Source organism: Arvicola amphibius, chromosome X, assembly GCF_903992535.2.
Source record: "Arvicola amphibius chromosome X, mArvAmp1.2, whole genome shotgun sequence".
NCBI classification, from domain to species: Eukaryota; Metazoa; Chordata; class Mammalia; order Rodentia; family Cricetidae; genus Arvicola; species Arvicola amphibius.
Window position 1 is genome coordinate 113,368,778 of NC_052065.1, and position 144,179 is coordinate 113,512,956.

Below are 144,179 nucleotides of genomic sequence, written 5' to 3' on the forward strand. Positions count from 1 at the left end.
TTATGCTAAAAATAGAAAGTTTTATTCCTGAGCAAGTTCCCTGTGTCCCTATTAGACACACAGATCAACAGACAAATTCAAAGTTTTCAAAAGTATTTATTTTTATGTGTATGGGTGTTTTACCTGCAGAAGTTTTTCTGTATACCACATGTGTTTCTGGTGCCCAAGGAAGCCAGAGCAGGGTATTGGAGCCTCTGAAACTAGAGTTACAGATGGTTGTGAGCCATTTGTTGATGTTGGGAATAATACCTGCATCCTTTGGAAGAGCAGTAGAGCTCAACTACTAAACCGTCTTAACTTTTAATAGTACATATTCAAGCAAGATTTTATACATACCTCTTTTGTGTAGGTCATTTGTTCATAATTTATGAAAGTAATGATAAGTAGAAATAGAGGCACAATGATATAGTTGACCATAAAATACTTTTTATTTGGTACAAATTTTCCCTAAAAACACACCATTACCTTTAAGTGACACAGACAACTATGTTAATCAGACAGAATGGCCTTTGATCCAATTTTACTCACACAGGCACCTGCTTGCCATGGGTGCTTTTACTGCCTTTGAAGTGCTATTACAGTGCCCTAAATCAGGCGCATCTGTAGTTACTAAAAGCTTTCTGTGTTCTGCTATATCATTGACTCGAGAAGGAAGATTTCTTCAAGTCATTCTCTCTTCACCAGGTTTCCACTGTGGTGAAGATCCAAATACTTTCACACTTTTTTAATGTGGAGCCATTTAGAATGTTCAAGTTATCCACACAGCCTGCATTATTTGGCCAACCTAAATCCTTCTTGCTGAACTGTTCCAGTTTTGCATATAGGGAGAAAAGATCTTCAACTCTGGGGACTTAGCTTGTTTGAACTGTGGACTGCAGGGTGGTTCATGGGACTGAACTCATACTTAGCCCGCAGAGAACTCACAAAGTGCTTCTTGGTGCTTTAAGTAAGTGGAACAGAGGCTAAGGAGAAAGAATTTGTTTGGGTTAGTCTTTTACTTTCTTTATAAGTAGACTATGAGCCAAAGATAGGAACGAAGAGATTTTTATCCTGGCATTGGGAAAAGGAAACACTTTGACATTCTCCATTACTGTGGGATGCAAGAATGTCTAGACAGCTCTGTTAGTAAATGGAAAATTGTATTGTGTGTCTTGTTGGCTGCAGTGTGCAGGGAAGAGAGATAAGAGGCAGACAAGGTAGGAAATAATCCAGCCATAAAATGAGGGACATCAACAGATATGATCTCAATAATTTAAGCTAAAATGAAAGATGAAAAATAAATACTCTTAAAATAGAATAAGCAGGATTTATTTCAGGACTCTTGGAGTATATCCTCACAATTCCTTCAAGTTGAACAACTGATATACAGAAAGGTTTTATTTTTAGCTCATCAGTTTGGGAGCAGAATTGTTTCCAGCAGCTAGAAATTGATAAGTTCTCTCAAAAGCACTCAGCCTTAAGCTTTAGGGACCAATTAATTAAAATTAGACCTTTCCAACCCTGTCTAGCTCTATGGTTGCTTTCATATTTTCTCTGGTAGCTTTTGGTTCATTTACACAGTGGAGCTATTCTTGGAGACTTGCTTCTGTATTACAGTTGTCTATTGAGTACTTGGGTCATTTACTGGATTCATAGGAAAATTCTTGGTTGTTTGTAAAATTGAGGTGCCTAAGAGGTAAATTTAGAGACCAAAATTAGTTCCCATTTTCTTTTGAGTAAAATGGTATTTAAGTTATCAAGCACTGTGATTTTCATACTGTATATGGGCCTGGAAATCAATGAAGATCCATGGAACTCATCCTAGACTTCGTGATTCATGAAAGAGGTAATGTGTGAAAAGCATACCCAGGGCATTCAATGCATATTGTTAAGAACTTCATGACTGACAGTCTCTTGCAGATGTCTTACCTTAATCTTGTCTCCAGATTTCCAGAGGTTGTGGTAGAAGTTTGAGTAGTCCAGTGTGTTTGAGTATGTATGTGTGTTTGTCTGTCTTTGTGTGTGTGCCTGTCTGTGTGTGTCTCTGTGTGTGTATGTGTGCTCTCTGTTTGTATGAATCTCTGTGTGTGCATATGTGTAGGAAACACCAAGAGGTTTAGGGGTTTGTTAATCTTGAAATGGACCCTTTTATTAGGTTGCCTTTAGACACATTAGGGTATTATAATTTTGTAGTAGTTTTGGTATAACACTAGAAATTTGATCAAACGTCCCATTCTCTGAGGCTGAGGAACAACATACAAAAGAATGTGAGACCAGTGTAAGAACCTGAAGAAGTAGTAATATGTTGTATAATCCTGTCTTCTGGAAATAACAAGGCCATTTCCGTCTTGAACTCTCTCACCAGTTGAGATTACATGCACAGGATCTGCCTAAGATGAGCCTCTCCCCCATTCTTTCGTGGATATTGAAGGGGATCATTGGACCTTACCATTTCCTGAGGAGGAATTGTCAGCTAATGATTGAGGGAGAAGAAATTTTCTTCAGTGTTATAACCCTTCAACCATGCTCCTCTGAGCAACCTTACTTCGTCCCATTGGATCAACAAAAAGAAACAGACAAAGGACAATGGGGGCTAGTTTGAAAGAGGAAGGAGGTAAGTGAGACTGGTAGAGTCACAAGAGAGGGTAATGGCAAATTAAAATGATCAGAATAAATACATAAAAATATAATGAACAATGCAAGACTGTAAAATCTTAACATTTTAGTATTCAACATTTTCAAATATTAAGGAAGGGAATGTTATTTGATGTCTTATCTGTGTTTTCATTGTCTCAAAATTATATCCCCTACCCCTGCTTTATTTGTTCAGAGTCTCAAACAATCCTACCTGTGTGGTCTGCAGCATTTAGTTTTGTTTCATGAAATAAAATTCATTAACTATGAATCAGGAGAGCCAAGTTTTTCTTCTAACTTCCCTGATGACAGAATTACCAACTTTTATAGAAATGGAGGTATGAGAGTCATTTGGTAACCTTGAAAGATACTTTAGGGACATAACTTTTTAAAACAAATGCCATATGGTCCTTGTATCCAATCTGGAAGAGAAGGAAGATTTTTCTCCCACTTTGGAAAGGTGTATGGCATGCCTCCTCAGTGCTGACAGCACCCTGACTGGAAGCTACTTCTTATGGTGATACCTGCCAGGGAAGCCCACACTATACAAACATCTGTGAGCTCATTCTCAAATGTAAGACAAACTGTGATTCGCCCCACCCTCTGAATTGTTTGTTATAATATATTACTGAACACTATCCCACAATGATTAACATATGTCTAGAATGGGTAACTCTTTTTACTTCAAAAGTTTTAATTGTTGCATCAGAATTCTAAGTAATTTTGAAATATTCTCAAAGATACAGGTAGGTTTAAAATATATTGAACATTTTCCATTGTTCCCATGCTGGTGTGGTATCTATGCATGGGTCCATTATATTTTTCTAATGTTGCAACAAGTACTTCTCTGTCAGTTTTGCTTTATGAGATATAAACATGGATGATGAACTGAAGCTTCAAATTCTCCTGTGATTTTGATTCATACTTCATCAGGGAGTTCCTTGATGAATGTTGGAGTGCATTATAGGAGAACATCTCTTGTTCTGAGTCTTCTCAGAAATTTGTCACTAACGTCTCTGTCCATACAGACTTTCCTGTATTGACAAAGTGGCATATGAAACTCCAACAAGTAGATCCAATTTTCTCTTCTTGGTAAGAAAAATTAAATTGGAGAGCTAGCCCAAGCCTGGGATTCTGACGCTCAGGAGGGAGGAAGCAGGAAGACTGGGCGATGAAGGCTAGCCTTGGCTGTACAATGTATCGAGGGACAGTTTGGGCTTGCAAGATTCTATCCAAGAAAAGGAAAAACATACGACAAATGTAATTAAATATATCCTTGAGGTCCCTACCAACAATTATATAATCATATGCGTGTGCACAGAGATAGTTACCATGGTTTTGATCCTCCTTTTTGCTGTATGTGACAGACACTCAGGCTCTCCCCTGTGGTTTTGAAAATATCCTGTCACATGATCAGTTGCAAAAAGCAATGAAGTGATTTCTTCAATAAGTATATGAGTTTACTGTTTTTATTTTTTTCTTTTCTTTTTTTTTAGTCATATTCTGATGCTCAAGAACAAACCTTAGGTTTCATGTAGAATGGACAAGTCACGAAACACCAAATTACATTCTAATTCCAGAAATTTATTTTTCTCAGGTAAAGCGCAAGAAGTTCTTTCCTATTTTCCATATTTTTCAAACTGCCCACAGCTTCACTTCTTTCTGATTGTGAACTGTGATACTCTTCTGTGTTATTTTTCAAAGCAGAGCAATTTCTTAGAGACTTTGAACAAAGGTTACTATGAGACTAAAATCTTATAACAGGTATATTAATCCCAACTTATTGATGGTATAAACATATTGAAAAGCCTCTTCATGAAACATCATTTTGAGGAGCTTGGAGAGACATAAAACTGCAGTGCCATGAAAGGGTTAAATATACAGAGCAGAGAAAATTGTGTTTGAAATTTGAATATTGGTTCATGGTCATTCTCTTTCGATTTTGCATGCTAATGGTGAGTAGGTTTTGAAATAATACAGAATATACATATGATGAATATTTATACTGTGGTGTGAAATATCGAAACAACATGTAATTGTTGTCATTCTGAGGCCAACAATCTTCTTTGCATTCTTTGTAGGTTCTGAAAGTAAAGCAAGCACAAAGGGAAAATGTCATGGCCTATTCAAAGAAATAACAGAAAATAAGCCTATTAGAAATCGCCTTGGAGACCTTTTCAAGTAGTTGATCAATAACCTTAAGTTTTGATGGAAATTAGAATTTTTAAATAGCATTAAACCTTCAGGACCAACATGTGAGCCTTGTAGAAAAAAATATAATTAGAGTATGCAGTTGTTATGTAAATTTGATTTCATTATATTACATTTAGTGTTGGTGTGTGTGTGAGAGAGAGGGGGGGAAGGGAGAGAGAGAGAGAGAGAGAGAGAGAGAGAGAGAGAGAGAGAGAGAGAGAGAGAGAGAGAGAGAGAGAGAGAGAGATCTTTCAGGTTTTAAGAGAAGGAACTCATCTATGATGGACAAATTAGAGTCTTTGCAAGTAAGGGTTCCTTGTCTTGGGCCTAGAGCAGCTTTGAATCCCAAAGATATGTGGGCAAAAGCTCAGGAAAATACACACTTGTTTAAGTTCATAGTCTTTAACCACCTGAAAGGATTTCAGTGAAGTATTCTGGATTACCTTTACACAAGAGCAATGGTATTCACTAAGTTCTATGGAATGGATTACATTGTCAAGTTCGCATGAAGGCATACCAGTGAGTTGTAGCTGGAGATGGAGTTCTTGGAAGAAAATTGGGTTTGTGTGAGGTCATGAATGTGGGATTCTCATGATGGGAATCAGTGCTTTTGTGAGAAGAAAGCAGAAACAGGGAACTTCCTTGCTCTATTCCAGAAGTGGGAGAAGTAACTGTCCCCCTGGGAAGTTCGGCAGCCTATAGATCTTTGTTCCAGAAGTCCAAATCTGAGATGGACAGATCTAACCATTTAATTTAGATAAGGAAGCTGATTTTGCCTCTGGTCTGTTTCTGTGCATGGCTTTCTGGTTTTGCTCTTAAAGTAGGGTTTGTGATAAAAATGTGTGGCTCACAAAATATATTTGAAGTGGAGAGTATATTTGTTCCTTACTATATATCCCTTTTCCTGTAGGAAAAGCCAGTCTTGACCACATGAATATGAACTGGTACCAGTGATTACTTGGCAGTGTTTGTTCTGAATTGCAGTGAGTCCAGGAAGAAACAAAATGGCCTTGCATTTCCAGTTCTATGCACTTGAAAGAAACATTAGTGCATGAAGGATTGCTCAATGTATTGTTCTATTCTTTAAATGTTGTGTGACTCATTATGACTTTATTATATAACTATGCTAATGCACACAATTTATGATTGTTTGAAGCTGAAACTAACCCAAAACATAGCTTTTCAATGACTATACCAGTTGTATTAAAGGAAATACAAAAAAACATATGGACTTAGTTATGAGACACATTGGGACGTTTGCAATAAGGATAGTAGACTTATAAATGTGGCTGTGTCTCTTATGATTTGTGGGAGTGTGGTCAAGAAAGAACCTATAGTTGTAGATATCAACCCCTACTATTAAATAAGATCACTTAAAACAGAAGTGGTTTGTTAAATAAACAGTTTTAATAAGACATTGTAATTTAGAATATGAGTAAAGACAAACTGCTATTTGATTAATTTTCTTTTTGTACTATTTTCAAAACTCTATCAATATTCAGGAGAATGAAGATGTGTATAGAAGAAATGGAAATGTGAAAACAGTGGGTTTGAATGGTCGAGGTCATAGAACTCTAGGAGATCTGCTTATCCTGATGTTTTGGGCTCCTTGCTGCAACCTAGATTTAGCTCTTCTGTGTCCACTCTCAGGAGTCTGGCTTCTCTATCACAAGACAGCCTTGATCCATTCACTCTATGTGCTTTCCCTCACCTTCTAGAAGAGGACTTTCATCCGTCACAGTCTTTTCACTAGTGCTCCCTCTACATATGCAGGTATGGATTTCATGTTCAGGTCCTCATGCTTGGTCCTCCCTTTCTTCCACTTCTCTGCAAGGTTACAAACTCATAGTGTGCATCCTGCAGGGTCTTCCAGTTCTCTGGCCTTCATTATCCCAACATGACAAAACCATATGTGACTGCAGGACCTTTGACATCCAATCCCTGCAACACTTCATGATGGTTATTTGTTATGGATTGCAAGCACCCTGTTTTGTCCCCATGAAACATATCTTTGTTTTTTTAACCAGAGGTAGAGATGAGGGAATCTTATCAGATTGTGAAGTTGAGCTCCCACCAGAGGCATGACACAACTTCTAGTTATATCAAGGATAAAACATGATAGCCATGTTTGCTCTGGTGTGTTACTAGCCTGTTTTGGGTTCTAGCATACTTTTTGTCAACCCAAGTGCCTTTTAAAGATACTTTTGCTCTCTATTTGTGTGTGTTCTTTTATGTGACACTGAGATTCTCTTTAGCACATGTTGAAGTTGAAGGCATAAGGCTTAGCATAAGCTCTCAGAGCATTTCTTGACTGAGTCATAGTCTCTACCTAATGTAGCAAAAAAACAGGAAAACACATCATAAATTGAATAGATCTTCCCCAAGCTCCCTCCGGGGCCATTATTCCCTGATATCTCATGTCATTTAATGTATTTCTCATGATGACAGGCATCTTGGCTCCATTTCTACTGATGCATGCATCTCTTGGAGGTCAAATATTACAGCTAAACTGAGTGTGAATTTAGGAGAAGAAAAGGAAACTGAAGTGAAATTAAAGCAAATGCTGGCTTTAGACTCATGTTCCTTCAACACAGATAGTATTGACCTTATAGATGCTCTCTATGGTTATACAACAACTATGGAGAACATTATTCCTTGATGGTTAATGTGCATTTCCCTAGTCCAGTGTGGGCAATTCCATGCCTGGGCATGTACTCTCAGGGTGTATAATAAAGCAGACTGATCAAGCTAGGAGGAACAAGCTAAAACAGTGTTCCTTCGTGGTTTCTGCATCAGTTCCTTCTGCATAGGCTTCCCCCAAAGACAGACTCTAACTTTTAAGCAAAATAAACCCTCTCTTCACCAAACTGCTTTTGGTCATGGTGTTTATTACAATACTAGAAAGTAAACTAAGAAACACTCATATCAGTCATTCCACTGTGGCACTAGTGGGCACATCTGGTGGGCCAGGGCATTATTGAAACTCACAGAAGTATCAGCTCATTAAGACTATTGGTGTATTTTCTCCCCTATCAGCCAGCCAGAATAAACTGCACCTTCTGGAATGATGAAGGCTAATATGGAGGGATGTATTAGTCAGGGTTCTCTAGAGGAATGCAACCAAATAAAATGAATAAATGGATATGGTGATTTGAGTGGCTAACAGGCTATGGTCCAGATACCCCAACAATTTATGTCTACCAATGGAAAGCCTGAGAATTCAGTTGTTTAGTTCATTGGACTGGATGACTCTGATGATCTTCAGTATACCTTTGAATCCCACTGAAGTAGGATCTAATGACAGAGAAAGAATGAGCTTGCCAGCAAAATCGAGGGCAAGTAGGCAGAGCCAATTCTTCCTTCTTTCATATACATGCAACTAGAAGTTGTGGCCCAGGTTTAAGTTGGATCATCCTACCTGAAACTGTTCAGTACAAATAATCCCTCACCATTGTACCCATCAGTGTTGTTTTTGGTTTTTTTATAGCTGTAGTCAAGTTGACAACCAAGGGTGGCCATCGCAGGATCTCTATTATGTTCTCTGGCTGTTCAGGAACTTACTATGTGGACTAGGCTTGCTTTAGACTCATAGTGATCCACTTGTCTCTGCCTCCTGAATGTTCTGATTAAAAGCATTTAGAACCATGCTTGTCCCCACTTTCTCTTTTAAACTAGGTAATTGATAAGTAACAAAATTTGGAAGACTTGTGTGTGTGTTTGTGTGTGTCTCTGTGCTTGTGTGTGTGAGTGCGCATGTGTGTGTGTGAGAGAGAGAGAATGTGTGTACTTTAAGTAGTAAGTCCCTGAATAATCTGTGTGAGGAAATAACCTAGTTGTTTGGAATCTGTATGAGTAGCCAAATAGGAATAGAAGCATTGTTTCTTATAGCCAGATGCTATTTCTCCTCATTAGTCCTACAAAAACAGCACCTAGCAATATTTTTGCAACATTCATAATCGAACTTGTATTTTAAATAATCTGGAACTTAAAGTACAGTAGAGAATATGTATAGCTCATATGTAGATGTTCTGATACTTTGTTGAAGAGCCTTGAACATTCATAGATTTTAGAATTTGTATGAGTTCTACAATCTCTTATGGACTCTGAGGGACAACCATGACTTCTTTGTCACTTAGAAGAAACATATTGATAGTGCAGATTTTGTGGTACCACCTTTATAGCCCCCTGTAGTCAAGAAGAAGGACTTAAAAAAATAAAACTGGAAGTTTCATTTTGCATATGTGGGTAAATGTCTGTAACCATGTACCAAATCTAAGCCATCTTGACTTCTCTGAATGACAACTAATTATACATGTAACAGCCAATGTAACTTTTACATACTTGTTAGCACAATTCAGTAAAATTCAATCAATCAGCACCAGAGGATCTAATTTAATAGCTCTACTTGGTCTAAACATGATGTTAATAATACAGAGTGGCCCATCACTTACAAGGTCACAATCCTTCCTTAATACTTTGTAGGCTGCACTATGTCTGCTGTGAACTGATCCTTCCACTGTTTTGTGAGTGGTTCCTTTGTATTCATAATAAACTTCTACAATTTTTCAACTTGATCTGATTTTGTATTTGACATGTGTTTATACATAGTTTTTCATTTTTGTCATTTTAATAGAGTTCTTGGAGGTAGAAAAGATAAATGCCTATAGTCAATGTGCCTATGAAGCCAGAATATTTTATCTTTAATAAAAAATCTTAGTAAGTACTTTCTGATGAAAGTCCTGAAGTGGGGAATAGACAAAAACATGACACATAAGCTTACAGCTCAGAACAAAGCAGTGATAGGCCCTCCTTTGATTTCCGGCCTTTCTATTCTTCTCCTCACATATATGAAATAAGTTTATTATCAGGCTTCTACATCTCTTAAGAATCAAGTTTAGTTTAATGGATTTCTTAAGCTAAATTTCCTTGGAAACATGCATTTATGTTTTTGAGAGAGAAAGGGAGAGAGAGAACAGTAAGAGGGTAGTTAATGAGGTAGGGAAGGTCTGAGAGATGTTGGGGGAGAGAAAGAATGATATCAAAATATATGAAAAATTAATGAAATTAATTATAAAATATAAAATGCATATATATAAAACTACATATCGGAATTGGTTGATAATTATCAAACAGATTTTTATATGTCTTATGTACAACATAAAGTTTTAGAAGCCATTCATACTGTCTGTTGACAAAATTAAATCAATTGCCACACAGATTAATTTACATATTATTTTCCAGTAGTGAAAACACAAATTCTGCTCTTAAAATTAATAAATATATTACATCATTACTATAATAAACATGTTGCCCTACATATTTGTTGAACATTTTTTATCACATGGTACTCAAGTATTCTTTGGCCAACATTTGGTAATTTATTTTCACCTTCATAACTATAGAATTTCTAGATTCCAAATCTTTATGGTACTGTGGCGCTATTTCTTTTTTCATTGGCTCCTTTCATTTAACATAATGTCCTCTGTGTTAATTTATACTTAACCAGGATGTGAAAATATTTCCTTCCTTGTTATTTTAATCCCTAGTGCTGGGAGTAAAGGTGTGCATCATAATACCAGGAGAAATCCCTTTTATTCCCAATGGTCAGTTTTGTTTATCTGCAGGCCTGAAACCTGTACTTGGGGTTGGAAGGTTGTACCACAATGTTTGCTTTTAGATAGGGCTAGAGCTTAGGTCTAATGGAATGTACCTAGAGTCTTTATCTCCTTGTGCTTGAGTATACTCAGTGCATTCAACTATAAGGTGGTAGTCCTTGGGTGTTGGAGCTTGATGGTGGCCCTGAAGGCTCTAAGGCTTGGTTCTTGGTTCCAGGAGAGCAGGTGTGGAATCTGGATTTGTGGTACTTGTCTTGGAGCCTCAGTCCACGAGATATATCTACCTTTTTAGTAGAGTCTGTTCAAGTGGGGCCTGGTCCCTGGGTCATCTGACGCTTTCATAGGGACTTGCCTTGAGGTTAGCTAGGGCTGGCTTGCTTCTAGAACTAGCATGGAGTCTAAAGTCTAGGGCCAAGATATTTTTTGTGTTGGCACAGATGTTCAGTGCTAAGGCTTTAAGGACTATTATGGAACTCAGACACAAAAGATGAAGTACAAGATATAGGCCTGTCTGGGCTTATCCACTCCTGGGATTTATTGGGAGCAGAATAGACTCTGGGTCTATACAGTACTACTGGAACTTGACTATCCTAGAACCATGGAATTTGGGGCTTTCTTAATGTTGAGACTGGTCTGAATCTCATTTCCAGTGATATTAACCAGAGTTTGGTTCTGTGGGTGCTGGCCTGGCAACTGAGCCAATTAGATGTTTGAGACTTCTAGGGTCATTCTGATTTTGACATGTGCCTATTGTAGACTCTGCCTGTGAAGCAGATATAGGGCCAGAGCCTACATAGGAGTCTGCCTAGTGCCATGCTTGGAGGCATATGGTTTCTGCAAGCACCCAGCTGAATGCTTGGTCATAGAGTGCTCATCTCATTACCAGATTTCTCCTGTGACCATAGAATCAAGTCTATTGTTGGAAGCAGTATAGAGCAGTGGGCCTTGACCCTTTGGAGGTAGAACAACCCTTTCACTGGGGTCGCATATCAGATATCCTATGTGTCGGATATTTACATTATGATTCATAACAGTAGCAAAATCACAGTTACGAAGTAGCAACAAACATAATTTTAGAGTTGGGTGTCATCACAACCTGAGGAACTGTATTAAATGGTAATAGCATTTTGAGGGCCACTGGTCTAGAATATGAGGTAACTGACGTTGGTCTCGTAGTTGGATGGTCTGGAGATGAAGTCCATCATGGAACCCTAAAGTCTGAGGCCATGAGTCTATCCTGTACTGAATTTACTTGGGACAGGACTGAAATTTGAATCTGAAGCAAAGCTCCATACCAAATTACTTTTCTTTCTCCTGTAGGAATGGTATAATTCCCATGTTCTACTACCTGGCTTTGGAGAAGGGAGGTGTGAAAATGTCCTAACCTTAATCAATAAGTTTCTTTCATTTATTGTGTCACATACAAGTGCTATTTGTTCTCAATTGGTTCATTATTTGAATTGTGTTTCTGCAGAGAAATGAGACTTAGAGACCTATCACATCCTATATCTTCCTTATTTCACCAACTGTTCATAGCACATAATCAACATTTAGTAAATGCTGACTAAATAAATGAACATCTATACATATAAACATAATAATGCATTCATCAAAGCTGTTTTTATCAAAAATTCCCTTAATTCTCATTAACAGTGTGTTTGTCTTTTTTCCTGGTTCCACAAACATCATTAATAAATGAACTTATATAAAAATCACAGTATGGGCAAAAGCAAAAAGAGTACCCAAGAAAGTCCTGTTAATATAATACATTCTAAAGAGAGCTTTCCAACCTAACTTCTGTAGGATTTTATATGATTTATAATATGGTACATGATATGATTGCTACACGAACACATGATTAGTTTATACCATAAGATTTTAAAGGCCTACAGTAAATCTATATCACTTCCTCATTTTTTAACTTGGAGCACAATTCCTTGACGTAGTTTTTAAATCTTAATAGGTGACTGGATTATTTCTCCTTTACTATATTTAATCATTTAATTACAAATATCAAGGAATGATTCTGTTTCTACATGTATTTAATAAGTGCTTTAACTAAATTGTTTCTAGAGTTTTTTTAATTTTCTAAGGCTCTATATGCAATATACCTTCTTTTCTGAAATACTTGCGTCTCAGCTATAATTTGTTAGAAACATTGCTATTTAATTCCTAACAAAGGACATTTTGTTAAATTCGTTAAAAATTAGCAACTGTCTGAGATGTCAAGCTGAGTGTAATAATGAGCCGAGTTAAAAATAATTTAATGAATTCATGCATCCTTTTAACACATATAATTTAGAATGGGCTAAAAATGACTTATATGGAAATGGACTATGCTAAAAATCCCTAGCAAATAACTGCTAATAACTTTACCTTGCTATATTAGAAATCTCATCAGCTATGCCATGCACACTAAAAGCTTAATTGTTATAGTGCCATTCTCAAGTCCTGGTTTGCCCTCATTCTTTTATAACCACCATCAATCTGTTTACAATATGTTTTCCTATATATAAAATATCTATGTTTATATGTATGTATGTATGTATGTATGTATGTATGTATGTATCTATCTATCTATCTATCTACCCACCCACTTAACTACCTACTTACTTACCTACTTACATATCTATTAGGGAACACAGGAAAACCTTGAGTCAATGAACTTCTGATTGATGATATGTAAATAGGAATAGCAAAAGTTCATCTTGGGTGTGTTTGCTTCTTTTTGTTCTAGATCTTTCAGATGTGCTCCTAAGTCACTAGTATGGGATCTCTCCAATTTCTTTATATAGACACTTAGTACTGTGTACTTTAATCTTAGCACTGCTTTCATAATGTTCATAAGTTTAGGTATGTTGTTAATTTATTTTCAATGAATTCTAAGAATTCTTTACTTTCTTTGCTTCTCCCTTGACCCTGTTGTCATTTAGTAGAGAGATGTTTAGTGTCCATAAGTTTTTAGGCTTTCTGTTCTTCTTGTTGTGGTTGAAATTCAGTTTTAATCTGTGGTGGTCTGATAGGATACAAAGAGTTATTTCTATTTTAATTTATCTGTTAAGACTTATTCTTTGAATGGCAGCCTACAAAATGGGAAAAAATCTTCACCAAGCCAACATTGGATAGAGGGCTGATCTCCAAAACATACAAGTAACTCAAGAAATTGGTCATCAAAAGAACAAATAATCCAATAAAAAATGGGGTACAGACCTAAACAGAGAACTCTAAACAGATGAATTTTAAATGGCTGAAAGACACTTAAGGAAATGCTCAATATTCTTAGACATCAGAGAAAAAAATAAAAAAGCCTCTGAGATTCCATCATAACACCTGTAAGAATGGCCAAGATCAAAACTGATGACGACATGCTGGAGAGGATGTGGAGTAAGGGAACATTCTTCCATTGCTGGTGGGAATGCAAACTGATAAACCCACTTTGGGTATCAGTATGGCGATTTCTTAGAAAACTAGGGAACAACCTTCCTTAAAACCCAGAAATACCACTTTGGGGTATATACCCAAAGGTTTCTCAATTACACCAAAAGAACATGTGCTTAACTATGTTCATAATAGCATTGTTTGTCATAGCCAGAACCTGGAAACAACCTAAATACCCCTCAACCAAAGAATAAATAAGGAAAATGTGGTACATTTACACAATAGAGTCCTATACAGTGGGAAAAAATGACATCTTGAAATTTGCAGGCAAATGGATGGATCTAGAAAGCATCATATTGAGTGAGGTAACCCAGACCCAAAAAGACAAATATGTACTCACTCATAAGTGGCTTTTAGACATAAAGCAAAGAAAAATCAGACTACAGTTTACAATCCCAGGGAACCTAGACAACAAAGAGGATCTAATCTACATGGGAAATATAAAAAGACAAGATCTCCTGAGTAAATTGGGAGCATGGGGATCATGAGAGAGGGTAGAAGGGCCGGGAAAAGGAAGGGATATGAGTGGATAAAAATATATAGCTCAATAAAAACAATTTTAAAAAGACTTATTTTGTGACCAAGTACACATTTTTAAAAATAATCCGAGAAGGAGGTGTATTTTTTGTTGTTTGGGTACAATGATTTTTAAATATCTGTTAGTTTCACTTAGTTCATAATATCTGCTATGACTCTCCTCCATCAAGCTCCAGTATTTCTCAGTTTAGTTTTTGTCTAGATGACCTGCCAATTATTATTGAAACATCCCAGTATCAATGTGTAAGGGTCAATGTGTGATTGAAGTTTCAGTAGTGTTTCCTTTACAAAGGTGGGTTCCCTTGCTTTTGGGGCATAGATGTTAAGAATTGAAAAATCTTTTTGGTTGTTCTTTCCTTTGATGAGTAGTGAAGTACCCTACCCTGCCTTGGGATTAATTTTGGTTTGAGGTCTATTTTGTTAAATAATAGAATTGCTGCACCAGTTTATCTTTAGGTCCATTTGTTTGCAAAATCTTTTCTGAACCGTTTACTCTGAGGTAATGTCTATCTTTGATGTTGAGGTGTGCTTCTTACATGCAGCAGAAGATTGAAGCCTGTCTTTGCATCTATCCTCTTAGTCTGTGTCTTTTTACTGGAGAATTGAGTCCATTGATACTGAGATTTATTAATTGCCAGTGACTCATAATTCCTGTTATTTTGCTGTTAAATTGTTGATGGTAGTATGCATATATACGTGTGTGTGTGTATGTGTGTGTGTGTGTGTGTGTGTGTGTGTGTGCTTTCCTTCTTTTGGTTTTGCTGGTGTGAGATTATTTCTTTCCTACATTTTCATGGGTGTAGTTAACTTCCTTAGGTTGGAACTTTCTTTCTAGTACCTTCTGCAGGACAGAGCTTGTGAATAGATACCGTTTAAATTTGACTTTACCATGCAATATCTTGTTTTCTCCATCTGTAATGATTGAAAACTATGCTTGGTATAGTAGTCTTCAACTCTTCTTTTGTTTTTACATGGCTTTTTAAAAAAATGAATTTATTCATTTTCTCTAATTTTTGTTTGCCTTTTACTCAACTTCTTTAAGGGATTTTATTCATTTTCTCTTTAATTACTTCTATCATCTCCATAAAGTTGGTTTTAAGCTTGTTTTCATGTGCTTCAGTTGTGTTGGACTATTCAGGGATTGTTGTAATAAAATAGCTGGTTCTAGTGGTGATGTAGGGCCCTGGCTGTTGTTGATTGTGTTCTTACACTGACTGATGGAGAAGAGTCATCTGTCTATGTGTTACTTTCATTAGTTAATAAAGAAACTGCCTTGGCCCTTTAATAGGACAGAAAATTAGGTAGGCGAAGTAGACAGAATGGAATTGTGGGAGAAAGAATGCAGAGTCAGGCAGATGCCTCAGGCAGTCACCATGCCTCTCCTCTCTGAGTTGGATGCAGGTTAAGATCTCTCCTGGTAATCGACCACCTCTTGGTACTACACAGATTACTAAATATGGGTTAGTAAAGATGTGAGAGTTAGCCAATAAGAGGCTGAAATTAATGGGCCAAGCAGTGTTTAAATGAATACAGTTTCCATGTAATTATTTTGGGTGTAAAGCTAGCTGTGCAGGAGCTGGATGGTGGGATGCAGCCCGCTGCTCCCTACTACAACTGACCTTTAGGCTTTGGGTTTGGGGTAATTATAGGTCTGGGTGCTAATTTCTGAGTTTGTCTTTGTTGACTGGATGTTATCTCATTGGTTGCTGGTCTTCTGGCTAGAGAGGCATGTGATTCTGGTGACCTGAGTGTCATTTGGTACAGTAGTGTGTCTCACTGAAGTTCTAGGTGCTGTCATGGCCTCTGTCAAAGCTAGAAACTTTGGATGGAGTTGTGGGCTGAAATTAGGTGACAAGAAATTAGGGTAGGGTCTGTTAGGAATAGACTTGACAGGCTCTTAGGGAGTGTTGGCAGTCTATTGGCAGAGGGCTTACCTGGGGTTTTGGGTATTGGCATAGTCTCTGAGAAAGCAGGGGCTTTTGGGGGGAATTGTGAAAGCCATCTTCTTTTTTTCCATGTATGAATGTTTATGGGTGATTGATCAGTGTGTAAAAATCCAGTGACTGCAGCTCCTTCCTTCTAAGATATCTTTAGAGAGAGAATATTCACCTATATAGACTTCCTACCTAGTGTAGCTTACCTGCCCTCCTGTACTATACCTGTTGGTAGCAGTAGGTACTCTCTATAAGAGCATACACTCCTAGACACTTTTCTATATATGTCCTTTGTTCAGTTCCTCAATGCCACTAGTCACAGTTTTAAAAGACTTACAGGTTTCAAAAAATATATATTCTTTTCAGCCAATATATATGAATATTTTTCAGTTTAGGATCCACTTAAGAGAGAGTACATATGTTTTTTATATCTCTGAGCTTGAGACATTCTGCTTAGTATTATACTTTCTGAATCTACCCTCATCCCCCTTCAATTTTATATTTTACTTTTCAGCTTACTGAGACTCTATGTACCAATTTACATTATTCTTTTGTTTGTTAATGGACATCTAGGCTGTTTCTATTATAATCATTAATAGAACAGCAATATATCTGGATGGGCTGTATATAGAATATGTTAGGTATTCATCCAGAAATAACATAGCTAGCTATTTCTATTTTTAATATTATATTTTATTAATATTATAATTTTATTTTTAATATTTCTATTTTTAAATTTTTTCAAAACCTCCACAATGATTTTCCATTTCCCTTATACCACGTCTGTTCAATATTTCTCAAAATAGTTACTGACCATTTTGGTTTCTTCTTTTGAGCACTATCTGTACATTTCATTAGGCCATTTGTTGATTTGGGTGTTTAACTTTTCTCAATTATTTGTAAACAGAATATATTATCCTCCTATCTGAAGCATAGTCACTAAAGATGTTTTACCATATGTTAGGATGCTTATTATATTGACAGTTTATTTTGTTGTATAGAAAATTTTGATTTTAAATGTTGTCATTTCATCATTCTTAAGACCCATTATTATGCTACTGATGTTTGCTTCAGAAAAATTTTCCAGAATTTTAGATCTTAAAGTGCATTCAAGATCCATCTCTGTTTTCTTCTAGCAATTTCAGCATTTCAGGTTTTAAAATAAGTTTTTATTTTTTCAATCAACTTTGAGTTGATTTTTCTACAGGGTGAATGAGATGTATCTATTTTCATTCTGCAGCTGCATATATGCTTATGGGAGAATCTTTTGTTGAATAGGCTGTCTTCTTTTTACCATGTGTTGTTGATAGGTTTATCAAGAATTAAGTGACTGTGCTTTTGTTAGTTTATTTGTAAATACTCTATTCTATTGGTCTGCCTAACTGTTTTTGTGTCAGCAGCTTTGTAATTTCAAGTCAAGTATTTTAAAATCTCCAGCTATATTCTTTGTCATTAGGGTGATTTTGTGTCCTTGTGGTCTTCTGTGATTATATATGTATTCTTGAATAATTTTGTAGTTCTGCAGTGTAGGACATTATAGTGAATTTGTTAGTATTCCTTCGCAATCTATGTTGTTGAAAATTTGGAAGTATTGGATCTTCCTAAACATTTCATATGATTCATCAGTAAATCTGTTTCTGGGCTTTTCCTTTTGAGGAGATGTTCTCTTTTTTCCTTGTTTGAAAATTTCGTACATACTTATAAAATACTAATCCAATTCACTTTCCATTACCTTCCCTGTATTTCCACCAAATTTCCTTTTATTTTACTGTAATCCTCAAATAAAATTATTGAGATCCCCTTATGGTTATCGGTATGTGAATAGATATAAAACCATCTACTGAACCATGGGTAACTTTATAGGACTATATCACTTTAGAAAAAAACCCTTTTTTTTGACAGTAGCCATCAATTGCAATGAGCCTCTGCACATCCATGCTAGGATTTTAACTGGCTTGTTCTTTTGCAGATCCTATATATGCAGTCTCAGCTTCTGTAAGTTCATGTGTGTAATTACACTGTCCCATCTGTTAAATACATTTGACTAAAGAAATCCATTACCCTGTATATTGCAATATTTCCACCCCCCACTTTCCATGATGATTCTTGAAGTTCATGAGTATGTGTATCTGGGTGTATGATACTGATGTTCTATTTAAAGCTGAGTATTCTATAATCTCCTATTCTTTGAATGTTGACAAATTTTGGATCTCTGTACTAATCACTACCTACTCTACAATGAAACATCTCTGATGAGGGTTGAGACTCACTAATCTATCAATATACAGATTAGAAATTAGGGGACATTTATTATGCCCATTTCATAGATCAGTAGTAGAATAATCCCCCCGCCAGGGACTATGATGTAGGTAGACATGAATTTTTGACCCAGTTAACAGTAACAGTCATGGGTACTATATTGTGATGTGGAGTCTAAATGTAATTAAAAAAGTGGTTGATTACACCCATAACATATATGCCACAGTCTTATCAGTGGTCCTATCTTTCTTTCCAGGTTAATCATTATTGTCATCAACTGGGTGTACAGCTATGTAAGATTGTTGATTACTTTTTATTCCTGAAAGCATACACAGAACCTTTCAGCACTGTAAAAGCTAGCTAATTGGAATGAAACATCCAGATTTGTACTAGAATGATTTCTTCATGTCCTCAAGTATTTGTTGTCTTTAATGAAGCTCTGGAGAGTAACCAAGAGCAAAGACAATGGCTTTTTAGTTTTTAGGTGTGGGGTATCTATCATATCCCACTCACCAAGAACTCAAATATGATTACCCATAACTTGTTGTGGGACAATTATTTAATAGCCTATGCTGTCTGGAAGACGCACTGGCCTTGGTTATTGGGTAAATCCTTTTAAACTTCTTTTACATATGTTTATGTATAGATTTTCAGAAGCTTCTAAAGTAGTAGGTTTTCATATACATTTTCAAATCCCTTCCATGTTAACTACCCTTCCTGAGACCTACCCCATTTCCTTAATTATATTACTTTCGTTCTTCTCCCTGCTCCATTTGTAGCCCCACTCCAAGGCCTGATAGCTTTCCATATTCTATGGGCACTTCAAATGAAACACAGAAATAAGATTCAAAGCTAGCATCCACATTTGAGAAGAGAGCAAATTGTGTTTGTTTTTCTGGATCTGGAGCACCTCACTTAGAGTTAATGTATTCTTATTCTTTAAAATTTTTGTTTTTTGTTATCTGTTAATCATTTGATAAACATTTTCTTAGTTATTATCTATTGCTGCAATGTGGCACTATGACCAAGGCAACTTAGAGAAGGAAAGGTTTATTGTGGCTTACGGTTTCTGATGGAGGATTCTCATTGGCTAATAAATAAACTGCTTTGGCCAGCCCTTTGGTGGATGGAGTAGACAGAACAGGAAGAAAGAAGTGAGGTAGATGGATCAGTCAGATGCCACGCCTCTCCTAAGTGAGATAAATCGCCATGCCTCTGCTCTCTGAGGCAGACTGCCATGCCTCTCCTCAGGGAGGCAGATGCCATGAAGCCAGCCATCAGGTCAGACGTGCTGAACCTTTCCCGGTAAGACACCACTCGTGGTGTTACACAGATTATTAGATATGGGTTAGTCAAGATGTGAGTAAGAGGCTGGAACTAATGGGTCAGGCAGTGTTTAAAAGAATACAATTTGTGTGTTGTTATTTCGGGTGTAAATCTCACCATGCGGGAGCTGGGCAGGTTTCAGAGTCTGTGACCATCATGGTCAGGGGCATGTAAGCAGGCAGGCAACAATGATGGTGGGGGCAGTAGTTTAGGGCTTAAATCTGATCAAGAAGCATGAGTCAGAGAGTGAGTAGTGGAAAGGAAGGAGAGATAGAGAGAACTGGGAACTACATGAGCTTTTAAATTCTTAAGGCCTACCTCCAGTGACATACATCCTCCAACTAGGACATACATCCTAATCTTTCTCATATCCTGTGCTCTGTCCCAGCCCACTTTATCCAATATAGATATAACTAACAAAAGAAGTCCACATGGCCTTATCTGATCACAAAATGCAAACAATATGGGAAGATCAAAGCAATATCTCCTTGCCTCCATTTCCCCTCCCCAAATCTATCAGTTATATAGAAATATTATCAAATGAGAAGTATTTGGGTAAACCCAGGATAAAGTGTAAAAGAATCATCATGGACTTTATAAAAAAATATTCTAGAGTTTAAAGAAGACAAATCTTAAAGAAATTAAAAAGAATAAATGCCTGAGTGATGCCCTCCAAGGCTGATTGAAATGATGAAGACAGTCTAGGACTTGAGAATAGAATCTAATGAAGACATAGTAACTCCAATGGAAACTCAAACTGAAATGAGGATGGAACCGAACATATAGTAAACCAACTAGAAAATTTGAAGGGAAGTCTTACAAGTGAAATTAATCAACCAGAATCTAGAATATCAGGACTCAAAGACAAAATATAAGTTCCAGATGTAATAAACAAAGCCCATGAAAGCAAAATGCTGGAGAGGGGGGTATGGGTTAAACTGCAAACTGGTCTAGCCACTCTGGAAATCAGTATGGAACCCTCACCCGCAAAAACTAAAATGAAATCTATGACCTAGCTGTACCACTCCTTGGCGTATGCCCAAAGAACTCCACATCCTACTCCATAGTCGCTTGCTTAGTCATGTTCATTGCTATTCACAATAACTAAGAAATGGAAACAACTTAAAGTCCTTCAACTGACAAATGAATAATACAATGTGGTACATGCATACTATGGAATATTATTTAGCTGCAAAAAATGGAAATGAATGGACATAGAAAAGATCATGTTGAATGATGTAACCCAGACCTAGAAAAATAAATATACAAAAAAGTAGGAGTTGGGAGTATAGAATATCTTGGATAAGAGGAAGCTTCTTGAAGTTAATATGCTGTGGTTAAAGAAGGCCATCTGGACCAAGTGGAGTGATGAATTATATGGATATTTGAAGTAAAGAACTTTCCTAACAAAAGAAACAATTGAATATCTTTAATTATGCCTAATGAAATTAAGAAAAGACATTTATTTGTTAAGTCTGATTTTCTGTGTCTAGTTACAGGCTAAGGGAAATAATTCATTCGATAAAACAATGTAGTCAATGAACTTGCTATTTTATCAATAGCAGTGTCTAGAGACACTAGCAAGAATGGAAGAGGTGGTGGAAAAGGGCCAAGGATCATAGGCAGGGTAGAGCTGAGTTAAAGAAAATGAAGGTCTGTAAGAAGCAAAGAATAAACATCATCCTCACAACAGTTTCCAACAATATAATTACCTCTTGTATCCTAGCAACATCTTATCTACATTTGTCTCTATGAAAGAATTCCAAAGCCAACAACATCCCCTCCCACTCTCCACTGGAAGGGTCACATATCCAAAAGTATATGGGCAGCACCAACTGAATTGGATGGGCTAAAGCTTTTTAAACAGTGGACACAAAGTTGGGTGGCTAGTGAAGGGGCAATAGATCTGGGAGATGTGAAGGCATGGGGTGACAATAATGAAAAATATATACAATCTCCAAAGAACTAATAAAATAATTTACATCTAATATATAATAAAATGAATACAGCTTACATCTTGTCAAACCTGAGATGATCATTAAAAATTGCCTCCTCTTAGATATAAAAAAGACCCTTCAATTGAGCTGAACAATTATAATTCATGACGAATGTAGATAAGATGGTAATTAACAGGTGCTTATAATTATGACATTTTGCACAGAATCTCTCCTTAGATTCTTGTCAAAAGGTTTCAGTTTCCCTGCCTTCTTTTAAATCAGTGCTTGAAAATAACCAGTTAAGACAATTTCTGTTATTTATATGGTAAAACATCACACTGAGGCTGATATTTATGCTGTCTAAAGTGGTTGTCAGTGGGGGAAACCCCTGTATTTTAGGACTAGTGTTCTTGTCTTTTAGCTGGCAGTCATGCTATTTATTACGTGTATAAAGATAGTGATTAATTAATAGGAAGGAGTTAGAGAACAGAACTCTTCATGTGGAATGTAGGAACTGGCTGACAGCACGGATTCTGCCTACAATGAAGACTTGACAATGAAATCTACCTTATTTGAAGAAAAGCTGTCCTTGTGCCATCAGATCTATGTAGGAAAAATCATTACAGAGAGGAACTGCAGATCTTATGGCTTATTAGATAATGAAATTGTTTTAGTGAGAGAAATTCAAATGAATGTGGGACCAAGGATCCAGCATCTTTCTCTCTAAGGGTGGAGTGAAAATGAATCCAGGCAATGTGACACCTTTCTTTCCTCATTAACTTTGTTTCTTAATAGGATGGGGACCAATATGCAATTTTCACACCAAGATAATAATAGAAAGATTCAGCTAAAGCCTGCTTTGAGACAAAAGAGAGATAAAAGGGGCACAGTCTAATAATCTGTCACAAGACTAGTATGTTTTAATTTGAAAAAGGAAGAACCTGCAATAGTTATAGCAATAAGAGAAAAAGGTTCATATGCTTTTGTATGGTCTTCTCTCAGGTCACAAATACCAAGAAAATGTGATAAAAAAAAGAGAAGTTCCCATCCACATTATCGTTTGAAGTGATACTGGTATTATGCATAACTGTTTTCTACCAGTTACCCTGAGAGATATTGACAAATTCCAAGTATAGATAACATCCCCACCAAGAGATCTAGTATATGACATAAATACCTTAAATCTATCTAGGAAGTATGGATGGACCCTTTTACAAAGGGACATAAAATGCCAGACTTTTTAATAAAGTTGCATATAGTTTAATTCTTTTATGTCTCAGGTAAAGAAACCAAAGTCAAGCATTCACTATTGAAGGCCTTTATCTATTCTTTCTTTACTTTTCCTTGCTAAACCATGCTACTGTTTCCCTACTGGTGAGATTACTGCATGGACAAAATGGAGGCACTTTTCCATTCACTCTTTTGATTATTCAGTTAGATGAGTTTGTCAGGTTTAGAAAATAAAAGTGTTTACTGTAAAAGTTGTCCCATATATTATTGCTTGAAGGTATTTTTTAAACTACAATTATTCATTATCTGAAGTTCATATTTATGTATGACTCATACTTTTCCTTGCAAGTATACATTCAACCTTTACTTTTTGTTGCTATTTTTGGTGTTCAGCATTTGTGTGTGTATGTGTGTGTGTGTGTGTGTGTGTGTGTGTGTGTGCTTGTATTGTGTATGCATGTGTATGTTTGTGTGCACCTGTCTGCTCACAGAGTCCAGAGGAGAACACTGGGTTTCCTATTCTATCAGGTTTTTCTCTGAGCCTGAAACTAGTGTGAATGTCAGAAAGCCAAAATAATCTCCTGTCTCTGCCATCACTGTGTTGGAGTTGCAGGCAAGTGTGTGGCATAATTGGTTTTTAGATGGATGCTGAAGATCTGAACTGAAAGTGCTTTAATACACAGAACCACTTCCCCGATCTCTTTCATATCTATCCTAATGCCAAGAATTTTGATTTTGTCTACGTGAAGAAAACATGAAACTGGATAAAATACTTTTCTGTACAGTCTGAAGTCATTGAGGATCGAGAGGATCACTGGATTTTCCTGGTACTTTCTACTTTCTGGAGCCACCCTTAAGCAGTGCACTGCTTCATTTATTTACCCAAATCCCTTCTTATGGGAACTCTTATATGGGGCTTCTCTCTCTTCTACAAGGTATATCTTGGCTTTGCAACAATTAAGGACACCTAGTAAGGGTGATTTCTGTGTTGAAGACAGTGCTTTATCTCCAAAAAAATCTTGCCAGAGATTCACTTAGGAAACTTGGTATATGTGATAATTCAGTGGCTGTACACTGGAAAATCAATATCAGAGAAAAGAAGTAACCCAGGAAACCTAACCCAGTGTTTATCAAACATGACTAAGGAATGAAAACACAAACTGGATGTAGTGTTGAGCGGCAGGCTGTGTTCCTGCCGCCCAGCTCCCGGCCGCCTGGCTAGCTTATGCCCTGAAATAACAACACACAAATTGTATTCATTTAAACACTACCTGGCCCATTAGTTTCAGCCTCTTATTGGCTAACTCTCACATCTTGACTAACCCATATCTAATAATCTGTGTAGCACCACAAGGTGGTGGCTTACCGGGAAAAATTCAGCATGTCTGACCTGGTGGCTGGCTTCATGGCGACTGACCCAGAGAGGAGAGGCATGGCGATTGCCTCACTTCCCTTTTCCTCCCAAAATTCTGTTCTGTCTACTCCACCCACCTAAGGGCTGGCCTATCAAATGGCCAAAGCAGTTTCTTTATTAACCAGTGAAATCAACACAAAACAGAAGACCCTCCCACATCATCCCAGAACCTAGGGCAACTCATAATTGTCTAATTCTTGCTCGGGGGATCTGATGTCTCTGGCCTCTGCAAGAACCCGTACTCGTGTGTATACACACACACACACACACACACACACACACACACACCCCTCACTGAGAGGAGAGGCATGACATCTGCCTGAGCCATCTGCCTCACTTCCTTCTTCCCAGCATTCTGTTCTGTCTACTCCACCTATCTAAATCCTGCTTTATCAAAAAGCTAAGGCAGTTTCGTTATTAACCAATGAGAGTCCTCCATCAACTAGAGATAAGTTAAAATATGATTTCTTAAACTTCACTCCTGAAGGATTAAATGGAGATAGTCTTAGATTGATTCCTGGGTCCTGATGATCCTTGTGCCCATACTGAACTGAAGAAGCTGTGCATAAAAATGCAGGCTTATGGTGTATTAATGTAACTAGCACTTCTAATGCCATCCTCTTTCTTTTCTCTTTATATTCTCTTCTATTCAACTATAATCCAGTCTCCTTCAGTATTTACTGCCAACTTTCCCATTCATTACACCAATGTGAGAAGTCTATAAAATCAACTATTTTGTCAAAGAACACTTGTATTTAAAATTATGAGGTCACCTCCATTTCTTTTCTTCAAAATAAGGTTTCTAAGTGGTTGGAATTTTTACCTTAAATTTTATTTTGCAAAACACACTAAGAACTTCTTAGAGTAATATACGGGCATTTAGCTGTTCTTGAATCTTTTTTTCCAGGAATGACTAACAGCAGATTTATTGTATAATGTAAGTTTTTTTCTACTTCCCATTATATACTAAGGCATAATTTATCTCCTCTAGATCCAACTACAGATCTTCTAAAGAGATAAGGGTGTAGAAGTGAAATGCCAACCTATATTAACTAATACAATAACAAATTACATATTACAGGTCACGAGTTTGGCCATCAGAATCAGTAGAGTGTCTAAAAATGACTGCAATATTGAGAAATCTTCACATACTTTGAAAAACTCCTCTGATGGATGTGGCTCCTACAGCATCATACATAGTGACCCATAAAAATAGATTCAATTTATATCTATGAGAATGATTCTAGTGCTCCGGTAGTTTTTGTCTGAAATAAATAACAAGTTTTATATCCTATGCTTTTAATCTGAACACAGACACCATGCAGTGAGTTAAAATGGCTTACAAGTGTATTTCTCCTCATGAGTCCAAATCATGCCCGGATTTGGAGATACATCTTCATTGTGTTATTGATATATTCTCAGTGAGATCCTCCTCAAGATACTCTATATTCAGGTATAAATTAACTACTCTTGATTTGGGTATTTATGTGTACTTAAATTTATCTTAAAAGAGTTCATAGAGAAGTAGAGATAGTTATCCCTATTTTATGAAAAAGAAATCACGTCTTAAATGCATCCATTTAACCAACTTGTGTTGATCATGACTATATACTAGACACTAGTCTACATTCTGAGATAACAACAACAAAAGAAAGTATTTGCTTTAGAGAAATCATGTGATGATAGAGAATGTAATTTGGTATTTAATAACACGTTTTAGGAGGCATGGACAATGACTTTATCAGTAAAATGCTTGCCATGGAAGCATGAAAACCTGTCAACACACATATTAATGAGCTGGTCTCTGTGGTGTGTGCTTGTAATTTCAGTGCTTGGTAGTAGAGATAGGTTCACCCCTGGGTCTTGCTAACTGGTCAGTGTAGCTTGGAGAGATCCAGGCTCAGCAAGACAAATTTTCATTTTCTTAGTGTTGCCATACTCTTCTAGGAACTGGCTCTACTACTCAGAAATGAAATGGCAAGATAAGAGAAGAAATTGTATTGTACTCTTAGCATGTCTTGTACTCTCAATTGCCCAATTGATCAAGATTTTTTATGATGCTTTAATATTACTACCTGAGTTGGTTACCAAGTAAACCATTAAGAACTTATGTGGAAAATGTCTCTGAATTAATTAAAAAGGAAAATTGAGACTTTGTTAACTAGCAAGTATAAACCCAGCAAAGATTATAGTGACTTTTACTACTGAAGAAATTAAAAAAAATATGAAAAGACAATGAACCTTTGTAAAGAGGTTGTGCTATCTTTTTTAGGAGAGTTTAATAACAATTATCCCAAAAGTGATAGAATTTACCTTATAAAGAAAACTACTTGTATCTTTCCCCACATTGTATGGGATACACCAAAACTGAAGCACGTGATTCTATACTGATGTGAATAAATCAGGAAAGGCAGGTAACAAATCAGAGAATTTGAGTAAGGTGGAAAAACAGACCTTATAATTCTATCCAAAAGGCAGAATTATATGTTATTCTCATAGTACTAAGGAATTTTAAAGAACCTCTTAATATAGTTACTGATTCACAATATGCAGAAAGAATTGTCTTGCATATTGAAACCACTGAATTTATACCGGATGTTACAGAATTGACTTTATTATTCATACAGGTTCAAGATATAATCAGGAATAGGCTTTGTCCCATATACATAACACACATCCGATCCCATATGAGTCTGCCAGATCCTCTAGCACAAGGTAATGCAGAAATAGATCGATTATTGATTGAAAGTGTGTTGAAGGCCTCAGAATTTCATTAAAAAACATCATGTCAATAGCAAAGGTTTAAAGAGTTTTCTATTAAATGGCAACAAACTATGGAGATTATAAAGAGATGTCCTACTTGTTCTTTCGATAACCAAACACCACTACCTGCGGGGACTAACCCAAAGGGTACTCAAGTGAATAAATAAAACCTTGCAGAAGGATGTGTTCCACTTTGCAGATTTTGGAAAATTAAAATATGTACAGCACACCATTTACATTTATTCAGGTTTTCACTGGGCAACTTCTTTGAGCTCAGAAAAGGCTGATTCAGTAATCATGCAATTATTAGAAGTTATGGCCATCATGGGTATGCCTGCACAAACTAAGACAGATAATGGTCCAGCATATATGTCTAATAAAATGAAACAGTTTTTTGCTTATTATAATATAAAGCATATTACAGGTATACCAAATAATCCTACAGGTTAGGCAGTTATAGAGAGATCAAATTGAACTATAAAGGTTATGCTAAACAAACAGAAAGAATGGAAAATACCCCCAGAAATAGATTACATAATGCTATATTAACCTTGAATTTTCTTTACACTAATGAGAAAGGAACAACAGCAGCAGAGAGGCATTGGATAATAGAAAAGTCTTCTGAATTAAATCAGCCAGTGTATGTCAAGGATGTGCTGACCTCACAATGGAAACCAAGAGATGTGCTATGTTGGGGAAGGGATTTTGCTCTGTTTCAACAGAAGAAGAAAAGTTATGGATACCATCAATATTAATAAAGATTCTAATTGAAGAAGAGAAATCTCTTAACAGTAATGATGGCTCATCCACAGAGGTGACAACTAATCAGGTGGTAAGAAAAACATATGGGGTTGGGGTAGGGTTCTGTTATTGTCTTTGCAGGAAAATACTCATCTTCAAAAAGTCAAGAGACCCTTAACATCTAGATGCCTAAAAAGAAAAACATAATTATCCAGATAGGATCACAAGACAAAGAAAATTATGACTTATGAGGAGAGGTCATCTGAGGATGTGTCTCTAAACATAAACTATGATAATAGTCATGACTCACTTAAAAACAAAAACTGTGTTTGGGGTTGGACAGTGGCTCTGTCCTTTTATAAATCCAAGCATGTTGTTGAAAGAAAAATTCAGAGTTTCTGTCTCATGTCAAGAGCCATCTGATATGGGACAAAAAGAAGAAAGAATTTAGAAAAAAAATGTACTTTTCTTCACACCTATTTTTGTCTCTATCATATCTTTGATTGAATATATGTCTATATCAATGATATTTGTTTTCTACAATGAATAATGAATATTTCTGCAGTAATCTTTGAAGTTTCCAGGAAGAAGATGGGGCCCCACAATAATGACTCCACCTGGTTGATATGATGTCATAATGCTGATAACACTACTATAAGACCTATTTTGAATACCAGCTGCTCAAGATGGTTACAACATGGTCATCTGAAATGGTGCACCTTTCTACAAAGTTCTGTCCAGAACTCTAAATAGGAACCCCAGAAAAACCTTACCAAATACTCAGAGACTATTTGCAATTATACTAGACAGTAATCTTGAAACTTAACCATCATTTTACTTTCATAGGATTCCATAGAAAGAATATCACCCCCAAGACAGCTGGAAGTAATTCTAGAAGACGACATCCACTCTCCCAACAAAGTTTGACCTCAGGGTTAGGGACATCATTTAGGGGTTGATCATAATTGGTATAGGGTTAGGGGTTGGGGGAAATTATGTAGGCTCATGGATCTCTTTGAATAAATAAGGAAATTGGATGGGATAATAGATTAGTGTGAGCTTACTCACACTAATAATAATAGTGAGTAATAGAGTAAATACTTGTGAGCTATTATTTATAGGCAATTCGCATTGGTATAGATTCTTACATATTGATATAAACATAAATTATATTGAATATGTTTCTATTTTTGTCTACAATATTTGTATACCTAGGCAAAATTATTTTGTTATATTGTATGCATGTATGCTTCTACCTCTGCTTAAGACATTTTGTATATTGATAACATTTTAGGATATATTTATCATATTGCAATATACATTTCTACCTCTGATCAAGATACTTCTACATTGTTTACAGTTTGAGGTCATTGTCCTCATTTGTTGTACATTTGTTTAAAGACTGTTTAATATTTTAATATGAAGTCTTTGTCTTTAAGTTATATGGGTATTAAGAATTATAGGTTAATAGTCATCCATGTTTGTCATACTTATAGTTAGACTAATTAGTTTCTTCAGATACATAGAGACTGTATTCTGCATAGATAGATAATCTTCAACTGTAGGAGGAGGGAGCTGCTTGTTGGTTCCTGGCTGCCTAGCTAGCTTGGATCTGAAATAATCACATGGAAACTGTATTAATTAAATCATTTTTTAACCCATTATCCCTAACTTCTTACTGGCTAACTCTTACATCTTAATTTAACCCATTTCTATTAATCTGTGTGTCAGCAAGTGGCTGTGGCTTACAGGGTAAAATTCCCAGCATCTATCTCTTGTGGCTCCATGGCTTTTCTCTAACTCTGCCTTTCTCCTCCTATGCTATAGGCCAAGCTAGTTTTTTTATTCATTAACCAATAAAAGCAACACATATACAAAAGGACCTCCCATGCCATTCAGCCACTTCAAAGTGCTGTAGAATATGGCATTTAAATAACTTAGGGTTCTGTTGATGTGAGGTAAGATTGCTCCTGGCTGCACTGATCTATTACCAAGAGAATGTTGCGCACCAAAGACACTCCACTTGGAGTTTGTTTTCTTCCTGCCTTTGGGAAAGGAACTGCCAATGCATTGACTACAGACAAAATGCACGATGTCCAGACAGGAGAAGCAAAATATGAGAAAAAAACTGCAAAATCTTGCCAAGACTAGGTAGGACAGTTTTGAAAACGTTCCTGCCTCTGAGAATGGTCTGTCAGTTATTCTAGGCCTTAGCCAAAGTTGGTTGCTCTAACATTGCAAATGAGACTTTGGGTGATTTGCTCAGGTGGCCAGTTGTCTCTATCATTTGTGGCACACTTTAGAAGTTGCTTGATTGCACTTCCTGTTTACTCGAGTTATATGTTTTCTTTTCTCAGGTCTTTGATGAGGTTGAAGACTAGATAGTCATAGTTAATTTTCTCTCATGACTTGGCCACATTATTTATAATACAAGACTTAGACTCCTTAGGATAGAATAATTATTGAAACATTTATCACATGTTTCTTGCTTGATATTGTTTATGCTGGTTGTAATTCTGAATTTTATACCTGATATTTGTTCTTATTGTATATAATTTTGTATTAGGCTTAGAACTCTCTTATTTAAACAAAAGGGGATGTGCTATAGGAAATCTTACAGCCAGTAGCCTTTAAGTTACCCACTCACTTGGGTGTGGCCTCTTATACTATAAATGCTGATTTACAGCATGTGGTCCCTCTCTCTTCCAGCTGCTGGCGGTTCCTGTTCCACATGTGTGCAGAGGACTGTGATCTGTGAGTCTACCCCTAAATAAATAACCCTTTATTATACTCAATTCTGAGATAGTATGGGATTTCTTTTTAGCGTCCATCTTCAGGCACTGACACCGGGATTTATCCCTACTGCTTGTACTTGATTTTTGGAACCTATTCTCTTTAGATGGATACCTTGCTCAGCCTAGATATAGTAGGGATGTAAGACCCTCATCCCTTTTTCTCAAAGGAACAAGAAGGAATTTTTTAGCAGAGTGTTTTAAAATCAAAAACTCCAGACTAGCCTCATGTTCCCAGAAAAGATAGTGCTCCCCTACCCCTCGGGAAAATCCAAAGCACAAGGACGCCCAGCCACCTGGTGGAGACTGATAAAGATGTCCTGACTCGGGACAGGGTGACCTTGCTCTGAGAACAGAAAACAAGCTGACAAAAACAGGATGGAAAAGAGCAAAGATCTTGCACCTGTGTCAAACCCCTCTGATGGCCCTGAAGGGCTTGTAGTTTTTACTTTTAAATAGCTAACCCCGCAGAGGGACTCACTCCTCCCTACATTGCTACAACTAGTGCAAGTGCTGGAGACTAATTCCATGCTAGCTAGCTCGTATTATGCTTACAATAACTATAAACCTTGTTTGTTGCAGTCTGGATTTCTCTGGTTTCTGGTGGTCTCTCTGGGGGTCGTCATCTGGGCACAACAGAGAGGGCCTTGTACCTTTCCCAAAGCAATGTGCCTTACTGTCTCTGAGGAATGGATGGGGGTGTGGTGGGGGGATTAGGTAGAGGGAAGGGGAGGAAGGGAAGGAGTAGGAAGTGGGATTTATATGTAAAATGAAAAAAGATTGTTTTTATTAATTAATTAAACATTTCCAAGTTGTTTCATTTAGCTGCAGAGATAGTTTCTCCCTAATGTTCAGTATCACACATTTAAGTCTAACTGGACCTTTGAAAATATGTCTCCCCCAAAGCTATAATTCTTTATTTTTACAAGATTTGTTATTTTACTTTTGTGTTTGTGTGTGTGTGTTGTTTGTATTGTTTTTTCTATACTGAGTGCTCTATATCTCTGAGCCACCCCTGCCTCCTATAAAATGCTAATATTCTTAAATATATGCAGGACTGTGTTGCTAGAATCTTCCCTAGTGATTGTGCTGAATCACTCCTCCTCAAGCACTAATAACCCATGAGAGGAAGGTACAGATACCATAGACCAAAAGTGAAGACTAGAGTTTTGATGGTGAGACATTTAGAGGATTAAGATGCATTGAATGACGAGGAAGAAACAAGATATGGTAATCATTCACTCAGTGACTGTTTAACCTCTTTAGCTCCTGATACATAAAATAAAGCTTTGCCCTTTCTGGCCCTGGAATTTTTTGCTAATCACAACACTGAAATATACCCTTAGAAGTTTTTCCACATCCTGGAATACGTTATGTCCTGGAGTTAAAATTGAGCCACAAATTCTCAAGTACTCCAGGCTTAGAAATCATAAAATCATAATCCTTCACTTCATTAAGGTGAAACTGCTTAAGGTAGGAAAGGAATTTTCCAAAAGTAGTTTGAATTGGTCTTTGATTTAGATTGCTAGAGAATTAGTCATAGGTTCTTTCTCCTATGCTACTTATTTAAATAAAAATAGCTTTTGCTATTGCAGTTCAGTTTGCTTTAGTAATGTTGAGCTCTGATTCTGATTCCTGGGACTTGATGTCCTTTTGTGGCCAAGGGACATTGACGTCCAAGCCAGTTTTCTCTTATGGTCACTTCAATTTCCACTTCTTAGGATCCAGTCTATTTTTTTTTTGAAAAATTCTTTCTATTAAAAATTTTGTTACTGTTGACCACTGTAGTATTTTCTATGTGCTATTAGAAGAAATTAAAACCCAATACAAGCTGTGTTTTAGTTTCATAGCTAACTGTAGTTGACTAAAACAGTTTCTGGAATGTATGATATAATTTTTAATTGAAACTGTTTATTCTACTTCTTACATATTGTTACTTTTCCTACATATATGCCTGTGTCAACACATATGTTTAGTGCTTGACAGAGGCTAGAAAAGGGCATTGGATCCCATGGAACTGGAGTTGCTGATGTTTCCAAGGTGGTGCTGGAAATTGAACATTGGCCCTCTGAAAGAGCACTCGGTACTCTTAATCACAGAGTCATCTCTCAAACCCCAATTTAAAAATACTATATGCATGTCAACTAATACCAGATCAGTTTTAAGAAGGCATGAGACAGTACCTTTGATAATGGAGATTGATTTTTTTTAACTGATGACTTGAAACTCTCCGATTATATTGTTTTTTCACAATTAATAAAGGAATGACTTCATAGTAGACAAGAAGATCTCAATAGTTGGCAATGGGGCACAAGACTGCATATTTTAAAAATCTCCAAGCATTGCCAATGTGCAAATAAGACTGTAAACAAAGCCTTGAGTCCCAAGAGTACATTGTTGATGTTTGAAAAAAATGAAATTTCCTTTGTTGATTTCATTAATGAAGTATAATTTTCACACAATAAGGTTCACTCAGCATAAAGCACCATTATTTTTGACAGATTTACTACCTGAGTGACTCTTTTCCCTGAAACAAATAGAGCTTATTTCTCTTATTATAAATTAGTTTACTTATTCTAGCTCTTGAAGTAAATGTAAGCACACAGAATGTGTTCTTTTTCATCTAGCTTCTGTTATTCATTAATATGTTAGTGATTGTTATACATATTTACATATACTTTGGGTAGCTGTACCTACAACCTTATAAATGTGGTGAGATATTTTTAAAGATAACATCTTACATACCCTAGGGTAATGTAAGATAGTTATAATTGATCAGTATTCTGGGCAGAGATTATACCTGGAGGTATAACTTAAATATGAGACATTCATAATGAAAAGTGCTATCATTTTATTTACATAATGCCCATAACTAATATTATTGAGCATTTTTTCTAGTGATCATTGACTACTTTTGTGATGTGATTGTCCAAGATTTTGCCTCTTTTGAAAATTCACATTATAACTAGCTCAACATAATATATACATTAGAAGTATATGGTATGAGTCTGGACAACTTCTTGTAACAATGTCACCAAAATTTCAGTCCAGATACTAATATGGTCATTTAATTCCTGTTGTAGAATGTAGTTTTTCTGACCTAGCAGCTGCTATCCTTATCAGATTAGTTGTGCATGTATTCAAAAGACCCTCAAGGTAAGGACTTGTAGACTATTTATCTTCCCTTAGAGAAGCAAGGGTGGAGGTAGGGAGTTTCAGGACTCTTTTTTTGTACTTTACAGACATTTCTATGCATTATTTCTTAATTGGTCTTGGGGGTCTCAGGAGGTACAATAGTATAGGCTTCAGGAAATTAACTAAAGGGAAACTCCATATAAGCAACTTTGGGGAGGCCATCATCTATGGTGGATGTATACTGACTGGATGGAGCAGCTGTTTTGGGCTCCTTCACACTCCTGTACACAGCTCCTCCACCCATGAGAACAGGGGTAAGTACATTCAATAAACTCTTCTTCCCTAGTGGGAGCCTTTGGTGGAATTAGACTTTGCTTTATTGTTGGCATCTAAAGGCATTCCCTAAAACAATGATATTCTTGAAAATGTTTAGCGCATATTTCTTAATGAAGATTTTTCTTTTCCCTTAAAATTAAATATTCCTATATACCCACATTTAAACTGATCATGTTGTCCCTGAATAGAAGTAACAACTGACTTCCATATAGAATAACACTGCTTCTGAGGGTCTTCTGGTAGAGTTTTTCATTCATTTCTCACCTTCGATGGTGTTCAAAAATGAATAGTCAGTTGTTTTGTAGTATTACAGCTTAGATTAGTCTTTCCTTCACTTCTAAAAGTCTATAGTTTTGTTTTTGTGTCTGTGAGACTCATGCAAAGCTGCTGCATATATTAGTGTGTGGGTTATCTTTCTTTTTCCTTTTTCTTGCTGAGATCAATTTGGTTGTCACTTTAGTAAATCTGTTATTAACATTTATGTAGAACTATTTATGCATATATAATTTCACTATATTAAAACATACAAAGTAGTGAAAATTTTAGATCATTTGATAACTGCTTAAAAGAAAGGACTACTGTTTCCTGATTTTGATCATTATACCTGTTGCCATGTGGGATCTCTTTCATTTCATGTATTCCATTTCTCAGTTCTTACAATTATATCTTGTGTTATTGTAGTACTCATCAAAAAGTGTTCTATATATATACAGTATAATATTACCTATAAAGAAAAATATAATCATTAATTTGCAAGCAAATTGTTGGAATTCAAAATGAGTTATTCTTAATAAGGTCATCCAGATCCTCAAAGACAAATTCAATATTCTCTATCATATGTGTGCTAATCTCAAATCTTGTGTTTTGTGTGTTTTTCCTGAAGTACGTGTGCCCATCAGAAATTCAGAGGAAGGATAGTAGATTATAGTTTCAATGAAAGGAGAAAGAGAGAATACTGGGGGTGGAAACGTTCAATGAGGTACTGAAATGATAGGGGTGGGAAAATGAGAGGTCATAAGAAGGATTAACCAAAATAAAGTAGACATGAGGGAATTATATGGGAACCTATGAATTTTCACCTCATGGAAAAAAATACAAAGAAATGTGATAATGGAACACATGTTATATGACAGGACAGAGATATGGGAATAAAAGGTTAACTGAGGATAGGAAAAAGGAGTGTTGAAATAAAGATAAGTTTACCAAAGCTAAAGATGTATGATGAAGCCTTCTGCAGCCCTACCGATTCATAAACTCATTAAAACATAATTCCTGTTAAAAAGAAATTTGAAAATAGGTGTCTCATATAGGTTAAATGTTGCTTCTAGAAGAAATGGGTTATTTAAGTGAAAAATCTCAGTGCCATGAACAAGTTACCTCTCTACAAGTTGTTTGCCAGTGAGATCTTAGAAGTACCAAAATGAAAACAGGTTGCTGCCCTCACTGTTAGTTTACCTGTCATAACTAGATAGTAAGTACCTAGTGAGTACCTTTTGCTGAACAAACTATATACTTCAATTGCAGTATGTAGATAAATCAATAATGAACTGGCCAGGATAATAATTTCCTACTGGATAGCTTTCATTCTGCTGCTTGTGTATGGAAGACATCACTGGCTTTACTCAGCATTGTACCATGAATGCTAAAATAATGATCTGCCAGGCAAGTTGTACCCACTAGTACAATAATTGCAAGATGGGGAGAATGCTCATGCCCTTGTGGAAGACCCCACACATCCATATTTGTTACTCACATTAACCAAAATACAGAAGCAGACTAGGTATTCATAAAAGATAGATAAAGAAGATATGGTACACTCATACAATAGATTTTATTCATCCATAAAGACAAAGAAATTATGAAAATATCAGCAAAATGCAAGCATCTGGAGATGCTTATTTTAAGCTAAATAAGGCAGACTTTGAAAGACAGATATGTTCCTGTCATGTGTCGAGTCTGGATTCTAGCTATTTGTGTACTATCTAGATGACATGAAACCAGAAAGGGAACTGTGTTGCTTGGTTTTCTGCTGCTGTAATGCGCACTCTAACATAGGCAGCTGGAAGGAGGAAGGGTCATTTTGACCCACAGTTCAAAATTACATGCCATCATGATAGGGAAGAGCTGAAGTCTAGAGCTTAAGGCAGCTGATTCATGGCATTTGCAGTAGGAAGAAAGCACTAAATGTCTGTGCTTACCTAGATTTCTACTTTGTATGCAGTCTGCTACAGGGCATGGAGCCACTCACAGTGGACAGATCTTCTCACCTCAGTTAACGTAATTAAATTAGTTCCTTACTAATTTCAGATATTATCAAGTTGGCAATAGATATTAATCATCAAGGGACTATGAAAAAGAATGGGAAACTTTTTGAGGGAGAAAAGGAATCAAAAGGGTTCACAAAGAACAGGGGAGGGTAATGAGTAATTAATAATAATAATATAGCATAATAGTATGTACTTATTGACATGAAATTATGATCAGTATTTATCAGTGGGTTAAGAAAAATAATTTTAAAATGTTAAAACTTAAAAACAACCTTTGATTGGATTGTTTGCCATATTTTTTAGAGGCGTAAGCAGCCTCTGTAGCATATATTTGGTGTGAAGGCTTAAGTATTTTATACACAAGTTAATATTTTTCCAGTCTTAGGCTCCCATTTTTATCTTTTATCTGTTTTCCTCCTTTTCTTTCTTCTTCTTTCCCTTCCTCCCTTTCTTTTTCAAGACAGGAGTTCTCTGTGTAACACTCCTAATTTTTCTGGAACTTGCTTTGTAGACCAGGCTGGCCTCAAACTCACTCCACTTGCCTCTGCCTCCTGAGTGCTGGGATATTAAAAGTGTGTACCACCACCACCTGACCCGCATTCATTTTCTTAAAAATATTTTGAAATGCATTTTTTATTTTAATATATTAAAAGTATTTCAGGTTTGTGCATGTTTCAGTTCTTTCCAACTGTATCTCAATCATATTTTGTGACTTACTGGTAAAAATGAATATCAGCTAAATTAAGATAAAATTTTACATCTTTTACAAATTTGTCCAGGTTTGTACTCATTATACATAGTAAGGAATTCAACAGAGATATCTGCTTAGAAGTTTAGCATGTATTTTGACTGCTGTATCCTCTGTTCTCACCTCTGCCCTTTTCCCCTCTCACCATCACTTCCATTCCCCAGACAGTCTTGTTTCCACATCCATGTTACAAACATATACATAATATTTTTCTCCCATAGATTCCACAAGTCAGAAAAAATTGTGATTTATTTTTCTAACTTATTTGCCTAATATGACAATCTACAGTTGCTTGCAGATGGATTCAGGCACACTGGTGAAGTGGTAGCCATGATCCTCAAAGAAGCAGGTAGCCATGGTTCCTGTACATGTGAACATACATGAATGTTTATAAATGTGAGGGTAATTAGCTTTCAAAATTACACCATTATGTGTGCCTTAAAAGAAAATGAGATTTCTCTATAAACGTTGGTAGTTAACAACTTTTCCAGTGTTGATGGGAAGATGATGAATATAATTACCAATATAATTACCTGACTTTTACAGACAGTTTACTTCTCAGTAAATTCTATTCTACTTTAGATTCTTCAAAAATTATGCTCTTCTTGCCAAATTAAGTCCCTAGTCACTATATACTAAAAACTCCAGTCCATTTTATCAACACTTTAGTCCCTTATCTAATTGGTTTGGTTTTAGAATTACATGACTCTCATTTCAATGGGTGAGTTTGATCATTTTGACAATGTTTCCGTTGTGTCAGTGCAGACAGAGCTCAGGATTTTTAGGTTGTTCTAACCACACTGAATCTTAAACTGTCCATGAACACTACAAACCTATTAGTACATCCTGACTTTATTTGTGTTATAATATATGCCCTTAAAATAAAATACTGTGGTATGCATTTTCAGCCTTGTGGAAACATGACTGATGAATAAAATTGTATGCTATCAGCCTTTTGTAGCCTGAAATCTTTTATATATACATATATATATGTATATATATATGTATATATAAAAGATTTATATATATATAAATATATTTATATATAAATATATATATATATATATTTATTTATATATTACTTACATATATATATATATATATATTTGTAAGTCTACTGAGCTGTGAATCAAATACACACACATACACACACACATTATTGTCATGGTAATTATTTTTAATACTTTTGTCTTTTAACATTCATTCTACAGTTAATATATATATATATATATATATATATATATATATATATATATGTGTGTGTGTGTGTGTGTCTGTGTGTCTGTGTGTGTGTATACCACCATTGCAGAATCATAATGTTCTGAATCTGACTGTATACTTACTCTTAATTGGTGAAAGTTATTTTTTCTTACCTTTTCAAATGTTTTGTGTGTGAATAATTCCATTATTTTGACTTTTATGACTTCTTTAATGGTTTTTAGCCAAGTGAACTACACAGGACATTTTTCGTTTCTTGTTTGTAACAGGTGTTGGTTTGTTGCATAAAGTGACTTTTGACTCACTATGTAATCCAGGCGAATCTCAAATTCATGATTCTATTGCCTCTGTCTCCTAAGTCCTCTGTTGACTATTGGGAAATTGTTTACCTTTATTGCATTTAAAATATTACTTATGTTATATCAACTGGTGTCTTGCCTGTGTGGATGTTTGCACACTGTGGATGCAGTGCCTATATAGGCCAGAAGAGGGCATCAAACCTGCTGGAACTGGAGTTACAGATGCCTGTAACCTCTCACGTGGGTGTTGGGGATTGAGTCCAGGACCTCTAGCAATTTTAGTCACCAAGCCATCTCTCTAGACATCTTTATTTTTGAAGTAGAGTTTTTCTTGGTAATATATTCTTTCTTGGCAGTTTCTGTATCACTACTTTAAACATAAATTTCATTCTCTGTTGGTCTGTAAGATTCCTGCTGAGAAGTCTACTTGTGAGAATTCTCTTGTATGAGTTAAATTTCTTTTCTCTCACTGCTTTCAAAATTCTCTTTGTTTTAACATTTTCTGGATGGATTGTATTTTTTCACTAAAATTGTATTCAGGTTAAAATTTTATTAGGATCTAGAAGTCCTTGTATATAGATACCCATATTCTGCAAGATTTAATAAAATTTCTGTCATTATTCTTTTCAATAACCTGTTTCTTACTCTAGTCATTCTGGAATTTCCATGTTGTGATAATGGTTTTACTAGATGATATCCAGTTATTCCCATCTCTTTGTTCAGTGCTATTTTTTCTCTTGAGTTACATATCAAATGACTTTGTTCTAGTTGACAGGGACGATCTCTCCTCTGTGTTTTCCTTTGTTCCTTGTATATGCCTGATTTCGAATTTTTGAATGGTTTCTTCTGTATGACTTCTGTCTCTTTTCTGAATGTCTAATTTTGTTTAGTATTTTCCTGATTTTACTTCTTTATGTGTCTGTATTCTATCTTCCTGAACTTCATAAAGCAATCACTTTTATTCTTTATCTAGAAAACAGTAAGTATCCATTTCCTTAGAATTGGTTCATGGAAAATCATTGTATTCTGTTGATAGCATCAAGTTTTTATTTTTTTCTTGAAGACTTATATTGATATCTGCATGCTTAATAAGACAATTACCTTTTCCAGATTTCATGGGTGTGTTTGGGTGAAGAAAATTCTTCACTTGTGAATGTGTTCATGAGTGCCAACCTGTTGTTGTTGCTAACTGTCATTTCTGTTTTCAGGGAAGATCTAGTAATATACTTATGGAGCTCCATCACTGGAGATCAGATTCATTGATTCATTGAAGATTAATAGATACTCAGCAACGAAGTGTTCACGCTAGGTGACATGGGTCTTTACTAAGGAATTTTTTGTGGTGTTAGTTGCTGAAGATAGGGAAATCATGGCCAACATGATCATTATTGGTACCAGTTCTGGTCCTTAAGTAGCTGCATGAGTGAAGAGAAATTCTTGGAATAGAATTTGATTATACAATTAATGTACTTGATCATTTGCTTTGTAAAATATTCTGTGATACATATTTGGTGCATGCAGTAGTATTTGATTAAATAAACCACCATGTAAAATAGATGCTATCATTGGCTCCATTTTATAGGCATGGAAACTGACACATAGGAAGAATAAATGACATATCTGAAGTCATGTAGTAATAGAGAGGTGAATTTCAAATTTGGTCTGTTTAGATTTTTATGAGTCTCTTGTATAACCACACACTTACTAGCAATGAGTATACTCATGTTTGTGAACAGCAAGCAAAGCATAACCAATTGTACACTAGCTAACCATATTCCTTCAGATGTTTTTTATGTAGGGTCAGGATTAATACTACTTCACTCAAAGTACCAATTACCTTAGTACAAACATCTTACTTGTCACTAATTCTACTGATCTACTTAATACACCATCTTGCTGATTCATAAGCGTGGTAACCTACATGATGATAGTATAGTATAAAGGCTGAACATTGACCATGAAGTCACATAGACATAAATTCTAATTCTGGGACTTATTTTTCTAATTGCACAGTCTTTGGTGAACGGCTTATTTTTTCCTTTTCCTAATCATAATAATTTCATCCTTCCTTTGGTTTTCTCATTCTGGAAATGCAAACAATATTAATGTTACTCTATTTGTTTTGAACTACAAGAAAGGAATTCTAGGGCCATTTAATTTATAAGGAGAAAATGGTTATTTTAATAAAATATTTGGAAATTTAAATTCATAGTATCTGGATCAGTTTAGTATTGATGAGGGACCATTCTCCCTGGATTTGGTTTACAATATAATAATTTGATTGATCTCACAGATAACAATCTATTAGTACAAGTTATTATTAAATGCAGCCAGGATATGTACTTGAAATTAAAACTATTAAATATATAAAATCTTCTTCATTAGTACTTGTATTACAAGTCTCATTATTGCAATAAAAGTGTCTAATATAGGTACCTACTGTATAATTGTTGTAATGATTGCATTTAGTATGCTAATAAAATCCTCACCACAATACCTGATATGTTGGAACCATTCAAAAATGTTATGAATCAGAATAATAGTATCGGTTGTAATTATTCCTAAAAGAACCTATCTTACAGTTTATTGTAAAGATTCAGTTGAAGCAAGTATAAATCTCTTAGCATGGCACCCAGAGAGTACTCTAAAATATTAATTACTAATTACTATTGATGAGGATAATCATTATATATTATTTTTAGGTCTTCCCACTCCTTCTTGATTCAAGGTTTTATTTTTCAGGACCTTAACTCTGTATACCTTTATTATCTTGTGTTATTTTATGAAGTGATATTTAATGTGTTATTAGCCATTGATTTGTAAGACTTGATACTGAAGAAACTTACATCTTCTGTCAAGCTTAATTTTTCTTATCCAAACCTATGTTGGATCTTGACTTGGTTGTAATGCGTGATTGTAAGTGTATGATTATTTCAATAACAGTATTGAGGCTCTATAAGTTCAATATATATATATACAATATCATATAAAATTTTGAAGTAGTTCAATATGAGTATTCATGATCTGACATACATTTTAAAAATATTTATTAATATACATATTGATTAATCTTGATAGTCAACTTGATGCTGCTTATTAATAAATTCACCATACAAACTAGTATCTGATATGTTTGTGAAGAATTATGTATATTAGAGTACTTGGGGAGTGATGGTCTACCCTAAATGTGGTGAACATGATTCCTTTTGTTAAGGTCTCAGATTGAATGATAAGGAGAAAGCAACATGAACACAGGCATCCATTGCGCTTTGCTTCCTGGATGTGGATGCAATGTGACTAGCCCCCTCAATGTCCTTCCGTTCTGAGTTCACTATGTATATAATTCAATATACCCTCAAACTGTGACCCAAGGTAAATGTTTCCTTCTTTAAGTTGCTTTTGCCTAGTATTTTGTCACAGCAATGTATGAAGTATCTAATGTAATAATGTTCATTCTCTGCAGAGTAGATTTGTAGGGATGAGGGGATCTTGTCTACCTGCCTTCTTTGGATCCTTTATGTTTTGTTTTTCTATGTCTTATAATTTTGTTCTTAAATTATTGTTTGAGTAGCCTCATGAAGTCGCTAAGTTATTTTGCATTACAAGGTCAAAGGAGTTTTCATAATATATTAAGATATTCTTTGTCATTTACATTTTCTCATGGGAATTGAACTTTCCAGAGTTTGTAATTAAGATACATTCAGTCCTTTAATGTTAGAATCAGGATGTATAGAAACATAAAAGGGAAACATAGAATTATCTTTTTTAGTAGTTGTTAAAATGTAATGGAAATTAAATGAATGCTTTTCTGAATGAATAGATATTTTGAAGTTATTCTAGGTTGAATTTCCAATGTGAAAAGTATTGACACTTAGTATACATATAAAGTGTTCTTTGGAATTCTCCAACAAGGTAAGAATAGCCCTGTGACACAAGTGTTTATAAAGTGCTGCCTTAGGTTAAAGTCTCAACTCCTTATAAGACTAATTAGCCATTAATCTTTTTCTAGATTTCTATTATTTTCTGTCTCTCACCTAGGGTATGATCTCATGATATTTTCTACTTAATGCTCTTCCATCGAAAGTAAATACTTCTCTTTTGTTATAATAAAAGGCCCTATACTTCACTCCTGCATGTAACTCAGTGTCATGTATTAACCATTTGAGAACTTTACTTTTTCTGGTAAATATCACATCATATCATAATTGCATGTTTCATCATGTATTCCCTCTAGATCAAAATCTATACAAAAGAAAGGAATATAGGTGACTCATAATGCCTTCTTTTCTATTTCCAAGGACAGCAACTTATCAAACACATAGTTTTATTGTTTAAATAAAGTTATACAGTTTATTTACTTATAATAGTTCATAGATATCCTTTCAAGATAGTTGTTAGGGCATGAATTCATTCTTTTAGTAACTATCATACTTCATATCTGAGGGTATTATATTAATGCAAACAAACGTTTACAGGTAAACACTTCATTTCTATAATGTTAACCATAACTATAATTATTTTATTGTAATGAACAATGATGCAATAAACATTCCTATTTATTCATTTTATTTTATTGACAATTGATTTTTTCATACAGTATGAATTCTCATTACAGTTTTCCCCTCTTCTGTTCCTCCGAGTTCCTCTCAACATCTTCAAATTTATAGTTTCAAAAGCGAATTGAACTGAAAGTTCAGTAAGCTTCATTTAACAAGGGCAAGATAAGGGTTCCAGAGAGAAAATGACTTCTTGTTTTCAGATAAAATGCCCCAAAAGAGATTTGCAGCAATTTCATTCTTTTGTTTTGTCTGCAGTGATTTGAAGGTAAGGCTGCAGACAAATACTTCTTCAGAAAATGAAGTCATCAACAGATGTGGTACTGAAAAATCTGTATAGGAGAGCATGCATAATCAATTTTTTCAGTTTGAAATCCTCTAAAATCTACAACTTTCTTATTGCTTAAAATTGTCATATGAGCAAAACATATATGCAAAACAATTTATATAGTTTGAACCAATCGACTTTTCCTTTCCTCATCTCTCTTTCATCACTGCTCTCCACCGTATTACTTCTCAATTACACATGCTCTTCTTTTTAAACCCATAGAGTTCTCTTAGAGGGACCACTATATGAATGGATATAAGGACCATTTACTGGAGCATACAAAGCATAGGGTCCATATACCTTAATAAAACTGCCTTTTCTTTCCCCAGCATCTGTCAACTGTCAAAGCTTCTCAGCTAGGGGTGGGACGTCATGAGCCTTTGTTGGTTTGGTTTTGTGCAAATCTTGTGCTCATAGTGCTGTGAATTTATGTGTGCAGTGGTTTCCCCATGTCTCAAGTCATCTAGTACCTCTTTATCTTACAATCTTTCTTATTCTTTGCTTATGTTCTTGAGGATTGTGGCAAAAGCAATGGTATGGATGTCCCATTTAGGGATGAGAAGTCTGTAGTTTCTTGAAAATATATCTTCCCCTTGAAATTTTATATGTTTCTGGTTTTGTATAAGGGATGTTGGCACTCTAGTTACATGCAGATAAATGTGTCCTTTTATCTTTTTAAAGAATGAATACTGTTTTTACACCATTCCTACTCCTTCATCTCTACCCTTTAAATCCTCCCATATCCTCTCCATTCCCTCTCAAAATCATGACATCTTTAATTCGTATTGACCTCTTGGAGTTGAATAATTTATAAGTGGGCTTATTTTCAGACAAAAATTCATTCCCTCCCACCCTCTCTTCACCTATAATTCATCATCTAAGGGTAGGTACTTGTTAAATTCCCCAAGTCTTCATTGTCTTGTCCACTGGCCTTGTCGTTATGCAAATCTTGTTTAGGCAACCATATTGTTGACATTTCATGGGTTCAGCATTTATGACATGTCTAGAAGAGACAATCTAGCAGCAAATGTTCTGTCCCATTGGTTCTTACAATCTTTGCACCCTATCTTAGGCAATGTTTCTTAAACCTTAGATGTATTAACTGGGCCTAGGCACTTCACAGTCACTTATTTTCTATGTTCATGAGGGATGTACCAACATACTTTCTTTTCTACAGTGGACCACAGTTTCTTTCCTCTACAGTCTAACTATTACTTGTTTTCTTAGTTTTGCAGAACAGCTATTAGAATAGATATGAAGATATATTTTAGCCGGGCGGTGGTGGCGCACGCCTTTAATCCCAGCACTCGGGAGGCAGAGGCAGGCGGATCTCTGTGAGTTCGAGGCCAGCCTGGTCTACAAGAGCTAGTTCCAGGACAGGCTCTAAAAAAGCTTCAGAGAAACCCTGTCTCAAAAAACCAAAAAAAAAGATATATTTTATGAAAGTCTTGATTTGCAATTTCCTGAAAGTTGGTGAAACTGAGAATGTTTTATGTATATATTAATAACCTGTACATCTTTTCTTGAGAAATTATTTATTGAAATATTTTGTCATTTTTACAATTATTTTTTGTACTTCTTATTTGGGGAAACTCCACATATTTTAAATATTAATTATCAGATGTAGGTTCACAAATATTTTCCATCACACATAAATTGGGTTTTTATTAGTCCTTTGAGTTGTATAAAATGTGTTTTAATCATATTCATCCACTGCTAATTCTTCTCAGATTCATCCACATCTCCCTAAACACTCAACTTCATGAATTTTTGTTGTTGTTGTTTCACCCATGAAAAACAGTTTGTACTGCCCACATATTCCTGGATGTGTGTCCTTACACTGGAGCCTAATCAACTAACCAGAAACTACATTATTAGATAAAACTGACCCTCATTTTCCTGCAGCTAACTATTACCAATAGCTCGTCGACAAAGAATGGAACCTTCAGTCCATCTCCTCTATCTGTGCTGGGACCTTGTCTAGGCTCTGCTTACATAGCTCTTGGGCATGCTGTCTCAACCAGTTTGAGTTTTCATGTGCAGCTGCCCCTATGTATAGTTTCCTCATAGTTGTCCACTGCCTCTGACCCTTATACTATTTCTACTCCCTCTTTCCCAGTGCTCCCCTAGTCACTGGAAGAAAGAGTGCAGTATATGTTACCTTTAAGGTTCATCATTCTACAATTTTGTATTCCCTGCACCTTTGTCCATTGTGGGTCTCTGTTCTAATCACCATTTAATGCAAATAGATTTTTCTAAGAGGAGGAATAAAAAGAGTTAATCTATTGTATAACATGTTGTTAGGACTCAGTTTAATACTACATCCATTTAACAACATAATAGCAATAGGTTGTCCTCTAGTGCCTATGACCTGTCTAACCATAGGTTCTTGGCCCAACAATGGTGCCAGGATTGGGTGTTATCTTATGGAGCAGTACTTAAATCCCATCAGAAAGTGTTTTTTTTGTTTGTTTGTTTTTCCTTTTCTTTTTCTCCTATTGGCCTCATGCCACTAAGGCATTAGTAGGTATATTTTGCCACTATTTTAGTGAATGGGGTTGAAATTTGGATATGACTGATGATCTACTTTCTCATTTGATAATTTCCATAGCACCTTCCAGCACCATGAGTGCTAGACAGTAGGGATGATGCCAATAGGCTTGTAACAGCTTGCTTTTGCCAAGTGTTATGATGCAAGTATGTGTTGTCTTCAGCTGTAGGGCTTTTTTCCAGTTTATTTATTTTTTATTAAAAATTGCCATCTCCTCCCCTCTCCTCCCCCTTCCCTCCCCTCCCCTCCACCCATACCCCCACTCCCTCCCTCTCCAGGCCAAGGAGCCATCAGGGTTCTCTACACTATGTTGAGTCCAAGGTCCTCCCAACTCCCTCCAGGTCCAGGAAGGTGATCAACCAAACTGACAAGGCTCACACAGAGCCCGTCCATGTCGTAGAGACCAAGCCCATCGCCATTGTCCTTGGCTCCTCGGTCAGCCTCCATCATCAGCCACTTTCAGAGAGTCCGATTTGGTCGCATGTTCCATCAGTCCCATTCCAAGTGGACTTGGTGGTCTCCCATTAGTTCTGTCCTGCCGTCTCAGTGGGTGAACGGGAAGTCAGGACCGTGAGGAGTGCGTTTACCCATTGAGACGGTGGGATAGATCTAACGGGAGACCACCAAGTCCAGTTGGAATGGAACTGATGGAACAGGGGAACAAACCGGGCTCTCTGAATGTGGCTGACGGTGGAGGAGGACTGAGAAACCAAGGACAACGGCAATGAATGTGAACTCTACAGCATGGACGGGCTCACTGTGAGCCTTAACCTTCACCTGGCGATGGATGGAGATAGAGACAGAGCCCCACATTGGAGCACCGGACTGAGCTGTAGGGTTTTTTATAGTCAGGTTCTGGGTAACAAAGAATAATGGCAATAACCTGTGATGTTTGGTATAAAGGGAACAAACTGGCTTGTAATTTCATTAATGGTGTCATTTGCTTTAAAAGCTTTTAAGTTCGATGTATTTCTACTTGGCTACTGCCTGTGCTTATATCATGTCCAAAAAGTATCATTGTAAAGCATGGGATAATAGAACACTTTGTTAGTCCTAGTTTCAATTCCTAATAATATATACACAGACATAGATACACATATCACAACACACACACACATACACACACAACTGTAGCATATATAAATATCAATGAACTTTGGCCCTTATGGTTTTACTGATTTCAGATTTTGGAACAAAGTATATTTAACTGAGTGTGAGTTGATTTTTATGAATTCAGTTTCCCCAATATTGTTGTATATACATTACCTCTATTCATTCACTAGAACATTGTGCTAAGTAAAATAAGCCAGAGACATAGAAATAAATATTGCACGGTATCAGTTATTTGCAGTTGCCCAAACAATCAAACTTACAGAAGTAGTGGGTCGAACAGTGATTGTCAGGGGCTTGGAGTAAGTGAAATAGGAAGATGTTGATCAAAAGGTCCTAAGTTGCATAAATACAATATAAATTCTACCTATCTACTATCTATCTAGCAAAATGTCTATAGATAACAATAATGAATATTTTCACTTTTCTAAAAGGTGCGTTTACTTTTTTCTAAGAGATTTTTTTTGAACATTCTGAAGTGTAGCCATTAAGATCCTTTTACTAGTAATGCCTAGTGTAGTTTAAAAGGGTTTGTTTGAATTGATAAAATAGTAATTATGTCTCTGTGTTGTGATATTTATAGTTAATTAACATCTACTTAATTTTCTTGTGAGAATAGAAAAATAAAGGAGAATGAAATTCTTATTGAGAGTACACATAGACATCTGAAAGTTTAAGTGCAGATTGCCCACAAAATTTCTATGAAACAAACTTAGAAAATGGAGCTCATAGACAAGTATGAGGAATCATTAAACTGTATGCATAAGGTTTGAGAAATCATAATAAAAGGACACTGCAGGGCAAGTCTAAGTCTGTTTTCACTCCGTGTCTTGGAGTGTGTATGTGATATACAGTATCAGTAGCAGTTAGCTTGAAACCTCACAACAACATACTGTGTTGAGACTATATTTCTGCCTAAGAGAATCACACAGATTTATCAGTTTGCAACAACATGTTTTATTCAAGGCTTTAGTGTCTGGGTATTATTTAGCTGGATCATTTGCAAGGTTACAGAAGGGCTCTAGGAGGCCCAAGCATGGCAAACATGGCACTGGCAGGCCTTGTTCATCCCCCTTCTCTCTCCCTTGTAAACCACAGATTATAAATGTAAAGCTAGCCATCAAGGTCTATTCTCTTATTTAGATACATTCTTTTTTCTATTATTATTATTTTATTTTTTTAATTAAAAATTTCCAACTCCTCCCCTTCTCCCACTTCCCTCCCCTCCCCTCCCCTCCACCCATACCTCTACTCCCTTCCTCTCCAGGCCAAAGAGCCCTCAGGGTTCCCTGCACTATGGAAGTCCAAGTTCCTCCCAACTCCCCCAAGGTCCAGGAAGGTGAGCATCCAAACTGACAAGGCTCACACAGAGCCCGTCCATGCCATAGAATCAAAACCCATCGCCATTGTCCTTGGCTTCTCAGTCAGCCTCCACTGTCAACCACATTCAAAGAGTCCGGTTTGATCACAAATTCCATCAGTCCCATTCCAACTGGTCTTGGTGGTCTCCCATTAGATCTGTCCCACCGTCTCAGTGGGTGAACGCATCCCTCACGGTCCTGACTTCCTTGCTTATGTTCTCCCTTCTTCTGCTCCTCATCAGGACCTCGGGAGCTCAGTACAGTGCTCCAATGTGGGTCTCTGTCTCTATTTCCATCCAGCACCAGATGAAGGTTATATGGTAATATGCAAGATAATCATCTGTGTGGCTATGGGACAAGGCCAGTTCAGGCACCTTTTCCTCTGCTGCCCAATAAACAAGCTGGGGATATCTCCTTAGACACCTGGGAACCCGTCTAGAGTCCAGACCCTTGCCAACCCTAAAATGGCTCCAGTAATTAAGATATATACTTCCCTGCTCCCCCAACCACCCCTGCTCCATCCCAACCAATCCATTCCCTCAAGCTCTCCCCATCCTCTCCTTTCTTCTCTCCCCGCATTTAGATACATTCTTATGCCACACTCATTCTTAAGGCTGGGTGCAACCATCAAAGTATTGAAACCCACAAACAAAAAGTCCCATTTTGACTACCCTAACTAACATGCGTATCATAACATACCACCACATTGTAACCCATTCTAACACAGAGCTCCCCTTTTATCCTCCCCAAATAAATGACATCTGTAAGGTCATTTGCTGCTTATTTTGGGAGTCTGAGTCAAAAACAGCCACTTTACTATTCTTCCCCACTTAATAAAGTATATCTCTGTGAAAATAGGTGTTTGGTTGTGGTTGTGTCACATCTGGGTCTGGAAGGTAGCATCCCACTGAGCACAGGTCCCTTCAGCTGCAATCCATATGTCAGTACCAGCTGAGGTTTGACCAGCAGCAAGTGGTCCACTTCCAGGTTTAAGTGATTGTTGGTAAAATGTAGAATTCACTTCCTCATACATGTAAAAATTTTTAACAGCTTACTACTTCATGACAAGCAAGAAACATTCTCTGACATTGTCTGAAGTCCTATATCTTCTTCAAATAAATTAATCTAAAGTGGTCACACCAACTTAGGACACTATTTTCAGTAGCCCCAGATGAACTTATTTGGAACAACATTTAAAGCAACAAAACTGCTTTCATCTGCCATGCAATATGACCTAATCATGATTGCAGTAATCTAACATTCACATTGGGCTTGACCACACTCAAGGGTTCTTACTATAACCTGAGCTGCATGGGTCTGGGATATTGGTTAAGTACAGTGAGGACATGGAGTAGTGACAGACACACAGAAAAGCTGGGGTCAGGACAACTGTTGCAGTCTGATGGAGCCACACATGCTAGCACCATTACCATCGGAACTGTCAGCCTGTTTGTTAACTACAGCAGAATAAGATGGCTTAGCTGATCTAGGCCAGAGGTCTCTGTAGAACAGTAGTCTCAGACTATAAACATTTGACGGGGTAAGAAGCTACAGTGGCTAGTACTTGTATACACTGATCAATTGTCTGTAAACACTGGAAACTTGAACCACAAGAAGGTTTAGCCAACTACCAGCCTAGCCCATGTTGGGAGAGGCTTTGTCAATTTTCCATTGGCGTAAAGCTTTGATCACTGTCACTTCTGTGCCCATGTCAGTATTACATATTCACTCAAGACTTCATTCACGTCACTAGAGGCTGTCAGTCTTAGAATTCTCTCCCTACTCGTATTAATGAGTTAAAACATGAATTTAAACAAGGTACCCAGGTGACTCACACATATTTTTTAACTTCAAGTATCTTGATACAGAAGAAAACAAGAACCAACATGGGTTAAATAATTTGGACTAAAATTTGATTGTTGGATCAAAATGGAATGACCAATCCAGGTCTTCTGTTATTGATCACAATGTCATATGCTTTATATTGGTCAAATCTGGAGTTTGTAGGAATACATTATAAAAGCTGATATTTTATGAACATGACTGTGCAAATACACTCTAGCTTTAGTGAATATAAGAGTAAGAATAAAAAAGTGTAAAGTCACAAACCTATTAAGTGGTATTGAAAATAAGATTCCTTTATTTTGAACCTTGAATTCTCTATCCCCATGTTCTTCTTAAAACGCCTTAGTTTGCTAGTGTGTTCAACCAACTAGTTACATGGAGACATTGACTATGTACAGCAACCTTGGTTCCATGCAATGAGATTTTTCAAGACTAGAATGTTACTTGGTTGTACTCTCCATGCTCTAAGAAAGCTAACTATTATTTTTCCTGGGGATAAATGAAAAATTTGCATTTCCAAAGGGTTGATTTAACTTCTTGAAAGTCAAACTATAGAAAAAGTTCCCACCAACTAGAAATCACAAAATTTACAAGTCTTCACTTTAGAAAATGTGGTGCTTCTTTTTCTCTTTTACTTTTTTTCCAGTTTGGTAATTGGTTAACACAAATATTAACTTTCTGTGGTTCACCTGATAATGCCTGTGCTCTTAAGGAACAGAAAAGTTTTACCATTTGAGTAAGCAGAAATCTGATTCATGGAGTCAAAGTTAATGTTGGACACAGTCTTTTGTGAGTAGGGTTAGGGGACTGACAGTCAAAGGATGTGGGATTTGCTTGGTTTTGAAGAAATGAAAATGCTCCTCAACTAATTTTGATGATATTTACATAGCCCTCTTATTATTCAACAATTTATTGAATCATATATATATATATATATATATATATAGTGGGCAAGTGTGTTGTGCAAATTATATGTCATTAATGTTTTCAAAGAAATACTACACACAATGTTAGTGTATGAGAATAGGACTACAGTTTAGACAAGAACATTTTATTTCAAATGGTAACCAAATTGGCACTTTACAATACCATTTTTCTTTGTTAGTATGATCAAGAACTTTATTTGTAGATTTTCTATGCAGTTTGTTCCATCCAAAAGAATAACACAAAAGGTCTACTCTCCGTGAATTTATACTCTTTTATTGAACAACCTTAGAAATGAGAATGGATTAAGTATGGAAGGACTGAGAAAGCTTCTGCCCAAAAGTGTTATGTATACAAATGTTGAATAGTTTCTACAAGTTGATAGGGATCAAAATTTAAAGGATTGTGTAAAACTGAAAGAAAAGTTTGTATTTTGTGCCAAATCATCAAATAATTATGAAATCTGTCTTGTAAAAATCAGTGGATGAGAATTACATAAAACTCCTTTCCACATTCATACATATAATTCCCCAATTTTAAACTTAAGTTTCTCCAGTGCCTCTAAATAGCAAGCTAACGTCTCTTTTTCCCACATACACCTCCATTACTTAAATGTGGCAGATATGTCATACAGAGAGCACTGGTTTTGAAATAATAGCTATAATTGACTTCTGGCACTTTGAGTTATTGTGATACCTTTTTGAAACTTAATTTCTTTAAATTTATTTTTTTTCATAAAATAATGGCTAGAACTCCTATATAATTTATATTTTCCATGTTATCAGTAGTAAACAGTAGCTGTTACTATATGCATTACTCAATGAATATTTAATCTGAAATATTCAACTATTTATTTCTTGAAGTACTGTATTATAAATGTGGCATGGAGTCTGATATCGTATGTCTATAAATCAAGATACTGTGTAATGAAGTGCTGCGGGCTGCTTCCCGCCGCCTGGCTCTTGGCCGCCTGGCTCTTGGCCGCCTGGCTAGCTTATAACCCGAAATAACAACACACAAACTGTATTTATTTAAACACTGCCTGGCCCATTAGTTCCAGCCTCTTATTGTCTAATTATCACATCTAGATTAACCCATTTCTAATAATCTGTGTAGCTCCACGAAGTGGTGTCTTACCAGGAAAGATTCAGCATGTCTGACCTGGTGGCTGGCTTCATGGCGACTGTCCCAGAGAGGAGAGACAGGGCAATTGTCTGAGCCATCTACCTCACTTCCTTCTTCCTGTTCTGTCTACTCCACCCACCTAAGGGCTGGCCTATTAAATGGGCCAAGGCAGTTTCTTTATTAATGAATGAAATCAACACAAATGGAAGACTCTCCCACATCAATACTGCTATCACATTCTATATCTTGCCAGGAATCAATACCAGTATACCCATTTTGTCATGGCCTAATTGACAAGTCATGCAAACATAATAGACATCCATCAACAGATGAATGAACAAAGATAATGAAGTACATATACACAATGCATTATTATTTGATTATAAATGATAAGTATGCCATCTTCAAGAAAAAGAGAATTAATCCAGACATAGAAGGACAAATACTTTTTCTTTAATATGCAGGAGAATCTAGATTTAAAAAAATAAGAAATGAAACTGGGAGAGGAACAATTTTGGGTGAGATAATGGATTAAGAGGAAGGGCGGGTGACAAGAAAGGGTAATGGAATATGAATAAGAACTAAGTACATTATATGCATGCATGTAAATGTCACAATGATACCTATTGCTTTGTACGGATTATACTAACAAGATTTTGGCTTTGCTATGTGATACATTTAGTTTACCTAAGGCCATTTTTGTGACCATTGGACTAGGACTAGAGCCTTGGATATACCTGGCTAAATTCACTGATTCCTCATTTCCCTGAGCCTGTCCCTATGGAATGGTTTTGTCATATGGGTTAAGTCTCATTAATCTCTCCCCCATTTTGTCTGGTTATGGATGGAGGTAGAGAAGAGAGTGTAAGGGAGAGACAGTGACCAGACTGTACTATGAACATGTATGATTTGTCAAAAACTAACCCAATAAAATAATTTGCAGATACAATTGGGGGAAAGCTTCTGTATTCATTTCTCTTACAGGACATGCTACAATAGTTCCCCATCATTGCCTCCAGCTTTCCTAAGATCCTGTCAGAAAATCATGAAGAGAAAATCTGTTTTCCCACACAAACACAGGGAATTCATAGGGCATGTTTAATATAAACATGCCACTTTAGTTCCTCAATTCTCCATAAAAGCACATAATTTTAAGTTTTTTGTAGCATTTTTGAATGTATTACCATTTATATAAATTCCCTCTTATTTCTTGGGATTTGGGTTTACCACTATTTGCATAGATTCAATAAAATAAAGCCAAGATTGAAAATATTTTATATGTGGCTCTTGGGGCACTTTTCCATCTTCTAACTTTCTATTTCATTGATAATCTTCAGCATGACCTTTTGTGTTTCCATCACAATGACTTCTGGAGTTTTTTTTTATTATTATTATGAAAGGACAGTATGGATGTCACAATAAACTTCATTGCTGACCAAAGCAGAATCATTAGTGGTGGCTTTCATCATCTAACACAAAACTAAGTAACACGAAGCAAAATACACTGGGCCATTTATATCAGAAGTCAGCACATCTGTCAGTTGTGGACTAGAGCTTTAAATGAATCTGTGCAGGGCAACTTAGAAAAGCAGTTTATGACTATATATTAGATGTAAAGCCTAAATGAGAATCTGTCACCTTTGTGACTCGCTGACGTGAATTTAATATAATACACCATGATCAAAAATCATGAGCAAGAAAGTAGAGGAGAAATGGAGCATAATCAAATTCTACTGCAATTCTTTATCTTGAAGTTGATATCTTGGTTAGATTAATGGTCTTTGAATAGATTTTGAGATGTTGCTTTAATGAACTGCTGAGCTGATGGAAGAAAGCAAAAGGATCATCTGGGATCTGGGCTTGTGGAAACTGCCATGAACATTCACTTTTGTGTGCAGTTGAGCTGTGTGAGATATTTAAGTACATGATCACTGATCACACAGATGCTCAGGATATTTGAGTCCAATTGATTGATCTGTTCTATCAAAATATCATTTTTATAATGTCTACTTAGGTTGTACTTCCCATGATTAACTCTAGATACATTTCTCATAACAACTTTATGGTTGATATAATAAGAATTAAATTCAAATTAACCAAAATATTGAAATCTTACCACAAAACACTCTCAGTTTAAGGTTCCTTCAAGGGATGAAACAGAATAGAATATGTCCATGCCGTCCATCACTCAAACACCTAAAAACCTATCTGACACAGAATAGAATATGTCCATGCTGTCTGTCACTCAAACACCTAAAAACTTATCTGACAGCAGTGTGCAGGAAAGGGTTGGTGAGAAAACAAGGACTTGGGCACAAGGGATAGAAAGGCATCAAATGGCCATGTACATCAAAACTTGAAGCCCTGTAAGGCATAATGACGTCAACAGACAGCTGAATGAATGCAGCAGACCTGAAGAATCTATTATACTTAATTGAGAGAAATAGATTAAGTGGTCATGCCTGCAAGTAGATGCACACCATTATGATTTCAGTCACCACTTGGGAAGAACTCATCTCTTCAAGTTCTCTTTTGTGCTGAACTCAAGGCAATGCCGAGACTTTGTTATGACTGTACCTATAGATAAGCAGCCAGAGTTGAGGGAAGATTAAGAATCATGCTCCAGGTTACACAGCTGCTAAGTAGCTTAGGGTGTGATTTGAACCCCACACCAGCAATTTATAAACCCATTTGTTAAGTACTTACTGTATTCTTAGTGGTTTCTGCACGCCTGAAGTTGAGCGACTGTGGTATGTATTGTGTTATTACACACTTGATGCATATAACATGTGCATTTTATAATAACTTTAAGATATATTTTAGCCACTTTTATGCATATTAAGAAAGTAAAACCTCAAAGAGATTTATTCACTGTCCAAATGTCTTAGGTATTGTTTAAACAATTGAAATTCGAATCTAGTTCCACCAATTTCTATGTCTCATATTTTTAATGTGCCTGTTCCTTGTCATATAGAAGAGGTTAATTATGATAATATTAAAGATGTTTTAGGAAAATATCTTTTAGGATAGATTTTAAATAACCAGAATGTGACCACAATAAGAATGGAAAGTTATTTAATATGGAAGGACAAATATTGGTGCATAATAGTGTGGGGTAAGGCATGTTTTTGAAGAATGATGTAAATTTTGTCAGCCTGGCTACATTGGATAAAAACCCCAGACAGAAGAAGGTAATATTCTTTATTTTTGTTGTTGTTGTTGTTGCTTTGGAGACAGGCTTTCTCTGTAGCTTTGGGGACTGTCCTGAATCTAGCTCTTGTACACCAGGTTGGCCTAGAACTCACAGAGATCTGCCTGCCTCTGCCTCTCCAGTGCTGGGATGAAAGATGTGTGCCACTATCTCCTAACCAAAAATAATATTTTTTTAAAAAAACTATTTATTTATTAAAATTTCCACATCCTCCCCTCCTTCTATTACCCTCCCACTCCCCCTACTTACCTCTCTCTCCCTCTCCAGTCCTAAGAGAAGTCAGGGTGCCCTGCCCTGTGGGAAGTCCAAGGCCCTCTGCCCCCCATCCAGATCTAGGAAGGTGTGCATCCAAATAGACTAGGTTGCATCCAAATAGACTAGGTTCCCACAAAGCCAGTACATGCAGTAAAATCAAAACCCAGTGCCATTATCATTGGCTTCTCAGTCAGCCCTCATTGTCAGTCACATACAGAGAGTCTGGTCTGATCACATGCTCGTTGAGTCCCAGTCCATCTGGCCTTGGTGTGCTCCCATTAGATCAGTCACACCGTCTCAGTGGGTGTATGCACCCCTCGCGGTCCTGACTTCCTTGCTCATGTTCTCCCTCCTTCTGTTCTTCATCTGTACCTCTCACGGTCCTGACTTCCTTGCTCATGTTCTCCCTCCTTCTGTTCTTCATCTGTACCTTGGGAGCTCAGTTCAGTGCACCAATATGGGTCTCTGTCTCTATCTCCATCCATCACCAGATGAAGGTTCATATTCACCTTTCTGGGTCTGGGTTATCTCACTCACCACTTCCTACGTATAACCCCAGTAGCACAGACAACAAAAGCAACAATGATCAAATGGGACCTCCTAAAACTGAAAAGCTTCTGTAAAGCAAAGGACACTGTCATTAAGACAAAAAGGCAACCTACTGAATGGGAGAAGATTTTCACCAACCCCGCATCAGTCAAAGGCCTGATCTCCAAAATATATAAAGAAATCAAGAAACTAGATGTTAAAATTCTGAATAACCCAATTAAAAATGGGGTACTAAACTGAACAGAGAATTCTCAACAGAAGTTCAAATGGCCAAAAGATACTTAAGGTCATGTTCAACTTCCTTAGCAATCATGGAAATGCAAATCAAAACAACCTTGAGATACCATCTTACCCTTATCAAAGGTAATATTCTTAATCACACAAGGAATAGCCTTAATAAAAAAAGAGTACTTTATTTTAATGACAATATATCAAAAGTCTTTGAGCTTAGAACTGATATTATCAGATTTCCATGCCTATTTATGTATTTTCTATTTTTCAACACCACACTGAGAACTCCAAGGAAGTAAAAGTTTTTTTAACTAGTTGGTTCACTGTTGTATTTATATTCCCAGTGTAGAAGGCAGTGCCTAGGATGGAATCTAGGCTGCTATATTCACCTAAGTTGTTTCTAACCTCTCTCAGTTCAGAAGGAACTTCATATATACTACAATACAAGTGATGTCTGCTGGAACTCTGCAATTTCATAAGTAGTGAACACCATGGAGCCTCAACATTCTCAGTGAAGTAATGATGAGTTTTCGTTTAGGAAAGTGATTCTGAATGGGGTTTCTAGGCTTTATCCTGGGAGGAATTGAATCACAAAAGGGAGTATAAGCATTATTTTTCAATTTTCTTCTCAAGAGATAATGATCTGAATAACCTCATTGGAAGTAGAAAGTGAGAATAGAGGTAATGTGTCTTTTAGGGCATAATTAATGTGTGTTGATACTGATTGGATACAAGGGAGTAATCAATAAGAGAATTACTGGATGTAACTCAGGATTTTTATCCTGAAATTGGATCAACGAATGATTTTGGCACTAGCTTAGAAAATAAAAACCAAAAGGAAACAAAGCTGGTTTGACGGATGGAGTGAGTGGATAGATTGTACATTCAGAGGCATATATTTTGAGACTAATGAGGTTTTAGGATACATATATAGACGTACTAAATTGCAGACATTTGGATGAGCATATCTCAAATTCACCAGAGAAGTTGGTAATACTGAGCTAGATTTTTGAGATTGTGAAGCTGTAAGGGAGGGTAAGGTGTGGAGAAAATTTAAAATGCCAAGAGAGGTCAGCAAATGGCAGTATCTTGAGTAATTAATGTGATAGAGGAGGAGACAATAGAATGTACATACAAGAACAGTGAGAAGATATGATTAGGGATGCAGGAATGGGAGCATGAACCTAGAGAGACAGAAGTAACCATTTGTGCTGAAAGCTACCAACAGGACAAGCAAAATAAGAACTAAATCATCCCCAGACTCATTAACTGGAAGGAAGTCTTACACTTTTCCTGTCTGAGAATTTCTTCCATACATATAATGTGTTTGATCAAGTTCATACCTACATTCCTTCCCCTCCTTTTCCCCATATGCTCGCTCTCTCTCTCTCTCTCTCTCTCTCTCTCTCTCTCTCTCTCTCTCTCTCTCTCCCTCTCTCTCTCCCTCTCTCTCTCTCTCTCTCCCTCTCTCCCTCTCTCTCTCCCTCTCTACCTCTCTCTCTCCCTCCCTCCCCCCTCTCTGTCTCTCTCTTTCTTTGTCAACTCACTGAGTACACTTACCATTGCCACTATATAAAAAGGTACAGACTATCATGTGGTAAATGGATAGTCAGTCTATTGAGGCAAAATATTAGAATATTTTAATAAGGAGTAAATCAAATAAAATAATGGCAAATTCAAATCTACATTACAAGTCTCTGAAGAGTGGATGCAAGGTGATGTATTGGAGAAGCAAATGTTACATCTAAATATTAGCTCAAGGAGGTAGAAAAGTAGGACTGAAAAAGGAATGGAGAATAAGGAAAGGAATTATTGTTTACAAAGAAGACTTGGTGTGTTCCTGTTCCCAAAGGAAGAAATCAGTGCTAAGGAGACTAATGACTGTGGATGACTGATGCAATGAGATGCTAGGAAGACAGAGAAAAGAGCAAGAACATGCTTACAGGCACATGCAAAACACATAAGGTAAGAGGTATGACATAGAATGAAAATTTTCCAAGATATGGAGGAAGAAGGAAAGAACAGAATCAGAAAATACAGAGGAGACAAGCCGAATTTCAAGAGGTTGTGTTACAGTCTTTCTTTTTTGAAAAGCAGGGAGCAGCTCCATCTGATAGCAACTCAATGTAGCCTTCTTCTCAGATAAAAAGCTTTAAAGTATTAAAATACAAATTCCCCAGAGGTTATTTGCATTTGGATACAGCGCAGTGAACTTTCTCTTGACTTTTTTCATAATCATATGAAATTCTGGTTCAAAGTGTTGTTGAAAAGTTTTGTTCTATTTAGCTTAGTTTGGAAACTCTAAGCCTTTTATCAGAAAACATTCATATCAGAAAGCAGTTTTATATCTAATCCTATGTGTGATGGTTACTATGAAAACAATAGAATGCAAATTTTATTTTATATAATACACAACTATGCTATTGATCAGATAGGACAAAGAGAGCTTCAGGAGATTTCTCCAAAGGAAAAGACAAAAAAGAAAGTAAATAGGTTTTTAGGTGAAAACAACTCTTTACATTAAGGGAAAAATTAGTTTTCATACATAAAAACTTTGGGAGTCAATAGGTGGCTACAGCTTTATCTTTCTAGTTTGAACAAATGTAAGGGATACAGTCTTGACAATTTAGAGGTGGGAGATGACAAGAGTCATTAGTTGGCAACAGTAATCAGAACAGCTCACAGATGTGAAGGAAGCCATAGGGCTGGGTCATTAAGTACAAGTGAAACTGGAGCAGAACCAATGTCTGCACACACTTCAGTACACAATAAAACAACTAAGTGGAGATGAGCACAGCTGAGAAACAAATCCTGTCCAAGTAGAGCACCATTAATGTAAGCAGTTCAAATTGCAGGAATTAAAAAAAATTATCATAGAGGCCAACCATTATGGAAATCAGGGATTTGAATACCATAAACAGCTTCCATACCTTAATTTATTATCCATTTATTAATTGTTAGCCTTCTAGATTAATTTTATTTCCTAGCTGTTATGAACAGGAAAACAACATACTTAGTTAGATATGTGGGTATCTCCATATTATGGTACAGAGCCTATTGGCTATATGTACAGGAACTGTATAGCTGAATATATCATATTTCTGATTTTAGTGGTCATATTGGTCTTCATTTCCACAAAGAGTGAAGAAACATTCACCTTTTCCTTCATCCTTGTCAACATTTGTTGTCATTTTTATCTAGAAAAGGCTACTACTTACTAGGGTAAGACTCTGTATTGATTTTCAATTACCTGTTTGCTACAAACATGTAATAATTTCTTCAATGGTTTTATATATTTTTTAAAATTTATTATAATTATATAACTTCCCATCTTCCTTGTCTTCTCCTCAACACCTCACATGCATCTTCTTTCTTCTTTCAAATTCATGACCTCTTTTCATTTAGTGATTACCTATATCATATATCATACATACATACATACATACATATATACATATGTACATATATTCTGAAATACATAAATACAACCTGTTCAGTCTGCAAAATGCTACCTGTATGTATGTACAGGGGTGGCTACTTGGTATTGAATAGCCAGTTTGGGCTCCCTCATCTGTGGTTCCTAGCTGCAAGTTTTCAGATGTGAGTATGTAACCTGGAGTTACTCCAGGAACCAGGAAAGTAAAAGGGGACCATGGGATTTCCAAGGAGCAATAGAAAGGGAAATAACAGGGTATAAGTGATTTGATGATGGATGAGAGAAAATAGGGAAATAGAGGGAGATAACTTCAGGATTCATTAGCTGTGTGTGTTTCATCTGTAAAATTATATAGTTTTATGCTTTGAGATTCTACTATAATGATATTCTTTTCTCACTTTTGACCCTTCAACCCATCTCATGTATTCCTTTTGTGATGGAGGCAGGTCTTCTATCAATCTGTTGATTTCATTGGTTAATTAATAAAGAAAACTGCTTGACCTAATAGGTTAGAACATAGGTGGGTGGAGTAGACAGAACAGGAAGAAGGAAGTGAGGTGGCTCAGTCAGATGCCACGCTTCTCCTAAGTTAGTCAGACTGCCATGCCTCTCCTCAGGGAGAGAGATGCAATGAAACCAGCCACCAGGTCAGATGTGCTGAATCTTTGCCTGTAAGACACCATTCGTGGTGTTACAAAGATTATTAGATATGGGTTAGTCAAGATGTGAGTAAGAGGCTGAAAATAATGGGCCAGGCAGTGTTTAAAAGAATACAATTTGTGTGATGTTATTTTGGGGTATAAGCTAGCCGGTGGCCGGGAGCTGGGCAGGATGAAAAGCAGGCCTGCCCACACTTTTGCTCTCTTTCAGATACATGGTCTCTCTATTTCTGTAGTTGTTGGTATACATACACAGAGAAAGACATATTTCCAAATATTTAAATATAACCCACTCAGTCTGTAGAAATGTATTTATATGTGTATGTTTTCAGGGTTGACTTTGGTATTATATAACCAATTGGTGTCCTCTTCCCTGGGGTAGACTATTTTTCCCAGCCTCAACATTTGTGAGTTGCCTATAGTTCTTTACCTAGGACTGGGGCCTCATGGGCTTTCTGTCTTTCAATTTAGCAGAATTATTTGTATTATCCCTGTTCAGGTTATATTTACGCATCCATGCTAGTGAGCCTTCGTTCGTGCTGCCTTTCTGACATTTGTAGAGAATATACTCTCACAGCCAACATACTGCTCATCTAGCTCTCACAGTCTTTCCACCTCCTCCTCCCCAATGATCCCTAAGCCTCAGGTAGGAGATGTACTATAGATGTATCCATCAGGCCTGGTCTTCACAGCTCTGAATTTTAGCCAATTGTGGTTCTCTGTCATGGTCTCTGTCTGGTGCAAAGGGAAGTCTCCCTGATGACTGTGAGAACTCCACTTATCTGAAGGTGTAAGGATGACTATTTAGAATGTAGTTAAAATTTTGGGAATCATGGGGGAGGGTAGAAGGGGAGGGTAGAGGAAGGGAGGGAAATGGAGAAAAATATATAGCTCAATAAAAACAATTAAAATATAAAATAAAATATAGTTAAGGAGCTGGGTGGTGGTGCACACCTTTAATCCCAGCATTCAGGAGGCAAGAACAGACAGAGCTCTATAAATTTAAGGCCAGTCTGGTCTACAAGAGCTATTTCCAGGACAGGCTCCAAAGCTGCAGAGAAACCCTGTTTCAAAAAACAATGTAGCTAGGGATTATAATGGTTGGCTTAAGAAAAATGGTTGTTATAGGTTCTTCACTAGCTCTTGGCAGTTGGCTAGGTTTCCAGTACCAGGAATGATTTCCCTCTTCTTGATTAGGTCCTAAGTTCAATTAGAGAGCTGTTGGCTAGTATGTGTGCCACTATTGCATCTTTAAGGTAATATCGTGCCATGCTGGTCATTGTTGTAGTTCTTAGGCATCATAGCTGGATAGAAGTGTTCATTGCTTCAGAAGCTTGCATGTTACCTTCTGTTACCATAAAAGCTAGTTAGTCCTCAGAGAGAAAATTTTCAGGTCAATTCCAGTTCAGGGGTATCTGGGTCCTGAGTCCTAAGAATGTGGTATCTTCAGCAGTGGTGATTTGTCTTCTATCTCTTGTCACCAGTTAGGGTTGGGACTTCATGAGCCCCCTCCTTCATACATGCTGGGATTTTACTTGTTTTGATCTTCTGTATATCTTGTAAATTTAGTCATGGCTATTTTGGAAGCTTGTGTACAACATGTGCAGTCCTTTTGGTAATGGTATTAATCTATCCTTGAGAAATATTTACTCTTTGTCAACTTTCATATGTTTCTTAATCAAGCTTTACAGTTTCCTTATATCCCAGCTAGTAAAAGCCAAGTGATTTTTTGTATTTTAATGCAAATAAGAAGTATTTAAAATTACACTTCCTCCACTTTATATGTGAAATAATTTAAGAAATGTATCAAACTCTTAAAACTTATAATAAAATTCCTTTTTGTTCCAGTATTTTTAGTTCATATAAAAGACTGGGTAACTTTTTATTTAGTTTGCCACTGCTATAATTATCTATTTTGAAATAAAGATTCTTTAGAGTCATTGTTTGCCAATAAACAAGCATGTGACTTGTCCTTCCACCTTCAACCTCTGTCTGAGCAGTGTAGCCAGATTGTTTCAAAATAAAATAACAACATTGGAAAGGTCAACCATCTACTAACCATGCAGCATTTGGCACGGCATTGCACAGTGTAAATTTCTAGGTATGAAGACAACTTCTGTACAGATCCACTCAGAACACTGCCTGCTTCCTATGTATGACAGGACAGTTTAAATTCCAGACTCTTTTGAAAATAACACAGAATACAGAATCTCAATCCTACAAGGTTAGTAAAACCTTCTTCTTTTCTCTTCCCTTGATGAAAATATGATTATCCTATGATCCAATTTGAAGTTTTCTACCTTAGTGGTACTCTGATGAATTGAGGTTTGATTGCCTGTCTCTCTTTTCAAGATTTATTTATCTTGATTTTATGTGCATGAGTGTTTTCCCTGCATGTTTGTCAATGTGCTGCGTATATGACTAGTGTCTATGGAGGCAACTAGAGGACTCTGGATCTCCTGGAACTGGAACCATAAGCCATTTGCAACAAGAACAATAAGTACTCTTAACTGTTACTGTTGAACTCTCTCTCTCTCTCTGTCTCTGTTTGTCTCTTATATTTCAATCATTAATCCATTTCATATGTACCCACACAAGTCTTATAAAATGAAGCTCTGTGGAAGCTTTTGTGAAGCTTGCTCACACTATGATGCTCCTGTAATGAGAGATAATGGGAGCCGGGTGAAGAGGTGCCACTACCTACTCATCTGTCTCTAGTTTCCTTTCAACTGGAATGTTCTGCTAAAGTCAGTCTGTCACTTTCAGAAGAAAACTGCAGTCTTTATTAATTTTGTTTTCAAGACTTATTTTGATTACTTTTCCTTATGTGTGTTAGTATCAGCATATGAATATACAAACATGAGTGTATGTAGCCTTAGAGACTTTTTTTTTGGTTTTTCAAGACAGGGTTTCTCTGCAGCTTTTTTAGAGCCTGTCCTGGACCTAGCTCTTGTAGAACAGGCTGGCCTCGAACTCACAGAGATCCGCCTGCCTCTGCCTCCCGAGTGCTGGGATTAAAGGCGTGCGCCACCACCGCCCGGCGCCTTAGAGACTAGGAAAAATGGTATCTACTGGAGATAGTTATGGGCTACTCAATAGTGGTGTTTGGAACTTAACTCAGGTCTTCTGGAAAAGCAGTGAGTGCTCTTTTACATTGAGCCATCTCAGCAAAACTTCTTAGCTGAAGTCTAGAATTGGATTTCCAGCAATCATATATGCCACCACTTGTGGTATCTTCAGTTGGCCACCTTTGTGTGTAACACAGCAATCATGGGGACATGGCATTTTTGGTTACTCATTTCTTTCAAGTTAAGCAAATTATTGTCTACATTCCCGAATGATGTTTTATATACTTACCAGCCAAATCAGTGATGACTTTGTTTTGTTATAGTATCTATCACATGTCTCCAGAGATTGGCACTTCATCTAATGCTCAGAGCTGAAAAAGTCAATAAAATAGCTCCATACCCAGTATCTCTTCAAGACTGGGATGGGTTGCAGTTTCAGCAACATTTGTATATTTAGTAAAAGAGATAATATCAAAATGTGTTGTTTCTCTCTTTTAAGACATTTGGCTTATTCTTCCTCAAGTCAGCCTGTAGTAAGGAGCATGGTTTTCATTTAAAAAAAAGTTTTTGACTTTGTAAAGAAGTCTCCCATGAAATGACAACAGGTAAGCAGTTGATCAGGGTAATCAGAACCAGAGAAGTAATTATAAACATGGCATCTTACCAGCAATGATTTTTAAAATTGTGTTCACTTGTAATTCTTTAACAGTTTTGTTTGTATTTATGAGTTTTAATCCTTCTTGTCCATATTACACTATCTTAATACTCTTTCTGCTCCTATTGCAACCCTTATTCTCAGCAAATCCCTCCCCTACTTGTGTGTGTGTGTGTGTGTGTGTGTGTGTGTGTGTGTGATCGAATGAGTTCAAAACAGTTGCCTGTATGAGAATGGAAGGGAGGTTATTTATTGGAGCATGAGTAACTTAAAAGCTGCTCTGTCACTGAAGAAAGTGACATCCCTTCCACTAGCCAAAATTAACTGTCAATTACCTCAGGGAATAGTAGGGACTCATAAGCCCTTTGCCTTTCCATGACGAAATGTTGATAGGCTCAATCTTGTGTAGGTCATGAGCAGGTAACCACAGCTGCAGGAAGCTCATGGATGCTTCAGCTATGTCACGTATAGAAGCCAGCATTTGACGGCACTCCTTTTTAGTGTCTCTTTTATATTCTACTGCTCCATCTCCTGCCATGTTCCCTTAACCTGGGGAAATAGTGTGTGTGTGTGTGTGTGTGTGTGTGTGTGTGTGTGTGTGTGTGTGTGCAGGTGATATAGGTATCTCTTTTAGGATTAAGAGCTCTAAAGTAATCAGTTATTGTCTATTCTTATAAGCAAGGATTTAATAAGACTAGGTAGAATAATTTAAGGACTTAAAGTGTATCAGACATTGTGTTATGAACTTCACACATGTTCCTGACTTTAGTTCTCTCAATGGCCTTCTGAGAGTTTGGCACATTTATTGCCTGCATTTTAATCATGAGAAAACTGAGGATTTAATGATTGTGCATGAAATGTGTGATGGTTATCATATAAAGGCATTAGCCATGTGTGAGTGAAAAGCCTAGTCCTCACAGCAGCTGTTCATTAAAATAATTGACATGTTGTTCTGATTTTATGAGTCAAGCTCCATGATGTGGACTTGTTTATTTTAAATGTGATGCAGCATCAAGTATTTGAGAATACTCCGTTAATGAGATTTACCACAATCCACTTAAATGGAACTTTTATTTTAGTAACTCTTTAGCAAGGACACATACAGCTATGCCATATACTTATGTGACTTGTTCTAGCTTCAAAGAATGCTGTTTTCAGTTCTATTGTGCAAGTCAGTGAAGTCATTTCTAGGTCTAAATTTTATTTCTAAGCAGGGCACCAGATAGGGCTTTTGGTTAAAACTTGTATTCCACTCTTTATATAGTTATTGTAGAATTTAGAGTGCATCTGATGAGTTCCTAAGTACCCACATCCATTGTTTTGAAGCAGAACCTTTAATTTTCATATAAACTTCAGAGAAATGGAATTAGCACATTTATTTCCTCCATATCACATTTGCCCTTCACTTATTTACCCTGCCCAGACAAGCAGAAAAGACTCACTACTTACAAAAGATAATAACCTGGCAGGGCCAACTTACTGCTATCTTGGGTCCCTGAGGTGTCAATGATGCATTGTGCTGATCTTCTCAGGGTCCATTGCCCTTTATAGGAGAGAGAGATTGCTTATCCCACTGGAATGTCTCTGCAAAGCCATTGTGTAATGTTGTTCAGAGCAGAATCTGGGAGTTCTGCACTTGTATACTCCAAATCTCTGCTTCATCAATAATAAATCACTTTCTACCACTCCTCCATCTTTTATACATGCACTGCTTTCATCCGTTGAATGAAGATATCCCTAGTTTTATCTCATATGATGTCAAGTACTTATCACATTCATGGCCAATTAGTAAGCACTCAAACATAATTTTAAAAATATGCTCTGTGGGTCACAAAATGAAAACAACATAAAAAGGTAATAAAGGCCTAGGCGCAGAAGAGTAATCAGAATGTGTTACATATGTAAATGAAATTATAAAGAAGAAATTTAATTAAAATATTTTAAAAGCAAAGAATAGGTATCATTATTGCAAAATACCTTTCTCTTCTCCAACAGACTCAACAATTTGCCTTAGACTCATAAATAATAGTGGTTAAATTAGTAGCTGTGATTCCTGAATCATAGCTTGATTAATGAAAAATAAGACCAAATTTCAGGCAGAGACAACTGAAAACCAAAACAAGACAAGATACTTGAAAATTTTCCCTATTTCATATGTATTCCTGACTTTGTTCTCTCAATAAGCTTATGAGAAATTCACCAGTCATGAGGGTAATATCATGCATAAATAGGAAAATTTCAAAGAACATTGACCCAAAGTTCATTTGAAAACTTTCAGATAGCTATGGAATTTGAGATCATGTGCATGTATTTTCTCAAATATGGTCTGTGGGACACCTTCCAGAGCTTTTGTTAGCAAAGTGCCCAAAAGGAAAAAAAAAACATACACAGAATTCTAACAAAAGTACTGAAATGGAATAATCTCTGTAGTTAAGGCCCCAGTTTTCTAGGTTATTTAGTAAGCTTCTGAATAGATTCTTTCCCACTAAGGTCTGAGATTTACTGAGGAGTTCGTCTGTTGCTCTGCTGAATGGATAAGATGATGTAAACCCTGGGAGAAGTAATTAATTGCCTCCATCTATAATCAATATAGCAGTAATAAAGATGTATTTTCCAGGGCTCTTTGCCCTAGTATAGACTGTGTTGAGAAAAGAAACTATAATAGGAAATAATGAGTACATATTTCATTTGATTTTTACCTGTTAGAATTCCAGGTCATCTTAGTTACAAGTCCCCTCTTTATTCAATATTATGTACCCAGCTTAATTACTGAAATACACAAGATCATATGTTTTCTGCTCCTCATTCTGTTTATCTTTCTGGGCCACAGCCTAAGCTGCAATACAGGTGCATCACATAGATAAAAATCCCCTAAGGCTCTGTTTTGTATTCTGTTGATATTGTCATCACAGACCACATTGTTGTATACCTCCAGTCTGAATGTCTCAAGATGTAAAATTTTATTTTCCTTAGTCTTCTACTTTGATCTATGTAATTAGAACATAAAATGTTTTATTTCCTTATGACATTTTCAGGAATCATTTTTCTGTTGTTGCTAATTCTACTGTTCCCCTTCTCCCCCATTTGCTTGCTATGTGTTGCCTCCTAGTCTGCATAGCCTCTTTTAAACATTCATGTCACATGTATACTATTCCCATCCTCTCTTCCTCAACATCTCTCTTGCCATTTTCTTAGTTCTATTTTCAGTTTTATGTCCCCCAACAAAAAGAATCACACATGAGAGAGACTTCAGTTGTCATTTTTCTCAGATCCATCCACTTCTTTGCAAATTTGATTTTTCTTTATTACTGAACTATTGTATCCCACTTTTTAAATCATTCTCCAGTTACTGGTCATTGAAGATGACTTGGTGTAGGAGATCCTTCCGTTTATGTGTTACTTTCATTGGTTAATGAAAAAGAAATTGCTTTGCCCTAGTTGATAGGGTGCAACTTAGGTAGGTGGGGAAGACAGAACTGAATTCTGGGAGGAAGAAAGGCAGAGTCAGTGAGAAACATGGAGCTGCCAGAGACAGGCATGCTGAATCTTTCCAGATAAGCCACTGCCACATGGTGATATACAGATTAATGGAGATGGGTTAAATTAATATGTAAGAATTAGCCAATAAGAAGTTAGAACTAAGCCAGGTGGTGGTGGCACATGCCTTTAATCCAGCAATTGGGAGGCAGAGGCAGGATGATCTCTTTGAGTTTGAGGCTAGCCTGGTCTACAAGAGCTAGTTCCAGGACAGGCTCAAAGGCTACAGATAAACCTTGTCTTGAAAACAAACAAAAAAAAAAACAGAAAAAATTTAGAGCTAATGGGCCAAGCAGTGTTTTAAATAATACAGTTCCTGTGTGATTATTTTGGGTGTAAGCTAGCTGAGCAGCTGGTAAGAACAAGTGGGCCTCCCTCCATGCAACAATTGGCATACACATGATGAACTAAATCCACTTAAAAACCTGAGAGAGCTTAATTTTAAACACAAAAATAGAGAGTTTAACACAGCTTTTTGCTGTTTGCTGGTGGAATGCCACAGCTCCTTTAAGAGAGGTTTTCCTGACTCAGCCATACCAAAACAAAAAGCAGTGGTTTTAAAATGCGGGGTTTCTGGACTGTGCTGCTAGTGCGTCCTCTGGCTATTGTGGAAGAAAGAACATTTGGATGGGATTTGTGAGTAAAGTGGGACAGTTTGCTTGATGACAACATGGATTAGCTGTGTGCCTGGAAGTAGGGCAATGTATGTAGCTCAGAGGCACAAGTGGCTCAGAGGCACAAGCAGCTTCACCATGCTGAACTGTGCATTGCATGGACAGGAACTACCGTATTTATTATAATAATAGTGAAGCTTAAGTTTTAGATGGGGCAGGCAAACAGGTGGTACCAAATTACCCCTATTAATGGTGCAATGTAAGTTTTTAAGAAGCGCTTAGCATTTTGAAAAGTGCTCCCAGACAGTAAAGAATTACAGATTCACAATAGGACAGATTCAGACATAAAAGGCCTAAAAGTCAGTCATAGTTTTGGATAAATGTATGTAGGCTTGGGAGAGAGAAGAAAAAGAGTATAAAGAGTCATAAAAAAGTTAATGCTTTTTAAAAAAAATAGGAAAAGTCTTTAAAGACACAGAGTATAGACAGTCACAGATTAAAAGGAGTAAAGAAAAATAGGCCATGTAAATATGGAGAATACACAGAGAGTATGGATTATGCATATTATTGTGTGGGTTTTTTTGAAGCTTTTGACTGTGAAGGAGCTAAGTACAGAGAGATATTTCATTGTATGGGATGCTAAGCTAAACCAGGATGTATATTGTAAAGGTATCTTGACTTCAGAATTTGGGTTTAAAGATACGGTGCTTGGGAAAAGAGGTTCTTCTTTTGTTTTCACAGAAAATGGGTACCCGTGGATTACCTCCTGGGCAAATATGGTTTCATGAACTGAGGGCCTGTAAAAGGTTGCCATAAACACCCTTAAAAAATTTCTCCACCCAACTGCTGACTGAGATGAACCTAGCATACAGAATACACCATGAAAGACCTGATTAACAGTACCCTAAATGCACAGGAAGCAGTATGGATAAAACTATGCCCATATTCCCAAATATTGTCTATAAATGTTTGCTTACATTTAAAGGGGGATATGCTGTAAAGATTTGCACTGGTATGGATCTTGCTTTTTTGATACAAATTTAAGGTCAATTTTGTTATATGTATATGTATTTTTGATCTTCATTATTGTATTGTGATTGTGTAGTTCATTAAAAATGTAATGTATAACTAAGAAATATCGGTTAATAGATAATCATCTATAATAGTCAAGTCTGTAGTTATGTTAGATTTTCTAGATGTGCAAAGAAGTATTTCAGATATATAGGCATTCTTCAAATCTTTCAGAGTCCTTCAGAATATGTCATTTAAAATGTTTAAGAATTTAGGACTTTTCATGACAGTGAGACACATCTGCTCCTGGCAGCACCAATCGACTTCAAGAGGAAGATGGGCATTAAAGAGGCTCTTTAGCCATTTGGGCAAGAAACTGCTCTTGCCTTGACTGTTTCATTGGCTGGACATGCAGAACCCACAGAGAAATGACTGCTGAACTTGCCTAAAGGCAAGATGATCCTTCGGGGCTCCTTTTCATGAAAGATTCTGTGAGACATTCTGCAGGATACAGAAAAAAATGACTGGCAACCTGCCAATATAGGCGGAACTGTCTTTGAAATTTCCTGCTTCATGGAAAAGTCTTCTGGACATCATGGGCCAGTAGGCTGAAGATGGATGCCCCAATGGTACAGAAGAAATTTGTGTGATTCTACAGTCAGCAAGATGTCCCTGTCAATTCTAGAGTTTTGGAAGTTGCTTACAATGTACTTCCTGTTTACTTAGGTAATATATCCTTCTAGAGTCTTTAATGGAGTTGAAAAATGAATAGTTATTATTATAGTTTCCCTTAGTTATGATAAAAGATAAAGTAGCTATAAATATTGTAACTGAAATTCTTGCTTGATAACTGTTTTGTTGTATATAATTTTGCTATGTTAAAGCCTTCTTTTTTGTTTAAACAGAAAAGGAGAAAATGGTGTAGGAGGTCCTTCTGTTTATGTGTTGCTTTCATTTGTTAATGAATAAATAAAGAAACTACCTTGGCCTTTGATAAGGCAGAACTTAGGTAAGTGGGGAAGACAGAACTGAATAGTGGGAGGAAGAAAAGCAGAGTCCAGGAGAGATACCATGGAGCTGCCAGAGACAGGCATGCTGAATCTTTCCTGGTAAGCCACTGCCACATGGCAATATACAGATTAATGGAGATGGGTTAAATTAATATGTAAGAGTTAGCCAATAAGAAGTTAGAGCTAATGGGCCAAGCAGTGTTTTAATTAATATAGTTTCCATGTGATTATTTTGGGTGTAAACTAGCTGGGAAGCTGGGAAGAACAAGTGGGCCTTCCCCCACACAACAAGGACTTCATTTCCTTACTATTGAGAATACTGAAATAAAGAATATTTCAGGAATCTCTGGGGTGGGATATGAAGTCTGTATATTAGGATACTTTTCTAATACTTTTGAGAAATTTCAACTTGATTTTCTCAGTAGCTGCATCAATTTACACACCCACTAAAAGTGTATAGGGTACCCTTTCTCTCACAGTCTCACCAGCATTTATTGTCATTTTTGGGCTTGGTAATAGCCATTCTTACTAGAGTAAGATTGAATCTCAAAGTAGTTCTGATATGTATGTCTTTGATGGCTAAGAATGGTGAACAATATTAAGAATGTCTAATGGCTTTTAGGTACTTCTTTTCACTTTTCTGTTTTCTGGATGAAAGAAACCACAAAAATAATAACCAACAATACAACAATGAATAAAAGATTAAAACTATCCTGTCCCATGTATATAGTTTCTTTTAATAATGTCTCTAATTTTAGTAACTGAGAAATGTGTTCTGTATTATATCCCAAGGAAAAAATTATAAAAAGCAGAGAATAACTCTTAGTGTTAGTCAGGAAGGTGTGCTAATTTTTATTAAGATTTTTATTATTATAGATTTAAATATTTTTGTTTTTTATTGTTGTTATTTTGAGATTATTTTATAGACCACAGTGACTTACATTACTATGTATACCAGGCTGACTTTGTATTCAAAGCAATCCTCTTGGTACCTAAGAACTGGAATTAGAGGTCCAAGCTACCAGAGTAATTTTGTTGCTTTATGCATTATGTATATATGTACTTATTTATTTTTAAATATGGTGTATATTAAATATTGTTTATGTATCCCACACTGGCTTTGTTACTGTAATGTTACTATAATGATGAATCCTACCACTGGGATTATAGCTAGTTAACATATATTGATTGCTTAAATTTTGCTTGTTGGTATTTCAAATTCTTTAGCTACCATAAAACATTCCATCTTAAAATAAAGGTTTGATTATTTTCACCATATTTAGAAAGATGAAATTAAAGTGTGCAGTAATTAAATTGCTTATCACAATTCAAGTAGTATATAAATAATACAACAATTTTATAGATCCAGACAAACCAGATTATCCCAATTAATCTAACTTTACACCACAACAGAAATACTTTCTTCCAAGTATTTATGTATCATGTGATTAACCTCTTAAGTGATATTCATATTGCTTGGTAACTTTCATGTATGCCCCCATCCAGGAATAAGAAGCTTACCATTACTGTTTTTGTTGGTTGGTTTATGAGGTGCTTGACTATGTTTTTCTTGCAAAATTGGTGTCGGAGAATTGTCTGTAATTTGTCAATAATGTTTTAAATGAAACACTGATTGGCCAGGCAGGAGGTAAAGGTGGGAAAACCAGACAGGGAGTAGAAATGGTGTAATAAGAACAGAAGAATTCTGAGAAGGAGAAAGTTGATTACTCCAATCCTGCCCAGATCACCGAAGCAGCAGGTTGTGATCTGCACCACTGAAAAAAGGCACTGAGCCACATGGCTAACATAGATCAGAAAAATGGGTTAATCAAGATGTGAGAGTTAACCAGTGAGAGGCTAGAGCTAACGGGCCAATCAGCTTTTTTTTTTTTTTTTTTTTTTTGATATGGAAGTTTTATATGCTCAGCCCTAGAATATCAGTAAAAGCCCCATCCATCCACCTGTCCGTCTAACGTCGTACTGGACTCATGCGTGGCACAGGAAGCGGTGTATACTCTCCTCTTCACCCCATTTCCAGACTTCTCACAGGGCCTACTATTTAGAAGGCACTGCCAGGCACAACTTCTGAAGCAGTGATTCCTAACCTGTGGGTCGCGACCCCTTTGGCAAACCTCTGTCTCCAAAAATATCTACCTACCTTACAATTCATGACAGTAGCAAAATGACAGATATGAAGTAGTAATGAAAATAATTTTATGGTTGGGGGGGTCACCACACCATGAGGAACTGTGTTAAAGGGTCACAGCGCTAGGAAGGTTGAGAACCATGGCTCTAATGCCTAGAGACTCCATCTTAACGTATCACCAGGTCCTAGTTTCAGTACCAGATATAATGGCACTTTTTTTTTTTTTTTTTTTTTTGAATTTTACTTTACCTATTTTTTTTTTTCCTCATGGTTTATTTTTTTTTATATTTAAAAATTTCCATCTCCTTCCCTCCTCCTCCCCCCTCCCTCCCCTCCTTCTCACCTTTCTCTCCCCTCCTTCTCCCCCTTCCCTCCCCTCCCCTCCACCCATACCTCCCCTCCCTCCCTCTCAAGGCCAAGGAGCCATCAGGGTTCCCCACTCTATGCTAAGACCAAGGTCCTCCCAACTCCCCCCAGGTCCAGGAAGGTGATCGACCAAGCTGAGAAGGCTCCCACAGAGCCCGTCCATGAAGAACAATCAGAGCCCAGAGCCATTGTCCTTTGCTTCTCAGTCAGCCCCCGCTGTTGGCCACACTCAGAGAGACGGGTTTGGTCGCATGATCCATCAGTCCCATTCCAACTGGAGTTGGTGATCTCCCATTAGTTCTGTCCCACCGTCTCCATGAGTGAACGCACCCCTCTCGTTCCTGACTTTCTCCCTCATGTTCTCGCTCCTTCTGCTCCTCATCGGGACCTTGGGAGCTCAGTCCAGTGCTCCAATGTGGGGCTCAGTCACCTTCCCCATCTGTCGCCAGCTGGAGGTTCCCTCACGGTCCTGACTTTCTTTCTCATGTTCTCTCTCCTTCTGCTCCTCATCAGGACCTTGGGAGCTCAGTCCGGTGCTCCAAGGTGGGGCTCTGTCATTTTCTTCATCTATCGTCAGGTGGAGGTTCTATGGTGATATGCAAGAAATTCATCAGTATGGCTATAGGATCTGGCCTTTTCAGGCTCCCTCTCCTCAGCTGCCCAAGGAACTAACTGGGGGCGTCTCCCTGGAAACCTGGGAACCCCTCTATGGTCAAGTCTCTTGACAACCCTCAGGTAGCTCCTTAAATTCAGATATATGCTTCCCTGCTCTCATATCCACCCTTCCTATATCCCAAGCACCCCATTCCTCCGAGCTCCCCCCGCTCTCCCCTTCACACTTTTCTCTCCCCATCTTCCCTTGGCCCAGTCTTGCCCAACCCTCAAGTTCCCAATTTTGCCTGGCGATCGTGTCTACTTCCAATATCCAGGAGGATTACTATATCTTTTTTGGGAGTTCACCTTCTTATTATCTTCTCAAGGATCCCAAACTTATAGGCTCGATGTCCTTTAATCATGGCTAGAAACCAAATATGAGTGAGTACATCCCATGTTCATCTTTATGGGTCTGGGTTACCTCACTCAGAATAGTGTTTTCTATTTCCATCCATTTGCCTGCAAAATTCAAGATGTCATTGTTTTTTACCGCTGAGTAGTATTCTAGCATGTATATATTCCACAGTTTCTTCATCCATTCTTCCTCTGAAGGGCATCTAGGCTGTCTCCAGGATCTGGCTATTACAAATAATGCTGCTATGAACATAGATGAGCATATGCTTTTGTTGTATGATTGGGCATCTCTTGGGTAGATTCCCAATAGTGGAATTGCTGGGTCCTGGGGTAGGTTGATCCCGAATTTCCTGAGAAACCGCCACACTGCTTTCCAAAGTGGTTGCACAAGTTTGCATTCCCACCAGCAATGGATGAGTGTGCCCCTTACCCCACAACCTCTCCAGCAAAGGTTATTATTGGTGTTTTGGATTTTAGCCAATCTGACAGGTGTAAGATGATATCTCAAAGTTGTTTTGATTTGCATTTCCCTGATAGCTAGGGAGGTTGAGCATGACCTTAAGTGTCTTTTGGCCATTCGAACTTCTTCTGTTGAGAATTCTCTGTTCAGTTCATCGCCCCATTTTTTAATTGGGTTAATTGGCATTTTACCGTCTAGTCTCTTGAGTTCCTTATATATTTTAGAGATCAGACCTTTGTCAGTTGCAGGGTTGGTGAAGATCTTTTCCCAGTCAGTAGGCTGCCTTTGTGTCTTAGTGACAATGTCCTTTGCTTTACAGAAGCTGCTCAACTTCAGGAGGTCCCATTTATTCAATGTTGCCCTTAAAGTCTGTGCAGCTGGGGTTATGCATAGGAAACGGTTCCCTGTGCCCATTTGTTGTAGAGTACTTCCCACTTTCTCCTCTATCAATCTCAATGTGTTCAAATTAATATTGAGGTCTTTAATCCATTTGGACTTGAGTTTTGTGCATGGTGATAGATATGGATCTACTTTCATTCTTCTACAGGTTGACATCCAGTTATGCCAGCACCATTTGTTGAAGATGCCCTCTTTTTTTCCATTGTGTACTTTTGGCTCCTTTATCAAAAATCAGGTGTTCATAGGTTGTGGTTTAAGATCCGGGTCTTCTATACGATTCCATTGGTCAACTTCTCTGTTCTTATGCCAATACCAAGCCGTTTTCAATACTGTAGCTCTGTAATAGAGTTTGAAGTCAGGGATGGTAATGCCTCCAGAAGTACCTTTATTGTATAAGATTTTTTTGGCTATCCTGGGTTTCTTGTTTTTCCATATAAAGTTGATTATTGTCCCTCTCAATCTCTGTGAAGAATTTTAATGGGACCTTGATTGGGATTGCATTGAATCTATAGATTGCTTTTGGTAGAATTGCCATTTTTACTATGTTGATCCTCCCAATCCACGAGCAGGGGAGATCCTTCCATTTTCTGGTATCCTCTTCAATTTCTTTCTTCAAAGACTTAAAGTTCTTGTCAAATAAATCCTTCACTTCCTTGGTTAGCGATACTCCCAGATATCTTATGCTATTTGTGGCTATTGTGAAAGGTGATACTTCTCTGATTTCCCTCTCTGCTTCCTTATTCTTTGTGTATAGGAGGGCGACTGATTTTTTGGAGTTGATCTTGTATCCTGCCACGTTACTGAAGGAGTTTATCAGCTGTAGGAGTTCTTTGGTGGAGTTTTTGGGGTCGCTTATGTATACTATCATATCATCTGCAAATAATGAAAGTTTAACTTCTTCCTTTCCAAATTGAATCCCCTTGATTCCCTTATGTTGTCTTATTGCTATTGCTAGAACTTCAAGCACTATATTGAAGAGATAAGGAGAGAGTGGACAGCCTTGTCGTGTTCCTGAATTTAGTGGGATAGCCTTGAGTTTCTCTCCGTTTAATTTGATGTTAGCTGTCGGCTTGCTGTAAATAGCTTTTATTATATTTAGGAATGACCCTTGTATCCCTAATCTCTCCAAGACCTTTATCATAAAAGGGTGCTGAATTTTGTCAAATGCTTTTTCAGCATCTAATGAGATGACCATATGGTTTTTTTCCTTCAGTTTGTTTATATGATGGATTACATTAATAGATTTTCGTATGTTGAACCAGCCCTGCATCTCTGGGATGAAGCCTACTTGATCGTAATGGATAATTTTTCTAATGTGTTCTTGGATTCGGTTTTCCAGTATTTTATTGAGAATTTTTGCGTCCATGTTCATGAGTGAGATTGGCCTGTAATTCTCTTTCTTGGTTGAGTCTTTGTGTGGTTTAGGTATCAGGGTAACTGTAGCTTCATAGAAGGAATTTGGCAGTGACTCTTGTGTTTCTATATTATGAAATACCTTAAGGAGTATAGGTATTAGGTCTTCTTGGAAGTTCTGGTAGAATTCCGCATTGAAACCATCTGATCCTGGGCTCTTTTTGGTAGGGAGGTTTCTGATAACAGTTTCTAATTCTTCACGACTAACAGGACGATTTAGAGCATTTACCTGGTCCTGGTTTAACTTTGGTATATGGTATTTATCTAAAAAACTGTCCATTTCTTTTACATTTTCCAATTTTGTGGCATACAGGCTTTTGTAGTAAGATCTAATGATTTTCTGAATTTCCTCTGTGTCTGTGGTTATGTCCCCCTTTTCATTTCTGATCTTGTTAATTTGCGTGTTCTCCCTCTGCCGTTTGATTAGTTTGGCTAAGGGTTTGTCAATCTTGTTGATTTTCTCCAAGAACCAGCTTCTTGTTTCATTGATTCTTTGGATTGTTTTCTGTGTTTCTATTTTGTTGATTTCTGCCCTCAGTTTGATTATTTCCAGTCTTCTACTTCTCCTAGGTGAGTCTGCTTCTTTTTTTCCAGAGCTTTCAGGTGTGCTGTTAAGTCACCAATGAGTGCTTTCTCCGTTTTCTTTAAGTGGGCACTTAGTGCTATGAACTTTCCTCTTAGCACTGCTTTCATTGTGTCCCATAGGTTTGAGTATGTTGTGTCTTGTTTTCATTAAATTCAAGAAAGACTTTAATTTCTTTCTTTATTCTTCCTTGACCCAGGTGTGGGTCAGTAGTTGACTGTTCAGTTTCCATGAGTTTGTGGGCCTTCTGGGGGTAGCATTGTTGTTGAATTCTAATTTTAATCCATGGTGATACCGATAAGACACAGGTGGTTACTAATATTTTTTGTAACTGTGGAAGTTTGCTTTGTTACCAAGTATATGGTCAATTTTCGAAAAGGTTCCATGAGCCGCAGAGAAGAAGGTATATTCTTTCCTATTTGGGTGGAATGTTCTATAGATGTCTGTTAAGTCCATTTGGTTCATTACCTCCATTAAGTCTTTCAATTCTCTGTTAGGTTTCTGTCTGATTGACCTGTCCATTGGTGAGAGAGGAGTGTTGAAGTCTCCAACTATTAGTGTGTGTGGTTTGATGGCTGCCTTGAGTTCTAGAAGTGTTTCTTTTACATAAGTGGGAGCTTTTATATTAGGGGCATAGATATTCAGGATTGAGACTTCATTCTGAAGGATTTTTCCTGTTATGAGTATAAAGTGTCCCTTTCCATCTCTTCTGATTGATTTTAGTTTGAAGTCAACTTTGTTGGAGATTAGTATGGCCACACCCGCTTGTTTCTTAGGGCCATTTGCTTGATAAACCTTTTCCCAACCCTTTACTCTGAGTAGGTGCCTGTCTTTGTGGTTGAGGTGTGTTTCTTGTAAACAGCAAAATGTTGGATTCTGTTTTCGTATCCAGTCTCTTAGCCTGTGCCTTTTTATAGGTGAATTGAGTCCATTGATATTAAGTGATATTAATGACCAGTGGTTGTTAACTTCAGTCATTTTTAGTAGTAGAGTTTGTGTGTTCCCTTCTTCTAGTTGTGCTGGTGAAGGGTCGCTAGATGCCTGAGTTATTGTCGGCGTTGTTGGACTCCTTGGTTTGTGATTTTCCTTCTATTACTTTCTGCAAGGCTGGATTTGTGGCTGCGTATTGTTTAAATCTGTTTTGTCCTGGAATATCTTGTTTTCCTCCATCAATGGTGAATGCAAGCTTTGCTGGGTATAATAGTCTAGGCTTGCATCCATGTTCCCTAAGTGTCTGTAGCACATCTATCCAAGCTCTTCTGGCTTTCATGGTTTCCATTGAGAAATCAGGTGTAATTCTGATAGGTTTCCCTTTATATGTTACTTGACCTTTTTCCTTTGCAGCTCTTAATATCTGTTCTTTATTCTGTATGTTTTGTGTTTTGATTATTATATGGCGTGGGGATGCTTTCTTTTGATCCAGTCTATTTGGTGTTCTGTAGGCTTCTTGTACCTTCATAGGAACATCCTTCTTTAGGTTGGGGAAGTTTTCTTCTATAATTTTGTTGAATATGTTTTCTGGGCCTTTGAGTTGTAATTCTTCTCCTTCTTCTACCCCAATTATTCTTAGGTTGGTCTTTTCATGGTGTCCCAGATTTCCTGAATGTTTTGTGTTAAGAATTTGTTAGATTTGTTTAGTTCTTTAATCTGTGAGTTTATTTCCTCTATAGTATCTTCAGAGTCCGAGATTCTTTCTTCCATCTCTTGTATTCGGTTGGAAATACTTGTCTCTGAAGTTTCTGTTCGTTTACTCAGAGTTTCCATTTCCAGTCGTCCCTCAGATTGTGTTTTTCTTCAATACCTCCATTTCATTTATCAGGTCTTGTACTGTTTCCCTTACCTGTTTGATTGCTTTTTCTTGTTTTTCTTGTTTTCTTGGGTGTCTTTGAGAGATTTATTTATTTCGTCTACCTTTTTGTTTGTCATCTCCATTTCTTTATGGCAGTTTTTTACCTCCTGTTTAAGGTCCTCTATTATTTTTATAAAGTACTGTTTAATGTCGGTTTCTTCTATATCTTCTGGGGTAGGGTGTTCAATTCTTGTTGTTTCGGGATGTCTGGCTTGTGGTGATGTCATGTTGCCTTTCATGTTGTTGGAGGAGCTCCTGCATTGGCGCCTGCCCATCTCTTCCTTCAAAAGGAGCGCGGAGGTGTTTGGTGTCCCCAAAGAATGATGGATCCTCCTTGCTCCGGGCAGTCAAATGAAGGAGGGGACCTCCCACCGGCCTGGGTGCACTCAAATCCAGGTCCCCAGAGCCCAAACAGGCTGAGCTGCGGGGATTTTGTGGCCCCAAAGACGGGAGGATGAGGCAGGGGGAGTGGGGGAGGATTCTGGGTGCAAGCTGGGAAGGGACAGGAAGAGAGAGGCAGAATCCGGGGAGAATAACCCCTGCAGGAAGAGCAGGAAGTGTGCTGGTGGCAGGGGGAGTTGTGGAGAGTCGGTGGTCCCTCTCCGGGCAGCTGCCACGGTTCGGGCACTCACTCCTCACTCACCCCAAAGAACGATGGATCCTCCTGCAGACTTTCAGGTCCCCTTGCAGGCCAAGCAGCTCTCAGACAAAGGCCTACCTTGCTCCGGGCAGTCAAATGAAGGAGGGGACCTCCCACCAGCCTGGGTGCACTCAATTCCAGGTCCCCAGAGCCCAAACAGGCTGAGCTGTGGGATTTTGTGGCCCCAAAGATGGGAGGCGCCAATCAGCTTTATAACTTATAGAGATCTCTGTGTTATTTCTTTGGGGCTTGCCGGCTTTTACATTTAAAGGGGGAGATGATATAGATATAAATAAATTGGATTGTAGTGAATCTTGGTTAATGATATTAATTTAAGGTCAATCTTGTTATATGAATTTCCAATCCTGATAAAGGTATTGTAATTGTGTAGTTCTTTTAAGAATGTAATGTATAATTAGGAAATATAAGTTGTTAATGGATAATCATCGATAATAGTAAAGCTTATAGTCATGTTAATTAGATTTTCTAAATATATAGATTTTCTAGATATATATATTTCAGTTAGATAGGCATACTTCATATCTTCCAAAGACTACAGAATATGGCATTTTAAATGTTTTAATAACTTAGGACTTTTCATGACAATGAGACACATCTGCTCCTGGCAGCACCAATCTACTTCAAGAGGAAGATGGGCATCAAAGAGGATCCTTATGGAGTTTGATAGCAATTTGCACATGAAACTGCTCTTGCCTAGACTGTTGCATAAACTGGACACAAAGAACCCACAGAAAGAGGACTGCTGAACTTGCCTAAAGGTGAGATGGTCTTTCAGGGTTCCTGACTCATGAAAGAGTCTGTGAGACATTCTGCAGGATAGAAAATAAAGTGACTGAACTGTCTTTAAAATTTCCTGCTTCATGGAAAAGTCTGCTGGATACTACGGGCCTGAAGGCTGAAGATTGATGCCCCAATCGTACAGAGGAACTTTGGGTGACTGTCCAGGCAGTGAGATGTCTCTGTCATTTCTAGAGTTTTGAAAGTTGCTTATTTCTTGTTTACTTAGGTAATACTGTGTCTTTCTGGAGTCTTTGATGGAGTTGAAGAATAGATAGATAGTTATAGTTGTTTTCCTTTGTTATGACAAAAGATAAAATAGATATAAATATTGTAACTGTAATTCTTACTTGATAACTGTCTTGTTATATGTAATTTTACTATGTTAAAGTTAAAGCCTTTCTTTTTTGTTTAAACAGAAAAAGGGGAAATGATGGAGGATTCTCATTGGCTAATAAACAAACTGCTTTGGCCAGCCCTTAGGTGGGTGGAGTAGACAGAACAGGAAGAAGGAAGTGAGGTAGATGGCTCAGTCAGATGTCACGCCTCTCCTAAGTTAGTAGACTGCCGTGCCTCTCCTCAGGGAGAGAGATGCGATGAAGCCAGCCACCAGGTCAGACATGCTGAATCTTTCCTGGTACGACACCACTCGTGGTGTTACACATATTATTCGATATGGGTTAGTCAAGATGTGAGTAAGAGGCTGAAAATAATAGGCCAGGAAGTGTTTAAAGAATACAATTTGTGTGTTGTTATTTTGGGGCATAAGCTAGCTAGGCAACTGAGAGCAGGGCAGCGGGAACACTGCCCTCAGCTCATTACTACAAACCACAAAGACAGACACCTACTCAGAGTAAAGGATTGGAAAAAGGTTTTTCAATCAAACAGACCTAAGAAACAAGTGGGCATGGCTATACTAATATCTAACAAAATTGACTTCAAACTAAAACCAATCAGAAGAAATGGAGATGGACACTTTATACTCATAACAGGAAAAATTCATCAGGATTCAGTCTCAATCCTGATATCTATGCCCCTAATATAAAAGCAACCACCCATGTAAAAGAAACATTACTAGAACTCAAGGCACACATCAAACCCCACAGGCAAATAGTAGCAGATTTCAACACTCCTCTCTCACCAATGAACAGGTCAATAAGACAGAAACCTAACAGAGAAATAAGAGAACTAACAGAGGTAATGAATCAAATGGACTTAACAGCCATCTATAGAACATTCCATACAAATAGGAAAGAAATTACCTTCTTCTCAGCATCTCATGGAACGTTCTCAAAAATTGATCACATAATTGGTAACAAAGTAAAGTTCCATAGATACAAAAAAATTTAGTAAGCACCTGTGTCTTATTGGATCACCATGGAATAAAGCTAGAATTTAACAATATTCTACCCCCAGAAAGCCTACAAACTCATGGAAACTGAACACTCAACTACTGAACCACCCCTGGGGCAGGGAAGAAATAAAGAAAGAAATTAAAGTCCTCCTTGAACTCAATGAAAATAAAGACACAACATACCCAAATCTATGGGACACTATAAAGCAGTGCTAAGAGGAAAGTTCATAGCTCTAAGTGCCCATATTAAAAAAATGGAGAAAGCTCACATTAGAGATTTGACAGCACAGCTGAAAGCTCTAGAAAATAAAGCAGACTCACCCAGGAGAAGTAGAAGTCTGGAAATAATCAAACTGAGGGCTGAAATCAATAAAATAGAAACACAGAAAACAATCCAAAGAATCAACAAAACAAAGAGCTGGTTCTTTGAGAAAGTCAACAAGATTAACAAACCTTTATCCAAACTAATCAAAAGGCAGAGAGAGAATAAGCAAATTAACAAGATCAGAAATGAAAAGGGGGACATAACTACAGACACTGAGGAAATTCAGAGAATCATTACATTTTATTACAAAAGCCTGTATGCCACAAAGTTGGAAAATGTAAAAGAAATGGACTTGATTTTAGATAAATAACATATACCAAAATTAAATCAAGACCAGGTGAACAATTTAAAAAAACTTATAAGTCGTGAGGAAATAGAAGCTGTCATAAAAAAACCTCCCCCAAAAAAAAAAAAAAAAAAAAAAAAAAAAAAAAAAAAAAACAAAACCCCAGGACAAGATAGGCTTAATGCAGAATTTTACCAGAACTTCCAAGAAGAGCTGATACCTATATTCCTTAATGTGTTTCACATAATAGAAACAGAAGAGTCATTGCCAAACTCTTTTTATGAAGCTACAGTTACCCTGATTCCAAAACCACACAAAGACTCAACCAAGAAAGAGAATTACAGACCAATATCACTCATGAACATCAATGCAAAAATTCTCAATAAAATACTGGCATACTGAATCCAAGAACACATGAAAAAAATACCCATTACAATCAAGTAAGCTTCATTCCAGAGGTGCAGGGCTGGTTCAACATAAGAAAATCTATCAATGTAATCCATTATATAAATAAACTGAAAGAAAAAAAAAACATATGATCATTTCTTTAGATGCTGAAAAAGCATTTGACAAAATTCAACACCCCTTTATGATAAAGGTCTTGGAGAGGTTAGGGATACAAGGATCATACCTAATACAATAAAAGCAATATACAGCAAGCCAACAGCTAATATAAAATTAAATGGAGAGAAACTCAAGCCATTCCACCACAAAATCAGGAACAAGGAAAGGCTGTCCACTCTCACCATATCACTTCAACATAGTGCTTGAAGTTCTATCAACAGCAATAAGACAACATAAGGATATCAAGGGGATTTGAACTGGAAAAGATGAAGTCAAACTTTTGTTATTTGCAGATGATATGATAGTGTATATTAGTGACCACGCAACTCTACCAAACAACTCCTGCAACTGATAAATACCTTCAGTGATGTGCCAGGATACAAGATCAACTCAAAAACAGTCAGTAGTCCTCCTATACACAAAGGATAAAGAAGCAGAAAGGGAATTCAGAGAAACTTCACCTTTCACGATAGCCACAAATAGCATAAAGTATCTTGGTGTAACTCTAAGCAAGGAAGTGAAAGATCTATTTGACAAGAACTTTAAGGCTTTGAAAAAAAGAAATTGAAGAGGACACCAGAAAACAGAAGGATCTCCCAAACTCTTGGATAGGTAGGATCAACATAGTAAAAATGGCAATTCTACCAAAGGCGATCTATAAATTCAACACAATCCCCATCAAAATCCCAACAAAATTTTTCACAGAATTTGAGAGAACAATAATCAACTTTATAAGGAAAAAACCCAAGATAGCCAAAACAATTTTATAAAATAAAGGAACTTCAGGAGGCATTACCATCTCTGACTTCAAACCGTATTACAGAGCTACAGTAATGAAAACAGCTTGGTATTGGCATAAAAACAGAGATGTAGACCAAAGGAATCAAATCAAAGACACGGATATTAACCCACAAACCTATGAACACCTGATTTTTGACAAAGGAGCTAAAAGTCAACCTGTAGAAGAATGAAAATAGATCCATATATATCACCATGCATAAAACTCAAGTCCAAATGGATTAAAGACCCCAATATAAATCTGACCACACTTAACCTGATAGAAGAGAAAGTGGGAAATAGACTGCAACACATGGGCACAGGAGACCACTTCCTACATATAACCCCAGTAGCACAGACAACAAAAGCAACATTGAATCAATGGGACCTCCTAAAACTGAGAAGCTTCTGTAAAGCAAAGGACACTGTCATTAAGGACAAAAAGGCATCCTACTGAATGGGAGAAGATCTCACCAATTCCCACAGCAGACAAAGGTCTGATCTCCAAAATGTTAAAGAACTTAAAAAACTAGACTTTAAAATTCTAATTAACCTATTTAAAAATGGGTACTAAACTGATCAAACAATTCTCAACAGAAGAAGTTCAAATGGCCAAACAACACTTAAGATCATATTCAACTTTATTAGTGATCAGAGAAATGCAAATCAAAACAACTTTGAGATACCATCTTATACCTGCCAGAATAGCTAAAATCAAAAACACCAATGATACCTATGCTGGAGATGATGTGGAAGTAAGGGGTACACTCATCCATTGCTGGTGGGAATTCAAAGTTATACACCCACTTTGGAAATCAGTGTTGTGGTTTCTCAAGAAATTGGAAATCAACCTACCTCAGGATATAGCAATACCACTCTTGGGAATATACCCAAGAGATTCCCATCATACTATAAAAGCATTTGTTCCACTATGTACCTAGGAGCATTATTTGTAATAGCCAGAACCTGGAAACAACCTAGATGACCCTCAATGGGAAGAATGGATAAGAAAGTGTGGAATATATATGTATTAGAGAATTACACAGCAGTAAAAAAAAAAAAAAAACAATGATTCACAGCCTAGAGAAGCCAAATAACAAGGTGAACCCAAAGAAAAACATATATAGATCCTCCTGAAAATTGGAAGCAAACAAGATTGTGTAGTGTATGACCTGTGGGAAGGCCTGCTTTTCATCCTGCTGGCTCCCAGCCACCTGGCTAGCTTATGCCCGAATAACAACACACAAACTGTATTCATTTAAATTCATATCTATATCATATCCCCTTTAAATGTAAAAGAACATTTACAAACAATATTTGGGAACATTGGCACAGTTTTCTCTCTAAACTGCTTCCTGCTGTATGGAGGCCAGGTTCATCTCAGTTGGCAGTTGAGTGAAGTACTTTGTGAGGGTGTTCACAGCAACCTCTCATGAGGGGCATGGTCTACATACCATATTGGGATAGAAGCAATCCACAGTGCTCATTTTCTGTAAAAACAAAAGAAGAAACTCCTTTCCAAAGCATCATGTCCTTAGATCCAAATTTTAAAGTCAAGGTATTTTTCAAATATCTATGTGGATTAGTCAGCAGCATTTATAAAAAATATCTTTTAGCAGCTTGTTGCTCCTTCCTCAGCATTCAAACAATTCAAAGAGAGCATAATAGAATACAGTATCAAGATTCTCTGTGTATTTCCATCTTGTGCAGCTTTGTTTTAACCTCTATTTCTTTTATTTTTACTTTTACTTTAGAGAAGGTCTCTGTATTATCTTTGTCCTGGAATAACTCTGCAGACCAGGCTGTCCTTGAACTCTCAGAGAATCCCTCTTTCTCTGCCTCCAAGGCATTGAGATTAAAGTGTGTGCTATCACACCTTCAAGTCACAGAAATCAATCTACCTCTACCTCCCAAGTGTTGGGATTAAAGGTGTGTACTACCACACCCAAACACTTCCTTTTACTTTTTTGCTTTTAAGAACTTTAACCTTCCACTGCATATATTTTTAAACACATAGTAAACCATTTAGACATTTTCTTTGACTTTGAATCTTTCTTTTACTGTATATCTCTTTTTGTGACCACATGAGTCTTTAATTTATAAAATAATATTGGTAGGACTAAAGCTGTGGCTTTGACAGCTAGATCCAGCCCATTCCTTACCTTTCCAGCCTCATGGCGAGGGTACCAGCTGTAGCCATGTTTATCACCACAGCTCGGTGGCGGTTCAAGGTCCCTGCCAGCAAGCAAGCTGCAACAGTGGTTAAACAACAATCAAAAGCTCCATAGTCAGGACTGCCTGCTTGAAAGAGTCAGAGTTTGGCCTGGCAGATGGCCCAGAAAGCTGCCATTTTAAAAACGGCACAGCTTTTTTCCTGCTATGGCTGAAAACGCAAAAAAAATATGCGTTCAGCTTTTCATCAACTCTGTTTAGTAGCATGACCTCTTAAAAGAGCTGTAGGGGTTTTTGCAGCTAAAGGTGAGTCAGGAAGCCTCTCTTAGATGAGAGCACTTGCTTGCCTCTTGCAAGAGGAGCCAGACCCAGAAATTGCTGCTACCCCAGAAAACATGCTTTACTCTATTCTCTCCCAGCTTTCTCAGGCTTTCTGTGGGTTCAGTTATCCACGTCTGGGCGCCATTCTGTAGTGATGAGCTGCAGGCAGGCCTGCTTTTTGTCCTGCCTGGCTTCCACATGGCTAGCTTTATACCACCAAAATAACAACACACAAACCGTATTCATTTAAACACTGCGTGGTCCATTAGTTTCAGCCTCTTATTAGCTATTCTCACATATCTTGCTTTAACCCACATCTAATAATCTATGTAGCATCATGAGGTGGTGGCTTACTGGGAAAATTCTACCATAATTCCATGTTGGGCCAGAGCTTTATCACATCTGACCCAGAGAGCAGAGGTATGGCAATTGCCCGAGGCATCTGCCTCACTTCCTTCTTCCTGTTCGGTCTACTCCACCCACCTAAATCCTGCCCTATAAAAAGCCAAGGCAGATTCTTTATTAATCAATGAGAGTCCTCCATCAAGATTGCCAGGCAAAAGTTGGGAGCATGGAGGTGGGGGTAGGGGTGGAGGAGAGGTTGAAGGAAGGGGAAAGGGGGAGAGGGAAGTGAGAAGGAAAGACTGGCAAGAGCTTGGGGGAGTGGGAAGGTGGAGATGGAGGAAGGGCAGATATAGGAGCATGGAAGAAGATATCTACATTAAGGGAGCCATTTTAGGGTTGGCAAGAGATTTGGCTCTAGAGGGAATCCCAGGTGTCTATTGGGATGTCTCCAGCTAGGTCTTTGGACAGCAGAATAGAGGGTGCCTGAACTGTCCTTACCCCACTATCACACTGATGATTATCTTGAGTATCACCATAGAATCTTTGTCCAGCGGTGGATGGAGATAGAGACAGAGACCCTCAGCAGAGCAACGGACTGAGCTCCTAAGGTCCAGTTGAAGGGCAGAATGAGGGAGAAGATGAGCAAGGAAGTCAGGACTGGGAGGTCTTGGTCCACCTACTGAGGCAGTGTGCCTGTTCTAATGGGGCCTCACCAAATACAGCTGGACTGGGGACTGAGGCGAACATGTGATCAAACCAGACCCTCTGAATGTGGCTGGTTATTGAGGAAGACTGAGTAGGCAATGATAATGGCACTGGGATTTGTCTCTACTGCATGTACTGGCTTTTTGGGACCCTAGTCTATATGGATGCACAGCTTTCTATGCATGGGATATAGTGGGGAGGGCCTTGGACTTCCCACAGGGCAGGGTACACTGGCCTCTCTCAAGGAGGGAGGGGAAGGGAGGAGGGAGAGTTGGGGAGCGGGAGTAGAATGAGAGAAGGGAAGGAAGTGCAAATTTTTGAATGGAAAAAATAAAAAAGAAATAAAAAAGAAATACAACACTCAGTTATTTACCAAATAGAAATATATCAGAACACAATTTAAGTTGCAACTGCAACAAGCTCCTGTCACCTATTGTGAAGTATTAATTAATCCTGTCAGGGGAAGAGAATAATTGTATTGACATTTGAAAATTCAATTCACTAGACCTTGATCTATATCTAGGATCACAAATAGACTACTTTGTGTTAAGGGTCATTTTGTCTGGCCAAGCTGTTATTTAAAATGTATATCCTTTTTGAAATTATTTATTTGACTGTTATCCTGTTTTGTTTTATTTATTTTTTATGTAAGTGAGTATTTTGCCTGCATGTACAGTGTGCACCACATCTATGCTTGGTTCCCACAGGGCAGAAAAAGACAATGGGGCCCTGTAACTAAAGACTATTAGTAAGCCTCTGCTAGAAGAGCAGCTTAATACTCTTAACAAACTGGTCCATCTCTCCAGCTTTTCATATCTTTTAAAATGAAATTAAGCATATTATCAGGTTTGTCCTTTCATTTTTTCTATGTTGAAAATATATGTAGTAATCATTTTTCATCGGACAGTGTTTATGTGTATTACTTTTTTGCATGATGTCCTTTATAAACACATGTACATCCTCTCTCTGCCATTGTGTTTGTGCTAATACTTATCCAAATAACTATATTTGTTGTGTTTCTGAGTAAATCAGAGTAAAGTTTATTATAGAACAATACAAAATGGTAAGGATACCAATAAGAATATTTATCATACCTTATTTTTAAATAAGATTAAATGGAGGGGTAACAACCAGATTTGAGGACCTTAAAATGGCTTGTGAAAAAAAAATGTTTTTTTAGGAGATAAACTGAATCTAACCTACAGAAATAATTTCTTGACGTAAGAATTCATGCTTCAATTCAGTGATACCTTCTTAGGATGTTATTTGGCCTGAATGGTAAAGGTAGGAAGAACTATAAAAAATACATTGATTACTAGCTTCCCAGTATACACACCTTCCCTGATATTCTTGTTATGAAACAATGACTAAAGATGCAAGTTGAATCAATCACCCACTGGTGTTGGCCCTTGGCAAAGAAATTAATGTATCTTATGACACATCAGTTATACAGAATGCTACGTTAGTACTGGAAAAGGATGCAACTGAAGAAATTAGCAAGGTGTTTTACTTCATTTAAGTAGTTATGATGGGTAATACTTGCAAATGAAAATCAATGAAATTGGTCCATATACTGTGCATTTAGTGAATTCGAGATTTGTGTACTTAAAAGTCTGTGAACAACAACAATGCAGCAGTTGAATATAACCTTCTGAAACACACAGGTGCAAGAGGACACCAACTGAATGATAACTAAAGAACATAGAGTTTTCAAAATTTTTAATTCAATTGCCATTTTTACTAGCATGTATTAATTATCTTAATTTAATCATGACATTTTCATACCTGTATAGAATATATTTCAGTCAAATTCACCCCCTCATCATTCATTGAATTAGCAATTTCCATTTCTCTAGTTCTCTAACCTGAAAACACTCAAGGTTCAGGTGGGTCAAATTCCAAGCTCTGGATAAAACCGTTCCTTGCCACCCACTGTCTCTTTTCCTCCGAAGTCAAAACCAGCCTTTTCATTCTTTTAAAATAACTTGCTCATCAATTTTTATAATACTCCTTATAAGTTGCCCTCTATGTATCTGGACCTGACTACCTCATTAGACTAAGACTGTCTCAAGGAGTGGTGATTTTTTATGGTTATTTCCATTCATTCATCTAGCACAATGCCTGATGTATAACTTGTGTATTACTATTGTATAAGCAGAAATGACATAACCATTTATAACAGGTAAATTGATGGAACTGAAAATATGTATTAGAGAGAAAGAAGCAATGCTGATTGTTTTCAACACACATTTAAAGGGTTGATGTGGAAAACGATTGGATGTGCTCATAGTTTATTACTAGGATGAATAGAGAAAAGCTAATGGATAGGAGAGTGCATTTAAATGGAGAATAGTTTATCAAGCAATGATTGAAAATCTTGAATAGGATGTTACTCTTTTGAAAACTAATTACAACTTTGTGTCATTCAAAGAGCACACTAAGTAAATGGGTTGCTGAGGGGGTATTATTCACAGCATGTATATATTGCTTGCACATTGGAGCTTCGTGTCCTTAATGTGTCTTACCTAGAACCACAGCTCAGTGGTTGAATATTTGCCTAGCATATGCAAAATTTTGGGCTCAATCCCAATGACTATAAACTTTGTGTTTAACATGGCCAGTTCTGTAACATTTTAAAATTTTATAAATTATTAGTTAGATACATGCTTTGAAATCAATAGACCATAAACATAGCACTTTGATCTCAAAAATATGAACATATAATCAAAGTTGTTTGAAAGTCAGCAAATGAATATGCAGAATGTACAGTTAACGTCTGAATAAAGATGAGTAAATTTTTTAGTATACATATATGTTCATGATCAATTGGTGATATACTATGATATAAAGTAATTATTTTGGGAAATATTAATTTAACTGTATTTATGGCTTTAATATGATTTTCAACCTTTCTAAAATTCCATGTTGAGATATCTCAGTTTTCTTACTATTAACAGGTAGGGCAGACACAGGACTAAGGTTTTGTCCCTGATGGAGACAGAAAGCACTAATGTGTTAATAGTTTAATGGATTTCTAACCAGATTGGGGTCACTACATGGCAGTTTGGCCTTGTTTTTTATACCTGCTAGTTATCTCATCTCAGCTTTATGATTTCTTATACGATTTATAACTTTGATACCAAGAAAACTTCATGGGATGAGGCATATCAGTTTTGTAATGGAACTCTCAGCCACAAAATACCTGTTTTTTTGTTTGTTTGTTTTTTTGAGACAGGGTTTCTTCTGTAGCTTTTTGGAGACTGCCCGGAACTAGCTCTTGTAGCCCCAGGTTGGCTCGAACTCACAGAGATCCGCCTGCCTCTGCCTCCCGATTGCTGGATTAAAGGCATGATGCTGGGATTAAAGACGTATGCCCACACCGCCCGGCGCATACCATGTTTTTTTTATAAACCAGACCTCTTATTATATTAGTGATATAAGATATGAACTAATATAACTGTTTATACTGAATTTTTATCTGCATCAGCACTATCTTGCATACTTGTCATGTATAAAAATATTAATGCTCAGCTGCTACTATTATTAATGATGAGATGAACTACTCTTTAATGCTGTGTCATAAGATTATGCCATTATTCTTAGGCAAAGAATTGATATTTAAGATCCTTGAAGCAAGAAATGAACAGACAGTACAAATAGAGAATGTGAGAAAACTCACAGACAAAGTACTATCTGTCCAGTAGACAGGTATAGATCAATTTCTACAAATGGGCCTAAGAGGTAAGCTAATAGAAATGTTTTCAGAATAGAAAGTGTTGTCCTATCTAATTTTCAAATATCCTTCCACTTCTAAAGAGAGATCATATATTTGAAGGATTTTGAGATGTCATCAATTACCTTTCAGAATGAAAAACCCATCATTAGTGGATCTGTGGACTAGGGAAATGCGCCCATCTTTATATTATTGATAGGAATGCAGTAGCATAATCCAAATGTAATTTAACCTGAAGATCACCTTCAATACTCAAGTACAAATGTACTCATCTACTGGGTAAGCTTATACTTATTTTACTATTTGCTTCTGCTTGCAGTTATAGTTATTTGTAATATTCAAAAGAAATGTGTCTACCTTCAGTTGACTGACTAAATTAGGATGTATTCACAATGAACTATTAGGCATGAAAGAAGAAACTTTACTGATTAAATGAAGATTAATAGTTAGGTGCATGAATTAAGTACAGAATATTATGCTTAGTATAACACCTTTCTTATAAAAATGTGAGGAACGTAAGAACAATCACTCATAGTTTATATAATCAAATAGGGAAATAAAAATACCAGTTTGTTTATGCACCAACTTGTGGTTGGGCAGGGCCAGAAGGTATGATAATGAAGCCTTTCATTAAATACATTATATACTAATTTTGCTACATTCAAATTATCTTAATTAGAAAAAATGTTTATAGAACCAATGCCATAATCAATATTTGATTGACTGCAGAACTTTCATAAGAAGCTTTTGTCATAATACATTCAATCTATCTACCTAAATCCGAGCTAGATCCTTTGAGGTTAAGTATTAAGCTCTTTTTCTCACATTGACAGTGATATTTGTCAACATTGAGAACTCACACTTTTCCAAGTATTTAAAATTGTATTAAGACTAAACTCAATTGTTTCTCTGTATATATGTCATGTGAAGTTAGGAATTGTATTTTTATGTACTGTGGAATCACCTTTTTCCTCATATGAGTCATTCTTGACCTAATCCTATGACATAATTTTCAGTAAATTTTCATTTTAAAAAGTCTGTTACTCCTATCTCACCTTGTTTTTTTTCTATTCATCTTTTCACATTTTTAAAGCTATATATCTATCTAGCTACCACCTCCATTGTGGTGTATACTATATATGAAGCATGTACATGTGTTGTTGAGCTATGCATGCTCATTTCCTAATTATGTGTTTACTAGTGAGGGCCTGAGCCCTAGGGCCAACTTCTGTCTTTTATTTTCCATCTTCTTTGTAGTTAAAAATGTCAGCACACTAACAGTTAAGCTTTTATAGCATCTTCCATATGTGAATTTCTGATTCATATGGTTTGGAAAATCACATCTTTATTTCTTATGATTGTAGGATTTATAGTAATAGTGTCAATACTAGTAATGCAATCATTGATTATTAGTAACTTTAGAAAACTGGAATGATTAAATCAAACAGACAACTCTATCACATAGGGAAATGTAGGATTGGTTAAAGTCAAAACACTAAGACTAGCCATGTTTTTCATGAATGATGGATTTGATGTCGGTTTGTTCCATACGCGTTCATCTAAATCGATGGTTTTTAAATTGAAGGCTGGTTACTGTTTGTTCTTGATGTCACCAGCCTACATATAGCAAAATATATTATAAGGATGGGAAAGTCCAGTGTTACTGTTTAGATGGGTCCCATTTAAAGACTCATATATTGAAAGCTGCTTTACATATTGTGGAACATTTTATAACCATAGGGTGTGAAATTTAGTTTGGTCTTTGTGGGACAGATATTTGTAAACTGTATTTTGTTTTAGACACCTCTCTACCACTCTTTTGCTTCTGTCCTTCAGTGTCTCAATTAGGGTATTCACAGTTCTGTTGCTATAATGTTCTTCCTCACTTTGGTACCAGAATCTATTAAATCAGGACTATGGACTAAAACTTTTGATTGTGAGCCACAAAGAACCCCTTCCTTCACTTGGGTTTGTAACCACGGATCACATACTATAAAAATGGTGGTGATTGTGGGATAATGTTCTTGTACACGTAAAGATTTGTCACTCATATGGTTTCATAAAACACTGGTTTGCTAGAGCCAGGCAGGACCAATATAGGCAGGGTAACAAGATGAAGAAGAGAGTTCTCAGAAGAGGAGGAAAGGCAGAGTCAGTCTTTCTAGCCCAGATACAGAGGAAGCAAGAGAATGAGAATGCCTCATGAGGAAAAGGTATCAAGTCATGTTGGATAGATAGATAAGAATCTGGGTTAATTTTAAGTATAAGAGCTAGTTAATAATAAGCCCTGAACTAATCGGCCAACACATGTATATAATAATATGTGTCTGTGTGTTTCTTGGGGATCTGAATGACTGGAGGAACCAGGCTGGACAGGGGGACATGAAACTTTCCTCTACAGGTTGATTTTTTTTCCCATACTTTTGAAATTTACCTATATTGGTTGCCTCTATCAAATATATGGCTTCATTTCTATTCACCTGATAGCATAAGAACGCAAAATGGGGGGGACTTGAGGAAGAAGGAAATTACCAAAAGTGGTGGATAAGCTCAACATTTTTGTCACACACTTAGACACCAACTGACCATATTAAATAGACAGTAAGAGAAAAAGGATTGGTTAGAATATCATCACTTACTAATGAGGTGCGGCGGGCGCCTATCTCCACCACCTGGCTAGTTTATGCCTAAAATAACCACACAGAAATTGTATTAATTAAAAACTACTGCCTGGCCCATTATCTCTAACCTGTTATTGGCTAACTCTCACATCTTGACTAACCCATTTCTATAATCTGTATTCTACCATGAGGCCATGGCTTACTGGCATGAGTCTAGCCAGTGTCGATCTCATGGAGGAGAGCCATGGTATCTGCCTCACTCCCTTCTTCCTTCCAGAATTCTGTTCTGTCTACTACACCCACCTAAGGGCTGGCCTATCAAAAGGCCAATGCAGCTTCTTTATTTAACCAATGAAAGTAACACATAGACAGAAGACCCTCCTACACCACATACAAAGGCATATATGAGTCTTCAATCAACTGTTCCTATAACTAAGAGGACAGCTATTGAGTAAATGCATCATAGTGTCAGAATTGGGTAGAGATAATCCGGAGAGTCAAAACACTGAACAGGATAGAGGTAGATGTGTGGTACTCACTTTCTGGAGAGATGCGTTCGAAAGCTGAGTCTATAATAAAAAGGAAAACATTTTTAACTATTCTCTTCATACCCAGTCACTGTCTGGTTACAGTTCAAGAAAGACTCTTGATTCTATAAGATAGTTTAAAGAAGTTTTATATAGATGATTAGGGATAACACTAAGCATAGTTAACATTTAGCATAACTTCGTCTGTGAAGATGCTCTGATAAATACATGAAATATGAATCTCTTTGTTTAATATTTCCATAACTAGGAGGCATTTGTTATTCTATTTTTAGTGCTGATAGTTTAGTTATTGCCACAATTCTCCTAAGAAACTAGTGAAAGATTTAGAATACTGATTAGTACATTCTGACGCTAGTGAAGCAAACTTCAAAGCTGAAAACCAAACTTATGGATCCAGTCAGTACTGAGAAAAAAAGCATACACAGAGCCTAGTGAAATAAGCTATGCAACTTGGTATTTTAGGGTTCAAATCATATATGATAGCCAAGTTAGAAGAAGTGGGAAACTCACTGAGAGTCCCTACCTTGTACCCTATCTGGAATTCAAACTAGGGATGTTTGTTTAATTAATATGTCAGTCAGGATTTGGTTCATTTGTTAGCTTATGGAAATACCCATAATGAGGATCAGTTTTGAGCCTCATGGGATGATAGAAGCCTTTAACCCAAGCACTCAGGAGGCAGAGGCAGGCAGATCTCTGTGAATTCTAGTCAACATAGATATTGAGGTTCCAGGCCACGCAGGGCTATATAGTGAGAACCTGTCCCCCCCAAATAAATCAGCATTGAAGAACTGAGGGAATTGAAAACTACATTATTTCATCAGAATCCCTACTCTCTCCATTTAAAGCCTGTTTTTTCATCCATACATCCAAAAAATAAAAAAAAGGAAATCTGAAGTTATATTAAGCTTGGGGAACGGAATTTTTGTTCTAATGTCTTTGGCCTAGACATTCTATTCTATATTGTTGCTCAGGTTCCATTGCTTTCTTTGGAAATCTATAGACCTCCTTGATACTGAGTATACCCCTTGCATCATCATGGTTCATAATAATAAATGACAGTGTTTATTTCATTTAAGTAATGCTAAGTACTTACAGAAACCTAGGTAAACAAAAACTTACTATCTCTAAGGGAAATCACTCCATTATATCAGATTTGTAGCCACTTAGCACCACCAAACAGAAGCATCCATTGATGGAAGACTGTGGCTTTTTCTAATTGAGAACTACTAAAGGCTGCAGACAGTCCCAAAAGAGACACTAAACAATATATTAGAATGTTCACTGGAGTCAGAACATTTCTGGAACTTTTGTGTCTCTGCATTAAGGTTTAGCATGTCTTTGTTGGTGCTGTTTAGATCTCCCACCTATGACAAATAAGAAGAAGGCACATATCTGCAGCCATGTATTTTTCTATGCTTGGATAAACAGAAGTTATATAAATAAGAATTACTATATGACCCGAGTCATCAGGTGCTTTCTTTTCTTTTAAGTTTTAGTACTATAATGTAATGAACGGCTTCTGAATTCAGCATAGTCGTGAATCTCATGGGTCCAGGGTTCAGCAGCTAATGGGCAGACTATGCATATTAACTTCTACACTAAGGACACTTTCAACTTTCATAGAGTTCCATTCCCTTGTTGGCTGAGAGGGGGAAAAAGACGATCATCTCTAGAGGTATGGACTTGAGTACTTTTCTCCTTAGAAACTTCTGCAGATTCTCATAGTTTATCTTATTTGATAGTTGCCTTGAGAGGTGACATTATTAATAGATGATACAGGACAGTTACCACGGTGGAAACTTAGATCCCTATCTCATTCACCTATCTCAAAGTTTTCTTGACAAGCACAAAATTCCTCCACATTGTAGAGGTGACCAGTCAGATATATGTTCTAGGGGGGTGGGAATATAAGATGTTACCACTGATAGATGAAGCCAGAAAGACTTTCACAATGATCACTTAATGGCTTTGGGCAGCCATAGAAAAACTATGGATTTCAATGGTCCTATAATCTTGGGAAAAAGGTTTGATTAGACTTTGCAATTTTTTTGATGGGGGAGCATGGGGGTAGAATACTCAACACCATTTTTATTAAATAAAAGATTAAAACTAAATACATTCTCAAATACTCCATTCTTTCAGAAAAGGATATATGTATTTTTAGAGCATCTTACATAACACAGACCACACACAACACACCACACACACACACACACACACACCATAAAAATCAGAAAAAACAAATGAAAATCTGAAGACCTTTCCAGATTGGGTCAAGCTTACCTCAAATGGTTACACCGTGAATAAAATGTTTTAGGGGTAAGTTAATCGTGATACAGTGTACAGGCTGGATTTTAAGAGATGGTAGTCATGTGATCATCTTCAAATCAGAGATGATGATGAAACATGGACATGACTTAGAGATTAGCTCTAGGACATGAAAGCAACAATACCCATACATAAGGATAGAAACATAGAGGTATCAGGGTATGAATCTAAATAGGCTGGTCAAAACAAACTCTTTGTAACATATCTCTTTCATAAAGTCTTTTTTATTAAAAATTTCCATCTCCTCCCCTCCTCCCACTTCCCTCCGTCCCGCTCGACCCATACCTCCACTCCCTCCCTCTTTCCTGGCCAAAGAGCAGTCAGGGTTCCCTACATTATGGGAAGTCCAAGGTCTTCCCAACTCCCCCCTAGGTCCAGGAAGGTGAGTATCCAAACTGACAAGGCTCACACAGAGCACGTTCCATGCCGTAGAATCAAAGCCTATCGCCATTGTCCTTGGCTTCTCAGTCAGACTCCACCTTCAGCCACATTCAGAGAGTCGGTTTGATCCCCATGTTCCATCAGTCCATTCCAATGGTCTTGGTGATCTCCCATTAGATCTGTCCCAATATCTCCTGTGAGTGAACGCACCCTCATGGTCCTGACTTTCTTTGCTCATGTTCTCCCTTTCTTTGCTCCTCATCAGGACCTTGGGAGCTCACTCAGTACAGTGCTCCAATGGGGTCTCTGTCTCTATCTCCATCCATCACCAGATGAAACTTCTATGGGTACTATGCAAAGATAATCCCTTAGTGTGGCTATAGGACAAGTTCAGGCACCCTTTCCTCTGCCTGCCCAATAAAACAAGCTGGGGACATACTCCTTGGACACCTGGGAACCCGTCTAGAGTCCAGACCCTTGCCAACCCCTAAAATGGCTCCAGTAATTAAGATATATACTTCCCTGCTCCCCCAACCACCTCTCCTCTATCCCAACCATCCCATTCCCTCAAGCTCTCCCCGTCCTCTCCTTCTCCCTTCTCTTCCCGCATCTCCCCTTATCCCCACCTCACCCCCACCCCCGTGCCTCCCAACCCCTGCCTGGCAATTTGGCCATTTCCAATATGCAGGATGAAACAATATGTTTTTCTTGGGTTTTATCTCTTATTTAGCTTTTTCTAGGATCACGAATTATAGGCTCTATGTTCTTATTTATGGCTAGAATCCATTATGAGTGAGTACATACCATATTCCTCTTTTGGGGTCTGGGTTACCGCACTCAGTAAAGTGTTTTCTATTTCCATCCATTTGCATGCAAAACTCAAGATGTCATTGTTTTTTACCGCTGAGTAGAACTCTAAAGTGTAAATGTGTCACACCTTCTGTATCCATTCTTCTATTGAGGGGCACTAGGTTGTTTCCAGGTTCTGGCTATTACAAATAATGCTGCTATGAACATTGTTGAACAAATGCTTTTGTAGTATGATTGGGCATCTCTTATGTATATTCCCAAGAGTGGAATTGCTGGGTCCTGAGGTAGGTTGACTCCCAATTTCTTCAGAAACTGCCACACTGATTTCCAAAGTGGTTGCACATGTTTGCATTCCCACCAACAATGGAAGAGTGTCCCCTTACTCCACATCCTCTCCAGCATAGGGTATCATTGGTGTTTTTGATTTTAGCTGTTCTGAGAGGTGTACAATGGTATCTTAGAGTTGTTTTGATTTGCATTTCCCTAATTGCTAAGGAGGTTGAGCAAGACTGTAAGTGTCTTTTGGCCATTCGAACTTCTTCTGTTGAGAATTCTCTGTTCAGTTCAATGACCCATTTTTTAATTGGGTTAATTAGCATTTTAAAGTCTAGTTTCTTGAGTTCTTTATATATTTTGGAGATCAGAACTTTGTCTGATATGGGGTGGTAAAGATCTTCTCCCAGTCAGTAGGCTGCCTATTTGTCTTAATGACAGTGTCCTTTGCTTTACAGAAGCTTCTCAGTTTCAGGAGGTCCCATTTATTCATTGTTGCTCTTATTGTCTGTGCTACTGGGGTTCTACATAGGAAGTGGTCTCCTGTGCCCATGTGTTGTAGACTTCTTTCCACTTTCTCTTCTATCAGATTAGTGTGGTCAGATTAATATTGAGGTCTTTAATCCATTTGGACTTGAGTTTTGTGCATGGTAATAGAAATGGATCTAATTTCATTCTTCTACAGGCTGACATCCAGTTATGCCAGCACCATTTGTTAAAGATGCTTTCTTTCTTCCATTGTATACTTTTAGCTCCTTTGTCGAAAATCAGGTGTTCATAGGTTTGTGTGGTGTAATATCTGGGTCTTTGATTCGATTCCATTGGTCAACATCCCTGTTCTTGTGCCAATACCAAACTGTTTTCATTACTGTGGTCTGTAATAGAGTTTTGAAGTCAGGGATAGTAATGCCTCAAGATAGTACTTTTTATTGTTATAGGATTGTTTTTGCTATCCTGGGTTTTTGTTTTTCCATATAAAGTTGATTACTGTTTTCTCAAGGTCTGTAAAGAATTTTGTTGGGATTTTGTTGGGGATTGCATTGAATCTATAGATTGCTTTTGGTAGAATTGCCATTTTTACTATATTGATCCTCCCAATCCAAGAGCAAGGGAGATCCTTCCATTTTCTGGTATTCTCTTCAATTTCTTTCTTCAAAGACTTAAAGTTCTTGTTAAATAGATCTTTCACTTCCTAGGTTAGAGTTACCCTAAGATACTTTATACTATTTGTGGCTATTGTGAAAGGTGATGTTTCTCTGATTTCTCTCTCTGCTTCTTTATCCTTTGTGTATAGAAGCACAACTGATTTTCTGGAGTTGATCCTGTAGCCTGCCACATTGCTAAAGGTGTTTATCAGCTGTAGGAGTTCTTTGGTAGAGCTTTTGGAATTGCTTATGTATATTATCATGTCATCTGCAAATAATGAAAGCTTGACTTCTTCTTTTCCAATTTGAATCCCCTTGATCTCCTTATGTTGTCTTATTGCTATTGATAGAACTTCAAGTACTATATTGAAGAGATATGGAGAGAGTAGACAGCCTTGTCTTGTTCCTGATTTTAGTGGGATGGCTTTGAGTTTCTCTCCATTTAATTTAATGTTAGCTGTTGGCTTGCTGTATATTGCTTTTATTGTATTTAGGTATGATCCTTGTATCCCTAACCTCTCCGAGACCATTATCATAAAGGGGTGTTGAATTTTGTCAAATGCTTTTTCAGCATCTAATGAAATGATCACATTTTTTTCTTCAGTTTATTTATATGATGGATTACATTGATAGATTCTCTTATGTTGAACCAGCCCTGCCTCTCTGGAATGAAGCCTACTTGATCATAATGTATGATTTTTTTGGATGTGTTCTTGGATTCAGTTTGCCAGCATTTTATTGAGAATTTCTGCATCGATGTTCATGAGTGAGATTGGTCTGTAAGTCAAGTCTTTGTGTGGTTTTGGTACCAAGGTGACTGTGGCTTCATAAAAGGAGTTTTGCAATGACTCATCAGATTCTATTTTGTGAATCACATTAAGGAGTATAGATAGGTATTAGCTCTCCTTGGAAGTTTTGGTAAAATTCTGCATTGAAACCATCTGGTCCAGGGCTTTTTTTTGGTAGGGAGTTTTCTTATGACAGCTTCTAATTCCTCCAGAATTACAGGTCTATTTAAACTGTTCACCCTATCTTGATTTAATTTTGGTATATTGTACTTATCTAAAAAAGTGTCCATTTCTTTCACATTTTCCAATTTTGTGGCATACAGGCTTTTGTAGTAAGATCTAATGATTCTCTGAATTTCCTCTGTGTCTGTGGTTATGTTTCCTTTTTCATTTCTGATCTTGTTAATTTGTGTGTTCTCTATCTGCCATTTGATTAGTTTGGCTATGGGTTTGTCAATCTTGTTGATTTTCTCCAGGAAACAGCTTTTTGTTTCATTGATTCTTTGAATTGTTTTCTGTGTTTCTATTTTGTTGATTTCAGTCCACAGTTTGATTATTTCCAGTCTTCTACTCCTCCTGAGTGAATCTGCTTCTTTTTTTCTAGAGCTTTCAGCTGTGCTGTTAAGTCTCTAATGTGTGCTTTCTCCACTTTCTTTATGTGGGCACTTAGTGCTATAAACTTTCCTCTTAGCACTGCTTTCACAGTGTCCCATAGGTTTTGGTATGATGTGTCTTTGTTTTCATTGAATACAAGGAAAACTTTAATTTCTTTCTTTATTTCTTCCCTGACCCAGGGATGGTTCAGTAGTTGACTGTTCAGTTTCCATGAGTTTGTAGTGCTCCTGGGGTTAGAACTGTTGTTGAATTCTAGCTTTATTCCATGGTGATCCGATAGTACACAGGTGGTTACTACAATTTCTTTGTATCTATGGATGTTTGCTTTGTTACCAATTATGTGATCAATTTTTGGGAAGGTTCCATGCGATGCTGAGAAGAAGGTATATTCTTTTCTGTTTGGGTGGAATGTTCTATAGATGTCTGTCAGGTCCATTTGGTTCATTACATCTGATAGTTCTCTTATTTCTCTGCTGAGTTTCTGTCTGCTTGACCTATCCATTGGTGAGAGTGGAGTGTTGAGATCTCCTACTATTAGAGTGTGGGGTTTGATGTATGCTTTGAGTTCTATTAATGTTTCTTTTACATAAGTGAGTGCGTTTATATTAGGGGCATAGATATTTCTTCTGGAAATAAGCTCCACTAGCCTGAAACTGTCTTTGAGGAATATACAGTACCCTTCTGAGGAAACCAACCATGGTAATCTCTGTTTTCAGTGTGGTTGATGATTTCCTGCTCAATCTTCTCAGACTAGACTTGACTTTAGGTCTCTAGTGCCCATGAAAAAAAAAGCCATGTATGGCAATGAGCATTTCTAATTCCAGTGTTAAGGGATAGGACGATAGAAGGTTTCCAGGAACTAGGCAATCAAGCAAACTCCTGGTTCCATGAGAAACCTTGTTTCCAAACCACAGTGGAGAAATTATTCATCTATTTGACATCAGTCACCCGATGTCATATTCTGGCCTCAACTCCCATGCCCATACATTTATGTTTATGCTACTACTCTTCTTCTTCTCTCCTCTGTGGATACGTCCTTCCTTGCTTACCATATGTGTGTGTCATATGTTCATGTATATGTACACACAAACATATACAACATGCATATGGCACAAACAAAACAAATTTTAATGGCACACACAGAGAAATTAAAAATATAATTTCTAAAAAAAGGTCACTTGAGGAACTTGGATCTCTTAGCTGTTTGCAGATACTTGGCAATTTCCCCACTTAGCCTTTATGTCACCTTGTAAATCCTATGTAGGAGTTAGGCTTATAAATAGTTTTTGCAATTTAATTACAAACAAGGGTGTACTGGTAAATGCTTGACAATTTTCTGAAATGGATAAGGGGAAGGGGTTGATTATAGCCTTTGTTAGGTTAAATGTCATAGCTGATTTCAAGCTACTAGCACAGACTCATTAAATACAAAATGGGATTAGATGCAGACAGTTTGTGAGATCCCTATGGATTTTTATAGAACAAAGGTGGGAGATAGTCCTGCAATGGCCACTTATATTAGTTTTATATCATCACCATGTCATGCTCTACTCCTAGGGAAAGCAGCACAAGACATGCTCTCGGATACTTTAGCCTGCGTTCTCCAGGTAATTGCTAAAGCATGTTCACATTTATTGAACTCTTATCATGAAACAATGCTATTTTTTGGTGTTGTGTATATTTATTCTGTTTCATGGTATTTCACAGCAACAAAGAGTATGGTTATTATGATCTCTTTATTAAGCAGACTACAACTTAGAGAGCTGATTTAGATTCCCTCATGTCATGCAGTTTTTATATTGGTGCAGCTGGAATGCAAAGCACAATTCTATCTGATTTCAATGCTCCTGTGCTGTCAGGTAGTGTTCAGAGGGCTTCTGGACCTGTGTTTTCTGGCTTAGTGCTTCATTGCTTTCCTTTACTAATTGTTTTGCAGGTACAGACTCCGCCTGGGGGCCTGTAAGTTGTTTCATTAGCTATCCAACTGAGCTTTCCAAATTTCTCTTCAGACACAGTATGATAGTCCTACTCACATGCCTTGACCTGCCTAACTGTCCTGGCTTTTTCTCCATTAGAGAAGGCAAATACAATTAGACTTTTCATCACACAATGGCCATCTGCTCACCAGTGTCTTTTCAGCTGTTTGGGAGCCAAGGGCACTTTGAAAACCAGCAGTCAGCTACTAGGGAGATGTTTGAACACCATGATGCTCTGTACTAATGGCATGATGTCTGAATATGCAAATTAGGAATCACAGAGTCTATCGTATCCTCATTAGGTGTCCAAGAGAGGCATTTTGTGCTTTATTGTCCACAAGAAAAAAACAACTGTATATAGAAGCCAATTTTGATGCAAGTTCCCTTAACAACACAGATATTTTCTTTTCTTTTTCCCCACCAGACATATATTATATTGATGAGAGCATCTTAATTTTCTGACCAAGAGCTCAGCCGTTCATCAAGAATGATCATGTCACAGATGCTTTATCAAAAAGTAGTTGAGTTGACCTTCAAGCACCAGTGAAAATCATTTCATTTAAGAACATGTCAAGAAGCAATACATCCAGACCTTGTATGTTTAGTAATATCTATTAGACATTTTTGCCTTAAGGATTTGCTGACCTTCCTAGAAGAAGGTGTTTGTTAAAACACCGGTTCTATTCATACTTATTTAAAAAGATTGACATCCAATTCATTTTACTAAATCATAAATTGAGTCGGCAATTAAGAGCTGCAGCAATGAAGTTTCCAATTCATCTTTTTGTATTGCAGAGTGAAGAGATCATTACATCATTTATTTTTTACTTTTACATTACATAATATTAATTTTCCATGGCTTCTTTTGCCTTACATAAGGAGAAAAGCAAATCATCTCTGATAGAATGTTGATGTTAGATTTAAAATAGTCTCAAGAGTCAGTATATAAATTGATTTAAAAGTGCCTTCTGGAGTGCTGAATATTAACAATAAAGTATAGTCACTCAATTATTTTCAGTTATCATACTCTGAAAAAAATGTCATGAGAATTAAAAATTTTTGATGCTTAATTTAGTAAAATGGCTTCTGAAAATGGATTTTCTTAACATTCCATGCTTTTGAATCTCATATACAGATTAATTTCAGACCATTAATTTCTCCGGAAAGGAGAAAATTTAACCCTAGGACAATGACCTCTCATTTTAATAATACACATTTATACATCCAAACCTTAAGTTGTAAGGCTTCCCATCTAAAAAATTATACTTGGCATATAAAAGTTAGAAAATTAGGCAACTAAAGAGATGGCTTGGAGGTTAAGAGTACTGGCTGCTTTTCAGAGGTCCTGAGTTCAATTCCCAGCAACCAGATGGGGCTCACAGCCATCTATAATGAGATTCTGTGCCCTCTTCTGGCCTGCAGGCATACATGCAGGTAGTAGACACTGTACAACATAAATAAATTTTAAAAGTTAGAAAATTAAATATTCCCAAGTAGAAATGTACAATGAGCCTTATTGAGATTAATTGTTTATAAAGCTTTGTGTGATATTTATATACACTCTGTAAGGTACATCAAGAAGCTCAATTATACTGTTGAATGAAGGAAGTTACAAATGTGGTGTGTGCATCAAGACAAATAGCATCAACAAAGCGTTGAATGACTGCATAATATGATTGTTCACGGACTACAATTTATCCCTTTAAGACAATAAGACCCATGCAATGGTCCTAGTAATAGTGTACATTTTAAAGGTTTCAGCGTTTTTAAATAATCTAAAATTTCACATCTCTGATCCCTCTGTTACTGAGATAGAACCGGAAATGCACAAAAATACTGAACAGATGGTGTGCAGAAAGGATTTTGTATAGTGAAAAGCATTGCAGAAATTTTAAATAAAAAATTTTTGAGTCCACCATGGGTTATCTGAGAAAGTCATTTTCATTTTTTTCTAATTCTATGTAAATATGACAAATTTCCATCTGATATCATTTTGCCAGAAGTCCTCCCAAAATATATTGGCAAAACACAATGTAGATGTCCAGTACTCATATAAAAGCATAAATACTAAGTTACATGGAATTATCCATCCCAAACTGCACTTTCAATTTTTTATTGTTTTACTGAGTTTATAAATCTTTTTTCTTAATTTATTTTTTAAAATATCTTTTCTCATTTTACATGCCAAATCCATTTCCCACTCCCTCCCCTCATCCTGTTCCCTCCACCTTCCTTCCCCTCCCAGCCCCTCCCATCACCATCCCACCCCCTATCCACTCCTCAGAGAGAGCAGGGCTTCCCATCGGGAGTCAACAAAATCTAGCACATTGCTCTGAGACAGGAACAAGGCCCTACCACTTCTATCTAGGCTGAACAAGATAACCCTCCAGAGAGTATGGGTTCCAGAACAAACAGTAGGAATAAACCCTATTCTCACTGCCAGTGGCCCCACAGTCCGCCCCAGTCATAGAACTGTCAGCAATATTCAGAGGGCCTAGTTTGGTCATATGGTGGTTCCATCACTGTCAGACCAGAGTTGGAAGGTTTCCATTACCTCAGGTCAGTTGTTTCAGAGGGTATCCCCATCATGGTCTTGAACTTGTTGCTCATATTCTCACCCTCCGTCTCTTTGACTGGACCTTGGGAGCTCAGCCCAATGTACTGCTGTGGTTCTCTGCATCTGCATTCATCACTTTCTGGATGTAGTTTCTATGATGACATTTAAGATAGTCATCAATCTGGTTACAGGGCAAGGCCAGTTCAGGCACCCTCTGTACTATTGCTTAGCATCTTAGCCATCCTTGTGGATTCCTGGGAATTTCTCTAGTGCTAGGTTTCTTGCTAGCCCCATAATGACTCCCTTAATCAAGACATCTCTTTCTTTGTTCTCCATCTCTGTGCTTCCCCCATGTCTACCATCCAGTTCCCTCTAGTTATCCTCCCCCTTCCCCTTCTCCCCTCCTCCTCCCTTTCTGCCTTCCCTTCTCCCCCTACCCCCATGCTCCTAATTTTCTCAGGCTATATTGTCTATTTCCCCTTCCAAGGGAAATACATGTATGTTTCTCTTAGGGTTCTCCTTGTTACCTTGTTACCATTCTTGGGCATATACCCAAAGGATGCTCAATCATACTGCAAGGACATTTGTTCAACTATGATTACACCACTATTTGCAATAGACAGAACCTGGAAACAACCTAGAGGCCCCTCAAACAAACAAAAAAAAAGGATGAAGAGAATGTGGTACATTTACAAACTTCCAAAGTTTTTAACTACTTTATTATGATACTTTGAGAGAGTCTCTTCATTTTCACTTCTTTTTGGGGACAGGGATTCTCTACACAGCCCTGACTGTCCTTGAATTCTCTATGTAGAACAAGCTTGCCTCAAACTAAAAAATATCTGCCTACCTCAGCCTCTTGAATATTAAGATTAAAGGTGTGCATCACTATGCTTGGATTTCACTTCTTTGTGACTGGCTTCCAAACACTTTCCTTTCTTAATTTTATAGCATGTTGACTTTTTTTGGGTGAAAAGTCTCCTCCTATTCAAAACGGGAAGTATATCCAAGATGGTAACTTTCATTTATTTATTTATTTATTTATTTGTTTGTTTGTTTGTTTATTTATTTATTATTTTTTTATTTTTTACTCAGTTCATAAGACTTGACAGCAAGTACCTTTACCTGCTGAGTCATTTATTTATTTATTAATTAAAAATTGCACCTCCTCCCTCCTCACAATTTCCCCTCCCTCTCCCTCCACTCACCTCCCACCCGCTCTCCAGTCCAAAGAGAAGTCAGGGTGCCCTGCGCTGTGGGGGAAGTCCAAGGCCCCCCTCCATTCAGGTCTAGGAAGGTGTGCATCCAAACAGACTGGGCTCCCCAAAAGCCAGTACATACAGTAGAATCAAAATCCGTCATCATACAGAAAGGGGAAAAAACACTCAACAAAATAAGTCTATATATGACAAACACACATTCTAAATTGAGAAAACTCAAAGCAATTCCCATTAAAAACAGGAATGATACAAGGCTGCCCACTATCTTCACTCCTTTTCTACATATTACTGGAAATAATTGCCTGAGCAATAAGTCAATAGAAGGAAATTAAGGGAACACAAATAAAAAAAGAAAAATTCAGATTATCCCTGTTATGAAATCTTATGATGTGCTTAAGGAATCCAGTCAATCCAACCACAAAAAATCTAGAGACAATCAATAATTTCAGAGAAGTGGCAAGCTATGAAAAAAAGGAGGGAGATCATGAGCAAGGAAGTCAGGACCGTGAGGAGTGCGTGTACCCATTGAGACGGCGGGACAGATCTAACGGGAGACCACCAAGTCCAGTTGGAATGGGACTGATGGAACAGGGGACCAAACCGGACTCTCTGAATGTGGCTGACGGTGGAGGAGGACTGAAAAACCAAGGACAACGGCAATGAGCATGAACTCTACGGCATGGACGGGCTCACTGTGAGCCTTGTCAGTTTGGTTGCTCACCTTCCTGGACTTAGGGGGAGCTGGGAGGACCTTGGACTTAACATAGTGAAGGGAACCCTGATGGCTCTTTGTCTTAAGAGGGGTGGAGTGGGGGTATGGGTGGAATGGAGTGGAGGGAAGGGGGAGGAGGAGGGGAGGAGATGGAAATTTTTAATAAAAAAATGAGAAAAAAAGGAAAGAAAATAAACTTACAAAATTCAGCAACCTGTCTAAACACCACCAACAAATACAGTAAGAGGTCTTGAATCATTTCCATTTACATTAGGACCAAAGACAATAAAGGAACTTTGAATAAGTTAACCATGAAAGTGCAAGATCTCTACAATGAAAAGTTCAAGTATCTGAAGAACAAGATTGAGATATGTGAGAGCAGCTCTTGTTTGTGGATTTGTAGAATAAATATTGTGAAACTGAGAAATTTTATCAAAGGCCCTTTGCAGTTTCAGTGGAGTCTCTATCAAAATACAACATTATTCACAGAAATAGAAAAAATACCTTCTAAAGTTCATGTGGAACCAGAAAAGTCCTCGAATAGCCAGAGTAATTCAAAGCAAAAAGAAAACTGGAGGGATTGTTATTCAAGAACTTCAGGTCATATTCTAGAACTATAATAATAAAAACATTATGATCTTGACACAAATAGATATAGAGACCAGTGAAATAAAAACTGAAGGTAAAACATGAGTAGCTAGGAGCCGGGTAGTGGTGGCGTACGCCTTTAATCCCAGCAACTCGGGAGGCAGAGGCAGGCTGATCACTGTGAGTTCGAGACCAGCCTGGTCTACAAGAGCTAGCTCCAGGATAGGCTCTAAAGCTGCAGAGAAACCCTGTCTCGAAAAACCAAAAAAAAAAAAAAAAAAAAAAAAAAAAAAAAAAAAAAAAAAAAAAAAAAAAAAAAAAAAACATGAGTAGCTGTAACTAAAATCATTCAATATATGACAAAAAGAACACAATAAAAACAAACAACAAGAAAAATGGTGCTGGGAATACTGGATGTCCACATGCAGAAGATAGAAATGAGACTCTTGTTTATTATCCTACACCAAATGAGATCCAAGAAGATCAAAGAACTCAATTTAAACTTGAAATACTAAAACTTTTAGGAAGAAAACCAAAGGCAGTACCCTACAAGATACAGAGTATAGGAATGGAGGTTCTGACCAAGGCTCCTTTTGCCCAAGAATGAAGTTGAATAATGAATCTGGGACTTCATAAACTGAAAAGTTTCTGTACAGCTAAGGAAGAAGTAACCAATTTGAATGAAGAAGAAACTCAAAGACTCAGAGGGAATGTTTGCCAGCTATTCATCTCACAGTGGGTTCAGCATATACAAAGAACTAGAAAAAAATGGTGAAGTTTAAATGAGCCAATTAGAAATGAATTTTGGAGTCTAAACAAAAGACACAAATTAAAAATGGACTAGGAATCTAAACAGAGTTCTGAATAGAAGAAATAGAACTGGTTTACAAATACCTCAAAGGCTATTCTTGAGCTTTTAGCTACTAGGAAAATGTGAATTAAAAGAGCTTTCAGATTCCACCTCACCCCTGTTAGAATGACTAAGATCGACAAAATCAATTCATGAAAATGCTGGAGGGAAATGCAAAGTAAAGCAAACCCACATACACTGTTGGGAGATTGCAAAGTGATCTAGACACTCTGGAAATTAGTGTTGGAGAATCTTCAAAAAACCTGAAAAGGAATCTACCTCATGATGCAGTATACCACTTCTTGTCCTAATGCTTAAAGGAACCAACATCCTATTCCAGCACTTTTGTCCACCAATGTTCAGAGCTTCTCTATTCGTAATAGTCAGGAATGGAATCAATCTAAATGTCCTTCAACTGATGAATGTATAATGAAATTATGTTAAATATGCATTATGGAATACTATTGAGGTGTAAAAGAAAATTTTAACATGAAATTTTCAGGGTAAATGGATGGAATTAGAAAACACTGTATTGAGTGAGGTAGCCCAGACCCACAAAGACAAATGTTGCAAGTTTACTCTCTTCTGTGTTGTTTCAATATTCAGTTGTGAGCATACAACATGGAATAATTACAGGAACCAAGAGCAAATAAAGGACCATAGTTAGGGGCAGGAAGCTTAGGAGGCAATAGAAGGATACAGGTGATATGAAGTAGTAAAGACAGTAATGGGGGGGGACTCCAGCTGGAGAGGAGGGAATGAGGTCCATATAGAAGGAAAAGCAGGGATGGGGAATAAATATTATGAAGGTTGTTTGATAAAGCTTCAAGGAATAATTTTATGCTTTACTAAAATTATACACAACAGCAAGGCAGTGGTGATGCATACCTTTAATCCCAGCATTTGGGAAGCAGAGGCAGGCAGATCTCTGTGAGTTTGAGGCCAGCCTGGTCTACAGAGCGTGTTCCATGACAACTAGGGCTGTTACATAGAGACATTCTATCTTGAAAAACCAAAGCCAAAAAATAATTATACAAAACACGTTTTAGGGTACAAATAAAAACCTCTGCACCAGGCATGAGAAACCCTCCTTTTGAATGGTTGGTCAGGGTATTTCAAGGGACCACCCAAACAAAATAGGCTATTAATGTTTCCTTGGTTTCACCTCAGGAGTTGAGTGTAGGCCCCCATTGCTGAAGACAATGCACACTTAAGACACTGTACTTGGAAGACTCAAACTGAATCTGATGTGAAATACACATTCTTGTGATCTAGACTCTATGGATCCAGAAAATAATATGCAAACTTCCAAAGGAAGGAAGCAACCAATGTCCTACACAGCTGAAACACCTATGAAGCCGAACAATTACCAGTATGAAAAGAAATACGTGAAGGCGCAGTAGGTGACACTCATGTGTATACAGCAGCCAATTGCTATCTACTGAGACTCATCACCCACTCAAAAGGAGGGAAATCGTGTATTACTGGAAACCTAAAAACTGGGCTAGTGAAGTAATGGACTTTAGAAAATAATCTGCTATTGCCACGTTGCTAGACCATCATAATTCCTTACTACATTTTAAATCTTATCCTCATACTCACAGAGAAGTGTAGCTATCATTCCTTATCAAAGAATACTGTATTTACAACAAATGAAGACCGTCACAAAGAGCCAAAGCTGGGAACCATGCAAAGATGAAGAAATTATGGGCAGCCCAGCCCCAGTGGATAAATCACAACTCTGCATCTACAGCTCACGGAACATCACAAAGAGAGAGAGTAGGAAGACTGTAAGAGCAACAATGGGAACATCTCTCCTAAAAAACGACTTCATAAACAAGACCAGAACAATGGCAATATCAAAGGATATGTTAACACAGAAGGGGGAAAATTCTCATGGTCCTAGTCCCCAACAAAGAACAATGGTCAATGAATAACAGATGCGATTAGAACTGTCCTCTTCCAGAGATGATCCCTATTATTGGTTGTCCAGGACAAAGTGGTCAACTCTGAAACCATATACACATGAAGAAAAAAAACATATTCATCAAGATATATATATATATATATATATATATATATATATATATATATATATACGAACATACACATACATTATATGATGTACATATGTACATATATAGCAATAATAATAAAAGAAAAAGTGACCATCAGCTTGAGAAACAGAGGAGGACATAGAAGGTGTTCAAGGAGAAGTGGTAAGGGATAAAACATTTTTTAAAGTTATTATTTATTTATTTGAGAATTTTACTTCATTCCTTCTATCTAGGCACTCCAAAATATACCCTTTCCAGATTAATGTTCTCATTTTTTATATATTCTATGGAATTCAATTATACTGCTTCATATACACATGCATGGGATCATACACTAGAGTGTGTACAAGAAGCCATGGTCATATGTTTAAAAAATGACTTCAACCATACTTACTAAAAGCTCCTCAGCTAAGAATGGGTCCTCTGAGTCCCTCCTGAATCAGTGCTGATAACTTTGGCTTCATCCTGTATAGAAGTTATGTAGATATCCATATTTGGTGTGAGTTAATTATTACAACAGCGATATCATGTTAGGAGACAGCAAACATGGGACTCTCACTATCTTCTAGCTCTTACATTCTTTCTGCTTTCTTCTCTCTGATGTTATATTGTATTTTCTTTTCTGTTTATTAAACAATTGTATTACAGTTTATTTCTGTGTGTATATTTGTAGGGGGTAATTACTATGGAGGTGTGGTATTCAGTTATAAACTGGTGTGTGTTTGTTCTCTTCTTCCAACAATGTGGTACTTAGGGATCAAACTTAGGTCTTTAGGCAAAGACAGTCAGTACTTTAACCACTGAGCAATACTGATTAGGCCCCACTCCCTTTGTAAGAGTCCATGATGTAAGAAAATAATGAGATAATTTTATAATAAACATAAAGATCAAGAAGGTGCATAATGTAAAACAAAGCTTTCACCATTCTGAAACCAGAACATAAGATCTCAATAGAAAAATGAGAAAGTAAAGACAGCAAAAGATCACTATGGTCAACACTGTATTATAGCATTTTAACTTTTAATGTAAAATAAAATATTATTTAGATATTCATGTAACTATGTCATGTACATGCCATAGCATCATGCAATAACTCTAGTTGGGAATTAGGCTCACATTAGCATAATTTATAGGGTCACAATCTATTTTGTGTTGACTTGGAGCAAGGTATTTAAATCTTTTGCTACAATGATCCTCTTAACAGTATTTTGAGAATATTAGTAGAATCTACACCAATAGGTAACAATAGTTTTCTTATAAAATGTATATAAGTCAAAATATGTAAGATTATTAGGAAAGTATAGGAAATTAGTACTTAAAAATTGCACCTATTAATGAGTGCAGTATTTACGCCATTTCTACCTTTCATCTCCAGTCCACCTCTCCCTCCAATTCCTCCCACTCTCTCCACCCCTCAAACTCACAACCTCCTCTATAATTATTAGTTGTATGTACATGTGTATGTATGCAAATGTGCATGCATTGTACTGACTACATTTAATTTGCTTATATGTAGATGTGTTTAAGGCTAATTGCTTGGGATTAGATAACATATCAAGAGGAAAATGATTCTCCTTATCTCTGAAACTGTTGACTGTCTGTAGCTCTTCAATTACAGAGTGGGCTCTTGTAAATATCCCTTTCATAATGGCATGACTGATGTAGGATTCCCCTCTGTATGCTGTGAATGCCATTGGTTAAAAAGGAACTGCTTTGGGCCTATAGCAGAGCTATAGGGGAACAGAGCTAGGTGGGGAAAACTGGACTGACTGCTGGGAGAAAAGAGGCAGAATTAGGGAGAAGCCATGTAGCCTTGCCAGAGACAGATGCACATTAGCTGGTAAGCCACAGTCATGTGGCAATACACAGATTAATAGAAATGGGTTAAATTAATATGTAAGAGTTAGCCAGTAAGAAGCTAGAGCTAATCAGCCAAGCAGTGATTTAATTAATACAGTTTCTGTGTGATTATTTTGGGGTCAAGCAGCCGGGAACCAATAAGTTTGCCTCCTTACAAGAGCATGACTAGTGATGCTATCATTATACAGATCTTTTAGACAAACGCATTATTGAGATCTTAGGGCTGCAGCATCCCTATTGTGTGTAGATATCATTTAGTAGTAGACATCCTGGTTCTTTGGCTCACTCAATTTTTTTGCTTCCTCTTCTACCATTTTCCCTGCACTGTAATGAAGGGGTTGTATTGTAGAGGGAACAGCTGGGGCTGGGCACATCACAGTTACTTATTCCCTGATTTTGACTAGTTGATCTCGTAAAAACCCTTTATTCTATTACCAAATGAGACTTCCTTGATGAGAGGTGAGAATTACGCTATCAATCTGGTATAAAGGAAAAGATGATAATAATAATAATAATAATAATAATAATATAAGTATAATAATAAATGCTATAGTACTTTGTAAACATTTAAGGTTATGTTCTGCAGTGATCACTGCAGCCACCCATAGTTGACTAGGTTTATAGTACCAGTCATATTCTCTCCCTCTTTGAGTTGGATTTAGTTAAATTAGACAGCTATCTGAGGTGATAACCTACAAGATGCAAAATGCTATTACAACATGGCAGTATCTTGGTGGGTGCATCATCATTATATTTCATAGGTTATGCAACTGAAGAGGACTATTGTTTATACTTTCTCCTTGGAAATTATCTCCTTGGATACTAGGAGATCTAACTGAGGAGAAGGAACCAAGATTTAGATAGATAATGCCCCACAATCTGAACCAAGATTTAGATAAACAAATGCCCCACAATCTTTCTTGTTTGTTGATTCTTAGCTCCAAATTTTAGATTATAGAACAGAGTCCAAAGTAACTACTAAAAAGCCCAGAAAATAGCAAGGAGAGAGAAACAGTTCTAGATGAGAGAATATTAAAATATATGTTCTACATTCTTCTATATCTACTGGTGGGAGTCCCAATTTGTACAGTCACGTTGTACAAGTATGACAATTTTCTCTGAAAAGTGGAAATCAACATACCTCCTAAGTTTTTGGTCAACACAGTCCAAGAAAATTCTAAAACAATATATGATATTACCATTGTTCTTGGTTGTGTTCTAGAACTTGACTGCTAAGACCGTATGACTGAAGACACCCTACAGTTCATACAGCAGGGTTGGTAGGATCTGACTGGAATTGAACTGGAGCCTTTCTTACAAGGACTCTTATAATATCTGGAATTCTTTTACAAAGTATTGTGCTGGGGAGACTTTTATATCTAAAATCCACCCATTTTAAGAACTACTCTGGTGAGTTTTATGAAACATTGCTGGTGCCTGGTGGTGGCACACCCCTTTAATTCTAGCACTCGGGTAGCAAGGCAGTAGATTTCTGTGAGTTCAAGACCAGTCTGGTCGACAGAGCAAGTTCCAGAATAGTCAGGCGGTTACACAGAGAAACCCTATTTCCTCCTCACATCCTACTCCCGAGTTAACATCCTCCCTCTTTTTATTACCTAACTGCCATCGTTTCATAAGCAGTTTCAATAATGAAGGCTGCACTACTCCATGGGTATTGAGATACGCACTTAAAAGGAACGTTGATATTGCCCCCATTTAGCAAATGGTAGTAGGTTTATATTTTTGGGCCTGTGGACTCTCCAGCCATGGGGTTTTGGGAAGACTTACAGTACCAGGCATGAGTTTTATCTCCATGAGGAGGGACTTAAACCTAATCAGAAATGGTTGGTTGCCCCTATAACAATGTCTCCACCCTTCTTTTTTTAACCCAGTTATATTTGCTAGGGTCAGACAACTCATTGGATTGAGAACATTCACAATTTGTGCTGTAATTATTACCATCCATTTCAAGAACATCCAACTTTGCTAATGGCAAAATGTGTACCCACTAGACAATAACCCCATTCTCCTGGTATCATTCTCAACAACCACAATTCAAGTTCTACATCATGCAAAGTTAATCCTATATTACTATCTTATTCACTTAGCCTGATGTCTCCAAGTTTAACTCATACTGTATAATGTGTCAGAATTCAATTACTCCTAAGACAAAACTCCATGTGTAATATGTACCATTTTAAATTCATTTATCTCCATAGTTTTGTAATCATAAATAATGTTGCTATTTTATATTTCTTCTAATTGAGCTTTTTGAATTGCACATCCAAGATTCTCAAATTCAGGGGATTTGGATCCATTATCTTCTTAAATAATCTCTTTTTCTTTTCACTTTCTAGTTTCTTCTAGAAATTTCTTAAAGGCTATATTAGACCTTGTGGTTTCCACCATACAGTAATCTCTTGTGATAGGGATGCAGTTATCTATAGTTAGTTGCCTTCTAGTTTCACAAGTCATGCTTATGCTTCTTAGAGCTTTGCTTAGCTTGAGGTTGTAGATATTCTGGAGGTTTTCAAATTAAGAGGTACAGTTTCCAATCTTACCAGCCTACACCAATGTTAGAATGTCATAAAAACAGGTGAGTTATGCTTCCTGTGGCTCTTAGACAGTAATGGGATACTGTGCCATCATTTCTTTAAAATTGTGTCTTTCTGGGCTTGAGAGATGGATCAGAGGTTTTAAGAGCACTTTTTGCTGTTTCGGAGAACATTGATTTTGTTTCCAGCACCTACATGATTGCAGACCAACCATCCATAAATCAGTTCCAGGCATTCTCATAACCTTTTCTAACTTCTGAGAGCACCAGGCATGCACACTGGTACTCACAAAAATATGCATATGCATATATACACATGTAGGCATGACACTCCACATATATAAAACACAATAAATCTAAAAAATGGCTGTGTCTATCATCTATAAGACATGAGTCTAGAGTGAAGAAAAATACCACCAATTTTTCTGCTACTTTGGATAAGACATTTTCATGGTTATTTGTTGGCGAAATTATAGTTTTTATTGATGTCCAAACTCTTATTAATACATATTATTCAACTATATCTGTTTAATGTTATAGTGGGGGAAATTGTCTAAAGATTTCCAGTCTTTGATCCATTTGGCCTTGTGGTTTTGTGCATGGTGATAGATATATGGATCTATTTTCATTCTTCTACAGGTTGACATCCCAGTTATGCCAGTACCATTTGGTGAAGATGATTCTTTCTTCCATTGTATAACTTTCAGCTCCTTTGTCGAAAATCGGGGTGTCATAGATTTGTGGGTTAATATCCAGTCTTCCATTTGATTCCATTGGTCAATGTCTCTGTTTTTATGCCAATATCAAGCTGTTTTCATTACTGTAGCTCGTAGAGTTTGATGTCAGGGATGGAAATGCCTCAGAAGTTTCCTCTATTGTATAGGATTGTTTTGGCTATCCTGGTTTTTTGGTTTTTTGGCATATAAATTTGATTATTGTTCTCTCAAGGTCTAATGAAGAATTTTGTTGTGATTTTTATGAGGATTGCATTGATTTATAGATTGCCTTTGTAGAACTGCCATTTTTTACTATGTTGATTCTTCCCATCCAAGAGCATGGGAATCCTTCCATTTTCTGGTGTCTCCGACCACACTGAACCTGATAGAAGAGAAGTGGGAAGTAGTACTGGCAACACATGGAGCACAGGAGACCACTTCCTACGTATAACCCCCGTAGCAAAGACAACAAAAGCAACAGTGAATAAATGGGACCTCCTAAAACTGAGAAGCTTTTGTAAAGCAAATGGCATTGTCATAAAGACAAAAAAGGCATTCTACTGAATGGGAGAAGATCTTCACCAACCCTGCATCAGACAAATGTCTGATCTCCAAAATATATAAAGAATTCAAGAAACTGGACAAGAAATTTCTAATTAACCAATTTAAAAATGGGATACTGAACTGAAAAGAGTATTCTCATCAAGTTCAAATGACCAAGCAGACACTTAAGGTCTTGTTCAACCTCCTTAGCAATCAGGGAAATGCAAATCAAAACAACTTTGAAGATACAATCTTACACCTGTCAGAATGGCTAAAATCAAAACCACCAATGATAGCCTATGGTGTGAAGAGGATGTGGAGTAACGGGAATCACTCATCCATTGCTGGTGGGAATGCAATGTTGTGCGACCACTTTGGAAATCAGTGTGATGGTTTTCTCAGGAAAACTGGTAATCAATCTACCTAAGGATCCAGCAATACCACTCTTGGGGAATATACCTAGTCATAATACAAACGCATTTGTTCAACTATGTTCATAGCAGCACATTATTTGTAATAGCCGAATCTAGATGCCTCTCAATGGAAGAATGATAAAGAAAGTGTGGCACATATACACATAGAGCACTATCACCGGTAAAATCAATGACATCTTGATTTTGCATGCAAATGGATGGAAATGAGAAAACACTATCCTGAGTGAGATAACCCAGACCCGAAAATATGAATATGGTATGCATTCACTCATTAGTGGACTCTAGCCATAAACAAAGGACATTAAGCCTATAGTTTGCAAGCCTAGAGAAGCCAAATAACAAGGTGAACCCAAAGAAAAACATATATAGATCCTCCTGGAAATTGGAAGCAAACAAGATTGTCGGGTAAAAGTTGAGAGCATGGAGGTAGGGGTAGAGATTGGGGTGAGGTTGGGGGAAGGGGAGAGGGGGAGAGAGAAGGGAGAAAGGAAAGATTGGAGAGAGCTTGGAAGAGTGGAAGTGTGGAGATGGAGGAAGGGCAGATATACGATCAGGGAAGAAGATATCTACATTAAGGGAGCCATTTTAGGGTTGACAAGAGACTTTGTTCTTGAGGAGATCCCAGGTGTCCAAGGTGATGTCCCCAACTAAGTTCTTGGGCAGCAGAGCAGAGGGTACCTGAACTGGCCTTGCCCCACTATCACACTGATGTTTATTTCGAATATCACCATAGAATCTTTGTCCATCTATAGACGGAGATAGAGACAGAGATCAGAGGAATGAACTGAGCTCCCAAGGTCCAGTTGAAGAACAGAAGGAGGAAGAAGATGAGCAAGGAAGTCAGGACCATGAAGGGTTGGTCCACCCACTGTGTAATGGGAGTTCACCAAATCCAGCTGAACCTGGACTGAATGAGCATGTGATCAAACCGGACTCTCTAAATGTGGATGACAATGGGTGCTGACTGAGAAGCCATTAATAAAGGCACTGGGACTTGATTCTACTGCATGTACTGGCTTTTTGGGACCGTAGTCTATTTGAATTCAAAGCTTCCTAGGCCTGGATGTAGAGGGGGAGGGCCTTGGACTTCCCACAGGGCAGGGTTCACTGCCCTCTCTTAAGGGGGGGGGGGGGAGGGAGGAGAGGGAGTGGGGGAGCAGGAGGGGAATGGGAGGAGGAGAGGAAGTGTATATTTTTGAATGAAAAAAATTATAAAAAAGATTTCCAGTCTTTCTAAAATAAAACTATATTCTTTTATAGCTAGAAATATATCAATAATAATGGATATTAAAATGCAATTATGTGAACTACTATTTAGTTGATTTCCTAATTACAAAAAAAATTACAATAATCATGTTTTCTCTAGAGGATATCTGTGGGCCATTCTTATCTTAAAGTAGACTTTTCCATGTGTAGCCACGGAGTTTCACATCAGAGTCTTTGTACATTTGGGAAAAACTATTTACAGAAAGAGTCTACTTTTATGAACTTGCCCAACCATGTAACTCTTGTGTTCCAAATACCTTTTTGAATTTTTTATTTATTCTGTTCTCAAAACTGAATATTTTTGAGATTTTTAATTGTTTTTATTGAGTTATTTATTTTTCTCTGTTCCCCTCCATTCCTTCCCCCTCCCCTTCTATTTTTGAGATTATAATTACATCATTTTCCCTTTTCTTTTTCTCCCTCTAAACTCTCCCATATACCCTTCCATACTCTCTTTCAAACTCATGGTCTCTTCTCCCTAATTGCTGTTACAACACACATTCACACACACACACACACACACACACACACACACACACACACACACACATGTTTTAAAAATTGTAAGGAGGCCACTTGTTGGTTCCTGGCCACTTAGCCCTGAAATAATTACACAGAAACTCTTAAATAAATTACTTTTTGACCCATCAGCTCTAGCTTCTTATTGACTAACACTTTTTTCTCTCTTTTCTCTTTTTTTATTAAAAATTTCCATCTCCTTCCCTCCTCCACCTTCCCTCCCCTCCCCTCCACCCATACCCCCACTCCCTTCCCCTCCAGGCCAAAGAGCCATCAGGGTTCCCTACACTATGTTAAGTCCAAGGTCCTCCCAACTCCCCCCAGGTCCAGGAAGGTGAGCATCCAAACTGACAAGGCTCACACAGAGCCCGTCCATGCCATAGAATCAAAGCCTATCGCCATTGTCCTTGGCTTCTCAGTCAGCCTCCACCATCAGCCTCATTCAGAGAGTCTGGTTTTATCGCATGTTCCATCAGTCCCATTCCAACTGGTATTGGGATCTCCCGTTAGTTCTGTCCCACCGTCCCAGTGGGTGAACACACCCCTCACGGTCCTGACTTTCTTGCCCATGTTCTCCCTCCTTCTGCTCCTCATCAGGACCTTGGGAGCTCAGTCTGTGTATTGCCACGTGGCAGTAACTTACCAGCAAAGTATTGGCATGTCTGACTTTGGCACAGGCTTCATGGCTTCTCTCTGACTCTGCCCTTCTTTCTCCCAGCATAGAGCCTACCTTTCCCCACCTAGTTCTGTTCTTCCCTGCCATATGCTCAAAGCAGTTCTTTATTCATTAATCAATAAAAGCAACACATAGACAGAAGAACCTCCCACACACTATATATATGTGTGTGTGTGTGTGTGTGTGTGTGTGTGTGTGTGTGTACATATATACATATACATATATATATACATATATATATACATATATATATACATATATATACATATATATATATATATATGAATGTATAAATACAACCTGCTGACGCTGGATAAAGGTATTTATATATGTGTCTGTTGTGTGTGTGTTTTCAGACTCACTATTTGGTATTGGAAAATGAATTGATGTGATTTTCCCTGGGGAAGACTATTTGTCCTTCTTTCTGGAGTTCTTAGATCTTTGTGTAGTGTTGGGGCTTCATGGGCTTTCCTCCATCCATGTTAGCATGTCTATTGTTCTTGTTCATCTTATGTTTGTTTTCATGTTGGTGAGAATTTAAGGTATAGCTTAAAGTAATTTTAAAGATTGAAAAATTTTAAGATGAAAGACAAATTATATCACCTTTTTGTTGAATACCCTTTAATGAGTTCTCCTTAGTGCGGATGGTCATTTTAAGTGCCTACACTATTCTACAGACAGCTTCTTCATTTGACTACTTCTTCCCATTATCTACTTTTGCAACAGTCCACTCATACCCCTCTCTATAGCATCCTCAAAGTGACATACACATTCTGCCTGCAATTCAGTTCATTTATGTAGCCTCATAGCAGAACCATAATAAAGTTCAACCCAATTGATAAATATCTGTGATGTGTCAAACTAATACTATTTGCCCTAATCTTATTGCATTTTGCACATGTATATTTCTAGATGAATGTACAATTAGGATGTAGTGTTGGGTGTGGAAGTGTAAGCTTTTAAGGCCAAGACTTGGGAGACAGCCATATATTTGAGTTTAGGCCAAATTCATGGAATACTGCCTTTTTTCTATAAAAAAAAAAGTTCTTTAAATAACAACACCTAAAGTATGGGATACCTTGTTAAGAAAGTAATGGAAAACATTAATTCACCAATGTACTTTAGCTTCAGAACTAATTGTTGACTCATTATCTGCACAGAGGTCTCATTTCAATTTTTCAGGTTACATGCATTAATCATATTGATTTACTTTCTGTTTTTGTTTCTTCAGAAAATTAAAGAAATTAAACACTTAAAATTTGTGTTCTGGTGGGAATGCAAGCTTATACAACCCCTTTGGATGTCAGTGTGGCAATTTCTCAGAAAATTAGGAAACAACCTTCCTCAAGACCCAGTAATACCACTTTTGGATATATATCCAAAGGATTCTCAATTATGCCACAAGAACATGTGCTCAACTATGTTCATAGCAGCATTGTTTGTCATATTCAGAACCTGGAAATAACCAAAATACTCCTTGACTGAAGAATGAATAAAGAAAATGTGGTACATTTACACAGTGGAGTACTACACAGCAGAAAAAAAATGACATCTTGAATTTTGCAGAAAAATGGATGGAGCTAGAAAACATTATTTTGAGTGAAGTAACACAGACACAGAAAATTATCACATGTACTCACTCATAGGTGGTTTTTAAACATAAATCAAAGAAAACCAGCCTACAAACCACAATCCCAGAGAACTTAGACAACAATGAGGACACTAAGAGGAACTTACATAATCTATATGGGAAATAGAAAAAGAGAAGATCTCCTGGGTAAATTGGGAGCATGGAGACCTTGGGGGAGTATTGAAGGGAGCAAGGGAAAGGCAGGGAGGGGAGCAGATCAAAATGTATAGCTCAATAAAAATCAATAAAAAATTGAGTTCTGGGCCTGATGTTTTCATTAAGTTTGTAACTGAGTACCTTCAAGTGGATTCATGTACGTATACACATGTCTTTTCCAAAATGATTAAAACTCTTGAAAGTTGGAATCAGATTTTATTAATTTTGAATTTTCCTCATACTACATATGTATAAATAGATTAGCAATATTAACTTATAGAGTATCTACACATAAGAGTCTTGTTCTTTTATTAAGGAACTCAGTGTAGAAAGCAAATGACCAAAGAAATTATTATTTTTTTTACTTTTCCCCTATGTGGTACTTGTGCACACTGTCAAGGCTGCAGGTGAAAGTAATCACCATATAGATGAACAAAATCAATAGCTCATTTTCGTGAATGGCTTCTTTCAGTGTTGCATGGATTTACAATCTATGAAATCAAAGAGATTTGTCAAGTATTCATGCTTAATGACAGAACCCAACAATTGCAAAGCTATTTTACACCCCCAAGATTTCTCTCTCTCAGTTTGAACACAATAATACTGTCTCTCCCTCAGTGGACACTCTTAAGACCTTAAATTTCTAGGAATTACACAAAAATATTTATGCCTTGACTCTAAATAAATAGGTTGTCATTACATTATGTTTTATATCACCAATATGTGATCAGTATATGCTATAGAAATGAAGAATTTCTGAGGACTGATAATTTATGCACAAGCAAATTTATCATACCATATTTCACCAACCATTTACTGTTTGTATTTTCAAGATTAAAAGTGAAATAGACTTTGAGAAGGACACATAAAAGGAAATATATTCAACAAGCTTGTGTGCATGGCTTAACAACCATTTAGCCCAATGTGCACTTGGTTTTGCAGAGAGGGAGTGCTCTGTATTAACAGCTCAGCATTAATTGTTTTTTTAGAGAAAAATCCTTGTGGCATGGTAGACCTATGAGGTCCTTAAAAAATCTCACTCTCCAGGTTGATGTTCACGTCCATTTCTTTCTATAGTAGGCTATACATCTAAGAGTACACGAGCTGCAAATTTGGATTTGATGAAGAAAAGGGAGAGAGTGATGATGAGAGCAGTAAAAGGCAAAACTGCAGAAGTACCAGGCACACATTTGGGTATGTAGGTAAGAGGTGGTGAATCTGTCATGAGCTGGAGGAGGAAGGAATTATCAAAATGCATCTGTGTAAAAGGCTCAAGGAACTAAGTAAAAAAAAATAGAAAATTCAAATTGTTTTAAAAAATGTTTTCCTCTTTCTTTAAAATATTTTATGCAATGTATTTTGATTATATTTTAGCGCCCCCATCTCCTCCAAGATCTATATAATAACCATTTGAATATTAAGAGTTTCTTCAAAATACTACTGTATTGGAAAATGCCATGTTGTTTTCTTTCAATAGTTGTTGGACAAGAGAAAAACCTACATGGATCCTTATTCTTAAATCAACAAGTTTGGTCCACAAACTACTTGTGACTCCTCATCTATAGGCTGTTTGATAACAAGTAAATAATAAAAAACCCTAAATTTAGCAAAATAATTTCCTTTCCAAGCCATCCTCTTCAAAATTTTTTAAACCAAGCAATTCCTGGATATGTAGGCAATTTCTTTTTCAGATTAAATTATCCATAAGATTCTTTATTTAGTGAGGGCATACTATTCAGTTTTATTTGACTTTTTGAGAAAAGTATTCTGACTTGGCAGGCAATTGTGTACCTAAATATTCTGTTATAACTTGGAAGTATGGCAATATAGATATTTGCTATATTTTATCTTCTACCAGCATTTATATTCTACTCTCCTCCATCTGCTCATATATTTTTTTCCTTTCAGCTCTTCTCTCTAGTTGTCAATTTTACTTCCTGTGTCTTCTATACTCCCATACAGGTATAGTAATATAGGAGTTCATCATAGAAAGGTTGAAATTGAATAATTTGAGAATTTCATTGCCCAGTGATGCACACATGTCATCATTCTTATCTTTGACTTCCCCATCCATCCCTTCTCATCCACTCATTTTTTTTCTAAATTATTAAATTAGAATATATTGTTAAATACATTTTTCTACCTTGCTCGTGTGTAGAATTTAGACAACTTTATGAGACATTTATATATCTCTGTCATTTCCTAGCCATCTTTTGTCTAACTGTTCCCCTTAACTGGACTAAAATGTTTGACCAAGCAAACATCAGTGGCTACAGATAAGATTTAGAGGATCCAAACTGAATCCTTATGTGCTTTACTAGGCTCTGGGTACAATAGTCAATCCTATGCCTATTAAAAACTCTAACACTATAATTATATTCAACTGAAACAACCATGCAATCATGGACGATTTGGAGAACAGTTTGCCCTTTGGAAAAAGTTCCATAGTCCTCCCTGGCCTGGGTTTGGCTCTATATTGCTAGGCTACTGGATGAAGACTGAAAAAAATGCTATGTAATTACCCAAAGTTTTTCAAAAACATCTGAGTTTGTAGTATGATAGATAAGGTCTGTGTTGTCTATGTAAAGTTAAATGGAGATTTTAGTTATTTCTTCATGTCATTTAACTTAAGGTATTCCTTAGTCTAAGTACTCAGGTAATTACGACAAAGTTATGAAACTTCTGTATTATTTAAAAATTGCCCCATATCTTCTCACTTTGCATGTTTAGACACATCCTTTGCCAGTATCAGTTCCAGCTGCTAGAATGCTTTACATATTTGGCTTTTTTCCCATCAGCATTGAATTTGACTTTTTGATGTAAAATTTGTTCCATTTGAGAACAGCAATTTTCACTTTCTAAAAAAGGAATGCAATGCTTTCATCTCAGTTACAGAAGATGTTAAAAACTATTTAGATTATAAATATCAAAAAGTTTTTTGAGAGAAAAAGTTGGATAGTATAGGTACACACTCAAAAAAAATGTTAAATGCCTAAGTAAATCTGGTCAAATCTGCCTATTCATAGAACAGTCAACGGATATCTCTTCCTGTACAATAAACCTGCCATCTATGCTGAGTATGCTTTGTGAGAAGCGCACTGTAGGATGTCCTGGGAAATCAAGATGGGATTGTGTGACATACTTCCTCTGACCATTGAAGGTCATCTCTCACAAATTGTCTGAGATCCAACATTAGGAGTATAAGTCTCTAGACTCAATGGGACACTTAGTAGATGTTCTTCATTTCCAAAGTACAAAATGAGGCTCTTACCAGAAATTTGAAATAACATTACTAATGCTGGATTGGTAATGTCACAGGCCTTCATTCCCAGTACTCAGGAGACAGAGCAGGCTGATCCTCTGAGTTTCATGGCCAGCCTGGTCCACAGAGTGAGTTCCAGGACAGCCAGGGCTACACAGAGAAACCCTGTTTCCAAAAAGAAGAGAAAAGAAGAAATTAAAATACATTAATATGGTCTGGAGAGAGGGCTCAGAGTTGAAGAGTACTTGCTTTTCTTCCTGGAAGAGCCAGGTTCAGTTTCCAGAACCATCAGGTGGCTCATAGCTGCCTGTGACTCCAATTCCAAGTGACTTGACACCCTATGGTCTCCTTGGGCACTTGTCCACATGAGATACACATAAACTCACAAAACATGCAAAATTAAAAGAAAGAATAGATAAAACTTTGGGCAAAAAAATAACTTATCAGTGAGTTTTTAGGTTCCAGCTAAGTTCTCTTTAAATAAGACATCCCTTGTATCCTAAATTTGTTGTGTTCATCATTTATGATCTTTGTCTTGGCTTATCCACCATCTTTTTTTGTTTTTGTTTTTTTTTTTTTGAGACAGGGTTTCTCTATGTTGCTTTGGGAACCTGTCCTGGAACTAGGTTCTTGTTAGGTCAGGCTGGCCTTGAACTCACGGAGGTCTTCCTGCCTCTGCCTTCCAAGTTCTGGGATTAAAGGTGTGTGCCACCATCGCCTGGAAGGAAGTACTTTTATTGATATCTTTTTACAGACTAGGCACTATTATAACTCAGTACTATAAAAGCAAAATTTCTCTATCCTGTTTATGTAAAGGAATTTTAGGCTGTAAGGTTAAATTATCTTATTTTTAATTTAATTTATGAACTTTTTCCTTATTGGAAATATATGATTTGTACTAGAATTAAAACTCTAGCACCCAGATATTAACCACATACCATGTCAAAGTTTGTCAAGTTTTGAATATGTATATGAAATATTATTCACTAGAGATGAGAATTTAGTTAGTCCTTTTTTTAGTAACACCCAATAGGAAAGAGTGAAATTGAAATCATTAACAAAACAGTATTGGTAGAGGAACTAAGTGGTAAATGAGCTCACTAAAATTATGAAGTAAAGGAATATATGCACAAAGTTAGGCAATAATAGAAAAATATAAAGAAAAAAGGCATAAACATTAACAGAGGAAAACTATTTCATTTAATAATTTTATTTAACATATATTGTCTATTTTGTGCAAAGCTCTGTGTAATTTTAGGAACACCATCATGAATAGGACAGCTTCTAAAACTTCCTTCCTCAGTGAGAAAAACTGCCTAGGTATTAGTGAATGTGTACAGCAAGCTTGAGAAAACATTTGATAGAAACTTCTTTGAGGATATATGTTACACAGTTAAGTTCAAACCAACAGAAGAAAGGAGCAGTAAATGAGGTTGGGCAAGAACCTATTTGAACTTAAAGTTCTGGAAACTGAATGAAAACAGGAGCTGAACCTCTTAGGACTTGAGCTAGCACATACCCCACTATGATGCACTGTAACATCCAACTGATCCAAAGTAAGCCTTTGCTTCCTTTAGTTGCTTGAGTCATGCATTTTGTCCCAGTGATGCGAAAACTAAGAAAGAGAGCATAGGACATAAATGTTCCAATGGCAAGGAGATACTTCTGTCTTTCAAATCTGTGCTAATGTCAGTCTTGTAAGATCACATGCCTTTGAGTCACCTCTAAATGACAGAGAATATAGCAGGAAACAAGTCATGGGCCTCTCTGACCACTTTGTGGATTCACCTCCTATGGTTTCTACCCTGAGAATTCAACACGCTTTGCAGAGATTATTTGACACACTAGGATGAACTCTCAAGAAAATGTTGAGGAATTGTCACCAACAAGAAGAATATATGAAAAAGCCATATACCAGAATTGCAAATGCTAGCAACTTTTGCCAACCTCCCACTTCTGGGTCCTTCTTAAGTTCCAGGTACTAGTCCAATAACATTACCTTATAATCTCACTGCATCCTTAGAATACTTTATGAGGTAAGGCCTAAGTCCATCTTAAAGAGTTAGAGAGCTATCAATATTTCCAAAATCAAAGAGTCACTTTGAACACATTAATAATACAGAGTCACCAATAACGTGTCAGTCTTACACTAAAGAAAAGAAATCAATGGTGTAATCTGACAAAGACTCACACCAGACTTAAATCCCCCACTTCTCTCTGCCTGTATTGTCCATCATACCCTATCTATCTTTTACATGGTCTGTATCCCTGCCTGCTTGTAATGTTGTCTTGTGAATCTGACCCTGCGTCTGTGTCTGTCTTAGTGTCCTTCTCTGTGTATCTCTAATAAATGGCTTTGCTCTCTCTTTTATTGAACATCACAAAAAGCATCACATAGGGAAAGAGTAAGATACTTTATAGAAATCTTTAACAGAGTTTTACATGAGATTAAGTGCTGACTTCAGGTGTCCTAGACAACCCACATGCTATCAAGCAATACCTGTATGCTGTGTCCAGCATTTATATTGGATATTCATTTTATAAGGCTGGTTTTATCCTATTTTCTGTTTTAGGAAATGACTGTTATAACACACACACACACACACACACACACACACACACACACATATGCAGGTGGCCTGTAAGTATACACATAATTTAAGATTATAGCTATCCATTAATGATTTTATAAAAGCAGTTTACATGAGAAATCCAAGGCAAGTAAGGCAGGTTTTTATGTTGTTGTCATAAAGGCATGCTAAACAAATAGGCTGAGTACACAGTAGAATATCAGTCTTAAGACTTTTTAAAATATTTATTTATTATGTATAAAATATTCTGTCTGTGTGTATGCCTGTAGGCCAGAAGAGGGTACCAGACCCCATTACAGATGGTTGTGAGCCACCATGTGGTTGCTAGGAATTGAACTCAGGACCTTTGGAAGAGCAGGCAATGCTCTTAACCTCTGAGCCATCTCTCCAGCCCCCAGAGCCATCTCTCCAGCCCTCAGAGCCATCTCTCCAGCCCCCCCCCCAGTCTTAAGACTTAACTGACTTCAGGTGTTTTATTAACTTTGGCTTTGAGTTTCAGAAAAGGATCCAGTCTCTTAAAATGTGGCAGATTTTTTATAATATATTGCCACAACATAGCCAAAAGACTGTGGATTTGGGAATTATACCCCAAAATTGGGACACTACAGTCCAACTTATAGCTTCTAAATTCACTGTCTTTGTTCACTCAAGAATGTCTAACACACCATTTTATAATGGATTTACCTTACTTACCTTTGGCAAAGTTGAAATACAAATGTCTTAAGAGGAAATGGAGTGTTTATGTCAGACTCCTCCTTTCAGTGTTCAGGGATCTGCTTGGAACAAAGGGTGGAAGGACTTTAAGAGCCAGAGGTGGTAAATTAAGCAGTGAATTTCAGACACAACATGGCAGATGCACCTATGAACTCACAGAGTTCGTGACAGTGTGCAAAAAAGCCTAAGGCCAAGTCAGACAAAAATCCCAGAATGGAGGAGAGAAGGTAGAACTCTAGCTGAGCAACCATTGGCATTTGATTGTTGTGTGGAGAAAGAAAGTCACATTTTTTCAGTGAAGTGACTGACACCTGGGATATCAACCACACACCAAGGCTGTTCTCATGTCGAAGTATAGTTGGCCAACACAACCTGAAATTGATAGAGGTGTATAAAAGTGGGTGTATATGAAGGCAGAGAGAGATCCTGAGGGAGTTGGTAGAAGAATGAATATTATCAAAATGTATTGTGTAAAATTTTTAGAGAACTAATAGCAACATTATTTTTAAGAGTATAGGATCATAGATAGCTATCAGAATGGGGCAATTCATTCCAAACCCATACTGATGCTTTGCTTTTAAGAAAAATTGAAATGTTTTCTTCTCTTATAGCTATATGTGAATAGGTAAATGTGTCCATATATAATATTTGTTTATTAAATCGTTAGTGATCAGGTCAGTAAAACTTACTTCTTGGCCCTCAACAAAAGATTAACTCCAACTGTTAGTTTAAAGAAACAACTAAAGTAAAACTGGCTATGATTACAGCAATGGTTTATGGTGGTGGTGATGATGAAATGCTGGCTTTTGATACACTTTCTTTTTTAAATTGCTATTACAAGAAGTATTTAAATATTCATTGGGAAAGGACAATTGTAGATTATTGAGTCCTCATTTGAGACATTTGTTCTGAGAGTTTACATAGTAATTTTTGATATTTCAGTTTTAGCTTAATAGGTTGATTTTGATTAAGATAATTAGCTTTCAAAAATAATAATTAGCTTTCTCTTTCAGAACATTTAACCATATGTTGTTTTTCACCTAAATGAACGTTGCCTCTGCAATTTTCATACCTAGTCTCCAATAAAAAATGTCACCATTATTAAGGGAAACTGCTTTTTACCTTTTCTAAAATGTTTTGCTTCAAATATGATTATCATTGTAGGGAACTGCTCCCAATTTTACAACATTAATAAAGACCAATTTCATGACCAGTTTAACATTAAATATGTGTTATTCAAAGAGTTCCTCCTACACAATGGTTCAGAGTGGTTATTTTATGTAGTTATACAGGCAATGTCAAAATTTTAGGATGGTAAGTAATGATTGGTGGGAGGAGCAGGTCTAGCATACAAGTGGTAATGATTTTTGCATTCACAGGAGCATGCCACAAGTTTGTTTCTGACAATTATTTTTACTTTAGCATAGCCATTAATGGATTTTATTATGGTATTTTCATAATACTGTGTTATACCCACAGTGTTAAAAAGTCATAAAATAATTGTGTGTGTGTGCGCGCTTGTGCACGTGCATGCACATGTGGGCACCTGCTACCTCTTTTGTGGGAATGGAAGCCAAAAGACAACTTTGTGGAAGAGATTATCTGCCATTTTATGTGGGTTCTTTGGATCAAATTCAAGTCATTGAGTGTTGCAGGCTTATTTCTTTGAGTAGCAAGTGCCTTTACACACTGAGCTACCTCTTCACTTTGTGAGATATCCTTCTTTCTCCCTCCCTCCTTCCCTCCCCCCTCTTTCCTTCTATTATCATCATTGGGTGGGGCAGATATTTAAGACAGAATTTCTCTGTGTAACAGCCCTGTCTGTCCTGGAACTTGATTTGTAGACCATGCTGTCCTCAAACTTACAGAGGCCTACCTGCCTCTGCTTCCCGAGTGCTGTGGTTATAGGTGAGTGCTACCACATCTGTCAGAGATAAACATTTTTTAAAGAAATTTTTTAGATGATATCTTATGTAGCTAAGGCTAGCCAGAAATTTGTCATACAGACAAGGATAACCCTGAGCTCTTGATCCCTCTTCCTCTACCTCCTAAACAATGGAATTAATGGCTTGTGTCACCAAACCTGACTTGTATAGTGCTGGTGACAGAACCTAGGGCAGGAATTTGTGCCTTTTAAACAACCATTGTGCCAACTGAGTTGTATTTCTCGCTCTCACATTCTCTGTTAAAGTAAGACCATTGATGTCTTTATCTGCTTTACCTGAATCATCTTGCAAAAGTTCAGGTTCCCCAGCCTTACTCCACAGCAGATGAACCCGAATTTCTTAGGATACTCCATAATTTTAAAAATTTTCCAAATGATTCTTAAGGTGACTCAATTTTGAGGACCCCTTTTATAAACAGAGATTTATGTAATCTTACACATGCATATCGTGTGTAGCAACAATAGGAATGTTTTCTTCTGAAATGATCCTTTCAAATTCTCTGGATTAAACCCCTAAGAAATCAAATTTCCACATGGTTGTTAATTTAAAAAATAAAAGAAATGCATTTCTTTGTGACCTAGTTAAAGTTAACATCAGTTATATAATGAATAATTTCTTTTTATAGATAGAGCCTCTACATATTTGGGGAATACTTATTCCAAACTTATTTGTTGTCTATAAATTTTGTATGTGGCACTTTGTTATCTGGCAGCATATGATGAGGAAATTAGTGTTAAGAGAGATGGACTGACATCCCATGATGCTATGCTATCTTTAGTCTTTTTTTAAGTTTTTACTTTGAACATAGTCAAAGTTTTCTGCCCTAGCAAAGGTTGAAAGCTTTCCTTTATGATAATATGCACTCATATCTGTATAAGTATTAAATAGATATGAATATATAACTATAGAATCAACTAAATTTCAAATGCTTAGAGTAGTTGTTTTGCGGCAGAGAAATGGCTATATATCAAAACATCTTTTCAGAATGCAAATAATTTTCATAAGAAGAAAAGGTGAAATTATCTTTTAACACAATTAAGATGATTTTATATGGATTTCCCTTTGATACTAAGTCTTTCAACTGTGTTTCTTCTAACCACCCTGTCTCAAAAACATCCAGAATGAAACAATAGATGATGAATAGAATTTGAGACTTCATTATCATGAGCTTCCAGATTTTAAGGAAAGAGCTATGAAGACAGACATTTATATGGTTCTAGTGTAGAAACCAAATTTGTTTTATACAAAAAACTTTAAAACAGGCTAACGAATAATAGAGGGTATAGTATATCATTGCTGTTTTTTACATTAATTATGCAAAGTGCTAGACATCTTGTCAAATGATCTATTTTTCTAGCATTTGATTTTTAAATTAATTTTCTCATTCCATTCATGGGTTTAGTTTTTAGGAGGTAATTCATCAAAAACCAGTCTGATATATTTGATGGTTACTATAATTGATTCTCAGAGAAAAATGATCTAATTTAATAAACTCATTGAAACTATATAAGCCTGCAAAGAATGCACATAGTATTGGAAGGGGTAATTTTGTATATAGATAAGGACGTTCATTGAATTGAAGTTAGAACAGTACCCTGTAATCTGATTCACGTACAACTCAACTACATTGCTTCATTTGGCCTGTAGAAAACTTTTAAACGGGGATTGGGAGATGGCTCACTAAGGAAAATAATTTCTGTACAAACATAAAGACACAAGTTCAAGCTCCAGAATGCATATTAGCAAAAACAAAACAAAACAACAACAACAACAAAAAGCTGGGCATGATGCTGCTCACTTGTCTGGGAAGACAGAGATAGGTATATCCCTGGGGTTCCCTGACCATCAAGCTTAGTACAGCTAATAAATATCAGGCCATGTGAGAAATTCCCACTCCTAATCAAGAAGCTGTTTGAAATTGATACCTGCTGGGAAGGGGATAGTTGGTGTTCTCCAGTAGAGTGTCCTTTGACATAGCAACTACACTGCAGGGTAGGACCACTGCCCAGGAGTAGTTGGCCTACACAAAATTCACTCTGTGGTGTGTGTGTGTGTGTGTGTGTGTGTGTGTGTGTGTGTGTGTGTGTGATTTTCATTTTGCTTTGTTGCTTTTTGTCTCATTGGGTTTTTTTGTTTTTATTTTTTGGTTTTGTTGTTGTTGATGGAGGAGGGGAGAGAACATGAAGTTGATTGGTGGGGACATTGGGAAGTCCTAGGAGGAATTGGGGGAAAGAAAAGAATGTGATCAAAATATACTTTTTTATGGTTTGTTTTTTTATATTTAAAAATTTCCATCTCCTCCCCTCCTCCTTCCCCTTCCCTCCCCTCCTTTCCACCCATACCCCCTTCCTCTCCAGGCCAAGGAGCCATAGGGGTTCCCTACTCTATGTTAAGACCAAGGTCCTCCCAACTCCCCCCAGGTCTAGGATGGTGATCAACCAAGCTGAGAAGGCTCCCACAGAGCCCGCCCATGCAGAAGAATCAAAGCCCAGAGCCTTTGTCCTTGGCTTCTCAGTCATCCTCAACCGTCGGCCACATTCAGAGAGTCCGGTTTGGTCTCATGTTCCATCAGTCCCATTCCAACTGGAGTTGGTGATTACTGTTTGAGAAAATATTTAAGTAAAATGTATCTAATATTTATGCTCTGCTCTTAAATTCAGAGTAAAAACACTGTAACAGAGAACATTCTTTCTGGAACTTGCATTTCCTAATCTTTTTAAAACTTGATTTATGATTTCCTTGTTAGTTGTCATCTAACTTGGTATCATTGTATTTTATGAATAATAGTTCATGCTGAACCTGGAAAATTAGTGAAAAAGTTAATGTGGTAGCAATTGTTGCTAGAAGAAGGCAGATCAGTGTGACTGGTACTAACTCTGATTTGATTCTGAATGGCACACCTTCCACTGTTTAAAGTTGAATCTTTCTACTTGCCTTAACTAGGAGCTGAGTTTGCTTTTTCTGTAGCTCTGAACAATCAGGCAGGAGGTAAATGGCTTCAGCTGAAGATCCTGACAATAGACATCATAAGCTAAATATGGCATTGAAGCATGGGGCTGGAGTGGCTTCCCTACATAAACTGAGGGGCATGGAAACATCTTTGTTTTATAATACCACAGTTGTATCTCTAGAATTTTGACAGCCTCTTCATGTTGCCCTTAGTTTTTTTTTGTCTGATGCCAAGTTCCATTTAAACATGAAAGCATGACTAGAATCATATCTGCATTGATAAAACGCTTTTCTTGCATGCACTAGGCCACAGGTTTAATTCCCAGCACCACAAAAAAAAATGAACATCACCACACACTGTGAGAAAGATAATAAAATTTCCCCTATTTTGTTTGTTGAGATAGTTTTACTATAAAACACATGATGGCCGGAAATTTCCTATGTATCTGAGGTTGGTTTATTTTATATTATTTTAATTTTGGAGACAGTGTCTAATATAGTCCAAGGCTATTTCAAATTTGTTAAGTTACAGGTCTGTTTTGACCGCTGATCTTCCTGCCCCATCTTCCTCATGGCTGGGATTACAAGTGTGACCTAAAATGCCTGGGAAAATTATGGATTCTTAATGATTGTTTATGTTATCCAGAAAGTTCATGTTTTAAATTAAGCTTGTTGGAAAACCAAAACTTGTGGTGTGGTAACTTCAACACATACTTGCATTAATGGTTAGGCTATCCATTGCTCATCTCATTGTTGGTAAGGATTTTAGCATGATTTTCCTTCTAATATCAAAGGTAGGGTACGGGTACTTTACAAAGGAAAGTATTTATTTATTTTGAAATACTGGACATTCAGTAACACCCTCTGGCATCTGCTTAGTGTTGAAGAAGACCTCATGGTAGAGGATATGCAACTGGTGTGTGTGTGTGTGTGTGTGTGTGTGTGTGTGTGTGTTCAGAAAGAGAGATGAAAAGAGATTAAAGTGGGGTCAGGATTGGTTTCTACATTTGCTGCTCTTTCAGGAAATGTACCCCTACAACACCTTGTCTGCTCCAATGAGATAGCATGAATCTATTACTGAAAGTTGAGTCCTAAGTGACACTACAGTAGACTGCTCCATTGGGGACAGGTGAACTTTTAGAAATAAATTATATCCAAGACAGAGTGTCTTCTCTTTTGTTCTTCAAGCTGTGATAGTCTCTAACTTTACTTGGTTTTGATAATGTTGACATTGATGAGGGATATGAATTAGATATTTTATAAAATACCCCACAATTAGAATGTACTATGACTAGGCTCGGAGTTTGGAGGAAGAAGTTCACTGAGGGAAAATGCGACTTTCATCACACAATTTAAAAAGTATTGACCACACATATGATTATCACTAATGATATTAACTATAATTATCTGATGAATATTCTCTTCTGTAAATCCATTGTCTTTTTCTCTGACCTTACTCTATATGGCCCACATGTAAAGACTGGAAAATTTGTTTAAATGCCTTGAACACACAGAATCTTCATAAAGGATCTCCAATTCTTATCCATGAAAGATTTATCTCTTTTCTTTCATTTGTATATCGAATGGTTTATGTATATTAAGAAGAACTTGTGGTTATTTTATATTTGGGGTAGTACTTTATTCAAAGTTTGTTGTGTTATTCAATTGTTTTTCCTCTTTTGCTATGAGTACAGATAGTGAGAACCAGTATACATAGTGAAAAATGAACAGAGTAAAACTGATATAAGTTTAGAAAAGCTATGAGATATAAGGCCATAGAGCAAAAATGTGAACAATTTTAAAATGGCTCTCATGTTTTCTCACTTCCAGAACCACATGAGATTGGACTATATCTCTGCCCCTTGGGGCTAAGAAGAAGAAATGCATTTTATATAATAAAATCCCTCTGTAGTGTTAGCATGAAACACATTACACGTTAAGAAAATTTCCCTAGTATAAAATTTCTCTTCTGGAATATAAATATCATGTAGGATTGCAAACACACCCAGTGACTCCAGAAGGCAATGAGAAGTATCAAAACGCTAAAAGCGAAAAATAAATCTATCCTGTAACCTATCTGTAATACTCCTTAGCATATGACAAAAGGACTCAATATCATATTCCACAGATATATTCATTGCTCAGCCATGTTTATTGCTGCTCTATTCACAATAGTTAGGTAATGGAAACAACCTAATGTCCTTTAATTGACAAATGGATAATGAAAATGTACCTATGTACTATATAATACTATAGAATACTATCCATCTTAAAAGAAAAACAGAATCATGAAATTTGCAGGCAACTATATATATCTATACATATATATATATGTATATATAATATATATATACATATATATATGTTTATGATCAGATTGTGTGAGGTAACTCAGACCCAGAAAGACAAAAATCTCATGTTTTCTCTCATTGGAAACTCCTGATTCTAAATCTTTATATGTGAATATATATTACATAGTAATGGCTTAGCAAATGCTTTATCTCTATCCATGACACTCTCTCTCTCTCTCTCTCTCTCTCTCTCTCTCTCTCACACACACACACACACACACACACACATTACTTTTAAAAAATTGCTGGGAATGGTGGAGCATGCCTTTAACCCCAGCACCTGGGAGGCAGAGGCAGGAGGATCTCCATGAGTTTGAGGTCAGCGAGTTCTACAGAATGAGATGCAGGTCAGCTGGGGCTTTTATACAGAGAAAGCCTGTCTCAAAAAAAAAAAAACAAAACTAAGAAAACAAAACAAACAAAAGCAGCTTTGGGGTCAGAGAGATAGCTCAGTCAGTAAAGAGCTTACCAAATAAGCAGAAGGACCTTAGTTTCCATCCCTAGCAATCATGGAAAAACTAGGTCCAGTGTCATGTGCCCGTAATGTCAGTGCCATGCAGGCAGTGACAAGAGTGGCTTGTTGACCATCTGGTTTAGCTAAATCCATGAGATCTAAATTCTGTGGGAGACCCTATCTAGAAAAGTATGGTAGAGAAAGTATAAATTTTTTAATGGAATAAACAAACAAACAACAAACAAAGTTCACACACACAAAGAAAAAATGGTAGAGAAAGACTGGCTTCTATATGTGTGCACATGTAAGTACATGACCACACACAGATATTAGATAACAGAAAAAAAATCCTTCAATCATGATCAGCTGTGATTGATTTATTGGTTTCTCTATTAAATTGCTTTTCTTGTATTGAGAAATCTTTTATCAATTTAAGATTTCTAAATTTTTGGTTTTGTTGTTTTCTTTTGAGACAGGGTATCTTTACCACTAGGCCTGGCTTCTCCTATTTTTTTTGAGACAAGGTTTCTCTGTATAGCTCTGGCTGTCCTGGAACTTACTGTGTAGACCAGGCTGGCCTCGTACCCACAGAGATCCGCCTGCCACTGTCACCCAAGTGCTGGGATTAAAGGTGTGCACCACTATCACCCAGTTTCTCTGAAAATTTTAAAATAAGTTTTTTCTTGTATTTTGGCCAATGCCATTTTCTACACATTTTATTCAATAGAGAAAAAAATGGTTTGTTCTTTGTTTTTTATTATTCACCATTTTTTATTCAATTCACATACAAACCACAGTTTCCCCTTCCCCCTCCTTCTCTATTCAGAATGGGGTAAGGTCTTCCATGGGAATAAGCAAAACATGGGATATCAAGGTGAGGCAGGACCAAGCTCCTCCCTCCTGCATCAAGAATGAAACAAGACATCCCACCATAGGGAATAGGTTCTAAAAGGCCAGCTCATATATCAAGGATAGGTCCTGATCCCACTGCTAGGGGCCCCACAAAAGACAAAGGTACACAACTGTCACACAGATGCAGAGGTCCTAGGTCATTCCCATGCCAGCTCTTTAGCTATCCATCAGAGTCTGTGAGTTTCCACAAGCTCAGGTCAGCTTGTCCTCTGTGAGTTTACCAACGGACTCCCAGAGCTCAATTCAGTGCTTGGCTGTGGATTTGTGCATCTACTTCCATTAGGGTGCTGGATGAAGTCTCTAAGATGTTAGTTTAGGGTAGTTATCAATCTGACTATAGGAGAAGGCTAGTTCAGGCACCGTCTCCACTATTGCTGGAGTCTTAAGCTGGGATCATCCTTGTGGGGTTCTGGGACTTTCCCTGGCACCAGGTTTCTCCATAACCCCATAATGACCCCCCTCTCAAGATATCTCTTTCATTACTCTCCCCCACCATGCCACCCCCAATGCAGCCATACCGATCCTCATGTTCCCGTCCCACCATCCACTCCCCTCTACTCCACTCACAGTTTACCCAGCACATCTCATCTGTTTCCTCTTCCCAGGGAGACCCATGTGTCCCTCTTAGGGTTCTCCTTGTTGCCTAGCTTCTCTAAGGTTGAGGACTGTAGTCTGGTTATCCTTTGCTTAATGTCTAGTATCCATTTATGAGTGAGAACATATTGTGTTGGCCTTTCTGAGTCCAGGTTACTTCACTCAGGATATTTTTCTAGTTCCATCCATTGGTCGCAAATTTCATGATGGCATTGTTTTCCCCCCTCTGGGTAATACTCCACTGTGTAGCTATACAACATTTTCTTTATGCATTCTTTGGTTGAGGGGCATCTAGGTTGTTTCCAAGTTCTCGCTCTTACAAATAATTATGAACATAGTTGAGCAAGTGTCCAAGACATGAACTATTCTTATTCTTTGATTTTTATGTTTTGCATGTCTCCAATTTTAAGCTCATTTTTATAAGACTATTCCTCTCAGAAACACAGCTTGCTCCAATACTGATGGGACTTAAAAGGTGAGTAAACAGCCACAAGGCAGGATGCCCCACTCTCTAGGGTCTCCCCAGTGGAACAATAGCCTGAGCCCCTTCCCCAACTCCCTTGGCTTTTCTATCCAGGAAGTAGGGAGTTTCCTTTGGCTAGGATCCCCCCAAACCCAAACCCTTGCGGCTGCCATTCAAACTAGGAGCTGCACCCTGCCCCCAAACCTGCCTATCTCACTTCAACCTCAGTAGAACTCTGAAACATAGCTTACTCCAATACTGAGGGGACTTAAAAGGGACCAAGAGCTTGCTACAACACTGAGGGGAATAAGAGAGAACACCAAGAGAGCAAACCAGGAGAGAAGACCAAGAGAGCAGGCATATAGAGAACTCAGAGACTTTCTGAGACAGACATTGACAGTACAGAGCAGACCAAGAAAAACTCCCAAACACTCAGACAGTCACAGCAAGGATTGGACCCAAGATACAAAGACACTGCCAGCCTTATTTGAAGGAAGAGATAGGTAGGCACCAATGCAAGAATTCCTCCAGCAATCTAAAAGCAACTTGGGAAAACATCTTCACCAACCGCACATAAGACAAAGGACTGATCTCCAAAATATATAAAGAACTCAAGAAATTAGACAGTAAAATTCTAAATAACCCATTTAAAAAATGGGGGTACTGAACTAAACAGAATTGTCAACAGAAGAATTTCAAATGGCCAAAAGATACTTAAGGAAATGTTCAACTTCCTTAGCTATCAGGGAAATGCAAACGAAAGCAACTCTGAGATACCATCTTACACCTGTGAGAATGGCTAAGATCAAAAATGCTAATGATATCTTATGCTGGAGAGGATGGGGAGTAAGGAGAACACTCATCCATTGCTGGCAGGAATGCAAATTTATGTAACCACTTTGGAAATCAGTATGGCGGTTTCTCAGAAAATTGGGAACCGTCCTACCTCAGGATCCAACAAATACCACTCTTGGGCATATACCCAAAAGATGCTCAATCATTACTACAAAGCATCTGTTCACCTATGTTTATAGCAGCATTATTTGTAATAGCCAGAACCTGAAAAAACCTAGATGGCCCTCAATGGAAGAATGGATAAAGAAAAGGTGGCACATTTACACATTAGAATACTACTCAGCGGTAAAAAAAAACAATGACCTCTTGAATTTTACATGCAAATGGATGGTATTAAATAGTATCCTGAGTGAAGTGACCCAGGCCCAAAAAAGATGAATATGGTGTGTACTCACTTATAAGTGGATACTAGCTATAAACAAAGGACATTGAGCCTATAGTTCATGATCCTAGAGAAGCTAAGTAATAAGGTGAACCCAAAGAAAAGTATATAGAGACCCACATGGAAACTGTAAATGGACAGAATTGACTGGCAGGGTTGGGAGCATAGTGGTTTGGGGAGAGGGAAGGGTGGTAGGAGAAGAGGAGGGTAGAGGGGGGAGGGTAGAGGAGAACTTGAGGGAATGGGATGGTCAAGATGTAGGAAGGACAGAGATGAGAACAAGGAGAGATATATCTTGATTGAGAGAGCCATTATAGGGTTAGCAGAAACTTGGCTCTAGAGAAACTCCCATGAATCCAAAAGGATGACCCCACTTAGAACCCTAGACAATAGAGGAGAGGGGGCCCAATCTTGACTTGCCCTGTAATCAGACTATCTTAAATATCACCATAAGGTCAACATCCAGCAATCATGGAGGCAGAGGCAGAGACCCACATCAGAGCACTGGACTGAGCTCCCAAAGTCCAGCAGAAGAATGGAAGGAATGAGAATATGAGCAAGGAGGTCAAGGCCAGGATGGGTTCACCCAGTGAAACAGTTTGCCTGAGCTAATGGGAGCTCACCAACTCCACCTGGACAGGGAATAAACCAACGTAGGACCAAAAATAGTTTTCTGAATGTGGTTGACAGTTGCATGGCTGGGGCAGACTGAGGGATCACTGGTAGTGGCACCAGGATTTATCCCTACTACATGTACTGGCTTTTTTTGGGATCCTATTCTCTTTGGATGTATACCTATCTCAGCCTAGATATAGTAGGGAGGGCCTTGGACCTTCACCAAAGCAATATGCCTTACCTTCTCTGAGGATTGGATGGGGGTGTGGTAGGAGGGTCTGTGGAGGGAATGGGAGGAGGAGAGGGAGTGGAGGACTGGGATTGGCATTTTTTAAAAATCTAATAAATAGAAAAGAATATCCCTCTCACATGAATTAGCTTAGTAATTTTTTAGAAATCAGTTAATTGTAGATCTCTGAGTTCTTTTTCTAGAATATGTTCTATTGCATTGACCCTTATAAATGTAGTCTGATACATACTAAGTTACCTGAATTATGATATCTTTAGAGTAAGTTCTGAAATCTAGGAGCAACTTCTATGACTTTGTTTTTGTTTCAAAGTTGCATATATAATTAATACAGGAGGAAAGGACACACTAAGGTAATTATCAAGAAAATTCTGATGATCTTCATTATTTGGTCTCTGCTAAAAGTCATTGCTTAGTAATTTTCCTAATGAAAAGATGAATATGTATTCTTTGTAGGATAAAGATAATGAATAGTATCCTCCTGATTGGTATACTTAATTCTAATTGCACCAGGTCATGGTTAAGAAATTGAGTAAGCTCCCATGCCTAGCCAAGAAGTATTTTCATTCAGTACCTGATGGGAGGGGATATCAGTTTTTTTCGGTAGACAGTCAGTGGGTATGTCGACCACAGTCCAGAAGTAGTTGGCCAACAAAAAACAGAATCCATGTTTTCCTCTGTGCTGTCCTTTTTGTTTTGCGCTGTTTTTTCTTATTGCTTGTCCTTTTCTTTAATTTGTCTCTTTTTTTAAAATTTCTTTGCTGTTTTACTTACTTTTATTTTTTGAGAGAGAGAAAGAGTATAAGAAGGAGATAGAGCACCGAGTTTGGGTGGGGAGAGAGGTGTAGAGGATCTAGAAGAGTGGGAGGGTGGGAGAGACTATGATTAAATATGTCATGTAAAAACATTAAAACAGAAGTTAAGTCAGAGAATTTCCTGCCGTTGGATTCTTTAACATTATACTATTATATTTTTGTTAGTTTCACTAGTGATTCCAGCTTTCTGTTTTGAAGTTTCTGACTGATGTGACTCCGTTGACTACTAATAAACAGCTATACTGCACCACTCCCTAACTCTTCTCAATATGGAAAGAAACTTTAATATTATGGCTATACAAGTGTAAAAGCAACCACCTGCCATTTGTATAATTCATTCAATCAAGTGACTGTTCTTTTTATGACATCCAATGACCAGTTTGACTTTCACTAAATTGACTGGTTGGATGGTACTTTGAGGAGCATTAACTTGTCATCATCATCATTACCATGAAATAGTATTTATTAAGCTTCTACAGTCACAAGCGATAGAAAGTTAGCCAAATAATTGTAGACTCTGCCCTTTAGGAGTTTATGATCTGGAAACTCAACACTCAGATGAGCTGGATGCCATTTATCTGAATACTGCTTTAGGATTTTGAGATAAGCTACTAAATGGTTGTAAAAGCTCAATTTTCTTGTCCCAGTACCAAACTAGAAAATAAGGTAGTGTACATGTTGCACGGGTATAAGTGATCTTCTTGGTTGAAGTTGGTATTATACAGGATGAATTTAAACTACACATCTCCTTTTTCTCTCAAAACATTGAAACAGCACTCTGAAGAGAGAAAATTACATGTTTGAGTTTATCACAAATTAGCCTTCAGGAATCTGGGTGCTGGTATTATTAACAGCAGGGAAAATGGAAACTTAATTTCACTTCAAAATAATTGTACTCTACTCCAACTTTGCCAGTCCTGTGGAGGACTTGGTATCTTTATTGATGCTTATGTATCACAATTTACTCACCTTTAAATGAAGGAAACAGTATGCTTTACCTTCATATTTGTAACTTGTGTACAAATCCTGCCCTGAAGAGTGAACTGAAAGCTAATTTCTATAAGAACCATAGTGAATGTTTCTTTCTAACTAAATAGAGTGGTCAGTCTTTTTGAAGAAAATTAATTATGGGAATAAAATACAGCTCTAAGTTATGGAGAATAGTTATAGATTGTAAGAGTTTTATCTAGTAAAAATTTTCCAATTCTTCCATGGGATTCATTTTGCAGTAGTTTTTTTTTTTTATACAAATGAACTACAACTAATCAAAAGATCTGCTATAAGATCAATTTTTACAATTAAAAATATATTTATTTATTAGTATGTGTGTGCATGCTCATGCACATATGTGAATGTAAGTCATAATGTACATGTAGAGGTTAGTGGACAGACTGCAGAGTTCAGTTCTCTTCTTCTGCCATGTGGATTCCAGGGATCACCAAAATTAAAATTAAACTCAGATCCTTAGGCTTGGATATAAGCTCCTTTACCTGCTGATTCATCTTGTCAGCCTGGGAACTTCCTGGGTTTAGAGGAAATAGAGAGAGTATAACATTTGAGATGCTTCTAAGAAACAATATTATTCTGCCTCATTATATGTAACATCAGAATTCTTTAAGATTATAATTACCCATGTTACTGCAATGAATAGAGGTAGATACTGCCATATCATAAGGTAAGTCTATGAATTGCAGAGATACTGGTGTTTGTGAATTTGTGGAGGGAAGGAATTTGTTTCATGTGGTGTGGTAAAGATTGAACCGACACTGTGGGTATTGTCTCCATGCAATCTGCTATACTGGTGTTACCAACTACTCAACAGACAAGGCAGCAGAATAAGAGAACTTAGTTAAATCAGGACTTAGACTTGATTTGGGAAGAAGTAAACCACAGTGTATCTGACCCCAAAACACAGTCAGATTTGCACTTCAATAAGTCAACCAAATGTTCTCGTAGGGGAAGGCACCCTTCTTCCTGGTCTAATCAGAAGAAATAGCAGCAATGGCCAGAGACAGTTTTAGAAGTTCGTCTTGAGCAGTTCGCATTTCACATTTCAGTGATTCTAGCCAATCACAGATATCCAGCTGCATTCAGTATCCTATTTAGAAACCTTATCAGCCAGCTATATTCTGATTATATGTGTGCTATAAAATTACCTTTTCTCATGCTTTCTACTAGTTAGTCATCTATAGTATTTTAACTTTTCACCACTGAAATGATTTACTGAGTATTTCCTTGGAGAAATATAAATGCTCTTTATACTATGTAGGGAAAATATAAGGGCTTCCTGTATTGTTTGCTTGAGATCCAATGATATTCAAAAATTTCAGCAATATCCACAGATGTTCACGATGAGCTGGACCTTTTATGTTAAGTTTCAGTGTTTCAATGTAAAGTATGACTGAAAACACACAAAAAGTAAATGAAATCTGGAAAAAAAGAAGAGAAATATATTCACTTGATGAGGAAAGTTACAGCATGTTATAAGTTTCAGGCATTATAAATGCTTAATTATGTTTAAATTGAGTAAGACAATGATTAGAAATTTCTTAGCACCTATGTAAATGATAAACACAAATTACTTACAGTATCTTGAATGCAAAAAAATACATGTCTGATTTGGTTTGGAGTAAAAGAGAAACATTTAGGTTTTAAAGCATTTCATGAGTTAACACCTGAAAAGATTATTCTAAGGGGAAAAGAGTTAGAAAATTATGCAAATGCAGTATGAGTTCTAAATTGACTTGTTAAATAAACTGGTATGATCTCAAATTTCAAAATTATTTGAGATAAGTTAATAAAATTATCCTTATCTAATGGCATAATAGCTAAATCCTAAGGCCTTTAATTGTCAAAGATCAAACGATTTTCCCTCAGGCCGATATGTGTGAGATTAAAAAACAAATCATTGCTCATCTTCCAATGAAGCATATTAAAATGGAAGAATGAAGCCTGCAATTTGCATGCCCTGATTACTCATAATAGAAGAGAACACTGTATATTTTAATATATAATTAAATTCAGCAAATAAAGAAATACATATTCCCTTTCTGGTGAAAAAAATAGTTTCTAAAATACACCAGATTATATCCACCTTGAGAAATGAAATGAGAGTTTGATTTGCAGTCATTGATGTGATTTGGTGGAAGGGTTATGCAGGGGTATTACTTGTTAGAGGAATATGGATGCTGGCAGAACAGACTTGCCTTGTTGTTAGTTATTTATAAAAAAGAAAGATTCTAGACAAATTTCTAGAGCCAAATAGTGTTTTATCTCCACTCTATTGTTGCATAGCAACTGGAAAGAGGAAGTTTTAGCAACAGTCTCCATTTTAGAACAAAAACATACTTTTTAACACTTATAAATCTATTAGTTTTATTTTTCTTTGAAAGCTATTACCATGTTTTATATTTGGCTGAAATAAACAGCTAATTTATTCCAGTACTTTAGGAAATGCCATAATTTATAAAACCTAGAATTTGGACTTCAGATAACACCAGCGTGAAATGGTAGCTTCAATCTAACTTGTAAATATTTGTCAGATTAAGCAAGAGAAAAGAAGGCAAACAGACCTCTGAAAAAAATGGGGTGTTTTGTATAGTCAGAGTGGTTCTGACAGCTCGTCACATCCCTTTTAGAGAAATGCTAAGTAAGTAGCACTAAACACAGTGATCAGACAAAACAGTGATTTGAGAAAATATCTGATTTAATTTTCAGAAAGTTATGTTGTACTCTGATTCAAATTACCAGTGTACTTTGAAAGTGTTTTAGGGGAATAAAATTGCTCATAACCATCAGCTAATCAGATCTTTTAGCATGATTTTGAGGCATATTTGATGATTTTGTTAATGTATATGGAAATTGTGGCTGGCAGTTTGAAATGAAGTCAGACATTAGAAAGTTCTAAAACTGTATTTTATCATATTCTGACCTCACTTAGTTACCAACTAAGTGCTTTTTAAATTATTCTGCTTTTGGAAAGGGTATAGTACAAAGTATATTTGTGTGTGTGTGTGTGTGTGTGTGTGGTGTGGTAGAGATAAAAAAATTACCAATATTCTGAGTGAGAAAAAATGTCAAGACTAGCATTTCTATAAGAAAATCCATCTCTTTTTTTGTACCTCTCTT